General features: G+C 42.2%; 2 protein-coding genes and 1 pseudogene across 3 annotated transcripts; 2 read left to right on the forward strand and 1 right to left on the reverse strand.

The window, feature by feature from the left end:
- The first annotated feature begins 570 nt into the window (after positions 1-570).
- LOC103013749 (60S ribosomal protein L9-like) lies at positions 571-1,118 on the forward strand (annotated as a pseudogene).
- Positions 1,119-7,753: 6,635 nt separating this feature from the next.
- GUSB (glucuronidase beta) lies at positions 7,754-23,151 on the forward strand. Of its 2 annotated transcripts, XM_057529025.1 has the most exons (12): positions 7,754-8,030; positions 9,515-9,700; positions 9,999-10,180; positions 10,340-10,482; positions 10,903-11,090; positions 11,794-11,946; positions 12,202-12,380; positions 12,463-12,609; positions 13,912-13,996; positions 15,998-16,174; positions 19,246-19,381; positions 21,203-23,151. In XM_057529025.1, exons 1-12 carry the CDS (start codon positions 7,818-7,820, stop codon positions 21,370-21,372), a joined length of 1,959 nt encoding a protein of 652 aa, XP_057385008.1. In that variant the 5' UTR covers positions 7,754-7,817; the 3' UTR covers positions 21,373-23,151. The 2 variants fall into 2 exon arrangements, with proteins under 2 accessions (XP_057385008.1, XP_028023377.1); XM_028167576.2 differs by lacking the exons at positions 7,754-8,030; positions 9,999-10,180; positions 10,340-10,482 and having other exon boundaries at positions 9,634-9,700.
- Positions 23,152-26,320: 3,169 nt separating this feature from the next.
- Positions 26,321-85,057, reverse strand: VKORC1L1 (vitamin K epoxide reductase complex subunit 1 like 1). The gene is made up of 3 exons (XM_057529026.1): positions 84,740-85,057; positions 30,894-31,003; positions 26,321-27,087 (listed from the first exon to the last, which is right to left on the reverse strand). Exons 1-3 carry the CDS (start codon positions 84,931-84,933, stop codon positions 26,861-26,863), a joined length of 531 nt encoding a protein of 176 aa, XP_057385009.1. The 5' UTR covers positions 84,934-85,057; the 3' UTR covers positions 26,321-26,860.
- Between the last annotated feature and the right edge of the window lie 35,729 nt (positions 85,058-120,786).

Genomic DNA, 120,786 nt, shown 5'->3' on the forward strand with positions numbered 1-120,786 from the left:
GGCACAGGGTTTCTTTTTGAGGTGATGAAAATATTCTGAAATTGATCGTAATGATGGTCATACATATACACAAATATACTAAAAATCATTCAATTGTACACTTTAAATGGATGAATTATATGATATGTGAATTATATCTCAATAAAACCGTTTAAACACAACATTGTAAATCAACTATACCCCAAGAAAAATTTTTTTTAAACTGCTTAAAAAATAAACCTTAAGGGGACTTCCCTGGTGGCCCACTGGGTAAGACTCTGCACTCCCAACGCAGGGGGTCGGGAGGTTCAATCCCTGGTCGGGGAACTAGATCCCGCATGCACGCCGCAACTAAGAGTCTGAATGCCACAACTAAAGAGTCCACATGCCACAACTAAAGATCCCGAGTGCAGCAACTAAGGATTCTGCATGCTACAACAAAAGAGTCCGCATGCCGCAACTAAAGATCCCACGTGCCGCAACTAAGACCTGGTGCAGCCAAAATAAATAAATAAATAAATTAATTAATTTAAAAAAACAAAAACAAAAACAATACCTTAAGATGCTCTCTTTTCTGAATCCACCGTGAGAATGAAGACTATTTTCAGCAACCAGACTGTCGACATTCCAGAAAATGTCAACATCACTGTGGAAGGACACACAATTATTGTGAAGGGCCCCAGAGGAATGCTGCAGAGGGACTACATCAGTATAGAACTCAGCCTCCTCGGAAAGAATAGGAAGGGACTCCAGGTTGACAAACAGTGGAGAAGAGAAAGGAACCGGCTCGAGTTCATGCAGTCCCAAGTCCAATACAACACACGATCAAGGGTGCTCCACTGGGCTTCCATTACAAGAGTACGTCTGTGTATGCTCACTTCCCCACCCACGTCTTTACTCAGGAGAGCAGGTCTCTTGTTGAAACTGGAAATTTCTTAGATGAAAAATCTGCAGGGCTCATATGAGGCCAGGAATTGCTTATTCAGTATCTCAAGCCCAGGAAGTGATTTGCACTGACCTTGCATCAAATTCAGCTGCTTTGATTCAGCAAGCCACACAGTTAAAAATAAGGATATCAGAACATTCTGGATGTTATCTATGTCTCTGAGAAAGGAACAAATCATCAGGCTGATGAATAAGATCTAAGAGTTGTCTTGCTATGGAAACAAGAAGATACCAAATGATTCCCAGGACCTCTTTGTGATATCTTTAAAATGCAATGAAACTTATCTATTGGAAAAAAAAAAAAAGAAGTCTCACACTTGTGCTCTGATCAGCTGAGTGTCCTGTGACTTGCTTGTTATGCTGAAGGCTGGAACCCTCACATCTTTGCATGGACATTTTGTGTTGATGCACCTCACCACCAGGGGGAGCTTAGTCTATCAATATTATTTTCTGTCCTAGACATAGAAAGTCCTCTGGATGCAGGGTAATTTGGGGGAAGGAGAGGAGTGAATGTGCCAGCAACAATGGTAAATGTAGGGAATTCCCTGGCGGTCCAGTGGTTAGGACTTGGCGCTTTCACTGCCAGGGCCCGGGTTCAATCCCTGGTCTGGGAACTAAGATCCCGCAAGCTGTGCCAAAAAAAAAAAAAAAGTCAATGTATTTTGGGTGTGTTTCCTTGAGCAAGTCATTTCATCTCTCCTCTCAATTCAGCCTCAATTTCCTCATCTGTAGCAGAGAAAGAATAACTCCATTTTACAGTCTTTCAGAGCTGTAAGAATCTCTTAGCAGAGTGTCTGCTGGCGGGGGGCGGTGGGCTGCTGATACTACTGTTATCAAGCGGTAGGAGTCCAGTGGGCACCCTATAGGCCCCAGGTCACCTGTACTCAAGTGATACTCTGAATGCTGTCACCTATGGCATGAGGCCCACATCACTGTGGTTACGAAAGGAGGATCAGTTGCCAGAGAGTCACAGTTTGGCTCAGGCCAGGTGGCCAGGACTCCAGTTCAGGACCCTGACTACAAATGCAGTGACAGCTGCTTATCCTAGGAGGAAATCCTGTCCCCATCAGGAAACAAAAGAGCTCGCATGTGAGCCAAGCTTAGAAAAATGACCCAGAGAAGACAAGAAAGAACTATGTCGCCTTCAAGACAAGCCTGGGAAGGTATTTCTGGGGCCAAGGAGCAAGTATACCAGTAGAAGGGCGCCCAGGGATGGGGGAGATGCATAGAAAAGTCACTTAGGATAGACTTACAGTCAAATAGCATCATGACTCCATGCTTCAGACATACAATAAAGACGAACAAATACAAAAAGAGAAAAGACCCAGAAAGATCTAGTCAAGATAAAAATAAGCAAGACCTCTTTGTGAACCAGACACAAGCAGAAGTGGTGAAAGGGGAGACACAGGGGCCTGCGCTGGGTCCAGCGAGGGGCTGGCGGCTGGGTGATTTTCTTCATCTTCCATGGGGTAACTGGGAGTAAAAGCACTGGTGTGCACAGCCCCTGTGGAGAGTGCGCTCAGCCATAGTAAAGGGGAAGATGCACAGGGCCTCCAGCCTAGCAACAACACCCCTAGGAAACGCCTGGGGAAAGTCTCACGTGTGAGCACAAGGTCAGGAGGTACATGAGGATTGTGTTGATGGAAAGTGAAAAAGGGCAACAACCTAAATGCTCAACAGGAAAAGGGGTGAAATCAGTGGTGGTGTATTCACACAATGTAATTACTCTCCAGCCATTAAAATGGATGGGCCTGAGCTACATTTGTCAGCACGGCTAGAGCTGACCAAGGCATGCATCTGGCTATGCCGGCATTCTGGAAAGGAAATGGGCATGGTCGTTTCAGATTGTGAGAAGTGTCAGGGGTAGATCAGGGAGAGGTGAGAAGGTGATGGGAGAGGTGTTAACTTCTATCAGGTGTATCTTTTTCTTTTTTTTTGGCTGTGCTGCCGGCTTGCGGGATCTTAGTTCCCCCGACCAGGGATCGAACCTGCCCCCTCAGCAGTGAAAGTGAGGAGTCCTAATCACTGGACCGCCAGGGAATTCCCTACCAGGTGTATCAGAGAAGAACGTTACATGCCCCTTATTCCTCTGACTTAGAATTCTCTTTTGCCTTTTTCCTTTCCATTGGGTGGGTCTGGAGCTCCCGGAACTTTCTTTTCTCTAGGTGCTAATGGAAAGCTGGTATTGAGTTTTGAGAATGTTGCAAGAGAAAAGGAATTTCAGGAACTTCCTGTTTCCAAGCAGCAGAGGGTAGACACCATTCCAGGTCATAAAATTGGTTCAAAGACTCTTATCTGAATAAAGTATGGAATTGAGAATAGTTATGAAAGTTCTGCCCAGAACCGAAAATTGTTCTATTTTCTGTTACTAAAAACTGTCCTTGGGAATGACATATTGACATGTGCAATAACATGGAGAATCTCAAAAACATTTTACTGAATGAAAGAAACCAGACACAGAAAAGCACCCTGTATCATTCTGTTTATGTGGCACTCTAGAAAAGCCCAGTCTACTCTATGGTGACACAATGTCGATCAGTAGTTGCCTGGGGCCAGGGGTGGAGGCAGGACAGACTGGACAGGGTCAGGAGGGAGCTGCCTGGAGTAATGGAACTGTTCTGTATTTTGATAGTGCTGGTAGGTACTCAGGTGTGGACACCTGTCAAGCCTTATCAAACTGTACACTTAGAATGCACGTGCACTTCATTATTTGTAAACTATATGTCAAGAGAGTTTGTTCTAAACAATTTAAAAAAGAAGTCCTTGGAAGTATTTCTACAAGGTGGGGGAGGGTCTTTTTAAGACACTCAGACTTATTTTCAGATCTTGTAAAAATAACCTTTAACTTCTAAAATATTTGTTATTCTAGGGAATTCCCTGGCAGTCCAGTGGTTAGGACACCGTGCTTTCACTGCTGTGGGCCTGAGTTCCATCCCTGGTCAGGGAATTAAGATCCTGCAAGCCACATGGCGCGGCCAAAAATTTTAAAAAAAGAAAAAAATTTTGTTATTCTAACTGGTTGCTATACTTGATAATTGTTGTCCTGGTATTGATATTAAAATAGCAATCAATATATCAAGTGACATCCTTGTATTCCTTAAAGATACACACACACACGCACGCACACACACACACACACGCACGCACACACACACACTCACATTCTCTCTAAGGATGAAAACTGGCAGTTCCCTTTTCTCTATATATGTATGAATATGTAATAAAACTCATGACTCTGTCAATTCCTTGTTCAAACATGAGTTTGAACATCTTTTAGAGGCCGTATAGCAGAGTGACCAAGAGCATAAATCTCTAACCAGGTTCAAACTCTACCTCTGCCCTTTACTTAACTTTTCTCACTCACTGTATTAGTAACATGGGAATAATAATAGTACCTACTTCATGTTGTGAGAAGTGAATGAGTAAATACAGGTAAAACACCCAGATAAGTACCTGGCCCTATAGTGTATAAGTCTGGATAGGCTAGTTATGCTGTAATAGCAAACAACCCCACAATCTTAGTTGTTTGAAACAATAAAGGTGTTTTTTATTTTTTTTACCATTTTATAATTTTTTTGATTAGAAATTGCCAGATTCTTGATGCACACTTCTCAAATAAAATTAGATTATAATCATTAGCATGATTCTAAACATGCTAATTTATAGATAAAGTAATGCCAAAGTTAAGACAAATTTGAGACCTATCATTGAGAAGAAATAGGAAAGGATTTTGAATTTATAAAAGCACAAGTTCTACCCCGAATTTTGCTACAGGTTTTTCTCTGATCTTGGCAAGTCACTAGCTCTATTTGTCTTAGTGTTCCCATCTGTAAAACTGTGGTCATGATCCTTGACACTGCCTTTCTTAAAAGAGAATGTTATGAGGATGAATAAGGAAATGCCTTGTGGTAGAAATAATAAAGGTTTATTTCTCACTCATGCCACACATCCATCACAGGTTGGAAGGGAAGCATTGATCACCCTCAGTCACTCAGGAATTCAGGCTGATGGAAGCTCAATTTGGACACATGCTTCCATGATCGCCAAGGCAGGAAAAAGGGATGTGGCAGATCAGCACTGGCTTTCAAATTTCTGCTATCAAAATCTCATTTGGCAAAAATAGTCACATGATGACACCTAACTTCAAAGGGGCAAGGACCATGTGTCTAGAAAGGGGGAGGACCAGAAAAACGTTTGGTGAAAAGCACTAACAACTACCATGGTTAACTTTTTTTTTTTTTTTTGGCTGCACCTTGTGACATGTGGGATCTTAGTTCCCCCGACCAGTAGAAGCGTGGAGTCCTAACCACTGGACCACCAGTGAAGTCCCATGGTTAACTATTATAATTGAATTTTAAAGTAGGCAGAGGAGGAGAACTCAAAGAGGAAGTGACATTTAAGCCAACGCCTGAATCACCAAAAAGGGGAAACTATGAGAGCATTGTGTGCAAAGTCCCTAAAGCAGGAATGGGCTTGAAGCATTTGAGGAATAGGAAAATGGCTCAAGTGTTTGCAAAATGGTGAATAAGAGTGAGAGCTGGCAGGGCTGGGTCACACGGGCCCTTGAAGGCCATGGTAAGGAGTCTGAATTTTACTCCAAAGTGTACTGGGAAGCCACTGTTTAACCAGATAACATGGTATAATTTTTACAAAGACCACTCACTCTGCTTGCTCTGGTGGGATGGGCAAGTATGGGGAAAGGGAAATCAGTGAAGAGGCAACAGTCCAGGTGAGAGATGCCTGTGGTCTGGGCCATACTGGTCTGGGCCAGTATGATGTTGTGTGGAACGCCCGGTCCCTGTAGACTATACTGACAGAGGATTAAGAGAGCGTAGGCCTAGGGCTAGACAGTGAATGTCTACCACTGCCCCATATAATTACGACCTGCTTTTGATCCTGTCTCATTGCTGAGGATTGAAAAGAACACATTTACCACATATCAAGTGCCAGAGGCTGTGTTGATATATTCTAGCAAAGAAACAGCTTCTGAGGCGCTTCCCTGGTGGCGCAGTGGTTAAGAATCCACCTGCCAACGTAAAGGACAGTGGTTCGAGCCCTATGCTCCATGCTTCATCCCCTGTACTCATAATGTGGGGTGTCTTGGGGCCAATGTTTGGATCTGTTCTCCATCCGCACTCATTTCTTTGGTGACCTCATCCATTCTCACTGCTGACAATTCCTAAATTTTCATCTCCAGATCCATATGTTTGCACCAGGCTGCAAAATTAGTGGGGAAGGAAACTGGCCAATGGGCTTTATCCATCAGGGTCTCGTCGTCAGGTTCACACGTTCAGAAACCAAGTTTTATTTGATCTCTATTAACAGTCAACTTGTAGGACTTCCCTGGTGGCGCAGTGGTTAAGAATCCACCTGCCAATGCAGAGGACACAGGTTCAAACCCTGGTCCGAGAAGATCCCATATGCTGCAGAGCAACTAAGCCCATGTGCCACAACTACTGAGCCTGCACTCTAGAGCCCGCGTGCCACAACTACTGAAGCTGCTCGCCCCAGAGCCTGCGCACTGTGACCGCAACTACTGAGCCCATGTGACGCAACTACTGAAGCCTGCGCGCCTAGAGCCTGTGCTCCGCAACAAGAGAAGCCACCGCAATAAGAAGCCCGCGCACCGCAACGAAGAGTAGCCCCTGCTTGTGGCAACTAGAGAAAGCCTGCGCGCAGCAACGAAACCCCAACGCAGCCAAAAATTAAAATTAAAAAAAAAAGAAAATCAACTTGTACTAACTAAATATATATAGGTTGACTCGCAAATGGAAAATCAATTTATTAATTTATAGAAGCAGATTGACCTTTACTTATTTATTTTTGCCCATTTGCTAGTTTTAAAAGGCTCATTGGTTTGATTCTGATTATAAAAATAATGCATGTTCATGACAGAAGTTTTCACAAAATCAGAAAATACGAAGAACAAAATGAAAATCATCTATAACACCCATAATAACACTTTACAACTATCTAGATCTGTGTGGATATAATTTTAGCACTATTGGGATCATACTGTATATACTTTTGCATCTTACTTTCTCTTATTTTTATATGGTAAGCATTTGCGGAAAAGAAAAACCTGTAGGCCTTGTCATTTCTTACAATATATTTATTTTTACCACCCTGGGAACTACTTTGTTTACGGCGTCAAGGTCCATTACCAGAAGGTTGCTTTGGTGAACATGAAATCAGAGCAAAAATTAATAAATTAAAAATGAAGTAATTGTACGAACAATTGCATCCAGGCCAGGTTACCGGTACCATAGACCCCCTCTCCTTGCATCTTTATGTGTGTGCCCGCAATGCCAAGAGGGAGCGCCGGGCCCCTGGGTAGGGGTTCGGGGCCCAGGGGACCGCAGGTGGAAGCCCAGGGTCAAGGCTATAAGCCAGGTGGGCCTGCGCGAAAGTCACTAGACATGTTGAGGCTTCGTCTGAGCTCACCGGTGTCCCGCAAGCATAAGCGAGTGGAGGTGTCCCAGGTCGGCCTCCTTGAAGCATCGTGGGTAACCCGGCCGTCTCCCGGATTTCGCCGCGGCCCGCGTCCCTGGACCAGCCGCCTTGGGCGCGAGCAGCCGGGGATGGGAGGGCGGGGGAGGGCGGAGGACGGCAGTGACCTCGCGGGCGCGGAGCCTGCGACCACCGCCCTTCGGGGCCTGGGGTGGAGCTCGGGCTCCCCGCGGGCCCTCCCCTGCCGCCACTCTCGGTCAGGAAGGCGGGCCTGGAACGGCCTTGCGGGCGCGGGCCTCGGGGTGGAAGCCTGGCCGCGGAATCACCTTCAACGAAGATGGCGCGGGGGCGGGACACGTGACTTCAGGCTCCACCCCGGCCCCGCCTCCCGCGCTCACGGCACCGGGCGCGGGGCTGCTGGCAGCTAGGGGCCCGCGGGAACCATGCTCCGGGGGCTGGCGGGCGCCTGGGCCGTGCTCGGCCCGCTGCTCTGGGGCTGCGGGCTGGCGCTGCTGCAGGGCGGGATGCTCTACCCCCGGGAGAGCCGGTCGCGGGAGCGCAAGGAACTGGACGGCCTCTGGAGGTTCCGCGCCGACTTCTCCCAGAACCGGCGCCAGGGCTTCGAGCAGCAGTGGTACCGGACGCCGCTAAGGGAGGTGCGGGCTCTGGGGACGGGGACCAGGGCAGGGAAGCTCCTGGAAGCCGGGTCGGGGGTGTGGGGAGACTTCCCCTGAGCCCTCGGAACTGCCGGCCAGGAGGAGGTTAAAGATGGACGGGCCTGTGGGGCTTGGGGTCGACCCACCCGGAGAGTGGCCGGGAAGGAGGAAATGGGCGGGCCCGATGTCGGTGGGGGAGGCGGAGCCGGAGCAGTGTCCCGGTACCGACCTGGGGGCGGGTGGCCGCGCAGTGGCAGGAGGGGAGGCTTTGGACGTCTTGGGGCCAGCTCTGCCCTGGCAGGAAGGACCTTGGGTTCCAAGGTTCAGGTAGAGGACGGGGCTTGGCATCCAGCCGAGGACCCCCCTCTAGGTCTCCCCTCTGACTTGGATCGGGTGGGAACTGAGAACTGGGGCAGGGGCAGGCCTGTGTGCCCATCCGACACTCACCTCCCTTAGATCCTCTTTTTTCAGTCTTTGCCGCCCAGCCCTCATCGGCGGAGGAAGAAAGGGGCGGGCGGGGGCTGGTGCCAGGCACTTGCCCCACTCAGAGTTTCCTCAGGGAAGCGGCCCACGCGCCCCGGCCAGCCTCCCTCCCTGGGGCAGTCAGTTGATCATCTTCCTCTTAGTCAGGGTCTGGTTTGTCTCAGCAGAGAGACAGAGAGCCCTCCCTAGGTGCCCTAGGCTGGTTGCGGCCATAGGCTCACCCCATTCCATGGAGACCCTGGTGCCTGCTGCCCGCTACCCTGAGAAAGAACTTATGGCCTCACCAGACCTTGGACACAAAGCATCCTAGCAGTTGGTCTCTCATCAGCAAGTTATCCATCCATTCATCCAGTATTTGTTGAGTCCTTACTATGTGGCAGGGCTTGTGCCAGAAGCTGGGCAGACAGCTGTGAGGGACAGGAAATCCCTGCTTCCTTGGAGGTCACATGTGTCTTCAGGAAGCTCTTCCCCAGGCTGCTTCCAGACTCCCTGAGCTCTCTGCCCCACTCCTGCCTTGCCTTCTCCCTGAGGTGTTCAAGGGTGCGGAGGTTCAGGGGATTCCCTGCGGGGCTCCGATTCCCCTGGTTCTGCCGGGACGTCCAGAGGTCGTATCTCAGGGGCCCTGGCCCCCAGAGGCCTTCCCTGGCCCCTAAGATAGTCCCCCTCCATGCTCCACGCTCTCTTCATAGAGCTGCTCGCCTGGCAGCAGAGGCCTTGTTCACTCTTTCATTCCCAGCGCCTAAAACAGCACGTCCGTGTTCACTGTGCGCCACTGAGTGAGTGAGTGAGTGAGTGTGTGCGTGACTGCGTCTACTTCATGGAGTCGCGAAAATTAAATGAGTCCGTAAAAGACATTGGTCAGTTGCTGGTGGGGTGGCCTGGAATCCGGGAGGGTCTGGGAGAAGTCATCTCGTCCAGCTTCTTCCTGTAAGTGGGGTTGCCGGGGGGGCCCCTTAGCTTCCCAGGTGATCTGGACCTGATTCCAGTCCTTGTCTCCTCAGTCGGGCCCCAGCCTGGACATGCCGGTTCCCTCCAGCTTCAACGACGTAGGCCAGGATGGGCGGCTGCGGAGCTTCGTTGGCTGGGTGTGGTATGAACGGGAGGCCACCCTGCCCCAGCGATGGACCGAGGACCTGGGCACAAGAGTGGTGCTGAGGATCGGCAGCGCCCACTACTATGCCATCGTGGTCAGTGCAGCAAGCGGCAGGCGGAATGAGTAGGGTGCCTGGATCCCAGCCGTCACCTGACAGCCTGCCTCCTGCGGTGCCCGCGGGGTGGGGGGCACACTCACGCCCCGCAATGGGGTTCGTGCCCTGGGCGGCGGGGGAGGGTGGCCTCATCTGTTCCCCCGGAGCTCCCTTCCTCCACTTCTGAGGCGGGTGGCAGCTGGCAGCCCGTCCCGCCCGCTCCCCCCATACTGCACTTCTACGTGAGGGAGCGCCTGAGATGGCAGGGCCCCCTCCTCATATATCCCTGTGTCTGCAGTGGGTGAATGGGGTCCATGTGGCAGAGCACGAGGGGGGCCATCTCCCCTTCGAGGCTGACATCAGCAAGCTGGTCCAGAGTGGGCCCCTGTCCTCCTGCCGCATTACCATCGCCATCAACAACACGCTCTCCCCCCACACCCTGCCGCCAGGGACCATCCTCTACAAGACGGACACCTCCAAGTGAGCAGCACCTCGCCCCCCTCCCCGCTCTGCCCAGTGGTCTTCCCGTCAGGGGCAGGGTGGCCTTAACAGAGGTGAGGCCCTGGCTCTGGGAGGCCAGGGAGACGTGTGAGCTGAGGTCGAAGGACCCAGGGCAAGGCCACTGCCCTCCCATCCTAGGTACCCCAAGGGTTACTTTGTCCAGAACACAAACTTTGACTTCTTCAATTACGCGGGACTGCATCGGACTGTGCTCCTCTACACCACGCCTACCACCTACATCGATGACATCACCGTCACCACCGACGTGGACCAAGACACTGGTGAGACTCCTGGCAGGGTCTGCCGTCAGCCAGGCCCCCAGCGGCTTTGTTCCCTGTTTGGAAAGATCCCCTAGGAGAAAGACTGTCCCATCCACCTCAGCAGCTGGAATCCAGCCTGTCTGAGCTGGCAGAGGCTGCGGAAATCACCCATCTGCTCTGACTTCACTTTGGGAGCAAGTGGGGCTTGCCTCAAATCATAGCTCGTGGTGAATAATAGCCCAGGATGCAGGAGAACCCCGTGTCCCTTCCCCACTGTGCCGCCCTCACTTCATCTCCCCTCGCTGCAGATTGAGCTCAAGAAATAAACGGCTGTCAGCTAGGGGCTCCTCAGAAAGGTGGCCTCAGGGCACTCTCATCTGTGTGACCCCAGGTCACATCCCTCCCTCCTCTCTCTTGTCTGATCTGTCTTGTCTCCTGCAGGGCTGGTGAATTACCAGATCGTCGTCCAGGGCAGTGAGCACTTCCAGCTTGAAGTGTGTCTCCTGGATGAGGAAGGCAGGGTCGTGGCCAAGGGGACAGGGGGCCGGGGCCAGCTGCGGGTGCCCAGTGCCCACCTCTGGTGGCCGTACCTGATGCATGAGCACCCTGCCTACCTGTACTCGTTGGAGGTAATGGTGGTGAGGATTGGGCTGTGGGAGGCCTTTTCCCCCCATCCAGCAGCCCTGGCTTCAGCAGGCATGGTCCTCTGATCTTCCTAGTCAGTTGGATTGAAGAGTCCCCAGCCTGCTTTTTTCCAACCCTTGGTGGGGAGGCCCAGTTTGAAGAGCAGGCCCCAGGGGCAGGGTGGGCAAAAGTTCCTTCTTTTTTTTAAAAATTTTTTATTTTTTAACATCTTTATTAGAGTATAATTGCTTTACAATGGTGTGTCAGTTTCTGCTTTATAACAAAGTGAATCAGTTATACATATACATATGTTCCCATATCTCTTCCCTCTTGCGTCTCACTCCCTCCCACCCTCCCTATCCCACCCCTCTAGGTGGTCACAAAGCACCGAGCTGATCTCCCTCTGCTATGCGACTGCTTCCCACTAGCTATCTATTTTACGTTTGGTAGTGTATATATGTCCATGCCACTCTCTCAGTTTGTCCCAGCTTACCCTTCCCCCTCCCCGTGTCCTCAAGTCCGTTCTCTAGTAGGTCTGCATAAAAGCTCCTTCTTGTTCATGGCGGATGCCTGTACTTCCTGCATCTCTCTACTTGCCCTCCCAGAGGTGGGCTGCCGTAGTTTGCAAGGGGCCATCCTGCCGAAGTGCGGACTGCGTGGGGTTCAGGCTGTCCAGGATGCCTCATGCCCAGTGCCTGGCTTTTGCAGGTGAAGCTGACCGCACAGACGGCTGCTGGGTTTGTGTCTGACTTCTACACCCTCCCCGTGGGGATCCGCACCGTGGCTGTCACAGAGAGCCAGTTCCGCATCAACGGGAAGCCTTTCTATTTCCACGGGGTCAACAAGCATGAGGATGCAGACGTGAGTTGGGGCTCCTGAGTCCCTGGGGGGGGGCATTTCTTGCCATCCCTTCCTCCGTGTCCCTTGAAGTGGTTGAGGGCAGCTCAGAACAGTGAAGCAAACCGCTCAAAACCACTGCTCAAAACTACGATGGAGCCTGTGCTTGGCCTGGATAGCGGGCTAACGGGGTGACTCTTGAGGGGCCCAGCTCTAGAAGGAAGCGCATCTTCAGCGGGGACAGGGGGCAGGGGCTCACGCTGCTGTGCTGTCCCCTAGATCCGAGGGAAGGGCTTTGACTGGCCGCTGCTGGTGAAGGACTTCAACCTGCTGCGCTGGCTGGGCGCCAATGCCTTCCGCACCAGCCACTACCCCTACGCAGAGGAGGTGATGCAGCTCTGTGACCGCTATGGGATCGTGGTCATCGACGAGAGTCCCGGCGTGGGCATCGTACTGGCGTGAGTGCCCGCCGCCCGCACGGCCCAGCCCGCCCAGCTTGGCGCCCTGTGACCCACTCCCTTTCCTCCCCCTGCCCCGCAGCCAGAGCTTCAGCAACGTGTCTCTGCAGCACCACCTGGAGGTGATGGAGGAGATGGTCCGCAGGGACAAGAATCACCCGGCTGTTGTGATGTGGTCTGTGGCCAACGAGCCCGCTTCCTTCCTGAAGCCGGCTGGTTACTACTTTAAGTGAGTGCGCCTGCCTTCCCCAGGTCAGGGGTGAGACCTCAGCCCACTGGCCCAGCTCAGCCTCGGCTGGCAGCTGCAGGAGAGCTGCAGTGGGCCCTGGGGTGGGTGTGGGCTGTGAGGGGGTCAGCTACCTGCTCCCAGCCCAGGTGCATCCATACCTGGTCAGTTCAGGGGACCAAGTACCCACCCAACCCAGATCGTGATTTTAACCCAGTGTCTTCCTTGACACACCTGAAATGAAACCCAGAGTTAACCTAACCTATTTATACACATAACTTCAAATTAAGAAAGAAAAAAAAATAGTGACGTGGCCTAACCATAATATAAGGGAGAGTCATTTGTAAAATAATCCGTGAATGCATGGGCCTAGACTCCCCAGAAGATCCAGTGAAGAGGTCAGGAGCTTGCACCTAGATGTGGCATCTCCCTGAAAGCACAGCTACAAAAGCTGATGACGGGGGCTGGAAAGCATGGCTGGTGACTCTGATACCGTGAGCAGCGTTTTCTTCAGTGCTGCCCTTTTCTAAAACACTGAGCCACCCCAGGTAAAGTTGCAACCAAAACCAAGTATAGTCTTCCCTCGATTTTTATGGTATCTCCGTTCCTGGGAAATTTAGTGCGTGTTTGTTAAAACTGCACAAAACCACTTTGTGATGCTTCAGGTTCATCTGTAAAGGGGAATTAAGCTTTATAAAGCCGGCTTACCTAGGCATGTAATTATAAACAGGTTTTCAATGACGTGCATGTTCTAACCATTCTAAGTTACATTGTTGGATGGGACCAGGCCATCTAAAGTTCATGGTCCGTTCACTGAATGCGAAGAGCTTGTAATTTGTTACATTCGCCTGTGTGGCTTCACTCCTTGGAGCTTCACAGCTATTTAAGTCTCTAGTGAGTGCCCAGCGCACAGCTTGCCTCCCAGCCCCCGACTTAGGTGTTAATATCCATCCTAATCCACACCCCGTCCTATTTTCAAGAGCTTCGCCAGAGATGCAGAGCCCAGCTTTTGGCAGTGCCCAGCCCAAGGACCTCTGCTCTGTGCCTCCCACCCCTGGAGGATGGCCCCTCCTCTGGGAGGGATGGGGGACTAGGATCTGGGGAGGGAGGAAGGAGGAAAGAATGATGTCAGGGAACGTGATACCTAGAAGAACATGTTTGCTTACCTGAAATACACTGGAAGGCAGGGAGGAGAGCGGTGTCTTGGGGCTTTTTTTGGCTGGGAAGATGGGAAGGAGAGGATGCAGGATGAGAGCCCTCCCTGGACTGACTGACGGTGCCCTGTCTTCTGCCCTCCGTGGACAGGACGCTGATTGCCCACACCAAAGCCTTGGACCCCTCCCGGCCCGTGACCTTTGTGACCAACTCCAACTATGAAGCAGACCTGGCGGTGAGCCTGGGGGTCTCCATGCCACGTCTCCCCTCTGCCTGTCCTCTCATCCTGCCCGGATGCTGGCTGACAAGAGCCGCTGGGAGGGACCACGAGCAGCCAGTCCAACCATTTCCATAGATGGTCTTTAGGTTAAAGAGGACTGCCCGTCGATTTGCCAGGCAGTGTGGCTTCTTGAATCTAAGGAGGCTGGGCACAGGGAGGTCGAATTCATTCTCAGTTCAGACTCATCAGTTTTTATGCACCTCAATTTAATTTTATGCCCCTCAGTTTAATATGCTCAGAAAAGGGTAGAGGTTTAAGGGAGCCTAAGGTCATCTTTGTCCCATGTTTCTCAAACCTGGCTGATTGTCAGAACCACTAAGGGAAGCTTTTTGAAAGTGTAGATATCTGGATTATGAGATTCTGATTTAGTAAAGTCCAGGGTGGGAATCTGGGTTTTAAAAAAACTCCTCAGTGATTCCCGTCATCAACCCAGCTTTGGGAACCGGACTAGACTGAACTAGATCCAGACCCTGGGATTGAGAATCAAAGGAACAGGCCACACAGCCGGCCAGACCCCACGGCCACCCTCACGGTCCCTGGGTGCAGCAGCCCCTCGGAAACCGTGTTGAGTTGCACGGAAGCTGTAAAACATGGGAGCAAGAAGGTGCTCCTCCACTAGAGAACTGAGGCCAGTACTTAAAAGTGCTCCAGAGAGAGGAATCACCTAAAGGAGAAAGAATGGATGAGAAAACGCTGTGCACAAGTATAAATTGTGAGCACTGTCATTTTGACATGGATGGGACAGTTTGTAGCCCTGGTGTTCCTGTGCCATCCCTCGACAACGCCCCCTTGAAGGAGTGCGAAGACTGTGGTCAAATACCAGTGTGACACAGGCAGGCTTGGACTTTCCCAGAGCCCAAGTGGTGTCCCTTCCCATTCTAGTGGGCAGGGGAGCCTGTGCCGGTCCCCCCAGAAGGTTGCCAGGCTCACCTGGTGGGGGGTGTGTGAGCCACGGTCATGGTCACGTGCCCACCCAGAGGCACCGCTTTCCACCTGCATCTTTCCGCCACCAGTTCGGAAAGGTGCCGAGGTGACTTGGGAAAGACGGACCACGACAGTCACAGTGCAGACTTTGGAGGTGAGTGCGGGCTCAGGTGAGCTCTGCTGCCCACTGCGCACCACACTGTTCAGACTCGAGGCAGTCCCGCCCCATCATCCGGGCTACCCTCCTAGGAGGGAATTTTCCAGCCACTTTATGGCCCACAGTCCTAGCTCAGGAAGGTGAATCAAGAGCCTTTGTGAGGAGAAAAACTTCCTTTGTCCCTTAGTTGGGAACACTTTTCCAGGGCCAGGGGGACAGCCAGTGACAGGAGCACAACCTAAAGAGGAACACAGTCGGGTTGGGATGGGCCCTGGGCTCCCACTGGGGCCAGCGCACTGGGCACCCTCCCCTGAGCCCAGCTGCAGCCAGGTCAGGGGCACCAGCCCAGAGTTAGAGACTTGTTCCATTCAGGTCTCTTCTGACTCCATGTCCTATACGTGTGAGCATCCAACTCATTTCTTTTTTTAAATTAATTAATTAATTAGTTTTATTTTGGGCTGTGTTGGGTCTTCATTGCTGCACGTGGGCTTTCTCTAGTTGCAGCAAGCGGGGGCTACTCTTCGCTGCAGTGCGTGGGCTTCCCATCGCGGTGGCTTCTCGTTGCGGAGCACGGGCTCTAGGTGCGCGGGCTTCAGTAGTTGTGGCTTGTGGGCTCTAGAGCGCAGGCTCAGTAGTTGTGGCACACGGGCTTAGTTCCACAATATGTGGGATCTTCCCGGACCAGGGCTCGAACCAGTGTCCCCTGCATTGGCAGGTGGATTCTTAACCACTGTGCCACCAGGGAAGTCCCCTAACTCATTTCTGCATCCGCTTCTTACCTGCTGTGCCAGAAGCGCCGCCCCCCCGCCCAAGTGTAAGTCCGAAGGCTATCCTACACTCTCCTGGTTCTTGAACACGTTTTAACACTCTTCCAGGTGCCGTATGTGGACGTCATCTGTGTGAACAGTTACTACTCCTGGTATCATGACTACGGGCACATGGAGGTGATTCAGCTGCAGCTGGCAACCCAGTTTGAGAGCTGGTATAAGACCTACCAGAAGCCAATTATTCAGAGCGAGTACGGAGCAGAAACCATCACAGGGTTTCACGAGGTAAGTAGTGTAGAACATTCGAGTTATTTTTTCACTCTCCTGGACAGTGATGTCATTCACTGCCCCAGGCTAGAAAGGTGCCTCCTTCCCGGTCCCTCACTTGTCCTGATGACCTCCTGTAGCTCACCAGGCTCACCTTAACCTACCCCTCCACACGGCTGCCCTGGACGCAGCCTCTGCCTCACTTGAGTGGTCCTCGGACAGCCTCCCACTAGCTGCCCAAATGGTCTTTGGAACAAATCCAAACCTTGGGAGTCCCGTCACTGGCTTCTGGCCCACAGGACGAAGCCCAAATCTGTGGTCAGGGCTGTCAACATCCTTTGCCCTGTGCCATCTCCCAGGTCTTCATCCTCCTCTGCCTTCAGTCCTGGACCCTGGCCTGTTTTCACTGTGCTCACTGGCTTCTGCTCTGGCTTGGCCTGTTCCTTCTGCCTAGAACGCCCTTCTTAGCACCATAATCATCAACTAATGGATTCTGGTTTTTTTTTTTTAAGGGATTATTTATTTATTTATTTATTTGTGTATTTATGTATGTATTTATTTATTTATTTTTGGCTGCATTGGGTCTTCGTTGTGCCGCAGGCTTTCTCTAGTTGCAGTGAGCGGGGGCTACTCTTTGTTGCGGTGCGCGGGCTTCTCATTGTGGTGGCTTCTCTTGTTGTGGAGCACGGGCTCTAGGCACGTAGGCTCAGTAGTTGTGGCGCACGGGCTTAGTTGCTCTGCAGCATGTGGGATCTTCCTGGACCAGGGCTCGAACCCATGTCTCCTGCATTGGCAGGCGGATTCCTAACCACTGCACCACCAGGGAAGCCCAACTAATGGATTCTTACTCAGCATTCGAGCCTCAGCTTAGGTGGCGCCTCTTTGGTGAGGTTTACCCCACCTGCCTGGGCAGAGGAAACTCTTCCCCCTGCTCCGTCTCTGTCTCAGCATTTCTCAGCGTGCGCTGTCATGATCTCTTTGGCTCTCTCCTTGACCAGACCGAGGGCTCCAGGAGGGAGACTAAATCCTATTTATTGTTACTTCCCAAGCACTCAGCAGGGTCCGGCACACAGCGGGTGCTAAATGATACTTGTTAAGGGAATGAGTGAGATCTTGGAGCAAGATTTTGGTTTTTTGGGGAGTTTTTTTAGCTGCGTCGCACTGCATGCAGGATCTTAGTTCCTAGACCAGGGATTGAACCCACACCCCCTGCATTGGAAGCGTGGAGTCATAACCACTGGACCACCAGGGAAGTCGTTGGAGCAAGGTTTAATCACTAGCTTTTTCTCATTGTTTTGTCCATTTCCTCACCAAAGATAGGCTGTTTTGTCTTGTGGGGATTGTTTTCATGTGGATTCTTGAACCCCAGCCAGCTGACACTCACCTGTCACAACGGCTGGGGTTCCTTGTTGACACATTTCTTCATTTGCTGATCCTTAGTAGGTTGAACAGTAACCCAAATGGACTCTCGTATTCTGTTCACACCCTTAAATTCATCTTGCCTACACAGAGTGCCACTTGGACAGACTGCTAATGTAGGGGGAAGTATCTTATGAAGACAAAGTATGTACATTTGTCCTCCCTCTTTAAAAAGGTGACCAACTCTGAATTTTTAACAAATTCTGAAAAGGACTTCGCTGGTGGTCCAGTGGTTAAGACTTCCCCTTCCAATGAAGGGGGTGTGGGTTCGATCCCTGGTCTGGGAGCTAAGATCCCACATGCCTCCTGGCCAAAAAACCAAAACATAAAACAGAAGCAATATTGTAACAAATTCAATAAAGATTTTTTAAAAAAAAGGAAATTCTGAAAGAGTCTGGGTCAGCACTCTCTGATAGCGCCTTTGTGGTGATGGGAATGTTCTAGATCTGCACCGTCCAGAAGGGGAGCCACTGCCACGTGTGACTTCTGAGGACTTGGAATGTGACTAGCGTGACTGATGTAGTTTAATGTAGTTTTAAATTTAAATAACCTCGTGTGGCTAGCATTAGACAAGGCAGGGTCATTTCCATTAAAACACAGTAAGGAACTCGACATCTTGCCCTGCCCTCAAATTCCACTTTGGAACTGCAACAAAACAGGGCTCAGTGGTACAGTCGTATCTTCGGTGTATAGTAGCTTTCACTGTTGTCGTTGTTCTGTATCTTTTTTTTTTTTTTTTGGCTGTGCCACGAGGCATACAGGATGTTAGCTCCCCGACCAGGGATCGAACCTGTGCCCTCTGCAGTGGTGCAGTGGAAGCACAGCGTCTTAACCACTGGACTGCCAGGGAAGTCCCTATAATAGCATTTTTTCCCCTATAATAGCATTTTTATTTATTTATGTATGTATGTATGTATGTATGTATGTATGTATGTATGTATTTTGGCTGCGCCAGGTCCTAGTTGCGGCACTCAGGATCCTCGCTGCGGCACACGGGATCTTTAGTTGTGGCATGTGGGATCTAGTTCCCTGACCCTATCTTTCTAGTTTGTCACTTTGTCTCCAGTGCCTGCCATATAAGCAGATACTAAATAATTATTTGTTGAATGGATGAATGGGCTAAACAGCAGCTACTTACCCAGACGAGATACAGATGAATCTGAGGTGAGTTAAATCTGAGTCACACTAGTTCTCAAATTATACACTGGCAGCTACTTCAAACTTGAGTTTTAAATTTATTATCCAGAGACATACTTTTACTCCTATTGTAGTTCAGCTTTAAGACTGCACTGGGGAATAGAGATGTTAAAGATAAAGCAAATATTAAATTCTGTTTATGGGAATTCCCTGACAGTCCAGTGGTTAGGACTTGGCACTTTCACTGCCGAGGGCCCCAGTTCAATCCCTGGTCAGGGAACTAAGAACCTGCGTGCCATGCAGTGTGGCCAAAAAAAACCCCAAAACAGTTACTAATTAAGGTTTTGTTTTTTTTTCACCCTGGGCTATGTCATACCCTGGCTGTGTCCCTACACCAGCATCAGCAAGTCCTGCAGTCACTATAGCCCACCATGAGGACAGATATTTTGGTCATCACGTGGATCTTTATTTTTATCTAACATTTACAGTCCTGCTTGTTCTGAGTCCTAAATTCTCTTTGCCTTGACTTCCAGGATCCACCTCTGATGTTCAGTGAAGAGTACCAGAAAGGCCTGCTTGAGCAGTATCACGTGGTTCTGGATCAAAAACGAAAAGAATATGTGGTTGGAGAGCTCATCTGGAATTTTGCTGATTTTATGACTGACCAGTGTAAGTGGCAGTTCGGTGCATGGAATGTACCGCTTCTCCTTTTTTCAGGTTGGCATTTCAGTTCAGGACATTTGGTTGTAAGAACCCTGGAAACAAGAGGGGGGAAAGCTGATGTAATCAATGCAGGCTACCTAGAGGATTCCCTAGGAAAAGTAAGTTGTGTTTAGCAAGCAGCCATCACTTGCTGGCTGCCTAAATCATTTTATGGTAAACAAGCAAATGGGAGAGGCTACCGTCTCAAGGCGGAGATGGCTAGCTTACCTCTGTTTCACCACAGTACGAGGAAAAAGTGGACCTCGTACTGGATTTATTTGGGGGATATACTCATTATTCCAGAATAAGGTACAAAGCCCGAGAAACTTCAGATATTTCAGTCTGTTTTATATTATTCACTTACAAAAGGCAAGTTCGCCAAATACAGGTAAGTGTCAAAGGGTTTTGAATGTGGGAGTGTTTAAAAGCCTTCAAAGTGAATACGATCTGTACTTTCTCAAGTGGGGATAATGAGGGCTACTTCACAAAAGTTCCAAATGAGTTTCCCATTTCTTTCTACCCCTCTAGGTAACTAGCTTCTTGATATACCATAAACTTAGGATAGCAATCTAGGGAGGAAGGGAAGGATTTGGTAGTAGTGGGAATTACATTACATTACTTACGGGGAAAGACAGGTTTTTAGAAGGTTAAAGTTTTGTTTTGTTTTGATATATTTTTATTTATTTATTTGGTTGCACCGGGTCTCAATTGTGGCAGGCAGGCTCCTTTGTTGCGGCTCGCCGGCTCCTTAGTTGTGGCACGCGAACTCTTAGTTGCAGCATGCATGTGGGATCTAGTTCCCTGGACCGGCATCAAACCCGGGCCCCCTGCATTGGGAGCACGGAGTCTTAACCACTGTGCCACCAGGGAAGTCCCTAGAAGATTAAGGTTTAATTAAAAATCCGAATGGGAGAGGTGAAGAAGAAAACAGAGCATGAGCCTCCACTCTGCTTGGCAAATGAGATTCACAGCTCCTGGAAATAAGCTTGGATGGAAGTCTAGTTTCGTGACTAGGTGCACTGCTTTGCGTAGTAAGGAATTAGCTGTGTGACCTTGTACAAGGTACCTACCTTTTCACCAGCCTGTAAAGTGGGGCTAACGCCTACCACCTTGCAGGTTGACGCAGGGATTCCATTTGACGAAGCGCTTGGCACAGTGCCTGGCGTTTGCTTTTCGTGGAAGAAATTATTGTTGTCTTGAACTTTCCAGTGGGAAAGACCTGCTTTCCATTTAACAGAAGCGGTGGTTTCTCTAGGAGATGGAGGGGTTTGCTGGGAGTGTAGCTGCTCCCTTCCCAGCTCCAGCTCTGGCGGACCTGCCACCAGGGGTGGGGACCCAGCTGGAAGTCTGCCCAGCAGGACTTTAAAATCTACGAGTAGCTCCCACTTAGGCACCTCTGACTGGTCAAGACTCTGGCTCCCACTAGCACAGTTGTCTCCTCAGAGAGGCGCAAGCCTTTCCAAGGGGAACTTCGTCTCAGCCTCGCTCCAGTTACCAGGCAGGTGGGTACCCATAATGTCTTAAACCTTATTTTGCAAGTAAAAGATAAATAATTTTGGATTATTTCCCTAAAAGAAGAAAAATTAACACACCAGGGAGCTCAGTGTTTTGGGGGAGCAGTGGTATTTAAATCTTTAACCCGTTAAGGGTCCACTTCATCAGATACCGCTTCAGACCAAGCATCTCTAAACCATGAGGACCTCTCTGTTTAGTGCCCAGCTTGGCTCCAGGCTGGTTCTGATTTGGCCCATCAGAAGTCATCTGAAATACCTTTTGCCTTGTTTTTAGCACCACAGAGGGCGATAGGCAATAGAAAAGGGATCTTCACTCGTCAGAGACAACCGAAAAGTGCAGCATTCCTGTTGCGAGAGAGATACTGGAAACTTGCCAATGAAACCAAGTACCACGGGTCAGCTGTGAAGTCACAGTGTGTGGGAAACAGCCCGTTTACTTTTTAAGCAAGAACTACCTCTCTGCCGACACGGGCTCTGTCAGCCCCTCCTTCGCAAGCAGGGGGCGACTTCCACAGGACACAGAGCAAGCGCTTCCTGGACTGTGCATGGCAGACCGGGAAGTTTCTGGTCTGGATTTTGTGGTCATTTGCTAGAAGGGAACGTTAGAGGTGAAAATAAAGGCTTCTGGAGTATGAGAATAAAGAGTTGGCTTAAAAGTGACCATCCATAAATTCAGTGATCTGTACCGCTGAAGCATCTGAAATTGTTCTTCTGTGTCAGGCTGTTTTCATGGCCTTAACCGAGTACGGAGTCTTGAGAAACCTCTGCTTCAGCACTCGCCACAATCAGAGTCGCTGGATACAGACTGTGTGCTGCCACAGGAACAGCCCTGCCGCTTTAGGGCCTCCTGTGCTCAGGTGCCACCTGTGCTTTAGGCCAGCCTTGACTTGAGTGGGTGACAGTAAAAGACAAGTGCTAGTAACTCCACAGATAAGCCGAAGTCCCAGCAAATTCACAGAAAGTAGTATCATGCTGGAATAATGCACAAGGTCGAGGTACCAGTGTCCAGAGTTAAGCTGACATGTAAGCATAAGAAAGGTAAGAGTTGAGGAATGTCAGATTTGGAAGGGAGCTGAGAGGTTACCAGTTCTTCTGGGACGTTCTTCCAACCTCAGCCATAGTTTTTTCTGGACTGAGAGGGACAGATGGGCGTAGAAGCCCACTGGGTCATCACAGCTGACTCCAGTGAATGTGATGAGGCCTCTTTAAACGGGCTGGGCCTGCAGACAAGTAGGACAGGCTTTTGTACCTCTGGGTGACGCCACCCGCTCTGCTCCTGAGGATGGTCTTTCCTTATGGAATCTTTCCTCCTCCTCCGCTTCCACAGGCTCCATTAAGGCAAATAAGGCACACTGTTTGTAAGAGTTCAGTGTTCATCTATCTTGGTTTAAAGCTGAAAGCTTTGGAAAAATACTGTCCAATCAAATAGAAGACCATGAAACAATACGATTCTTAATACAGAGCTTGATCTACTTCACTTGCGGGGGATTTCACATCTCAACACATGCCCTTTTTTACCCTTCCTTTCCAAGCTCCATGAAAGAAACAGTACAGATAATTTAACCTCATTTTAGTGGCCATCTTTAGACCATTTTTAAGAAATGAGAGTGTAGTCAGTTCAAATAATAAGTTAGGAATTCTAGTGGTTATATATTTCTTTCATTACCACTAAACTTAAGTCCCTTGAAGTAATCAAGTTTTGTGTTCCAGTTTAATGTCAAGGAATAATATATAAAACTCTTTACTTGACAGACATTTAAAAAAAAATTAAACATCACAAACACACTTAAATGTTTTACAAATTAGAGGTAAGGTCCATTTCTTAAGTCCTAAGGTTCTAACACAGGGCACATTTGTTCTATTCAATAAAATATGGCTAACTGCATTTCAAATGGAATCATCTTTCTTACAGATGTTAACTTTTTAGAAGATTATAACAGTGGAGTGTTCGAGGTGAGCTAAAGTAAAGCAGTGGAAAAACAGCTGATTAATACATTCTATGTGCTTACAGAACTGTAAGCAGTAACATCTTTTTCATTAATTCTCGACAACCACATACATCATAAATCAACAGGAATTCCAAGAACTAGACTCTCTGAGAATTCTGCTTGTGTCTCCTCTAAGTTACATATAATTTAAGAGAAGAAGAATCAACTCAGTACACCTGTAGAAATGAAGCTACAGAAACAATTTCAAGAATAATTTATAAGACTGAATTCATTTCTGCTGCTTTTTTGAAATGCAATACTGCAGTATAAGAACGAGGGCAGCACAACTTCCACAGGTAACTTCTACATTTATTTTATACCAAAAAGTTATGTGCAACAAATAAACATTCTTACATATTTACATTTGTTTTTACCAGTTAGCAAAACTGTGTCCTAAATCTCTGATAAAGAATATTTCTATCTATATTAAAGGGGAAATCTGCCCAGTGAACTCCATTTTAAATGAATGTTTACTCTGGAGCTTAAAGCACTAGTAATAAATATTTTTGATGGAACGTACTATACAGATCATACACCTAATACTTAGGCCATGCTTAATAGTTTTATAACAAAACGTTTCACCTTTTCTGGGCTAATTTGTCGAAAAAAATGTTTAACCAAGTAGCCTGGACTCCTACCCCCGCCCCCTTTGATTTATTGAAGGGTAGCTCTCACAAATTAGGAATCATAAGTGCTGCCTAAAATATCTGAATAGAAATGTTTCACCAGTGCTTGCCTGTTGGGGAGAAATACACGAGGACAAAGACTGAATATTAGGTATTCCTTCCCAAATAGGTTACCAAAAATGATAGTGGGCTTCTTGTTGGCATTTGTTCAATACTGATTTTTCAGGACAAGATCTGTCAGCATTCATTGGTGTCAAGCTTTGCTGAAGACAACTTTGCACTTTTGCTGATAGTCTTAAAAATAAATGAAATACAAGAAAACTAAAGCCAACTAACAGTTTTAATTTCACTGTAGTCTTGGTCGTGTATCCTACCTAGTAGGTCCAAGGATCTCTTGTACCAAATGATAGATCTTTGTCTCTTTGTAAGAAAATAGTCAATGCTTTCAACATCCTTAGAAGTAATGGATTTAAGGAGAGGCTCTATACATCAAGTAAAAGTAATTCCTGGCACACAGCTAGTTAAACCTGAGTTATTTCACCAGACGTTTACCCTCACTGATAGCAACTAGCTGCAGTGAAAAATACCAAACCCTCCAAACCACCTAGATTCCCTAGAATTTATCATCTAACCACAACTTCTCTTATTTCTTCAAATGATAGGACTGTCAAGTAGATAAGAGGCTTCATTGTTACAAATCATTTTGAAAACCAAGAAGCAGAAATTCAATTTCTTCCCTAATCTGTTCTTCCACATTGGTGGCTAATAATGTTGTAGTGTTTAAATATTCTGTCTAAAATAGTCAAAATAGCCCTCAGATTTTATAACATGGGGTTTTCCCCCTCTTCTGGGATGTAATTGAGGATGTAGAGGGAAGCCTAAATTCTTCCCGGGCAAAAATACCAAATCACGCGCATGGGGGGGGGGGGGGTGGGGGGGGGGCGCGGGGGACAGGGGCAGGTCCTTTGCTTACAGCGATACGGGCGTCACCACGCTGGTATTTCAGGCAGCACGTGGTCATCACCCAGTGAAAAGAAGGATATTAATTCTGGGGTCATAGGAATGTGGCAACAATTTTTCTACAACTGAAACAGTGGTTTCCCCAAGGCTTAGAAAAGCAAAGGAAAAACTCGAAGGGTCTGGCTGAACACTGACGTTCTCTCATGTAAGAGTTGAAGATGTTCGCAAGAACGCAACATCAAGACAAGCTTTAACTCTACTCTGCTGATTGATACAAAATATGGTGAAAAACAATTTTAAATTGGGACACGAGGAACTTGTTTAGCACGACCAGAGTTATATATACCACGATGTCTTCACCGTGAAGCCAGTTCCACTCTAGCGGAGAAAAGAGAAGCAGTGAACTGCTGGGTAGGCGGGAAGCACTGCTACAAGACAACCTTGTTGCACGGTTCTCCAGCGTTAGGACTTGTTTCTCCATAAATATCAGACATCTAATCAATGCTTTCTAGAGTTCTTTAACTATAGAAACAAGAACAATACATAGATAATAAAACAGGCATTGAAATATTCACATTCTTGGGAGAACATAAGCCTTGATGAAATCTGAATTAAGCTATCTTTTACAAAACTGGTTTAAACTGGTTGAAAGTACATTACAACTCAGATTTTATACCTGCCTTGGGCCAGAAGAATACATTGCATCAATTATGACAGTTAGTTGGAAACTGCTGAACAGTTGCTGACTCTGCACGTTACAGTTTACAGAGCAGAGCCTGTCCCCTCCCTTCAAAAGAAGGCAAATAAAGCACTCAAAAGTTACCGGTCTCTTTTTAACATAATGATGAATGGAATTGGAAGCAAAAACATGGCTACTACTTCTCAATCTAAGGAATAAAATGATCATACAGAACCTTTCTATAGAATGCAAGTTTTCTACTTCATGCTAAGAAAGGAAGGAAGGACACTTCTGCCCAAGTTCAACACACAAAATATTTGGTTTGAGATTTAAGACAGAAGGCACTTTGAACAATCTGGTATAAGATGTTAACCATAGAAACATACTGTCACTATTTCATTTGGGTTTATTCAGATCACTTTCAAAAACTCTGCATTTGGGTAGTTATTAGAAAGAGTACTGTATTTCACCTTGAGATATTTCTACCTTTAGTACTCCTCCCAGTTAAGCAAACTGAGCAGCATGTCAGCCCTAAAGTTTACAAATCCAGTATCTGACTCTAAAACAATTAAACTAGACGTCTGGTTAATTAGTGTAGAAAGAAACAGGGAAAACACTACAGAGTTACCCAAGAGCAATCCTACTCTGGAGCGACTGGGCTTATACTGATGATTTCAAAGTCAATACTGTTTGGTTGACTGGCACCAATGTTAAGGAAAATAATCTGCATGAAAATTCAACTGTTGTAAGAGATTTTACCTAAAAATTCCGTATTAATATTTCCAGCTTTTCTCCAAAGAAATCTACCCATTTTCCCATCTTTAGTATCCTGAAGGCCTTGGACTTGAAAGTCTGGTCACATGACTCATTCTGTAATGTTATAATTGATCCAGTTTTATGACTAGGTACAAGCTTGACTTGAATGTCCAAATTTAGTTTCCTCCTTTCAGAGGAAGGAGATGAAAGGGAACCAATCACCCTATTATTTTTGCTGTCAATGCTAGACCCACAGCTCTCAGTGCTTTTCACAAGATGCTCTGTATGGACTTAACTATTTTCACTATTTCTTCAGTCAACGTTGAGCTGACATTTCTTCATTGCTACACTTCAACTAAACTGTACAGTAAGTTCTGCAGGGATGGATCCAATATTTCTACCTTTATTTACAAATATCACATGAATGGATTCTAGTTGAATCTACATGTTTAAATCCATCAGCTAAAAACATTACATATTGTAAACATGGCAATATTTAATACAGTATCTATTCTAAAATATTTTCATGTCATGATCACATTTGTTATAGCTGAAATTTAATTTATACACATTAGAGAATTACTAGCAATGGTTGCTCACTTTACAATTGAGGGAAGGAGGCTAGGGCTACATTTATTATTTCAGAAACATCTCCAAAGTAAAGTTAAAGCTTGTCTTTGATTGGCTCGGCGTATCCTCTTTGTTTTTTTGTATCCATATTTAAAATGAAGATTGACACAGAAAATAGCTAGAGCCCCTTCTAATTTACAGGATTTTAAAAAATCAGTTTAAGATTCTTAGGGAAAGTGTCTGTTGTGAAGAATTAAAAAAAAAAAAACAAAAAAAAAACCAACCAAACTGCTGCAAAATAAACTTAATGGAAAAAGGGACTTCAGACTGTCAGTTAAGAGTTTGTCAGGTGGTTAGTCCTGCTTGGGCTGCAGTTGCCGTTTCCAGGCCTCATTCAAGTAAACTAGTCGTTTGTAGTTGATGATAAGAAGAATGAAGTTCAGCACGTATGTGATGACGCAGATTATGCAAAACTCCTTCAGCACAAAGTACAGGATGTAGGCCAGGTACAAAGACCCCACTACAGACATGATGGAGGACGTCATGAGGATTAAAGCTGCAACTGCACTTGCTGTCAGGCCTGCAAGAGAAAGAGACACGTGGCTCAATCAGACCTTGACGCTGGAGAGAGAGTTTCTGAGTTAAAAGGTAACATTTTGTGATTTGCTGCAGTGTTGGAATACTGATCTTACAACAAAACATTCTGAAATTGGAGGACAAAAACTACAGGTCTGTTTTGTTAAGATTATGCAGGTTGACTCTGCACATAGGATACCAGTTTTATAGCTGCAATATTTTTGACTTGTCAATATTCTAGATGAAATATTAACTTATTTCATAAACCAGCCTCAGTTAAGGCACACAAAGAAAATATGCAGTCTCTCAATCACATTATGCAATGAACAGATTTGTAAAACTGACAGCCCTACCTCCTCTAATGAATAAAGTAACATGAGGACCACAACCTTCTCATCCAAGCAGGACACATTTGGTGAGACCCTCCCCCCTGGCCTTTTGGCTATAGGTGGACTCCCCACCTGTGGAAAGTAAAATTTGCTTTCCCATGTTCAGACAAAAAACAAAAACCCATAATGGGAGATGATTACACCAACATGCTGCTGAAGAAAAAAAAAAAAAAATCATGATAAACATTTCAGAAAGGGCTCACCCTGGGGCATAACGGAAACCGCATTTGGCCAGTTGGCCACATGTGGGTCAAACCAGATCAAGAAAAAAGGCAGTTATGTGTGCTAAGCTTGGTTCTCAAGACAAAGGCTTGCCTGAATTTTTGATGCTATCTGACATCTTCACATGTATTGTTTTGTAATTTCCTGTAGCCAACAGTATTGAGAACATGTGCATTTATTTTCAAGGACAGAGGAGACAGCAGAGCATATTAAACTACCTATACCCTCCTACCCAGCAAGTAATGGATAAGGATCACAGAAACAGGAAAAAATAAGAAAAGGTGATAGTGGTTTGAAAAGGTTAATTAAGAAGCTGAAATCCCCGCTGCAAGTAGAATAAGAAGTTGCCTGTGGGCTGCAGCTTGGCCATGGGGGCCGACTTGCCCCAACACCAGTCAGTACTAGAGAATATGATGCTTTAACAAGGCTGTTTAAGACTAAGATGCTGTTGCATTACTTATGCCACCTGCTTTTGTAAATAAAGATTTATCGTAACCCAGCCACGCTTATTCATGTATGTAATGTCCATGGCTTCTTTTGCACTAGAGTGACAGAGTTGAGCAGTTGCAACAGTCAGAAAAGCCTAAATTATTTCCTATCTGGCCCTTTACTAAAAAACATAGTTTGCTGACCTCATCTATGCTAACATCTAAAACCTCAGAAATTAATGCTGTCAGGGACTTCCCTGGCGGTCCAGTGGTTAAGACTCCGCACTTCCACTGCAGGGGGTGCGGGTTCGACCGCCGGTTGGGGAACTAACTAGAGTCCCACATGCTGTGTCGTATGGCCAAAAACTGGGAAAAAAAAAAAAAATTAGTGCTGTCACCTTAATTTTATCTAAGTTAATTTCAAAATGATATGGGCGAGTTATTTACTCTCTCTCTGCAACTCTTTCCCTTAACTGTAAAACTGTGATGATAATCATGACTGCCTCCGAAGACTGTTGTGCAGATTAAAAGAGCTAATAGGATGGGAATTCCCTGGTGGTCCAGTGGTTAGGACTCGTCGCTTTCACTGCGGTGACCTGGGTTCGATCCCTGGTCGGGGAACTAAGATCCCGCAAGCCGAGAGGCGTGGCCAAAAACAAAAAACAAAACAAAACCAAAAAAGGCTGTATCTCGAACAACTTAGAAGGGAGTGAAGATGATGTGCTCTGGAAAACTATGTTTGAGGAGTTCAAATGTGCCACAGTGGTAAAGACACTGACACTAAAAATGCATGTGAATGCATAAAATGTGAATAGAAAAGATACATATGGGGACTTCCCTGGTGGCGCAGTGGTTAAGAATCCACCTGCCACTACAGGGGACACGGGTTCGAGCCCTGGTCCGGGAAGATCCCACATGCCGCGGAGCAACTAAGCCTGTATGCCACAACTACTGAGCCTGCGCTCTAGAACCCGCAAGCCACAACTACTGAAGCCCGCGTGCCTAGAGCCCGTGCTCCCCAACAAGAGAAGCCACCGCAATGAGAAGCCTACGCACCACAACGAAGAGTGGCCCCCGCTCGCCACAACTAGAGAAAGCCCGCGCGCAGCAATGAAGACCCAACGCAGCCAAAAATAAATAAATAAAAATAAATTTAAAAATAAATTTATAAAGATGCATATGATACACATGATTTAAAATGTGTATATAATTAAATTAACAAATTAAATATTGTAAACAGAAATTTGTTTAACCCCTATCTCCAAGAATTAACATAGTCAAAGCTTTTCTTAGGTTATTTTAATATGGCTTATACTTTATATTCTTTAGAAATCCAAACAAAACAATTAAATGAAATAAAAAGTGAAAGTCTCAACCCTGGCCCCCAACCACCACACCATTTTCTGTGCATTTACATGCATATATATAAACATATACTTATCCTACATCTATTATACCACAATTTGCTTTTTTTACTAAACTAGTCTGTATCTTCCAGGGTTTGTACACCTACTTTTCCCTTCAATGGCTACATAGTATTTTCTAGTATGCTTGTAACCTAATTTATTCAACCATTACGTTTTGCTAAGCTACTTCCAATTTTTTGCTATTTTAAACTGTACTGCTGTGAATATCCTTGTGCATATTTTCATATTTCTGCAGGATATACAGATATGGAATTGGGCAAACATGAGGGAGTATTGAGAAAAATTGATACACAATTTGCCTTGTAATAAATCTACTGCAGCTAGACAGAAGACCTGGCAGATAACAGGATAAAATATTAACAATTGAAATGCAAGGACAAAAAAGGATGGATTTAACTCTAAAAGTATGAAAACTTTTGTACAATCAGAACTCACAAAACTAACATTAAAAAGGATAAAGAATGGGTAAAATGTCTGTAACAAATATGAAGTGTACTATTATCAGGATCCCAATAACTAAATTGGCAATAAAAGTAAATTAAGATACAGTAAAATTAAAATAATGGCTACTAATATATAACTACTGAATTAGAAATTTTACAGAAAAAACTTTAAAAAATGAGAATGGATGAAGCTTTGGGGAAACCTGACAACTGAGGGAAGAGCAGTTTGGTTATACCTATTAAAATCCATACCAAAAAAAATCTATGTTTGTTGATTCATTCATCCTACAGTTAGATATTTATTTTGCAGAAATAATTCAAAGAGGGAAGGGGGTATGAGAAGGGGACTTTAAACAAAGTTGATCACTGCAGTGTTATTTAGGATATTAAAAAATCTGAAGCCTTGATGTTCACAATAACAAAACACTTAAGAGGATAGACAATACAAAAGAGTTCACATAAAATTAAGTGAAAAAAAGTAGACTACAATGGCAATAGTGGCTATGTAAAGGTGATGGAATTATGACTGAATATCATATACCATTAATGTTTTCTCGATGCATAATATTTTAAAATAGCTACAGAGTATACAAAATAATAAGGGAAAAGGTTTCCAGGGCAAACTGTTTGGAGTAATAATTTCCCTGAATGGGACTTGTTTTTCTAGGCATCATGGGATGCTGCTATCCCTGATTAAACACCAACAGATACCAAGTTCAGCATGAGCTTCGTCAAAATCTTAGTGAACCAAGTTTTCACAACACCAAAATGTATTACAAACCAGTGGTTCTATCACTAACATATGCTTTTATTTAATCTAAAGACACACATCAGGGCAAAGACACAAAGTACTAAATGAAATATAACAAACTTATTTTTGTATTGCTGTATAAATACTTACCAAGTAATAACTGTAGTATATAAAATATAAGTCCAAAGACACTGTTTGGCTGGTTTAATACACCATCCTTTCCAAAAATGGAACCCAAAAGACCAAATCCTCGACCCCATCTGTAAAATAAAGAAAACCAGTAACCCTATACTTGAGTTTTCCTATTTTAAAAAATGTAGAATTATCTGAGTATATCATGCCCACATACCCATCTGAATCTCTAAATTGCCCATTTCTATATAGTCTCTTTTCCTGACAGCATTAGTATTTGCAGAGGAAGGGCTCTTTCGATTTAAGCCAGGGTCTCTTAGCAGCAGCACCACTGACACGCTGGGCTAAACGCTTCTTTGTGGTGGGGGGCTATTCAGTGCATTACAAGATGTTCAGCAGTATCCGTGGCCTCCACCCCCCTGCCAGTTGTGCCTCCCAAAATGTCGTCAGCCATTGCCAAATGTCCCCTGGGGGCAAAATCACCACCAGTTAAAAGTCACTGATGTAAGCTCTCCTATTTCTTCATTCAAAGTACATAGACCATAATGTTGCTTCCTGACCGGGACATGCATGAGGAAACATATCCTGGGAACATACCTTTAAATGTACGATAGAATATCAGAAACTAATGTCTTTCCAAGAATCTTATCTCAAGAGTAAAAAGTTGATACGTTATTTGCCCCATCAGTTTTTATTTGCAGTTTAACTGAAAATTTTGCATTTGACTTTACATTTTCAGAATCTTATTTTCTTATTAAAAATTAAATTCTGATTTAATAAAATTTGATACAAATATCAAACTAACATTTACTTTGGATAAAAACCTTTGAGAATAACTTTAACTCTGAATGAAAGTGCTTTTTAAAATACCAAAAAGAAAATGTTTTCAGTCTGTAGCAAATTACTCAATAAAATCTAAACTTGGGTTCTGAAGACAAACTACCTGAAAATAAGGATAAATAAGTGATTCTTTACTAGTCACACGACTTTAGTGTCTAAGAAAGAGAGTGAAACCTCTTCATAATGATGATGTTGGGAGATAACCCCTATTTTACAAGCAAGTGAGAACCATGAAGATTGTTATTATACAATTATATGCGTCAAGGAACACAAAATAATCTCGATCATATTTGTATATTCTTTTACACATCAAATACTCATTGAGCGTGTTCCAGGTGCAGACAGTGAGTCAGGTGCTGACTTGTCCAGAGTGAACAAGTCAAAGTGGTGCCCTTGTGGGGCTCATATTCCATTTAGGGAAAAGTAATAGACAAGTAAATGACTAACTTATCTTCAGAAATGGATGCACTATTAACAGATACACAGGAAAGCTGAGAAGGTGGGTTATTCTAGATCAGAGCTTTTGAAAATTTTAAGCTGCATGCAATCACCTTGGAGTTTTGTTAAAATGCAGATTTTACTGCAGCTGGTCTGTGGTGGGGTGGAAGACTGCATTTCCAAACAAAACAAAATAAAATGCTCCCACGTGATGCTCATGTTTCTGGTCTGAGGACCACACTCAGCACCACTGCTCTAGACGGAGAAGGGGTGGAAGGAGCTACTCTAGCTAGATGGTCAGGGAAGGCCTTTTTCAGGAATTAAATCCTGAATGAAATCCTGAAGCAGCCAATCTCATGAGGTATGGCAAGTACAAAGGCCTGGAAAGAGCTATGAGTGTGTAAAAGAAGACCATCAAGGCTGACACTGATGAGGGAGAGTGGCAAGAGAATGAGGCACCGTTCCATCATTTATATAATTCATAGCCTTGTTTGTAGGCCATGATGAAGAGTTTGAATTCTATTCTAACTGCAATGGGAAGGCATTCAGTGGCTTTTAAACAGTAGAGTAATATAAGCTTATTTATGAGCACTCTTGACTATTGTGTAAAGACCAAACTGCAGGAGGGCAGGGACAAACTATGCAATCACACTTTGAAGCCCTGCTCATCTGAAGTAGGAATTCAAATGTAAATCACCAACTTTGGCAATGGAAATAACTGGGCATAGTGCCAGAATTATCGTACATAAACATAATTTTTATATTCTAAGCATTGGTCTATGCCTAATTATTCACATATGATCATGTGGATATTTTCCTTGAAAGCAAAGCAGTAATCCATAGAATGAATGCATCATTTTATCAAAGTAATACATGCATAAGGTTTAAAAATCAAGTAACACTAAAAGCCTTATAAAACAAAATAGAGCTATTTCCTACTCCAGGCCTCTCCACACTCAGCTCTGATCCCCATAGGCAACCACTTTGATGCCTTTTAACTGTTTTCCCCTTCTATTTACTTCCACGTTTCTAAATAATATGCTTACACTGCTATTTCTTGATTTATCAGTTCTAAATGCTATCTTTTGACCTTCTAATATGGTAGACCAAAACGTTGCTTTAAAAAAAATAAAAACATTTTATTTTACATGGGAAGCTTTACATGGGAAGCTTCAAATGTATATACATAAAGTGAAAAGAACAGTGTAATAACCTCAGGTCCCTATCACCCAGTTTCGAAAATTGTGCCTTTCTTGTTTTATCTCCACCTCTACCCCCAACCACCTGATGATTATTTTTAGATTTTTTTAAGGTAAAATGTACATACATTTAATGCACAAATCTTAACTGTATAATTTTGACAAATACATACACCTGAGTAACCCTGGTATACAAATTGTAATCCTGGTATACTAGTCCTGGTACAGCAATTCTGGAGTGTGAAGTAATTCCAGGAGTGTGAAGTGAGAATTTAAGTACCTTTCATAAAAAAAAAAACAAAAACAAAAAAACACCTCAACATTCTATAGAGTGCTTCCATCTCCCAAATTAAATTGTTAGTCGCTTTCCAGCAATCCACACTCCTCTCCACCCATGAGCAAGACGCATGTGGCTGCCTAGGCTTGTAGGAATCCAGTCTCGGAACCCAAATTAGATCTCTGGTCTCCTGGATCACAGTGCTGTGCTCTTTCTCTCAGGTTGCATTAAGTTATAAAATGCAGTTACCATTCCAGCATTTTCAACCGAACAGAATAATAGCTTAATTCCTTGATAAATACAATTAATAAAGTTGAATAACGCTTAATAAACTTTGATAAGGCTGATGGAATAACTGTTAGCAAGTGAAATCACTAGCAAAGTAGACTGGCATTACGTAAGATTATTTTCCTAGGAAAGGTGAATAAGAGCAGATTTTCATTAATGACACTATACTTCACAATTGCTAAGGATGGTGTGAGTAATTAAAAACCCTTAGTGAATCTTTTTTTCAAGTTGGAACATTTGAAAATACTGTAGTTTTCTCCCACTTCTAAAAGCTATACAAAAGTGTATGAAATAAATTTTATGTGCTAACTTTATGCTTGGCTTTATCTTAGTTTCTAACCTTTTTCTTCTTGTCCCATCTATATTCAAAACTCTATTATACTACTTATCTGCAGAGTTGCCCCAAGTACTTTACAGAACAAGATGGCATATTAACCAGCGGTGCAAAAAGAAATGTTTTCTTAAAGTACTACTTATACAGATGTTCATTTTGCTTCAGTATAGTATTGAATAACATCAATGAAGTGATTATGCAAATGAGAACTCCTCTTTAATCTCTGACTCTAAAAAAAGGTTCATCTTTGACCCAAATAGTAACTTCCTTGGATATTCTGTATTTGAGTGCATAAACAACCCATACCTCTTCCCTAAGGTATTATGAGAAATTGTTGAAAGGTTTCTAAACACTCCTAATTTTGCCAGAAACAACAAATCTTAAAACTAATTGCTCAGGCCCGTGAGCCACAACTGCTGAGCCTGCGCGTCTGGAGACTGTGCTCCGCAACAAGAGAGGCCGCGATAGTGAGAGGCCCGCGCACCGCGATGAAGAGTGGCCCCCGCTCGCCACAACTGGAGAAAGCCCTCGCACAGAGACGAAGACCCAACACAGCCATAAATAAATAAATAATTAATTAAAAAAAAAAAACTAAAAAAAAAAAACAAAACTAATTGCTCTCCAACTTGGGTATCCTAGGTCCCTGAGGATAAATCTAAGACGTTATTTGCCTCCTTCATTATCATTCTCTCATAAGTGTATAGGGCAGTTTTCCAAAGGCTACATGCATCACATGTGATAATGCAATAGACTGAATATAGGAGCTGATGTGAGAATCCAACAGTCTTATCTTATGGCAGGCTTTAAAGAGATTTGCAATAAGAGAAACTACGCAAGTCTTTCCACTATTTTGTGTGTGTGTGTTTGGAAAAAGTTATTATTCATGAAAATATTTTGTTAACATGTAATGGGTTTATTACGTTTCAATGAATGAATACATATTTAAATAATTTCTCAGTTTGTAACTTCTAATACAGTAAATACCAAAGATATAGGGGCTTCCCTGGTGGCACAGTGGTTAAGAATCTGCCTGCCAATGCGGGGGACATGGGTTCGATCCCTGGACTGGGAAGATCCCACATGCCGTGGCGCAACTAAGCCCGTGTGCCACAACTGCTGAGCCTGCACTCTAGAGCCTGTGAGCCACAACTACTGAGCCCATGCACAACTACTGAAGCCCATGCTCTGCAACAAAGAGAAGTCACCACAATGAGAAGCCCGCACACCGCAACGAAGAGTAGCCCCCGCTCACCACAACTAGAGAAAGCCCGCACACAGCAACGAAGACCCAACGCAGCCAAAAATAAAATAAATAAATAAATAAACCCCACAAAGATATAACCCACACAAACAAAACCTTTTAGGGGTATTCAATAATTATTAAAGATATAAAGGGGTTCTGATATCAAAAAGTTTGAAAATCACTGCTTTTGACCAATTCTCCCCCCCCCCAACAAAAAACAAATCACAGGTCAGACAAAATTTTAAAAACTGGGGTGAGAGAAAGTAGAAATAGAACAAACAATCCTAAAATTTTTGTGAAATCACAGAAGACCCTGAAGAGCCAAAGCAATGTCGAGAAAGAAGAACAAAGCTGGAGGCATCACAGTCTCTGATTTTCAACTATACTACAAAGCTACAGCATTCAAATCAGTATGGCAGTGGTATAAAAAGAGACACATAGATCAATGGAACAGAATAGACAGCTCAGAAATAAACCCACATATATAGGGTAAATTAATTTATGATAAAGGAGCCAAGAATATAAAATGGGGAAAGGATAATCTCTTCAATAAAGGGTGCTGGGAAAACTGGACAGCCACATCAAAAGAATGAAACTAGAGCACTATATACACCATACACAAAAATTAACTCAAAATGGATTAAAGACCTGAATGTAAGAACTGAAACCATAATACTCCTAGAAGAAAACATAGGCAGAAAGCTCCTTGACATTAGTTTAGGCAATGATTTTTTGGATTTAACACCAAAGGCAAAGGTAACAAAAACAAAAATAAACAAGTAGGATTAAGTCAAACTAAAAAGCAGCTGCAGGGCAAAAGGAACCATCAACAAAATGAAAAGGCAACCTACTGAATGGGAGAAAATATTTGCAAATCATATATCTGATAAGGGGTTAATACCCAAAATATATAAAGAACTCATACAATGAAATAGCAAAAAACCAAACAATCTGATTTTAAAAATGAGCAGAGAGGGCTTCCCTGGTGGCGCAGTGGTTGAGAATCTGCCTGCTAATGCAGGGGACACGGGTTCGAGCCCTGGTCTGGGAAGATCCCACATGCCACGGAGCAGCTGGGCCCGTGAGCCACAATTGCTGAGCCTGCGCGTCTGGAGCCTGTGCCCCGCGACGGGAGGGGCCGCGATAGAGAAAGGCCCGCGCACCGCGATGAAGAGCGGTCCCCGCACCGTGATGAAGAGTGGCCCCCGCTTGCCGCAACTGGAGAAAGCCCTCGCACGAACCGAAGACCCAACACAGCCAAAAATAAATAAATAAATAAATAAATAAATAAGAAAATCCTTAAAAAAAAAAAAAAAAAATGAGCAGAGAAACTAAATAGACATTTTTCCAAAGAAGACACAGATGGCTAACAAGTACATGAAAAGGTATTTAACATCACTAGTCATCAGGGAAATGTAAATCAAAACCACAATGAGATAACACCTCATTACCTGTTAGAGTGGCTACTATCAAAAAGACAAGAAATAAGCATTGGTGAGGATGTGGAGAAAAGAGAACCCTTGTACATTGTTGGTGGGAATGTTAATTGGTGCAGCCACTATGGAAAACAGTATGGAGGTTCCTCAAACAACTAAAAGTAGAGCTACGACATGATCCAGCAATTCCACTACTGGGTATTTATCCAAAGAAAACAAAAACATTAACTGGAAAAGATGTGTACTATGTTCACTGTAGCATTATTTACAATAGCCAAGGCATGGAAACAACCTAAATGGCCATCAATGGGTGAATGGATAAAGGAAATGTGCTGGCTGTGTGTGTGTGTGTGTGTGTGTATAATATATATATAATAGAATATTATTCAGCCATAAAAAAGAATGAAAGCTTGCCATTTGCAACAACATGGATGGACCTTGAGGGCATTATGCTAAATGAAATAAGTCACACAGAAAAAGATAAATACTGTATGATCTCACTTATATGTGGGACCTAAAAAAACAACAAATAACAAATGAACAAAAAAACTGAGCTCATGGATATAGAGAACAGATTGGTGGTTGCCTCAGGGAGGGAGTGGGCAAAACTGGTAAAGAGAGTCAAAAGGTACAAATCTCCAGTTATAAAATGAATAAGCCCTGGGGATATAATGTATAGTATGGTGACTATAGTTAAGAATACTGTATTGTATATTTGCAAGTAGCTAGGTAAGTGGATCTTGAAAGTTCTCATCACAAGAAAAGAAATTTTGTATACCTATGTATGGTGATGGATGTTAACTGGACTTATTATGGTGATCATTTTGCAATATATACAAATATCAAATCAATGCATTGTACACCTAAAATGATATGTCAATTATACCTCAATACAATAAATAATATACCTTTTAATAAATTATATTTTTATAGATTCCATGGCTATAACTTTTTTTTAAAAAAAAGAAAATAACAAATGTTGGCGAGGATGTGGAGACATTGGAACCCTTGTATACTGCTGGTGGGTAAAATGGAGCAGCTGCTGAGGAAAACAATTTTTTGGTTCCTCAAAAAGTTAAACATGGGATTACCATATGACTCAGCAATTCCACTCCTAGGTATATGCCCCAAATATTTGAAAACAGGTATTCAAGAAAGTACAAGTACTTGTTCACAGCAGCACTATTCACAATAGCCAAAAGATGGAAACAACTCAATGCCCATTAACTGATGAATGGATACACAAAACACAGTATATCCATACAATGGAATATTATTCAGCCATAAAAAGGAATGAAGTACTGATACATACTACAACATGGATGAACCTTGAATACATTATGCTAAGTGAAAAATGCCAGACACAAAAGATCACATTTATATGAGAGTTCCAGAACAGACAGATCCATAGAGACAGAAAGTAGGTTTGTGGTTGCCAGGGGCTGGGGCAGGGGGCAGTGAGAAGTGATTGCTTAATCGGTACAATATCTCCTTTGGGGGTAATCAAAATGTTTTGGAACTGGATAGAGATGATGATTGCACAACACTGCAAGTATACTAAATGTCACTGTACCCTTTAAAATGGTTAATTTTGTGCCAATCTTTCTCAAAGTCTTCCAAAAAATTTGAAGAGGCCAAACTCATCTTATGAGGCCAGCGTGATCCTGATACCAAAGCCAAAACAGGACACTACCAGAAAAGAAAATTACAAGCCAATACCCTGATGAATATAGATGCAAAAACTGTCAATAAAATACTACTAGCAGGGGCTTCCCTGGTGGCACAGTGGTTAAGAATCCACCTGCCAATTCAGGGGACACAGTTTCGAGCCCTGGTCTGGGAAGATCCCACATGCTGCGGAGCAACTAAGCCTGTGCACCACAACTACTGAGCCTGCGCTCTAGAGCCCACAAGCCACAACTACTGAGCCCGTGTACTGCAACTACTGAAGCCCGCGCACCTAGAGCCCACGCTCCGCAACAAGAGAAGCCACTGCAATGAGAAGCCCGTGCACCGCAATGAAGAGTAGCCCCGCTCGCCGCAACCAGAGAAAGCCTGCGTGCAGCAACGAAGACCCAACGCAGCCAAAATAAATAAATAAATAAATTTATTTTTAAAAATATTACTAGCAAACCAAATTCAGCAGCATATTAAAAGGACCGTTCACCATGAGCAAGAGGAATTTACATTCGGGATACAAGGATGATTCAATATATGCAAATCAATCAATGTGTCATCACATTAATAGAATGAAAAAAAATCATATAATAATCTCAATAGACAAAAAGCATTTGATAAATTTTACTGCAAACAATCTCTTTCATCATGGAAAATCTACCAAGGCTCTAATATCATGATTAAAGCATTCAGGAATACAAAGTTAGTAAAAAGAAGAAGTGAATAAAAATATAGGAGCTCCCCTGGTATTTTCCTTACTCTGAGGAAGAATTTGTTGAGATGCTTGCTTACACATACCACTTAAAAATATTCTCTTCTGGTTGGGGAACTAAGATCCCAATCCTACATGCCGCACGGCATGGCCAAAAAAAAAAAAAAAAAAATTCTTTTCACTTGTAAATATATGTAAGGACTTCCCTGGTGGCGCAGTGGTTAAGAATCCACCTGCCAACGCAGGGGACATGGGTTTGAGCCCTGGTCCGGGAAGATACCACGTGCCATGGAGCAACTAAGCCTGTGCCCCACAACTACTGAGCCTGCGCTCTAGAGCCCACAAGCCACAACTACTGAGCCCGTGCGCCACAACTACTGAAGCCCGCGCACCACAACTACTGAAGCCCATGAGCCTAGAGCCCGTGTTCCGCAACAAGAGAAGCCACCACAATGAGAAGCCCGTGCACCGCAACGAAGAGTAGCCCCCATTCACCACAACTAGAGAAAGCCCGCGCACAGCAACAAAGACCCAACGCAGCCATAAATAAATAAATGAATAAATAAATAAACAATTTTTAAAAAATCTATGAATTGCATTTTTTCCCCTGGAGACATCTTCCCTGTAACCCTTGACCTTCCTGATCCACTCTAGAGGACTTGATTTGGGCTGGCTGCTCTCTGGGCTTGCTGCACAGCTGTCATCCTAAGACTTCCAATCTCTTCCTTACACTGAATCTTTCATTTCTTAGGTTTGGCATGCTCCTTTCCCCCTTAGTTTAATCACCTGTTTTGGTGAAACAATCTTCTAATAGCTTCCTTGAGAAAACACATACTAGAGGTAAAATTTCTGAGATGTTGAAAGTCTAAAAATATCTTTCTAGGGAGTTCCCTGGTGGCCTAGTGGTTAGGATTCAGGGCTTTCACTGCCGTGGCCCAGGTTCAATCCCTGGCTGGGGAACTGAGATCCTGCAAGCTGTGTGGCGCGGTCAAAGAATATATATATATATATATATATATATATATATATATATATATATATATATATATATATATATATATTTCTTCTACCATCACACTGGACTGACATTTTGTTTGGGTATATAATTACAAATTTAAATAATTTTCCTTCAGAATTTTTAAAGACATTGTTCCACTATCCTACTTCCAGAGTTGGTCCTTGAAAAATCTGATGCCACTCTGACCTTTGAATATGACCTGTTTTTGTCCCTCCATGCAGCTTTAAGAAACTGCATGTTAATTCTAGTGATATGAAATTTCACAAAGGATGTGCCTTGGTGTGGGTCTTCAGTCATTCATTGTGAAGGGCCCTTAGTAGGCTCTTTCAGTATAGAAATTTGTGTTCTTCAGTACAGACAATTTTCACATATCATGATTTAGACAACTGCTGGACTTGTAAAACAGAACCTCTAATTTTCTTTTACCTTTCCTTCTATTTGCCATCTCTCTTTCCTTTGGTTCCATTTTCTAGGAGATTAACATGATGTACTCTTCCAAGCAATCTTTATTCATTTATTAAACTTATTGCTACCATACATTGGATTCTTATTCTCTGATGGTTCCTTTTACATAAATAGCATCTTGCTTTGTTTATGGGTAACCACTTTTTTTTCTTGGATTTAAGGAGATAAAACCATTTATGTTTAAGTTTACTTCAGGCAGCTTCATTTTGTTTCCTCTGAGTTCCTTGGTGTGTGTCTATGTGTGTCTGTCTCTCATATTGAAGACTTTTCTCAAATGTCTGAGGACTCTTAACTGTCAACTCATCTGTAGACCAAGGCATTAAAAATATGAATGCTGGGACTTCCCTGGTGGCACAGTGGTTAAGAATCTGTCTGCCAATGCAGGGGACACAGGTTCGAGCCCTGGTCTGGGAAGATCCCACATGCTGCAGAGCAACTGAGCCCGTGCACCACAACTACTGAGCCTGTGCTCTAGAGCCCGTGAACCACAACTACTGAAGCCCTCGCGCCTAGAGCCTGTGCTCCGCAACAAGAAGCCACCACAATGAGAAGCACGTGCACCACAACGAAGAGTAGCCCCCAACTCGCTGCAACTAGAGAAAGCCTGCGCGCAGCAACGAAGACCCAACGCCGCAAAAAATAAATAAATAAATACATAAATTTATAATAAAAAAAAATATGAATGCCAATTCCAGTGCTGGACAAAATAGATTATACCCACCATAGCCTCTCTCTCTCACTGATTACAACTGAAAATTGGAAAGAATATGAAAACCAACCACCTGAGTACTCTAAAAAGTAAAAACAGTAAGTGAACAGGGGAGAGAAGTTGAAACTTAAACAACCAGTACTGTGGAGTTTTCTGGGGGTTTCCCCCTCTTCTATCTTTTGCCTTTGAAGCAAGAGTAGCTCAAGTTTCAGAATTGCCCAGGGGTAGCAGACAGCCAAAAAAGCCCCTCTTTCTGGCTAGAAGATGAAGAAAAGGGACCCATGTGAGCTGAGTAGTGTGTGTGTGGGGGGGCAACCACAGTTTGTTTTCATATTATTTTTTCTCTCCTGGCCTTGCTTAAAGGTGAGCAAGGGTTCTGAAACTGCATCTCAGGGATGACAGTCCAGCTACCTCAAATTGAGAGAAAACCTGTCTCTGCCTGGAAGAAATGAGAAAAGGGGCCCCTGTGGTCTTAAGCAAGTAAGGGGAATCCTGTCATTTTTGTTCTCTTTTCTCTCACTGCTTTACCCTGAGGGTGAAATCTGTCATGTGGAACTATGTGACAGCAAGGGGAATAAAATGCTCTGTGAGAAACCTGTCTATCTAGCTAGAGGAACTGGAAAAGGGGCTGCTGGGAACCAGAGGTTAGGAAGAATATCCCAGCAAGGAGGAAGCCAAAGAAAGGATCTCCTAATTCTGTGTAGCAACTAACACAAGTCCCAGCCTCACCCCTGAGCTGCAAATGCATGGAACAGAACCAAAGAAGCCCACCAAAGTCTTTGAGAACTAAACACCACTCAAGTTGCAGACTGACTGTTGAGTGGGGCATGTGAGGGCAAAGGCTTTGAAAATGGAAGTGACACTGAAACTATCGCCCACAGAGGAGATAGAACTTGTAGTCTTAATCTAACTGGGTTGATTGCATGTTAAAACAAAAATCAATATTCTCAAGATTTTAACAGAAGCCAGAGTCTAAGAGCAAAATATTCAAGATACATTCCAAATGAGTTGAGGATATATTCCAAAATTATATGACATACAATGAACCGAAAAAAGAAAAAGTGACCAATTCTCAGGGGAAAAAAAAAATGTCAATCCTAAAATGACATAGATATTGGAGTTATCAGAAGAAGATTTAAAACAGTTGTATCTATGTTCCACAAGGTGAAGGTAATGAAAAATGACTGGAAAGATGGAAGTTCTCAGAAGAGAAAGAATAACTATAAAACAGGAACCAAATGGAAATTATATAACAATGAAAGATCTGAAATTAAAAATTCACTAGATCAAGTCAAAAGCAGAATGAAGATGGCAAAGGGAAAGATTCAGTGAGCTGAAAGATTGATCAATAGAAATTATCCAACCTGAATAACAGAGAAAAAGAAAAAAAAATGAACAGGGACTTAGCAACTTGTAGGACAATACCAAACAGTCTAACATACATGTCACTGGATTCCCAGAAGAGGACAGAAAAAGAGATTGAGGCACAGAAGTTTTTAAGAAATAGTGGCTTAAAACTCCTCAAATTTAGCAAAATATAAACATTATGGGTTAAAAAAAAAAAAACTCAGGGACTTCCCTGGTGGCACAGTGGTTAAGAATCCACCTGCCAATGCAGGGGACACGGGTTCGATCCCTGCTCCAGGAAGATCCCACATGCTGCGGAGCAGCTAAGCCCGTGTGCCACAACTACTGAGCCTGTGCTCTAGAGCCCACATGCCACAACTACTGAGCCCGAGTGCCACAATACTGAAGCTCATGTGCCTAGAGCCCGTGCTCTGCAACAAGAGAAGCCACTGCAATGAGAAGCCCACGCACCGCAACGAAGAGTGGCCCCTGCTCACCACAACTAGAGAAAGCCCACGCGCAGTAACGAAGACTCAACACAGACATAATTAATTAATTTTTAAAAAATTAAAAAAAAAAGAAATATTAAAAAAAAAACTCAGTGAACATGAAAGAGTTGATAAACTCAAAGAACATCATACCCAGACCAACCTGATCTGACATCTGTAGAACATTCCACCCAACAACAGCAGAATATATATTCTTTTCAAATACACATCAAGATAAACCACACTATAAACAAAACACAAACATATTATATACAAACCTTAACAAATTTAAATAATTGAAATCATACAAAGTATACCCTCTGACCATAATGAAAATTAAACTAGAAACCAGTAATAAAAATATATCTTAAAAATGCCCCCAGGGGCTTCCCTGGTGGTGCAGTGGTTGAGAGTCTGCCTGCCAGTGCAGGGGACACGGGTTCGAGCCCTGGTCTGGGAGGATCCCACATGCCGCGGAGCAACTGGGCCCGTGAGCCACAACTACTGAGCCTGCGCGTCTGGAGCCTGTGCCCCGCAACGGGAGGGGCCGCGATAGTGAAAGGCCCGCACACCGCGATGAAGAGCGGTCCCCGCACCGCGATGAAGAGTGGCCCCCACTTGCCGCAACTAGAGAAAGCCCTCACACGAAAGAAATTAAAAAAAAAAAAAAAAAAATGCCCCCAGTTATTTGGAAATTAAACAACACACTTCTTAAAAAATAAAATCCACAGGTCAAAGACAAAGTCTCAAGGAAATTAGAAAATATTTTGAACTGAATAAAAATATAACATATCAAAAGTGGTGGTATGCAGCTAAAGCAGCGCTTAGAGGGAAATTTATAGTATTAAAAGAAGGAAGGAGGGAAAATAAGATTAGAGCAGAAATCAATGCAGTTGAAATAGAAAAACAATAAAGTAAATGAAATAAAAAGCTGGTTCTTTGAAATGATCAATAAAAATTGATAAATCTCTAGCTACACTTGACAAAGAGAAAGAGAAAAAGAAAAAGAGACAGAGAAGACAAAAGGTATCAATATCAGAAATGAAAGAGGAGATATCATTACAGACAGGTACAGACATTAAAAGGATAATAAGGGAATACTATAAACAATTCTATGCCCACAAATTTGACAACTTAGATGAAATGGACAAATACTTTGAAATTCACAAATACCAGAACTCACTGAAGAAGAAAAAGAGAATCTCAATAGCACTATTAATAGTTTAGAATCTTTCAAGAAAACAAAAACTCTCTAGGTCTAGATGGTTGCACTGGCAAATTCTACTATATACATATATACACATATATATATATACATATGGAAGAAATAATACCAATTCTTCACAATCTCTTCCAGAAAACAGAAGAGGATGCAATACTTCTCAACTCAATTTATGAGGTGAGCATTATGTTGACATCAAAACCAGACAAAAACATTACAAGAAACAAACAAAAACATATTACAGAACAATATCTCCCTCATGAAAATAGACACTAAAATCCTCAACAAAATATTGTAAATCAAATCCAGCAATATACATATAGGATAATACATCATGACCAAGGGGGATTAATTGTGAGAATGCAAAGCTGGTTCAACATTCAAAAATCTATCAGTGTGATTCATCATGTTAACAGACTAAAGAAAAAAAACCACATGATGATCTCAGTAGATACAGATAATGCATTTGACAAAATGCAACATCCATTCATGATTTTTAAAATGCTTAACAAACTAGGAAGAGAAGGGGTTTTCTTTGATCTGATAAAGGTCATCTACAAAAAACCTACAGCTAACATCACATCCAACAGGGAAAGACTAAACCTTTTTTTCCCTAAGATCAGGAACAAAATTAAAGATGTCTGCTCTCACCACTCCTATTCAACACTGTACTGGAAGTCCTAGCCAGTACAATTAGGGAAGAAAATAAAGGCCTACCAATTAGAAAGGAAGAAATAAAACTCTATTTGCAAGACCACAGGATTGTCTACATAGAATATCCCAAGTGAGAGACTGAATATACAAACGGACAATAGCCAGACCACATCCCAAAACAACTCTGACCCACAGCCTCTGCAGCAACCAGTCCAGGAAGCCAAACCACAACTTCTGTAGCAATCAATTCCAAACAGCCAGGCCTTGATCAATAACTGCCAGCTTCCCTAATTTTTGCCCCCACTTCCAATTTAGGACCAACCAGAGAAAGCCAAATATGCTCCCCTAACCAATCACACAGGATGCCCTACTTCTAGTTAGGCCTGCTTCCAGCTTCCCCATGCCAACAACTTCCAATTAAGACAACCTGAAGCTTTCCCTTTTTTCCATTCTAAAGCTTTTATACTCTCCTTTTAGATTTCCTTTTGAGTCTGTGCCAAATGCAAGTAATGGTGGCTGGTGCCCTACTTGTTCTTATTTGGGTGGTCTTCATTTATTTCCATACCATGAATCTACTAAAAAGCTCCTAGAATTAACAGGTGAGTAAGTTTACAAGGTTATACAACACAAGGTCAGTATACAAAAATCAACTGTATTTCTATATACTAGAAATGAATTATTGGAAATAACACATTCAAAATTATCATTTACAATAGTACACAAACACACAAATAAAATACATAGGTATGAATCTAACAACATATGTGTAGTATCTGTATGCTGAAAATTAGAAAACATTGATAAAATAAAGAAGACCTACACAGATGGAGAAAGACTGGAAGACTCAATATTGTTAGGATACTAACTCTGCTCAGACTGCAATGCAGATTCAATGCAATTCTAATCAAAATACCAGTGGGATTTTTGGTAGACAGTGACAAATATTTACATAGAAAGGTAAAGGAGGGAATTCCCTTGCAGTTCAGTGGTTAGGACTCTGCACTTTCACTGCCAAGGATGCGGGTTTGATCCCTGGTCAGGGAACTAAGATCCTGCAAACCACGTGACTCAGCCCCCCCCCCCAAAAAAGGTAAAGGAACTAGAAAAGCCAAAACATTTTTGAAAAAGAATACAGCTGGAGAAAACACTAATTTCAAGATATTGTAAAGCTACAGTAATCAAGATAGTGTGCTACTGGAAAAAGGACAGACTCAGAGATTCACAGAGCAGAATATAGAGCTCAGAAGTAGATACAATTGGTGATTTTAACAAAAGTGCAAAGACAACTTAATGGAGAAAGAAACCTCAAGCACTATTCTCAATAGAGAAGATTAGAAAGTGGACTTTGAAACTTAAAAACATTTGCTTTGTGAAAGGCACTGTTAAGAAAATGAAAAGATAAGCCAGAGACTGAGAGAAAATACCTGGACATTACATATAAAACAAAGGACTTTTATCCAGAATACATAAAGATCTCTAAAACCTCAACCATAAAAAACAAAAAAACAAAAAAACCCAACTTAGGTTAAAAAAAAAAAAAGCAAACGATTTCAATAAGCACATCACCAAATATATAGAGATGACATATAAGTACATGGAAAGATGCTCAACATCTTCAGTCATTAAGAAAAATGCAAATTAAAATTCCAGTGACATACCACTACACACCTACCAGAATGGTAAATATACACAATAAAACAAAACATACACACCTAAGTGCTCATAAGGATTCAAAGCAAATGGAACTCTCATACATTGTTGGTTGTCATGCAAAATGGTAGTCATTTGGAAAACAAACTGGCAGTTTCTTATGAAGTTAAACATACACTTATCATATGACCCAGCACTCCCACTGGTTGTTTACCCAAGGGAAATGAAAACTTATGCTCACACAAAAATCTGTTTGTAAAAGTTTATAATAACTTTATAATGGCCAAAAATTGGAAACAACCCAATTGTCCTTCAATAGGTAAATGGATGAACAAACTAGTACATATCACGGACTATCGCTCAGTCATAAAAGGAAATGACTACTGATACATGCAACAACATGGATCAACTACAAATACATTATGCTTAGTTAACAAAGCCAAACTCAAAGCTAGATACTGTAAAATTCCGTTCAAATGGTATTTTGGAAAAGGCAAAACTTATAAGGACAGAGAATAGATCAATGTTTCCCAGGCGTTAGGGATGGAAGAGGGCTGACTTAAAAGGGGAACTGTTCTGATGTTGATGGTACTGGTGGCTACCTGATTGCATCTGTCTAAACTCAACAAACTGGAAACCAAATAGCAAAGTTCCTTTATGTAAATTTAAATTAATTTTTAAAGTAATTTAGATTTTAAAAGCAGAATGGAATGAATGGAATTTTTATTATTGTGTATGGTTTTGTCACCATTAGATGTTACTATAGGTGGGTTATTAGGTAGAGAGCTAATCATATCATTAAAGGTCCCTGAATGTCAGTATCTGTACTTTTTTTTTTTTTGGAAAATAAATGTTTCTCTAGGGAAAAAAAAAATCCACCAGTCTCCTACTGCTAGGGGTAGGGATATGGCTGAAGATGCCTGGCTGCTAGTGTTCTTAGAGGTGCGTCTACTTTCCCATTCTTTTTGTCTTTGTGGTTTTATACAATTTCTTTTATTCCTTTACTCTCATTTCCTTGGAATTTCCTGAGGGTGTAGAGATAAACACATGCATAAAATCCATTATGTTTATCCAGAAATCTAAAATTCACTTATTCAAATTTTATCAAATTTATCAAAGCAGTAGGTGTTTGAAGCAGTAAGGCTGTGAAGTTGGACATATAAATGCATGAAGCACAGTCCATACCCTCAAGAAGCTTTGTCTTAAAGAATAGAGAGAAAAATGACATCCAGAAACATAATGCAAACTAATAAACACTGTAAAGTACCTATGTTCCTAAGCGAAGAAGGTTTAATTCTGCCTGAGAAGGTTAACAAGGGATTGTGGCACTGGTATATAGCACAGACAGATCCAAGGGGTAAGAATTCGAAATAGTGAGACCAATTTGTAAACTACTGTAACAATTTAGGGGAAATATGAAGGTCTGAACTAGAAGTAAGAGTACTAAAGATGGATCCAAAGGATCGTTAGGAAGTAAAATTGAGAGGATTTGATAATGTACTGAATTATGGAGGAAGGATGACTGACTCCCAAGTTTCCAGGATGACTGGGTAGACGGTGAGGACATTCATGAGACAAACACAGGAGGAAGAATGATGGAGGACGGAGTTGAGTCTTGACATTTTGAGTTTTCATGTCTCTGAGCCACACACATAATTGTGTTTAATAAGTAGCCAAAAATAAAAATCTGAAGGATTATAAATCGGTCTAAAATGTGGATTTAGAAGTGCGGTTCTAAAAACTACAGCCACGAATAAGATGGCTCAGGGAGTCAAGTTAACTGGGACAGATCATGTGGCCCACAAAACCTCAAATAATTGCTATCTGGCCCTTTAAAGAAAAAGTCAGCCACAGAGAAAGACAAATATCATAATCTAAAAAAAACAAAAAAATAAGAAATTATACTAATGAACTTATTTACAAAACAGAAACAGACTCACAGACTTAGAGAATGAACTTATGGTTACCAGTGGGGAAGGTTGGGGGGGAGGGATAGATTGAGAGTTTGGGACTGACATGTTCACACTGCTATATTTAGAACAGATAACCAACAAGGACCTACTGTTAAAAAAAAAGAAAAAGTCAGCCAATCTTTGTATTTGACCAGAATAATGTCACTATTGATAAAGATTATGCAGTTACAGAATGTAAAGATAGACTGTCCAGACTAACAGAGGGTAAAAACTAACCAAAAAAAAAGAAAAGAAAAATACCAATTGTGAGGCCATCAGAGGTCTCACAAATTGGTATTTAGCTTGGTGCATTGGTAATGGTCAAGGGCCTCGCTTTGGGTTTCAAATCTCAAAACCCTGAAAAGCCTTGAGAAGCTATTTCCAGCCTCAGTAAGCCATGAATGAAGATATTAGAGCATTGAGTCTCCACTGCGAAGCCTGCCCTCGCTAAGTCACCCTATCCAATAAACTCATAAGAACCAATACATTAAAGCACTAGGAAGGCACCACCTCATTTCCCCATACCTGAAGGGGAAGCCTTCATAATCAGGAGAGGAAATCTGGTAGGCCGTCTTTATCTCAGAAACTATCAGGACCCTTCTCATTATGCCTCATGTCATCCCTTTTACCTGTCACTGCCAGAAGGTCAGACTTCCTACATCAGGCATCATCACGTGAATTTCACACTGCTCTGTACTTCCCATTAAAATCTAGTATCTCATTCTTCTCCCCTACCTCCCAAACCTCTCAGTTATATCTTCTGAAATCCTGTTCACTGACCCATAAGCTCTTCACTTTTAAAAAACCCTCTTCTGCCTTCTTTAGCCCTCTGACAACATGAATTCCTTTACAGCCCATTCAAATGCTGACACGTTTTTGTCTCATAGGCATTTGTCAGAGCCAGGAAGGAAAATATGCTCCTTCCTTCTAATTTTTGCTTTCAAGTCTTTACCTCTCTTTCCCTCTTGCAAAACTCCCTGCTCCTTGCAGTTGTGTTTCAATATACAAGCCCAGCCACCACTCTCACTGTTGCCACCTACCAACCTTGTAATCACATCGACAGTCATCCTCTCACACCCTTATATTCAAGGAAGCCTTTGGCTCCTGCTTCGTAGTCTTTCTCTCCTCCCCAACTCCCATAATCTTTTTGAGAGACTTCAACATCACAGAGATGAACCAGCCAACCGCATCAATTACCCACTTAGTAACTCCAAGTCAGTCATCCATTCCCATGATCAAACCTTCCACTCTGTTGTCACCAGAAACAGAGGAGAGAACAGGACAGAAACAATATTTGAAGAAACAGTTAATGGTTAAGAATTTTCCAAAACTGAAGACAAATACCAAGCCATAGATTCAAGAGGTGCTGAATCCCAAGCAGCATATCTAAAGAAAAACACACACAGGAATATCATAGTAAAACTCCAGAAAACAAAAGAAAATTAGACATCTTAAAAAGCAGCCAGGGTGGGGCTGGTGGGCATAAAAGGACACACTACTCTTAAATCAACAACAATAAGACTGACAGCTAACACCAACAGAAAGGGAAGCCAAAAGACAATGAACTGCCAACCTACAATTCTATATCAAGTCTAAATATCATTTGAAAATGAAGGGAAAATACTTTCTCATATGAGTAAAAACTGAATGTGTTCACTAGAAGACCCACACTAAGAACAGTTCTTCAGGCAAAAGAAATATGACCCCAGACAGAAGCACTGCAAACTGGAAGAATGAAGACAAAAAGGAGAAATATGAGGGAAGAGCTAAATGAATATGGACTATGTTATTAAACAATGTTAATATCTTGTGGGGTCACAGATATGTAGAATTAAATGACAGTAACAACATAAAAGGTAGGATTGTGGTAGATGAAGCATAAATATTCCAAGGTCCATGCACTGACAGAGAAGTGATAAAACTATTAATTTATACTAGACCTCAATAATCCAAGGATGCATGGTATAATCTGTAGGGTAGTGACTAAAAGGATATTAATGAATGTATATGAATAAGATAACACAGTGGGGAAATGGAATAATAAAAATGTTTGATTAATCCAAGAGAAGACAAGAAAGAAAAATAAACACAACTGGTGGGAGAAATAAAAATTGTTAGATGTTATTTTTAAATTCAAATATATCAGTAATTAAACTGACCACGTAAAAAGTCTGTTAACATACCTACTAAGAATATCACTACCAACAGTTGTGGGTTTTAGCTAACACTGTTTAAAGGGAATTTATAACCATAACTGCATGCATTAGTGATATAATTATTAATTTCGGAAAGTTAGACAAATAACAGCAAATTAAACCTCCCCAGAGTGGAGGAAACTAATAAATGTAAGATAAGTAGTCAATGAAATAGGAAGCAAGTATAATGGCACAAACCAAAGGTTAATAAAAGGGATCAATGCCTATAAAGGCCCATCTTTAATTAAAAAAAGAGGAAAACAGTTTCAGGAATGAGAAAGGGTAAGCCACTTACAGAAACTACTTAACTTTCATCTTTCAGATCCCAGCTTTTGACACTTGACCAGGGAAGCGCCTCCCCACCCCTCTTGTCAGCTTCCTAGGTTTTATACTCTCATACAACCAAGCTCCTTTCCTGGAGAGCTTTTATCTCAGATTCTGTACATACATTGATGTGCTAATTACTGTGTTGCTGTACTAGTCTATGCTCCATACTCCATGAGGAGAGGGATCACTCACTACTGACTACCCAAGGTCTAGCACAGTGTACAGCATGCCATAGCGTAGGCACTCAACACTCATTTCCACAAATACTGAAAGCCCACCATGTGCTTGGTACTGTTTTAGGTGCTCAGAATACAATAAGCAAAATAGACAAAATTCTATGTCCTCATGGAGTTTACATTCTCATGGAAGGAGAGACAAGCAAACAAGTAAAATATATACTATGCCAGATGGAGATAAACAGAAACAAAGTCGAGATGAGTTTAGGGCTGAAAGAACTGCAATTTAAACTTTACATTTAAATTGTGAAGTCAGCGGGGGGTCAGGGAAAGCCTCCCTGAGGTGAAAAAGCAAACCATGCCCACCTGGCAGGTTTGAAGAACAGTCAGGAAGTATGGATGGAACAGAGTGAGCAAATGAAAGAAGGTAATAGGAGATAAAGTAAAAAAACAAAAAAAAACCAGGGCAAGGGTCACAGAAGATTATGTAGGGTGTTTAGGCCATTATTATGACTTTGACTCTTACTCTGAATGAAACAGGAAGCTAATTTGTGGGTTTAGCCACTGTTTATATTTTTAAAGGATCACTCTGACTGCTGTATTTAAAACAGTCTACGAGGGAGAAAGGTGGAAATAAGGAGTCCACTTATGAGATTACTGCAATAATCCCAGAAAGAGATTATGGTGGCAGATGACGGCAGTAGAGATGACGGCAAAAAACGGTTATTCCCTGAATAAATTTTGAAGGTATAGCCACCAGGACTTGCTCACAGACTGGTTGTGCAGTGTGAGACAACGAAAATGGTCTAAGATGATACGAGGATTTTGACTTGAGCCGCTAGAAAGCTGGTTATTTTGAGATGTGAAAGAGAAGACTTTAGGGAAATGATAAGAGAGAGAATCCAGTTCTAGAAACATCAAGTTTGAATTGCCTTTTATATATCCAAGTAGAGATGTCAGGTAGGCAATTGGATTTATGAGTTTATAGTTTAAGAAATTTGGGAGTTGTCAGCATATAGGTGGTATTCAAAGTCATGAGACTGAAATGACATCACCAAGTAACTTTTGATATAAATGAATCAATTCATCAATCAATGACTAATAAACATGACTATTAGTCATCAGAGCTGTCAAGGATGAAAAAGTGGTGGTTAACTTGGGAACCAGGGCTTCCGTTGGAGTGAAAAAAACTACGCTATTTGTTTTGGTTTTTAAAGAATCTTTCTTTGCCTTCAGATATTCTCAAATACCACCTTCAAGGAAAAAACTGCATAGCCAACATTAAGGCAAGGCAAGTTTCTTCTTATTTGTTCTCCAAAGTTGGTAGATTTCCCCTTAACTGGCACCATGTTATCTACACTCTGTATATACCTTGAAATGGATGCTGTACACGTCTTATCAAATCCTGGCTGCAAAAAGTACCCTTTGTGGGGAGTGTTTGAAGATCACCCCAAACATTCATCTATGGATTTTAATTTGAAATCAACTTGGACCATCAGAAATCTATGCTTTTGGACAATATTGTCTCTATGTAAAGTTGCTTGCAGTGAGTTTCATGTTGGCATTATGTCTTGGTAATTCCTAAAGGAAGCAGTCATATGAATGAACTCCTTTACAACTGACCCTTGAATAACACAAGGTTTGAACTACATAGGTCCACTTATATGCAGGTATTTTTCAATAAATACCTATAGTACTACATGATCTGAGATTGGTTGAATCCGAGGATGTGGAACCATGAATACGGAGAGAGCCGACTGTGGGCCTTGAGCATCTGTGGATTTTAGTACCCACAGCAGGTCCTGGAGCCAATCCCCTGTGGATACCGAGGGAATACCTGTACTTTGTTTCCTATAGGAATGCTGCTGAAAACACTGTCTACATGTCTCTGTGTCCTTTATGTGAAACCCTGCAAGACATTTCTTATATAGTTAATAGGGAAAAAACTGCCTCCCCTGATGAGTTATAGGCAATGTTTTGTTTTGGTTTTTTTAGACAAGACTGCCATGAAGTATATAATGTATGGTCCCATTTATATGATACTCTAGAACAAGCAAAACTATAGTAGAAAAAAATCCCCACACCAATGGTTATCTCTGGAACGTTGGGGGGTAAGGGGGGGATTGACTGGCCAGAGAAATGATGAAACTTTCCAGGGTTATGGTAATGCTCTACATCAAGATTTCTCGAAAGTGGCATTACAGACACAGAACTGTAACTAGACTCTACCCACTAGGTGTCAGCACTACCCCATCCTTACCCTGCCCAGCTTGGACAAGCAAAAATAGCTCCAGACATTGTCAAATGTCCCCTTGGAGGCAAAACTGCCCCTAAATGAATACAATCGCCCTATATCTTGACGGAGTTTTGGCTTACATAGGTGCATGATTTGGTAAAACTCAGAGAACATACACTTGTAATCTGTGTATTGCATTGTATGTGTATTTTAGCTCAAAAGAAAACAGACTGTAAACAAACAATAAACTCTAGTTAATGATATGTATGCTGACGTTTTTAGGAGAAAGTTTTTAGTGATAGTTGGATAGAGGTATAGATACCTGTATAGGCATGTAATAATGCAAGTATAGTAAAATGTTAAAGGTAGAATCTACGTGGTGGGTATACAGGCACTCTATAAAATTCTTTAAACTTTTCTGTATGCTTGAAAATTTTCATAACAAAATGTTGGGTTACTCTTACACATTTCATCACACATTCTCATCCATTACATAAATCAGAAGATACCCAGTGGTGCTAGTTCAGAAACATGGGGTAAGTATGCACTGAAAAGTGTCAGCTGTAAGCACTGTGATCTTGGAAAGAGCCACAAGTAACACCACACAGTGGTTCTTTTCTTGATGGCTTCTTGGGGAAGAAACAATACTGTACAGCTGCACCATCACTAATAAGTTACATTTGCAAATTCACATCTCACAAACATTTAAGAACAGCTCAAATCTACTTTAAATGTTCTGAAATTCCAGTTAAAACAGTAGATGCCTGCACATTTTTTCACAAAAGCACTGTCAAATATTTGAAAATTAAAGTATAATAATGACTAAATATAAGTATGGCATTTCTTATTGTTTCTAATAAGATATTCTTTTACCTTAATATTATCTTATTATGGAATTATATCTCAATAGTGTGTAATGTGCTCTGTTATGTCATGTAATAGGTATCAAATAAATCCTTTTAAAAGATGCAGTGAATCTGATTATTTCCTATAGATTTAAGTACCAGTGCACATAAAGCACTACTCTATTGGTAGTCCACTGCCATTGAAGGCATGGATCGCACACCAGGGATGGTCTATGAACTATTTGTTATAGATCTGTGATGAGATCAGTTCAGAAACTGAAACTAAGCACTTGGAAGCTTTTACAGACATTTGACATTGCCATGACATCAAAGCACATGATTAGTGGATTTGTCTTGTTGAAGAGCATACAGATAGATCCAAGTGTTATCAAACTTATCAATTCAATAGTGAATTGCATCTGGCATGACGTGCTAGTGAGGCATCGTAGAACAAAGTTGCATGTAATATTTTAAGGTTATTTTGTCAACTACCTAAAGGTGTATAAAAATCTGAGAAAAAACACAGGTTTGGGGCTTCCCCGGTGGTGCAGTGGTTAAGAATCCACCTGCCAATGCAGGGGACACGGGTTCGAGCCCTGGGCCGGGAAGATCCCACATACCGCGGAGCAACTAAGCCCGTGCGCCACAACAACTGAGCCTGCGCTATAGAGCCCGCAAGCCACAACTACTGAGCCCACGTGCCACAACTACTGAAGCCCGCAGGCCTAGAGCCCATGCTCCGCAACAAGAGAAGCCACCGCAACGAGAAGCCCCCGCACCGCAACGAAGAGTAGCCCCCGCTCGCCACAACTGGAGGAAATCCACACGCAGCAATGAAGACCCAACACAGCCAAAAATAAATAAATAAATAAATAAATTTTAAAAAAACAAACAAAAAAACCCACAGGTTTACTCATTTTTAATAACTAGTTAATTTTATAGACATTTTAATCTTAATCATGCCTGCTTTTTAATTTATAATTTAATATCATTAGCTAAATGAGAGAAGTGAAATTTATATTATTTTTAACCAAATTTACATGGGGACAAACAAGCTTCAGTGGCTTTTTCAGCGTTGTTTTAGTGGAAAAGACACACTTTTTCTGAATGCACCAGCAGTAGTAAACCAAATAAGGGTAAAGGAAGTGATTCCAAACAGATGAAGACCAAAGAGGCCTTCTTTCATTCAGGAGTATGATCCCTTATATAATGAGTTCAGTTTTGTAGCCATAATTGATGGTGAAGTGCTAACATCAGTGTGTTAACTGCAGAGATATACTAGTTAATGGAGCAACAAAAACATCAAAATTTAAGGAGCATTCACTTACAAAACGTACACAAAAATAAGCTCACAGACAAAAGAATTTTTTGAAAGAAAGAGCACTGAATTAAAAAGGCTAACGGGGGCTTCCCTGGTGGCGCAGTGGTTGAGAATCTGCCTGCCAATGCAGGGGACACGGGTTCGAGCCCTGGTCTGGGAAGATCCCACATGCCGCGGGGCAACTGGGCCCGTGAGCCACGATTACTGAGCCTGCGCGTCTGGAGCCTGTGCTCCGCAACGGGAAGGGCCGCGATAGTGAAAGGCCCGCGCACCGCAATGAAGAGTGGCCCCCGCTTGCCACAACTAGAGAAAGCCCTAGCACAGAAACGAAGACCCAACACAGCAAAAATAAATAAATAAATAAATTTAAAAAAAAAAAAAAAAAAAAAAGGCTAACGGAAGCAGATATTCAGTATTTCATCAATAAATGTTGGTTTTACAGGTTTCCTATCCTTGCACTTTGGATTGCAAGACTAAAGTGCTAAATACAATTGTTAAGAGACAAGTGAACAAGTACATCAAAGATATTTGCTTGGAAATACTGGGTCAATCTGCACTTTCCAATGATAGCACAGCTCACCACATTTAGAAACTAATGACATGGAAGACCAACTTGCAAAGTATTTTTCATTGCCCCTTGACAAGCTCACAGATATTGCTATTTGAACATGATGGTGATATGGAGGAAGAACTCTTGCTCTCAGTTTTATAGCCAACAAACACAATCCGCTCTGGAAAACTATAAAGAATTACATCATCAACAAAGGTTGTCTGGAGTTTTGTAGAGAAGAATGTTCTGATGGCACAGCTGCAAAGACAAGAAAACATTCTGGAGAAATTCCCCAGATTAAGAAGGAGCACCAGAAAGTAAATCAACACAGTGCTTCTTTTGTTGACAAAGTCTTGGTACAAAAAAAGTCAGTTGAACTAAACAGCATGTTTAGTGTCACAATAAAAATCATCAAAATGTTAATGCTAAAGCATTAAGTTAGAGATCATTCTCATTATTATATAATAATAAAGATAATAAAGAAGTATCTTATAAATGACTGCTAATGAATTAAACGTTAAAACAATGTCAATGTTAAAACAATGGTTTTTTTAAAATTTATTTTTATTTATTTTTTTTAATAAGTATTTTAATTAATTTATTTATTTATTTTATTTTTGGCTGTGTTGGGTCTTCGTTTCTGTGCCAGGGCTTTCTCTAGTTGTGGCAAGTGGGGTCCACTCTTCATCGCGGTGCGCGGGCCTCTCACTATCGTGGCTTCTCCCGTTGCAGAGCACAGGCTCCAGACGCGCACGCTCAGTAGTTGTGGCTCACGAGCCTAGTTGCTCTGAGGCATGTGGGATCTTCCCAGACCAGGGCTCGAACCCGTGTCCCCTGCATTGGCAGGCAGATTCTCAACCAGTGCGCCACCAGGGAAGCCCAAAACAATGGTTTTAAGGGGGTAAACTGGAATTACAGAACACACTCTTAGTGTTTCTACAAGACAAAAAACAGGCTGCTTCCAACTTTAAAAGATGTAAATTGGATAACCAATTTGTCTAATATCTTCAGTACTTTTTTTTTCAACAAATTACATTTTTTTTTTAAAGATCAAATTTATAGAGAGAATGTTTTGCTTATCTCTTTTAAATTTTATTTATTTATTTATTTATTTATTTATGGCTGTGTTGGGGCTTAGTTTCTGCGCGAGGGCCTTCTCCAGCTGCAGCAAGTGGGGGCCACTCTTCATCGCGGTGCGCGGGCCTCTCACCATCGCGGCCTCTCCCGCTGCGGAGCACAGGCTCTAGACGCGCAGGCTCAGTAATTGCGGCTCACGGGCCCAGCCGCTCCGCGGCATGTGGGATCTTCCGGGACCAGGGCTCGAGCCCGTGTCCCCTGCACCGGCAGGCAGATTCCCAGCCACTGCGCCACCAGGGAAGCCCCTCTTCAATACTTTTAACAACCTTAAGACTTTCTCACAAGGAAGAAATGACGGGTGCTTTTCAGTGACGGGTAAGATTAAAGGGAAAAACAAAAACTGGAAACTTGAAAGAACCGTTTCTACAGATTACCACCGTACATCTTATAAATGTCATAGACCATTTTGAAATTTAATTTTCCAGCCAAATGAGATTCACAGATAGTAAATGTAATAGAACTAAACCCATTTCTTTCATTTAAAGATAATATAACTATTCACTATATAAACTGTTGGAATTGGCTACTGTTCAATGGTAAAGGATACATTTGAGACTACAGCACTTTTTTTGAATAAAATTCTAAATGAATATACTGAGCTTGAGGAAATTGCTTTTAGTATCTCTTCTTCCAATCCCATCAGCATAACTCAGTAAAGTTTCTCTACTTGAGTATTACTAAATCAAAGCACAGCAACAGTTTAGCTATGTTATTACCTGAAAGTAGTGCTGTCTTCCACCCAACCTACATAAGTTAACAGGCAAGAAGTGAGCCTGTCACATCAAAACTTTAAATAGTGATAAAACAGTGTTTGTTCAAGTGTGTTAGGTGTTTAGAACACCTAATTGCTATTGCATAACTTTATTTAGTTACAATCACAAAATTACATTAAGAATATATCCGAGAAATTCACCCTAGTAATTGACTATACATACATAGTGGTTTTTTTTACAGTTTTTGTAACTCTTTGTATTCTACTGTTATTTTACTGATTATATTAATCAGTAAAATGTAATTTTGTGAGATGACTAAACTACTTGAGCTTGTATTTAGCATGTCTGTTGTTTTCACCTATTTGTTAATAATTCATTTTATAAATATACCCGTCCATAATGGACTGGAAATTTCACTCTTCCTTCATCACAGTTTGAGAAACACTGGGCTAGCCTCAAACAGTGAATCCAAACTTGTATCCTGAGTTTGTGTCAACAGAGTAAATTCATGTAAATCCTGAACACATCTTTATTGAGATTTTGTGAAGTAAACCTAAATTTTTAAGTATCTAGAAATTTGACGGGTCTAGGAAAACATCTTAACCAGTTGTTGGTATTTATATGCAGAGTACTCATGGCCCCCAGGTAGCGGAGGAGTTAACAGGCCTCACATATTGCTTGCTTGTTTTCACAGTAAATAATGAAAGCTCAGACTAGAGCACATTTTCATATTTAATCCAGTGTCCTATCCATTGAAACTGTTGTCTCTGATAGGAAAAAACAAAAAACAAAAAAACAAGGAATATTCCCTTAAGAACAAAACTTATCTAGTTTAGAGTTTAACAAACTGAAGAAAATTGTCTTTGGAAATATCAAAGTGTTCTGATTTTAATGTCAGACCCCCTGAAGTTTAAGTATATTTCAACTTGAAAACCAATTAAACACCTGGTTCGGAGATCTGCAGATCATTAGCCAGCTAGTATTGATGAGAATATTAGACCTTTCCACCACGATTAAAATACAAAACAAAAAACAAAACCAGTAGTATTCACAGTGGCATATTTGGCAGTCACCAAAACTGAACACTAGGAGGTCTACTGTGGGTCAATCTGTAATGTGAAAGCAAATCTAAGCCATTCTTTCAAGACAGTAATCAGTGTTGGGAAAGAGGATGCCAGAGGCCATCAGAAATACTGCTACCATGAATAGTTTTCAGGTATGAGGAAAAACATTTTAAACTTCCATTTTAACTTGAGGTTTTAGTAATTAATTTCACATTAAATATGAAAAGTAATGAGGATTCTAGCAGTTATATGCACAAAACTGAGTTTGATTGTCAAGCACTTTGTTGCTCAGTCCCATTTTCCTCCAAATCACCCTATCGAGTCAACACATTACTGTCATTTTCTACCCCTACATGAGGACTCACACTACTAGAAAAAAAAAAAAAACCTTAAGCATTAATTTGTAATTTTTTTACTCATCCCAGGTTCAAGTCTATTACTCCAAAATGCAATCTCAAATCTCCTTCACTCTGCATAAACCTCTCCTGGTCTCTCTCAGTAGAAAATGGAAACCAAGAATTATGGATCTGCCTCACCATGTGGTACACCACCACCACCACCACCACCACCACCACCACCACCACCACCACCACCACCACCACCACCACCACCACCACCCTTCTGTCTAATGCCAGGCAAAGGTGATGGACTCCTTGAGAACAGAACTCTTATTCACCTCGGGGTCCCCAGGGTCAAATTCCAAAGTGTATGTAATTAAGAAAAGGAATAACTCCAACTCTTTCAAGTTCTGAATATGTGGTCTTCTCAAAAATAGGTAGTTTGTATTCAAACTTTCCTTGATCACTTTTTTCTTTGATCCAGTTCTCTACCTTTGGAGGTCTCAAAAAATAGCTCAAAAAGTAGGTGTTTTCTAGAATACTCCCACATGGAAATATTTGCAAATAAGAACTCTTGAGCCTAAATTTCTACTACTAAAAATCTTGTGATACCACATTTAAATTGTGCTGAGGCGGTTGAAGTAAAGGAAAAAATGACAAAACTAATCAACAAATGGACACTCCATTTTCTTTTATTTCCCATTGAAGTTTAAATTCCCTAGAGCTGACAAAAAGATATAAAAAACTGAGTCTCAAAAAGCTGGTATAAATTGAGGAGAAAATAATAAAATGCAGAGTACTTAATGTTTTAAAAGAATTTGAGGGGCTTCCCTGGTGGCGTAGTGGTTAAGAATCCACCTGCCAATGCAGGGGACACGGGTTCAAGCCCTGGTCGGGGAAGATCCCACATGCCGCAGAGCACCTAAGCCCACACGCCACTACTACTGAGCCTGCGCTCTAGAGCCTTAGAGCCACAACTACTGAGCCTGCGTGCCTACAGCCCGTGCTCCACAACAAGAGAAGCCACCGCAATGAGAAGCCCGCACAGCACAATGAAGAGTAGCCCCCACTCAACGCAACTAGAGAAAGCCCGTGCGCAGCCAACAAAGACCCAACACAGCCAAAAGTAAATTAATTAATTAATTAATTAAAAGAATTTGAGAGAATTCTGCCTATGTAAATCATCACAAAGTGGGAATAATCTAAGATGAGGAAAGACTTCACAGAGATGTAAAGATTTTCCAAGATGAAAAACATGATTTGCCAAATTTGAAGTAACAATAGAAGCAGTGAATGGCAGATGAAATATTACCAAGTGAAAATCAGTGACATAATAAAATAAATGGATAAATTATCCCACAACTCTAATCAAAATGACAAAATAGATCAATAAAATGAAAGAAAAAAAGTCGGAATTATACAGATCAACCTTACCAATAGTAAGAGTTGTAGAAAGAAAAACAGTATTTATTCTTCTACAAATTTATTGAGCATTTAGTATACTATAGCCAGGCACTGAGGAGACAACAGTGAACAAGACAGACATGGAAAAATTCACATTCTAGAACAAATGAGGCTGAAGCAATAACCAAAGAAATGAAAACTCTACTGCTGAAGAAGAGAGAAAGGAAGAAAAGAAGGAAGGAGGGAAGGAAGGAGAAGGAAAAATGTCCACATTTTGTCTTCTAGCTAAATTTAATACAAAGACATTCTGGTAGAATTTCAAACTTCAAAGATAAAGTATCCTATAAGCATTCAGAGTGGAAGTCAAGTTACCTACAATTAAAAAAAGAAATCTGATTGGCAATGTTTAACTAATATTACATGTGGACAAGGATGAGGTTAAATTGGCACTCCTATATGCTATAGAGGGAACATAAATTGGTAAAATTTTCTAGAGATAAATTTGACAATTCCACTTCCAGGAATATAGCCTAGAAAATAACCAAGGAGGTAAAGATTTACATAAAAGTGTACGAGAGTGCTCATCACAGCATTATTTAAAATGGCAAATTAAAAAACAACCTAGGACTTCCCTGGCAGTCCAGTAGTTAAGATTCGCGCTTCCGGGCTTCCCTGGTGGCGCAGTGGTTGAGAATCTGCCTGCCAATGCAGGGGACACGGGTTCGAGCCCTGGTCTGGGAAGATCCCACATGCCACGGAGCAACTGGGCCCGTGAGCCACAATTACTGAGCCTGCGCGTCTGGAGCCTGTGCTCCGCAACAAGAGAGGCCGCGATGGTGAGAGGCCTGCGCACCGCGATGAAGAGTGCTCCCCACTTGCCACAACTAGAGAAAGCCCTCGCACAGAAACGAAGACCCAACACAGTCATAAATAAATACATAAATAAATAAATAAATAAAAGAACGTGAATTTCTTTAAAAAAAAAAAGATTTGCACTTCCAATGCAGGGGGCGCAGGTTCTACCTCTGGTTGGGGAACTAAGATTCCACATGCCGTGCACCACAGCCAAAAAAAAAAAAAAAAAAAAAACTACATGGCAAACAATCTAGGATGAAACAAATCACATTTTGGCCATTCAGTGGAATACCATGCAGATATCAAAAGCTGTTTTCAAATATTTTATTACATGTCAAAATGCTTACAATTCAAAATTAAATGAAAACAAAGAGCACAGTCTCAACTTTGTTTCTTAAAAAAAGCACATATTTATGTGTATACATAAACATTTGTATGAATATACATATTTACATGTACATATGTATACACATGCATATGTATAGACAAAAATCAACTGGAAGTGCACTAAAAATGTTAATCGTGGTGACACTGGAGATAATATTTATCTTCTTTACTTTGCAAATTTTTAAAAAACCAGAATAAAATTTTCAAGACCATTTATACTCAATGTAATGACAGACCAATACGTCTGGGTTTAAGTCTACCATCTTGCTGTTTTCTATTTGTCCCATTTGTGCTTTGTTCCTTTTCTCCTCAATTCCTGCCTTCTTTCGGATTAACCGAGTATTTTTTAGGATTCTGTTATATCTCCCCAATTAGTTAACTAGCTATACTTCTATTTAATTTTTCTAGTGGTTGCTCTAAGCTTTATATTATACGTATTTAACTTCTCATTCTACTTTCCTATGGTATACCTCTTCATGTATAATGTAAGAACTTTACAACTGTATGCTTCCATTTACCTCCCTCCCAACTTTTGTGCTGTTGTCAAATGTTTTACTTCTACATGTTGTAAAACCTATAATATGTCATTATTTTTGTTTTAAAAACAGAGCATCTTTTTTTAGCTACTCTCTAATTCCAAAACATTTCCATCACCCCAAAAGAAACCCCTATACCTGTTGGCAGTCACTCTCAGTTCAATCGTCTTTTTTTTTTTTTTAATTAATTAATTTATTTATTTATTTTTGGCTGTGCTGGGTCTTCGTTTCTGTGCGAGGGCTTTCTCCAGTTGCGGCAAGCGGGGGCCACTCTTCATCGCGGTGCGCGGGCCTCTCACTGTCGCGGCCTCTCCCGTTGCGGAGCACAGGCTCCAGACGCGCAGGCTCAGTAGTTGTGGCTCACGGGCCTAGCCGCTCCGCAGCATGTGGGATCTTCCCGGACCGGGGCACGAACCCGTGTCCCCTGCATTGGCAGGCGGATTCTTAACCACTGCACCACCAGGGAAGCCCTCAATCGTCTTTTAAAAGGATTAAAAAATAAGAATAAATTTCTGTATATTTGCCCCCACATTTACCACTTCCAGTACTTTTTAATCCTTTGCAAAGATCCAGATGTCCATCTTAAATAATCTTCCTTCTGCCTGGAAAACTTCTTTTAACATTTATTGTGTGGGTCTGCTGGCAACAAATGATTTTGGCATTATTAGCTTATTCAAAAAGTATTTTGCTCCCACTTCTGAAAGGCATTTTCCTAGGTAAGGAATACTAGGCTGTCAGTTTTGTGGGTTGTTTTTTTTTTAAGCACTTTAAAGATGTCTCTTCACCATCTTCTTTTTTTATTTTTTTTAAATTTTATTTTTGGCTGTGTTGGGTCTTCGTTGCTGTGCTTTCTCTAGTTGTGGCCAGCGGGGGCTACTCTTGGTTGCGGTGCGCAGGCTTCTCATTGCAGTGGCTTCTCTTGTTGTGGAACACAGGCTCTAGGCGTGCACGCTTCAGTAGTTGTGGCACGCCGGCTCAGTAGTTGTGGCTCTCGGGCTCTAGAGCTCAGGTTCAGTAGTTGTGGAGCACCGGCTTAGCTGCTCCGCAGCATGCGGGATCTTCCCGGACCAGAGATCGAACCCGTGTCCCCTGCATTGGCAGGCAGATTCTTAACCATTTGCCACCAGTGAAGTCCCTCTTCACCATTTTCTGATCTGCTAAATTTCTGATGAAAAATCTGCTGACATTCTTATGTTTGTTACTCTGTACATAATGTGTGTGGGGTTTTTTTTCCTACCTGCTTTCGGGATTTTTCTCGTTATCACTGGCCGTCAGCAATTTGACTATGATGTTCCTTGGTGTGGTTTCTTTTATATTTATTTTCCTTGGAAATTTATTGAGCTTCTTGGGTCTGTGGATTTGTAGTTTTCATTAAATTTGGAAATTTCCGGTCATTATTTTTAAAAGTATTTTTTGTCCTCCCCTTTCCCTCTCCAAAAAGGGCTCAAATATATGTACATTAGACTGTTTTTTGTTCCTGACTTCTGTCCGTTATAGTCATTGGTGATCTATTAATTTTCCCAACATTTTTCTTCTTCTCATTTCAGACACTTTCTATTGTTACATAAGTTCACTGATCTGCTGTGCCTCATTGTTGTCAGTTCCATCAGAGTTATTTTTTCATTCCATTTCCATCTCTAAAAGCTACATTTAGGTCTTTTTAATATCTTCCATTTCTCTCCCCATTATGTTAATCATTTTCTCTACCTGCCTGAACATACAGAACATATATATATTTTTTAACATCTTTATTGGAGTATAATTGCTTTACAGTGGTATGTCAGAATGTATTTATAACAGCTGCTTTAACATCCTTGTTTATTAATTCCATCATCTCTGGGTCTATTTCTATTGATTGATTTTTCTGATTATAGGTCATATTTTCCTGGTTCTTTGCATGCTGGTAATTTTTGATTGGCTTGTGAATTCTATGCTTTGGGTGCTGGATTTTGCTATATACCTTTAAATAATGCCTGACTTTGTTCTGGTGTACAGTTAAGTTTCTTGGAATCAGTTGGATCCTCCAAGGCTTGCTTTTGTGCTTTATGAGAGTGAGTCCAGAGCAGCCTTTAATTTAGGGCTAATTTAGCCCTATTACCGAGGCAATACCTTTCTGATGCCCTGTGCATGCTCTGGCAAGTGAGAACTTAAGACTCTTCCCAACCTGTGTGAGCGCCCACCTACCATTTTCCAGTGAAGTTCTTTCTCTGGCCTCAGGGGGTTTCCTCTCATGCATGTGCAGATCAGTACTCAGCCAGACTCAAGACACCTCTGCATATCTCTGGAGTTCTCTGTGCAACCTCCTCCTCTCTTGTCTGCCCCACAAATCACAGCTGCCTTCAAACTCCTGTCTCTGTCTTCTCAACTCAGTGAGACCACTGGACTCTATTTGGGTTCCCCATTCCTGCTCTGCAGCCTGAAAACCACCTCCAGATAATAAACTGAGGCAACCATAGAGCTCAGAAGGTTTGCTTCTCTTCTTTCAGTGATCACAGTTCCTCTGCTGCCTGTTATCCAATGTCTCTTAACTGTTATTTCTTACATTGCCTAGTTTTCTAGTTGCTTAAGGTAGCAAGGTAAATGCAGTCCTTGTTATTCCCTCATTGCTGGACAGAATAACTTTTGTAAATCAACTAACGATTTTACAATTTCCTATCTAAAGCCTTTTTCTTAGTTCATTCAGCTCTACCTCTTTTTAAAAAAATATCTAACAATGCTAACTACTCCTTTTTTTTCTTAGAATCTGCTCCACTCTCAGTTTGACACTAAACTCTTTTAATTCTGCTTCTCTGATTATGATTTATTCTTGAATCCTCAAATACAGGCAAGTTTCCAAAGTTCTGTCCTTGCCACATTTTGTTCTCCATCTGTGCAGGATCTCACCATGTGTAATTTCAACAAGCCCCACAATTTCCTTTATGACCTCTTTTGCTGCTGACTCTTAACACAACAGAAGCACCATATGTAACTGGCCTTGGACTTCTTCATTCATGAATAGAACACAAAGAAAAAAAGGCAGAATACAAAATGTAAAATCTCAACTGTATCTTAAAATGTGAGTTGATTTATGTACATTTATATGTATGTAACCATAAAAAAACCCAGGAGTTAATTCAATTAAATGTTAAGAATGATTATCTGTTTTATGAATACTTTTTATTCTATATATTTTTCTGTATTTTCTATACACACATATACACATAAACAATAAATTTATAATAAGAAGTTTATTTTCTAAATCCCCATGTCTAGCTCACAGCTCCTGCTATTTCATAGGCCAGCATCTCAAACCAAAATTTTCAAAAACCAGTCACATATCTTCCACCTAGAGCCTGCCTGTCCCCCTCTGTTCCATTTAATGGTACAAAGTCCTCCCATAAACTTCAAAGCCACTTCAACTTGTTCCTTTGTCTCCACATCAACCCCCACAGTCAACAATTCCAATGAAACAATGAGTTTCAATTCACAGGAAACAAGATTACTGCAGAAGGCTCTAGACTAATGATCTCAAGCAGTACTGAACAGCTAGCAGAATGAGAAACCCTCTTAAACAGGTCAGAGATAGAGGAGAAATCTGCAAAGAGGAAGCAATGCCCTTGGCAGAGAACCAGGCTGTGCCCGGGGTAAAGAACTAGATTTTGAGAAGACCAAAGTTGGACAATAAGCCCAGGGGGAAAACTACTGAGCAGACTGAGGGTCAAGAGACTGGGGACTTGATAAGCCTGCATTTTGGTTGGCACCTACAGATGAAAAAAGGAGAAACATGAGGTGAAATAAAGCTTCAAATGGCACGTTGGCATAAAGTCGTTTTGCTGCCAAAACTGGCATTAAATTTTGGTTAAGGTGAATAATACACAGTATCAACTTTTTACCATATAATTAGCCAGCTCTGAATAATAAGCTCATAACTTTTTATTTTAATGATCTTTTAAAAATAAGTAATAAATGAACAAGGTATAGAATTCAAAGGTCACAAAATAGGTTAAATGAACCTTGAGGACATTATGCTAAGTGAAATAAGCCAGTCACAAAAAGACAAGTACTGTGTGACTCTACTTTTATGAGGTATCTAGAGTAGTCAAAGTCATAGAAACACAAAAGTAGAATGGTGATTGCTAGGGGTCAAGGTGAGGAGGAAATGAAGAGTTATTTAATGGGTATGAAAAGGTTCTGGAGACTGCTTGCACAAAAGACGTGAATATACTTAACAGTAAGTACTGAACTGCACACTTAAAATGGTTAAGATGGGGGCTTCCCTGGTGGCGCAGTGGTTGAGAGTCTGCCTGCCAATGCAGGGGACACGGGTTCGAGCCCTGGTCTGGGAAGATCCCACATGCCGCGGAGCAACTAGGCCCGTGAGCCACAATAACTGAGCCTGCGCGTCTGGAGCTTGTGCTCCGCAACAAGAGAGGCCGCGATAGTGAGAGGCCTGTGCACCGTGATGAAGAGTGGCCCCCACTTGCCGCAACTAGAGAAAGCCCTCGCACAGAAACGAAGACCCAACACAGCCAAAAATAAATAAATAAATAAATATAAAGATGGTAAATTTTATGTTATGTGGATTTTGCCACAATTAAAAATTTTTTAAATTTAAAAGTCACAAAACAGTATGCAGAGCAAGTATCTCCCACTTTGCCCCCAGCCACCCACTTCTCCTCAGAGAAAGCCAGCATTAATATGTTTTTCTATCCTTCTAGAGATATTCTATTTATATATGCTTGTATGTACATGCCTTAAAAGAAAATACCCAAATGGAAATGGTAGCATACTACATATAGTGTTCATGCACATTGGTCTTTTCATTTAATGTATCTTAGAAATATTTCTAAAGGCGTTCATATAGAACTGCCTTACTCCTTTTAAGAGCTACTACTAATTCATTGTATGACTATACCATTAGTTATTTTATCAGTTCCCCACTGATGGATAAATAGGCTTTGTCCAAAATTTTACTATTACAAACACAGCAGTTAATATGCTCATATTATTTAACCCCCATATATACAAATGTGTATGCTTATGTATGTGTGTGCTTACAAGCATAGAAGGGAATTGCTAAAACAAAGGTATATGCTTTATGACTATGTATATACACTTATTTTAAAATTGTTATTGAAGTATAGCATACATTCAGAAAAGTACACAAATCCTAGGTTTATAACTTGATGAATTTTCCCAATGTAAACACGACCGTGTAACCAGCACCCACATCAAGATACAGGACATTACAAGCCCCTCAAAGCCCTTCTTGTGTTCCCTTTCAGTGAGCTCCATCAAGGGTAACACTACCCTGACTTCTAACACCACAGATTAATTTTGTCTGGTTTTGAACTTAGGTGTCTGGCTCTTCCACTCAATATTACGTTTGTGAGATTCATCTATACGGTGTATGAACTGTCATTCATTCTTTTTTTTTTTTGCTGTGTCACGCAGCATGTGGGATTTTAGTTCCCCGACCAGGGATCAAACCCGCGCCCCCTGCACTGGAAGCACGGAATCTTAACCACTGGACCGCCAGGGAAGTCCTGTAATCATTCATTCTTTCTCTCTGTAATATTCCATTGTGTAATACATCACAATTTATCCATATTACCCTTGAGGTACATGCATTCTTAATTTTAATGGATATCATCTGCCCTCCATAGTTTACATCGAAATAGACAGTGATGAGGAGCCCAGGGGTGAGTTACTTTCTCTTCGGGACATTGAACGCCTTCATAAAAAGCCAAAGTCTGACAAGGAGACAAGACTAGCAACTGCAATGGCTGGAAAAACAGACCGAAAAGAATTTGTGAGGAGGAAAACCAAAATGAATCCATTTTCCAGTTCCACGAATAAGGAGAAGAAAAAACAGAAGAACTTCATGATGATGCGGTATAGTCATAACGCCTGGTCAAAAAATAAGCGTTCCTTCCGAGAAAAGCAGCTGGCGTTACGGGATGCTCTCTTGAAAAAGAGAAAAAGAATGAAGTAACTTCCAAGCAAGTTTTCCATTCCAAGGAGAATGCTAAATTCGTGTCATTACTCTGAAAACTAGTACATTAAGAATGTTTACATTAAAAAGTCCAAAAGCAAAAAAAAAAAAAAAAAAATCCTACCATTACTAAATGGAAGTAGCTATTTCTCTAGATCTTAGCTACATTAATCAAACTTTTTTCTCTTTGCCAATCATATATATTAAAAATGCTTTCAATTTGTTTTTCTCTTATTATGATTGAAACTGGGGATCATTTCCTGTTTAAAATTATTTGTTTTTACTTTCAACTATCTTTGAATGTCCTGTCCCACTTGTCTATTGAGTTGTTGGTCTTTTCTGAATTGATTTAAAAGGATTCCCAGGTTTTTTGTTTTTTTGTTTGTTTTTTGTTTTCTTTTTAAAGAAAGTTAGCTCCTTAAATATGATGCATGGCAAATTTTTTTCCCAGTTTATCTTTGGAGTTCCAACTTTGTTTTATGCTAGTTATTGCCACGCATAGGTTTTGTTTGTCTTTATGTGAATTCATCAACTGTTTTTTCTTTATGGTTTCCGGGGTTCTGCAACACTTAGGGCAACTGGAACTGTCATATGTTGCTGATGGGTATAAGCTGGTACAGTCACTCTGGAAAACTGTTTGGCAATATATACTAAAATTAAACATACACATATCCTATGACCCAGCATTTCCACTCAATTCCAACAGAAAATGAGCACTTGTGCTCCCCCCACAAACATGTACAAGAATGTTCTCTACAGTTTTATTCATTTTATCCCCCAAAATATAAACAACCAAAATTTCTATCAACAGTAGAATAAAGTGTGACATATTAACACAACATAATACGACACAACAGTAAAAAAAGAACTGCTACATGCAACATAAATAAATTTCACAGACATAATGTTAAGCAAAAGAAGCTAGACACAAAAGAAGACTTACTATATGATTCGCTTTATTTGAAGATCAAAAGCAGGCAAAACTAATCTATGGATAGAGGTCTGAATAGTGGTTATCACTGGTGGAGGTGGTATTGACTGGGAAGAGCATAACGGAGAATTTTGAGATGTTGGAGATAGTCTATATCTTGATTGAGGCGGTGAGTACTTTGTGTATACATACATAAAAATTTGTTGAGTTGGTCCCTTAAAGTATGCGTACTTTCCTGTGAATTGTATCTCAATAAAAGATTTTCTTTTTTAAAGTGAGATAGCAAGCTAGCTTTTTTTTTCCCAAATGGCTACTCAGTTGACCCCATACTATTTACTGAAGAATTGTTTTCATCCTTATCACATATAACATTTCTATAAATGAGGCCACTTCAGTACTCTCAACTCTATCCGGTGATAACTTGTCTACTTTGGTGCTCTTAATTACTTCGGCTTTAACACAGACTTTAATAGCATTAATACCTCCTTCATGAACACTGGTTTTCATAATTCTTATGAAAAATTCCACATATGTCCTTTCATATGAACTTCAGAATCAAGTTTTGAAAACCCTGTTTGAGATATTGTTATTACACTGAGTTTACAGATTATATTTTATAAACTTCAAGATACCTTCGATGTGAAACTAACACAACACTGTAAATCAACTCTACTCCAATAAAAACTTTAAAAAAAAGATACCTTCGATGTAAGATTTACAATTATTTTATGTAGCACTAAAAAATAAGACATTGCCCAGCTATGACATAATGCTGAGGATTTTTATTTTGCCTATTGTTAAATTACCTTTTTCTCTTCAAAAATTCTGTTAGGAAGATATGCAAAACCTCTATTTAGAAATCTATAAAACATTATTGAGAAAAAAATTAAAGAAGACCAAAACACATGGAGAGAAAATATTCATGAATTGGAAGACTCATCGGTGTAAAGATTTCAATTACCACTAAACTTATCATTGTGGAACCTCACAAGCTGATTCTAAAATGTATATGTAAATGCAAGGGGCTCAAAATAACCAAGAATTATCTACTGCATGTCAAGATTTATAAAACTAGAGTAGTAATTCTCCAACTTTTTGGTCTTATACTCCTACAAGTTATTGAGACTCTAAAGAGCTTTAGTTTATGTGAGTTGATTTTTTTTCACATTTGAAACTGAAGCAGAAAATTCTGAAATATTTATTTATTCATTTAAAAATAAGAAACCCATTACATGCTAACAGAAATAACTTTATGAAAAATAACTGTTTTCCAAAACTAAAATATTTAGCAGGAAGAGTGGCACTGCTTTACATTTTTATAAATCTCTTTAATATCTGGCTTAATAGGAGACAACTAGATTCTCAAATCTGCTCCTTTATTCAATCTATTTCAATATCACATGTCATGCATCCTCTGGAAAACCTACTGTAGACTCATGAGAGAATGAGAGTGAATAAGGCAAATAACATCTTATTATTACTACGAAAATAGTTTTGACCTCAGAGACCCCCTTAAAGGGTCTCAGGGACCCTACATGGTCCCAGGAGAACTACTGAAATAGACTATTTAAGACAATGGCACTTTGGCATAAGGACAGACAAAATAGAAAAATGGAAGAGGAGAGCCCAGACAAATCCTTGTACATACAATCAGCTGATTTATGACAAAAGTGACTCTACCGAGCAGGGGAGAATGGACATTTTAAAAAGTGATGCCACAATAATAGTAATTGGACAGTCATATAGGAAAAGAATTAAACTGACCCCTATCTCACACCATTAAAAAAATTCCACATAGATTGTTGATCTAAATGTGAAAGGCAAAACCTAACAGAAAATAATATAGAATGTATCTTCATCACCAGGATACAAAAAGTTCTAATTATAAAGGAAAAGACTGACATACTTAACTACATTAAAATTAAGAATTTCTGTTAATCCAAATATACCTTTAAGAAAATGAAAAGGCAAGGCAAGCCAGAGTGGAAGAGGATATCTGCAATATGAGTATCTGAATACACATACACACACACACACACACACACACACAAGACAAAGAACACCAGATAGAAAAATGGGCAAATGACTTTAATGAGCCTTTAATGAGCCTTTCAAAAAGACGATGGTCAATAAACATATGAAAGGCTGCTCAACCCTAATGGTAATCAGGGGAATGCAAATTAAAACCAAAGAGGAGTGTTAAATAGTACAACCACTTTGGAAAACTGTTCTGTAGCTTCTAATGAAATCAAACACCTACCTGATGACCCAAAATCCACTCCTCAATATATAGTCAAGAGAAATGAGTATGTATATATAGAAAGATGTGCATGAGAATATTTATAGCAGCTTAATTCACAATAGCCAAACTTAGAAACAATAATCAATAAGAAAATGATAATCATAAAATGGGACTAAGCAGTAAAAAAAGAATAACTAATAAAACCAACAACTTGGATGAACTGCAAAAATATTATTATGCTGGGCAGAAGAAGCCTGACACAAAAGAGTTCATACTGTTACAAACCCATTTACATGAAGTTCAAGAACAGGCAAAACAAATTTATAGTGGTAGAAGTCAAAACAGTTTTGTCAGAATAACAGCTTCTGACTGGAAAGGAGTATGAGAGAACTTTCTGGAGTGATGGAAATGTTCTATATCTTCATCTGGATATGGTACATGCATATGTAAAATATTCTTCAAGCTGTACATTTAAGATTTTTGCAACTTATTGGATATGACATATACCTCAAATTACACACAAAACTCCATTACATATAAACCAGAATGGTTACTTTAACAGATTGACAATTCCAAGGCTTGGCAAAGAGGTGGAATAACAGGAATTCTCATACATTGCTGGTAGGAATCTAAACTAGTGCAACCACTTTGAAAAATAGTCTGGCATTATCAACTAAAACTGAAGAATCACAAAAGTGTTTACAGCAGCATTATTCATAATTGCTGCAAAGTAAAAACAATTTAAATACCCATCCAAAAAAAGAGCAAAAAAATCAACCGTGATATATCTGTATAAAAGAACATTCCGCAATGACAAACTACAGCTCCATCACACACAGATGAATCTCACAAAATAATGTTGAATGAAAGCAGCCAGAGTAAAGAATACAAAATGAATGGTTCACTTATATAAGGTTGAAAAAGCAGGCAAAACTAAACTACCAAGTTTGGGTGCAACCTTAGGTAGAAAAGTAAGAAAGTGATTATCATAAAAGTCAGGGCAGAGATTATTCTAGTGAAGGAGTAGAAGTATAGTTCATAAGAAGAGAGTTTAAGGAGGGCTTTCTGCAGCGCTGAAAATTGTCTGTTTAATGACCTGAATGTTGGTTACAAGGCTTATGCTTTATAACCACCACATCAAAAAAAGATGCACAGATCAATGATTTTTCTGTATGTAACAGAACAAAACCAAAAAGGTTACAAATCAGAAAAAAGGTTTAAAAAAGTCAACTGGACCTGGTGACTGATTGGGTTGGGGTGGGGGTTAGTAAAGGCAACCAAGGAAAACACTCGGGTTGCTGACTTGCAGAACTGTTTGGGTGGGATGCCTTTCACTGAGATAGGAAACAGCATTTCAGGGGAAGACTATGAATTAAACTTTGGACATGGTGAATTTAATAGTACCTTTGAGACATCCAAGCAGAGATGTCCAACAGGCAATTAGATATGCAGATCTTGAGCTCAAAGGAGAGGTCCAGGCTAGAAATATAAATTTTGGATTCATCTATAAGTGAAATCATGGACAGGGATGTGATTGTTTAGGGAAAGAAGACTGACGAGAGGGTGTACGGCTGATCCCTGGTATGTCAACATTTAATGGGCAGGTACAGGATGATAAACCGGTAAAGAAAACTGAGAAGGAAGCAAGCGGTGGGAGGACAATCAAGAACATGTCATGAACCATTAAGCAAGGGAAGAGAACATCTCATGAGTAATTAGTCATTCACTGCAGGTTGATGCATAGTTAAGAAAACATACGGGTTATGTGCAATACTCAGCAAGCCAGTTTTTACTCCACCTCTCTCTGGCTGATTTGAGAGAAGCAACACCCAGAGAGAGAACCAATGCTTCTGAGAATGGTTGCAAGTTTTTGTGTTATCTTTAGAAGCGAGGAATTAAGGCCCCTCTCACTCTTCTTTCTCCCTGACTCTCAGGAAGGAAGAAGACAGATTTGGGAGCACTGATAGGTCTCTGTGCTACTGGGTAGAATCACCATGAAAAGGTCAGTACACACGTGTGGGCTCATTTTTCTGCTTCTTCCATGTGACTGAAGTGGTATGAGAGGCCTTCAGGAGAGGAATTCCTCTATTCCAAGTGACAGCCAGGGCCAAACCTACTACTTGGGCAGAAAAGGCCAGAGGCAGGTGGCCAAGACCAGATAAGCAGTCAGCCAGGGCAAATGGGCTCTCTCTGGTTACAAGGCCCTGAGCACTGATAGGAATGAGTTAGGGCAGCTTTGCCCACATCACAAGGGAAAGATCTAGCCACGTTTGAAAACTGGGGAGATGGAGGGTGTCCATCCCATGGCCTGTTTCGGTTTGAAACAAATGAAGCTTAACTAAATTGAGAAAAACAGCATCTCCACATGAAGCAGCTGGGTTCATTCCAGTCTTCTGTCTTAGATTTTGATGCCCAAGTCCTACTCAAGAATAAGATGCAAAGTATTTTGGTTTTTCATTGCCAGTACAAATATAAATCTCTCCCTTAGGGACCCTATAGACTTGAAAATAATGGCTGTGGACTGGAGGGAATTCTAGTATTCCTGGATCCCACCGGAATACCATCATAAAACTTCTCAATTTCTAGCACCACATAAATCACATACAAAACAAAACAAAACCACAATGGGCATTTGGTTAAAATGGCATCAGATTAGCAACTCCAGAATAAGTAGAAAGTCACAATATGTTTGTTCCTTGATATGAAGATTTTAGTGAACGTTGTCTCCTTCCCAAATCATCTATAAATTCAGTACAATTCTAATCAAAATCTCAATGGGATTTTTTTTTTAGAGCTCATCAAAATAAATTCTAAAATTCACCTGAAACAATACATGCATGAGAATAACCAAGAAAAATTTGAAAATGAGCATATTTGCTCTATCAGGTATCAAACTGTACTATATAAAGCCACAGGGGAAAGGGGGACTGTGGTAATGGAATTCTGCAGAAACATACACAAACAAATCACTGGAACTGAACTGAGAGTCCAGAAAGAGGCCTTATATATATAAAGAAATTCTTGCACCATTTCAAATGTGGACAAGTCAATAAGTGGAATTAGGCAAAAGCCTATCAATTTAAAAAAAAGTACATTAGATCCCTACCTCACATCTGACAAAAAAGTAAATTCCACACAAACTAAAAGAGTTAAATATGAAAAAACAAATTTCAAACATAACATATGAGAGTTTAAAAAAAACTCTTGGGGGGACTTCCCTGGTGGTGCAGTGGTTAAGAATCCGCCTGCCAATGCAGGGGACACGGGATTCGAGCCCTGGTCCGGGAAGATCCCACATGCTGTGGAGCAACTAAGCCTGTGCGCCACAACTACTGAGCCTGTGCTCTAGAGCCCGCGAGCCACAACTACTGAAGCCCACACACCTAGAGCCGGTGCTCTGCAACAAGAGAAGCCACCACAGTGAGAAGCCTGCGCACCGCAACGAAGAGCAGCCCCCACTTGCCGCAACTAGAGAAAAGCCCACGCGCAGCAAAGAAGACCCAACGCAGTCATAAATAAATAAATAAATTTATAAAAAAGAAAATCTTGGGATTTCCCTGGCGGTCCAGTGGTTGGGACTTCGCCTTCCAATGCAGGAGGGTTGATCCCTGGTCAGGGAGCTGGGATCCTGCATGCCTTGCAGCCAAAACACCAAAATATAAAACAGAAGAAATATTGTAACAAATTCAACAAAGACTTTAACAATGGTCCACATCAAAAAAAAATCTTAAAAAAAAACAAAACACACTTGGGATGGTAGAGATTTTGATAAACAAGATTAAAGAAAAAACAAAAAAACTCAAAAGCTACAAAGAAGTTGAAGATGGGACCACATAAAAAGTTTAAACTTCTGTATGAATAAAAATACCACAATGAAATTTAAAGACAACTGAGGGCTTCCCTGGTGGTGCTGTGGTTGAGAATCTGCCTGCCAATGCAGGGGACACGGGTTCGAGCTCTGGTGTGGGAAGATCCCACATGCCGCGGAGCAACTGGGCCCGTGAGCCACAATTACTGAGCCTGCGCGTCTGGAGCCTGTGCTCCGCAACAGGAGAGGCCACGACAGTGAGAGGCCCGCGCACCGCGATGAGGAGTGGCCCCCGCTTGCCGCAGCTAGAGGAAGCCCTCGCACGGAAACGAAGACCCAACACAGCCAAAAAATAAATAAATTAACTAATTAATTAATAATAATTAAAAAAGACAACTGAGAAACTAGGAGAAAATATCTGTAATACATATAACAAAGGATTAACTACTGTGATATCTAAAGAATTCCTGCTAACCAATAAGAAAAAGAGACAACACTGAAGGGAAAAAATGGGCAAAGGCGTGAACAGGCAATATCCAAAAGGAATACGAATGCCCATTAAACATATGTCTGTACAAAAATTAGGTTACAGACTCATCTAACACCTGATAAGCTACATTCTAGATGATTAAGAAATTAATTTTTTAAGAGAAATGGGAACATATTGTATATGTATAACTGATTCACTTTGTTATAAAGCAGATGCTAACACACTATTGTAAGGCGATTATACTTCAATAAAGATGTTTGAAAAAATAAATAAATAAATAAATAAATAAATAAATAAATAAAAAAAAAAGAAATTAATTTTTTCAAAACTAAGAGAAATTATAAATTCATCTGATATCAGAATGAGAAATGCCCTTCTAAACTTAAACCTATGAGAAAAAATTACAAAGAAAAGTAATTAAATTTTACATACTTAAAAAAACCCCATAGTATTGCAAAAATTAATGAAATAGAACTAAACTGGCAAAAACATTAACAAATATAATAAAATATTCATATCCTTTAAGTATATAAAGCATTTGTCTAAATCAATATAAAAATTCTAAGATCTATACAGGCAAGACTGGAGAAGAAAGGCAAAGAGTTAATAAAATGTGAAAACCATTAAACCTTACTTATACCTTGGGGGGAAATGCAAGTCAAAACAATGAGATGACATTTTTCATACATGAAACTGATAAAGGTCTAAAAAATGAGAATGCCCAATACTGGCAGGGGTACAGGGCACTTGACATTCTCTTACATTACTGGTGGAATTTTTAATGACATAAGAAAATAGTTGTGACATGTTAGATGAGGAAAAAAGATATAAAATATGTACAGTATGATCCCAACCGTATTTTAAAATAAGAGCTAAGTTTTATGAGCACTTACTTCTGTGCCTAGCACTGTGCTAAGACCATTTACAGGTATTAGTGCATTGGTGCACTTCATACAATAATCCTGAGTTAGACGCTATTATTATCCTCATTTTATGGAGGAGGAAACTGCGACAAGATCAAGTTATGGAACCAAGGTTTCAACCCAGTTACACTTGCTCTAGAATCTGTGATCGTAACTATTAGCACAATGCAGAGGAGGAAATAAATCAAACTCCTAAGACAAAGTGATGTTGAATATACTCTACTTAATTCCTATTTTGTCATGGATTTTCCATTATTTTACTTCTCAAACACAGCGATGGTTTTTAAAAGGTCAATAATCACACAACAGTGACAACAGCATCCTTGAAATGCCCCTAAGTTACAGGTGCTAACAACAAAAGAAACTTTATAGATCATAATCCAGGGGATTTAAAAATGTTGTTTAGCAAAAGAACTTTTTTGTAAATGAAAATTTAAATGGATCTATGATATGAGAAACAGATTAAAGCAGTATTGCATTGTATTAGTGTATTTGAAAAGCTCAAATTTATAACATTTACAATGAAGCTCTTCTGGTGAATACAAACTTCAAATTATGAATGATTAGGGCAGTTGAATTTGTTTTGTTTGATTGCCCAGTATCAAGAAAAACCTGATTCACAGAGAGTAGCAGTTGCAAATAAGAGTTTTTGTGATTCTTTAAAAAACAGCACATAAATGCTATCTGAGGATTTTATTACACCTGTCCGGAAGTCCAAGCAGAACATTTCTAAGTTAAATCTCTAATAATATTAGGAATGAGAATACTTGGTAACCACAAATATTTTGGTAAAAAATAAAAATCTTAAAATATATACTAATCATGACATCAAGACATTATACATAAGGCAGTCACATGTTATTGCACAATGCAATGAGAGTTGTCTACAGGAGCAAACTTGCTCATGTAATTTTACATAAGCAAATAAGGACTGGTCTGAATTTTTAAAAGACCAGTATAAAGCTACAATCTTTCCAATCAATAAAAATTTTAAAAATTCAAGTATATGCACAAAGAAAGCAATAAACACTATTATAAGTATTGTTATCTGGCTGTTGGCATTATGGATAATTTCATTTTTTCTTTTTGCTTATTTCCCCTCTAACACCCTAAATACACTCTTTTTTTTTTTAACTCTTTTACTTTTATTTTAAAAATAGTTATAAATCACAGGAATTTGCAAAAAAATGTACAGGAAGGTCCTGAGGACCCTTCACCTAACTTCCTTCAATGGTAATATCCTACATAACTCTAGTGTAAGATCATAACCAGGAAACTGACCTTGGTACAGAATTTACGCATATTTCACCACTTCTACATTCGTGTGTGTGTGTGTGTTCTCTGCAATTTTATCACATTTGATATTTGTAGCTTCGAGTAACCACATTTGAGATACAGAACTGTTCCCTCCCCACAAAGCTCTCTCATGCTGCCTCCTTAACCACCCTTTCCCCCATTCCTAACTCCCAGCAACAACTAAGGTATTCTCCATCTCTATAATTTTGTTATTTCAATAATGTTATATAATGCAATCATATAGACTGTAACCTTTTAAGACTGACTGTTTTTTTTACCTAGATAACCCAGCAGTGCAAATCAGCGGTCTCTAATGTAAAATTTAGCATGAGATACATCTGAGTGTATATAAATGTTTATAATGTTTTAAAGTTTACAGTGTTAAAAATGTGACTCAAATGCTTATGAAATCCCTGTTGTATCACCACAGAACTAGGATTCTGGGGAATTAATTTTTAAAATTGATAATCTGATACAAGTCTAGTGCAATCTAGTACAAACACAGTACAGAAGAGAAGCCCAAGGCACAGTGCTTGTTAAGTTTTATCTATGTTTACAAGAACACGTGGCTTACAAGAATGCCTGGTTTTGCATTTTTCTGGCCAAGCTCTAGATTCCAGTCCTTCCCTAACCCAGGTAAATCTATATTACATTCAAATATGACCATTTGCTATTCCCCTCAAAATGGTCACCGTTTTCTGCCTTTCCTCATGTTGTTTCCTAGAATCCTTCCAAATCATCAAGGAAATGAATCCCTCTTAAATTCCTGGTTCTGGTGATTTAACCCCACCAAACCCCAGGCCCAATTCTTCTGTCTCTATATGCAGTAGGTCCTTATGACTCAACACCTCTCTCAGGAAGGACTACCCCACCCCAGTACAAATTCATACTAACATTTTCCCCTCCCCTCTACACCTCCAGGTACCTAGATCCACTTTATCTTTCTTCCCTCGGCTATTCTGTTAGGTCTTCCTGATAGCTCACCCCACTGTATACCTGTTCACTCACTAGGTGTGACAAATGCCTTATCTTCACAAGTTTAGACTTAGAAGGCAAACACTCCAAGGATTTACTTCTTGAATACCCTGCCTTCAGAGTAATGTCCTTGCTTTTCCAAAAAGATTGCTCCCAATAAGTAAAAGCTAAAACACAAACATACAGATGCAAAAAAAAAGCATAGATGTTTGCATATTTTTAAAAATTTGGCTGATATGGGTATCACTATATCAAAATCAGATCAAATGGAATTTAAAGTAGTGGTAAAGAGCCAGACTGCCTGGGTTAAAATGTGGCCTCTGCCACTGTACTATCTAAATCAAGTTTCATTTACATTCTGTGTGCCTCAATTTTCTCATCTGTAAAATGGTGATAAAAGTGCCTCACAGGACAGCTGTGAGAATTAAATAAACTGCATTTAGAACACTGCCTAGTACACAGTAAACATTATCCAAGTATTAACAATTATCTCTAATGCATGGCAATCCAGGTTCACCTCTTTGTGATATCCCTCTATTCCCCTTACATTCTTTGAAGTCCATACTGCTTCTGAAATTTCCATACCAAGAAACAATGGTCACATGAGAACCTGTATTTTATTGATTAAATTCATCTTGGTCAAAACTAACCAGTAGAACAAATTGTTTTTTACATAATGGTAGCAGTTATTAACATTCACCAAATATGAATGTAAGCACTTAAAAGTATGGTGGTGATGGAAAGAATGCTAGCAAAGAGTAAAGTACAGATCAGAACATAGAATATGGTAGTTTTATGTGTAAAAAATGGGGAGACTAATATGGTCATATTTATGCTTGTATATGCATAAAATGGCTCTGTAAAGTTTCATGTCTGCTTAAGGAAAGGGAGAACTACAAGTCTGGGGGCAGGGTTATGAAGGGGGCGGTTCACTATATATGCTTTAGTATCTTTCAAACTTGAAGCAGTGAATATATTACCTATATAAGAATTTAATTTTAAAAATGGAGGCGGGTGGGGGGGTGGTCCCTCTAAACAAGTACTCTGGAAGCCAGGCTTCTAGTCCCAATCTGCCACTAACTGTGTTACCTTGCACAAGTCATTTAACCTCTGAGTCTAGCTGAACTAAGCAAGGGGCAGCACAGATTCCTAGGTTCTATTCTAATTCTAAACATGTATCTCAAAGAGGGGGGTAGTAAGCAGATGGTACTATTTTTAAGACATGAGAGGGGTACTAGTCCAACATTTTGCGAAATAAGGCAACTTTTTGAGGACATGAATTGTCAAGCCTCTTCATTTCAAAATCATTTTTTTCTTACATAAAAGCTCTTCTTAGAAGGGGTCTAATGCAACGTATAGGAAATACCTATAAAGAATATTCTACACATTATTTTGTGTCTCTTGCCACACTTTTGGAGTTGTTTTAAATGGATTTTAAGTCTTTATACTATGCCATGGAGTGAGCAATAAAGTACTCTAAAACAATTTACATTTAAAATACATAAATGACTACACCTAAGACAAGTAACTTGTACTACTTAAAGGCGTTTATGATCAGACACTGCAAAAAAATAATCATACCACCTCCAGTCAATAACAGCCATAACTAATGGAGTACATACTTTATTTCAAGTATCATCCATTTATTTATTCCATGTATCCTCTTTAATCCTACCCATTCATCTGGCAAAGTCGGTTTTAATATCCCCATTTAACCGAGAAGCAACTGTAGCTCCATGAAGATGAGTGACTAGCTCGAGGCCAGCTAACAAGTGGACGAGCTAGGAGTCCACCCAGAACCTTTGGATCTGAACTTAGTGCACTGGACAGGGATTAGCAGGCAGGCTGGTGCAGACTTGCAACAAAGTTTTTAGTAATTTAAATAAAAATGAGGAAAAATAAGAAGTAAACTTTTTAATAAAGCTAAGTGATTCAATTTAAAGATCTTTCATACTGAGATTCAGTTCTTTCTAATTATTTGAGTTAAAATATCCTTATTTACAATGAAATGACAGTGACAGTAGACAGTGGTATGGGTTACTGTTGCTGTTTTTATTGACTATAGCCAACAGGACAAACTGGCACCTCTATTGCAGCCTCCCAATTTGGGGGGGAAATATTTCTTTTGAAATCCAAAAATCTGGGAACTACTTCCTTAGACAATGATGCCTCCCAAAATAATAGAGGACTTACACACACACACACACACACACACACACACCCCTCAAGATTCTCGTATTAATCTCTACTTTATTTGGATTAGAACTCTTAAGGATTAAGAAATGAGAATAAAGTGAGTTTCAGCAATCCAAAATCACATGAGTTAATGTTGGATTCTGGCAAAGAACTTTCCTCAGGATTTCCTTGGTTAATTTTTCTCATCCTTTATCTTTAATTCTACTCAAACCTGGGCTCAAACTTTCTGTTCCTAAAATAGTCACACTTATGGACTTCCCTGGCGGTCCAGTGGTTAAGACTCCACGCTTCCAATGCAGGGGGCGCGGGTTCGATCCCTGGTCAGGAAACTACGATCTCACATGCCCCTGTGGCATGGCTAAAAGTAATAAAATAATAATAATAATAATAAATTTTTTAATAAATAAAATAGTCACATTTTTTACTACTACTGCTAACTAGCAATCAATACTTAAGTCAAATAAAAAGAACTACTACTTGAGGTCTCCAATAATCTGCTTTTATTTAAAGCCTTTTTCACTTTGACAAAATGAAAACTTTTAATTATGTTTAGTCTACCTACTTCCAAAAGAAAACTGATCTATAAATCAGACTCAAGCCACTTTAATTTCCAAATTTCTGTGTCTCCATCATATATATAATATATATAGTTTATATATATATATAGTGTATATATGTATTGATATATATGGTTTTGCAAGCAGTTTATAAACAGGTTGGTCAAACTGTCTAAATTTCTTGAATTTTATTGCGTACACAGCAAATAAGCTATTTATTCCTCTTATTAGCATGTCTTATTTCTTACCTATCTTCCTTTAGTGAGCATCAAATTTAAAATATTCTATGTACACAGCTACACAATTAAACACTAGTGTCAGTCACAACATATTAAGTTCACATTTAAAACTATAGAGATCCAGATATTTTTAGTCTTACACATATACTTTATAATCTCACTTGATGTTATTTATATTATCTTATGGTGCTTTATTAAACAGAAATCAGAGCACAAAAACCTGGACCTTGCAGGACACATAACTGAAAATATTTATAATCTATACTTATTACATGGTTCAAAAACACTCTTTTTTAAAGGAAAGCCAATTTTAAGAACTTAAACATACAGTCTGGATAACATAAAGCACTCTTTCCAAGTCCAAATGTTAAAAGGTCTAGTTAAATTTATGATAGAATACAGTGTTTCCAAAACCTAGAAGTGGCAATAATTCTGCTTAAATTCCATATTAATCTAATATCAAAAGTTATTTTTATTCCTTTTTTCAAATACCTGAAATATACTGCTGCTTAGTCTTTTCATTATATATGTAGTTAGCTAACTTTGGGTGCAAGGTACTTTAAGTGTAAAAGTCCTTTCCAATGGATAGTGAAAATGATATAAAAATGTTTGTATAAAATACACTCAGTGGTTCTCAAAGGATATCTGAGAGTCTGTTAGGTCTATTAACTTGGTTCAAAATACCCAACAACAAATGTGAGGTTTTGTCACATTGACATATTTTAACTGTTAACTGGTATCTACATTTTAAACACATTATGTCTAATGTAGCAATAATGATGACTATTTTTCCACTAAAAAGCTACAGGATTTTGGTTTAAGGGCAAATGAGAAAGAGTAAGTGGCTCACCAAGAAGGCGGTCTAAGTGGAAAAGATCAGCAGCCTGAAATTTGCAAATAGTAACAAGACAAACTCCAGTGCTAGGTCGTTCATGTAATCACCAATATGTAGGTCAAAATAAACTAGTGAGCTATACATTACTGTCTACCTAGTAATCTACAGATCAATATGAGAGGAAGAAACTGCTCAAATGTGACTACTGTTAACAAACTCAAAATATTAGGCATAGTATGCCTCTATTAAAATTATAACCTATCAATTGTGAAATAATTGAAATAATTTTTCACTGTTGCTACTTTTAAAAAATGAACCCTCCTCAATTAAAAAAAAAAAAAGAGCAGCCACTTTTAAGATGTAAATTCCTCTTTTTTTCAAAGTACCGTGCCCAGAAAAATCTAATGCAGAAAATAAAGTGTAACGGATAAATCGACTACAACATTTTAAAAAACCTGAAAGTATCAGTAAAACAAACCAATCCCTCCAGTTTAGCAATGCGTGTATTTTTAAGCTTCGGTGGGTATTCCATTATAATAACCAACAACATTGAAAAGGCACCCTAATGCCCCAAACATCATCATTACACATGACATACTCGTATTTTACTCAAATTATGCTTAGACCAGATCCAAACTCAGGCCATTCCCCCCTCGCGGGCACACTGAAATATACGAGGGGGAATCCAAGAAATCAGATATGTTAAGTGCAGGTATCTCCTTCCAGAGTAGGGTCAAATTCTTGTTTGCCCGCAAATGTCACTCTCTCAAGAAGTCTGCAAATTCTCATTAGTGCTACAGAGTACAAAGAGGCCTGACCACGGAAACACCTGTCCTAGCACCGGGAAGACAGTGGGAAATGCAAACCCCGAGCCCACGCCGGCCGTACAGCCTTAGGCAGCAGCAGCGACCCCAGACGAGGGGTGGACACTGACCTCATGGCTCCCTCGGGCAGGCTCCCACACCCCCGACTCGCCTCCCCGGGCGAGAACCACGAAATCTGTCAAGCCGGCCGGGACCCACCCTCCGCGAACCCCGCTCGCTCCCTCCCAGCCCGGCCCCAGCCTGCCCAACTGCCCCCGGTCCGCTCCGGCCTCGCGGCTGCACTCTGCCACCTCATCCCTCCTTGCCGGTCTCGCGGCCCCGCCACCTCAGCCTCGGCGGCCTGCACTCGGGCCGCCCCACCCCGGCCGCCGCCCCCCGGCCCCGGCCGAGGCTCCCGGCCAGGCTCACGGCGCCGTCGGTCCCTTCGCGGCCCGATCCCCGCCGCCCCCTAGGCCCGAGCTCCCGCCGCGCGCTCCCCACCCCCAGCCTCCGCCCTCGCCCCGCTCGGCCGCTCCCGGCCCGCTCCCCCTAGCCGGGCTACCTGGAGGCAAGGGCGGCAGAGCACTTCACCCAGGGCCCCAGGTCGCAGAGGGCCCGGTGCTCGGGGTCCCGCTCCTTCTCCCGCTCCACGTGGTAGGCGTAGATGGAGAGCAGGATCCCGGCGGCGCACACTGCATACCGGGCCACCCGCTCCCAACGCGGCACCGACACTCTCAGCAGGACGGGCGCCGCCATCTTCCCCCCTCCGCCGCCGCCGCCTCCTTCGCCGCCGCCGCCTCCTCCCTCCGCCTCCAGCTCAGCCGCCGCCGCCCGTCGGGGCCCGACCCAGCCGCCGCCGCTACCGTTACCGCCTCCGCCGCCGCCGCCACCGCCGCCGCCGCCGCCGCGCCCCATTGGCTCGACCGCCTCCTCCGGGCCCCGCCCCCACAGGCGCGCGGCCCAACCGCCCCAAAAGGAGAGATCCTGGCGGGGCGGGGAAGGCGCGCGCGGGCGCGGAGTGGGGGACGGAGCGCGCAACCGGCCGGGAGGCCGGCCGGGGGGCGGAGCCAGAGGTAGTGCGGCGCGCGCAGCGGGCGGGGCCGAAGGAGGGGCGGGGCCAGGGGAAGGGAAGGGCGGGGCTCTGGGAGGGGAGGGGAGGGGAGGGGAGGGGAGGGGAGGGGAGGGGAAGGGTGGCGCGGGAGGGGAGGGCTGGCGCGGGCGGGCCCTAGGGTACCCGGTGCAAGGAATAAATTTCAAAGATACCAACATGTGTGACTGGATAAGCCCTTGGCACCACCTCCTGGGGGTGGTAATCAATTGCCATACTTTCTGCCTTTTTTTTTGTCATTATCACTTGATATTTTCTGACCCAATCCAAATTAGCCTTGGCCATTTCCCAGAGCTCCAGAGCCAAGCTCCAGAGCGACGTTTACATTACCTGATCTTCCCCATCACCACCTCCACGCACTTCGTGTTCAACAAGTGCAAACTTAACTATTTTTGAAACATTATTTCTGAATGCCTTGCTTCCCTGTAAGCTGAATTTGAGATGGCTTAACATAATTCGTGTAATATAGTAAAGTATAAAAATGAACTAAAAAATCAGGACGAAGAAAAAGACAAATCAAAATAAAAGACCAGGGGCTTCCCGGGTGGCGCAGTGGTTGGAAATCCGCCTGCCAATGCAGGGGACATGGGTTTGAGCCCTGGTCCGCGAAGATCCCACATGCCACGGAGCAACCAAGCCCGTGAGCCACAACTACTGACCCTGCGCTCTAGAACCCGCGAGCCACAACTACTGAGCCCACGTGCCACAACTACTGAAGCCCGCACGCCTGGAGCCCATGTTCCGCAACAAGAGAAGCCACCCCAATGAGAAGTCCGCGCACCGCAACAAAGAGTAGCCCGCCGCAACTAGAGAAAGCCCACCCGCAGCAACGAAGACCCAACGCAGCCAAAAATAAAAATAAATAAATTTATTAAAAAAAATAAATAAACACCAGGAGTAAGAACACAGACAAGGGACTTTGCTGGTGGCACAGCGGTTAAGAATCCGCCTGCCACTGCAGGGAACACGGGTTCGATCCCTAGTCTGGGAAGATCCCACATGCAGCAGAGCAACTAAGCCCATGCGCCACAACTATTGAGCCTGTGCTCTAGAGCACACGAGTCACAACTACTGAAGCCTGCGTGCCTAGAGCCGGTGCTCCACAACAAGGGAAGCCACAGCAGTGAGAAGCCTGCGCACCGCAACGAGGAGTAGCCCCCACTCACCGCAACTAGAGAAAGCCCACGCGCAGCAACGAAGACCCAACGCAGCCAAAAATGAATGAATAAATAAATAAATAAAATGCCTTAATGGCTCAGACCGATTAAAAAAAAAAAAAGAATCCGTCTTGCAAAAAAAGAATCCTTCTTGCAATGCAGGGGACTTTGGTTCATCCCCAGTGGGGGAACTAAGATCCCACATGCGGTGGGGCAACTAAGCCCTCACACCACAACTACTGAGCCCGCGCTCCTCAACTACAGAGTGCAAGCGCTCTGGAGCCCACACACCACAACCAGAGAAGCCCGCATGCCACAACTAGAGAGAAGCCTGCGCACGCACTGCAATGAAGCAAAGAGCCCACCCTCCACAGCAAAAGATCCCGCGTGCTGCAACTAAGATCCGACGCAGCAAAAAATAAATAAATTAATTATCAGCTCTGTGCTTTGTGACCACCTAGAGGGGTGGGATAGGGAGGGTGGGAGGGAGGGAAATGCAAGAGGGAAGAGATATGGGAACATATGTGTATGTATAACTGATTCACTGTTATAAAGCAGAAACTAACACACCATTGTAAAGCAATTATACTCCAATAAAGATGTTAAAAATTAATTAATTAATTAATTAATTAATTTTTAAAAAAAGAACACAGACAAGCAGGCCATAGAGTATCACATAATTATTAAAACCGAGCCATAAATTTGGCTCTGAGCTTCCTGGTGGCCAAAACTAAAAGAAAAATACATGTATGTTATTCTCACTGTCTCTAAGAAGAAACACACTGTTCTTGGAGATTGCTAGATTTTTCCTGGTTGCTGCTGGCCAAGAGATTTCAGTTTTATATAGTGATTTTGAGTAATTGATGTCCTATTAGTTATGTATTGTTGGGTAACAAATTACCCCAAACTTGCAGCTTAAAACAACAACAGCAAAAATCTCTTATTTTCTCATAGTTTCTGTGGGTCAGGAATCTGGGTGGTATTTAGCTGGGTCCCCTGGATCAGGGTCTCTCACAAGGATGCAGTCAAGATGTTGGCTGGGGCTGCAGGCATCTCAAGGCTGGAGAAGCCTCTTTCAAGCTCACTCACAGGGCAGTTGGCAGGCCTCACGTCCTCTCCGGCTGTTGGCTGGATCCATCAGTTCCTGGCCACTTGTACCTCTCCATAAGAAGCTGCTAGCTTCCCTTAAAGCAAGGAATAAGACAGAGTGAGGGAAATGGAAGTCATAGTCTTTTTTGTAACCTAATCTCAGAAGAAACAGCCCATCATTTTTACATATTCTGTTACTTAGAAGCTAGTCCACCAACCTAAGTGTCCATGGATAGATGAATGGATAAAGGAAATGTGGTATGTACCCACAATGGAATATTATTCAGCCACAAAAAAGAAGGAAATCCTACCATTTGAGACAACAAGGACAAATCTTGAGGGCATTATGATAAGTGAAATAAATCAGACAGAGAAAGACAAATACAGTTGACCCTTGAACAAGGCAGGGGTTAGGGGCACCAGCCCCCCTGTGCAGTCGAAAATCCAAATATAACTTTAGAGTCAGCCCTCCATATCCAAGGTTTCACAGCCACAGATTCAACCAAGGATCGTGTATTACTGTCCTATGTGTGTACTGAAAAAAATCCACATATAAGTGGACCTGTGCAGTTCAAGCCTGTGTTGTTCAAGGGTCAAGTGTACTATACAATCTCACTTGTGGAATCTAAAAAAGCTGAAATCATAGAAACAGAATTAATTGGTAGTTGGCAGGGGCTGGCAGGTGGGGGAAACGGAGAGATGTTGGTCAAAGGGAAAAAACTTCTAATTATAAGATAAATTCTGGAGATCTAATGTACACTATGGTATCTATAGTTAATAATATTGTATATGTGAAAGTTGCTAAGAGAGTTGCTAAATCTTACATGTTCTCATTCCCTCCCTCCAGGCCAAAAAAAAAAAAAAAAACGGTAATTATGTGAGGTGATGGATGTGTTAACTGATCTTATTGTGGTAATCATTTCACTACATATGTATATCGAACCATGTTGTACATCTTAAACTTTCACAATGTTATACGTCAATTATATCTCAATAAAACTGGAGGAGAAAAAGAAGCAAGTCCCTAGGTCCAGTCTACACTGAAAGGGAGGGGATTACACAAAGGCATGAATACCAGAAGGGGAATCACTGGGATAATCTTTTTTTTTTTAATAAAATTTTTTTTTTTTTATGATTGCTTTGGGTCTTCATTCCTAGTTGTGGCGAGCGGGGGCTACTCTTCGTTGCAGGGCTTGGGCTTATTGCGGTGGCTTCTCTTGTTGTGGTGCACGGGTTCTAGGCACGTGGGCTTCAAGAGTTGCAGCATGCAGGCTCAGTAATTGCAGCACGTGGGCCCTAGAGGGCACGGGCTTCAGTAGTTGTGGCTCGTGGGCTCTAGAGCACAGGCTCAGTAGCTGTGGCGCACGGGCTTAGTTGCTCCGCGGCATGTGGGATCTTCCTGGACCAGGGATTGCGTGTCTCCTGCATTGGCAGGTGGATTCTTAACCACTGCACCACCAGGGAAGCCCTCATTGGGATCATCTTAAAGCCTGCCTACCACTGTCCTCAAAAAGATCGACTCTCTAACTCTCTGGTGGTTTTCATACTTCTGAGTGGACTCATTCTCCTGTAGCCCCCACCTTCTGGATTCCTTTACTGACTTGATAAGATCTATTGATTATCTGGTTTATTTTACTCATCATTATGTCTGTGAGGGTTTTCCTATGTTATTGTACACAGCTGTGTAATAGTCCACTATATAACTAACCACAGTTTTATTTATCCAGTCTGTCCACTGTTGATGGACATTTGGCCAGGTTTTAGCTATTATGAATAAAGCTGCTGTGAACATTCTGTAAACGTCTTTTGGTGGCTGTATGCAGTCATGTCTATTGGGAATACATCCAGGGGCGGAATTAGAGTCAGACAGTATTAGTTATACTGCCTCAGCCAATTTAGGTCCTCCAAGGAGGAGATGCCAAAGTGAAATCAGATGTGTAAGAGACTGACAGGGGGCAATTCCTGTGAAGGATAAAGGAGACAGGGAACAAGAACAGGCATGGAGAGCCTCCAGATCATCACAAAGCAGGTCTGACCACTATGAAAGCTCTGCAGTCTCATCCAGGCTGACAGGGAGCAAGCAAGGCAGGAGTAGCCCCTATCTAGTAGCCCTGCCAGGCACAGTCATGGGCTGGGAGCAGCCTGAGACTGCATGGTCTCAGCTCGAGAGCATGGCCTCAGCATGAGTGCTGTGATCGATTCAAAGGTGTAGCCAGCCACTGGAGGCTACTGGCCAGCTAGCCTCTTTGCAGCAGACTCTCTTGAAGGGAGACTGACTGGTATACCACCAGGGCCACCACACTACCAAACAGTCTTCCAAAGGGGCTGTACCAATTTAAGCTCCCATTAGCAAAGTATGAAAGTTCTGGGTACCCCACATCCTCACCAATCCTTGGCAAGGTCAGTGCTTTCCGTTTTAGAAAATCTGGTGGCTCTCTAGAGGGATCGTGGTGGTTTTAAAATTGCCTTTCCCTGAAGACCAACGAATTTGAGCTCCTTTCATATGCTTTTTGACTACTTAGATGTTCTCTTTTGTGAAGTGCCTATTTAAGCCTTTTTCGCACTTTAAAAAATGGGTCGTCTTTTTCTTATTGGTTTGTAGAAAGAAAGTCTTTATATATTCTGGATACAAATCTTTGTCAGTATGTGTATGGCAGATATCTTCTATGCTTTTTTAAAAAAAATATTTATTTATTTATTTAGGCTGCACCGGGTCCTAGCTGTGGCAGGCAGGATCTTCATTGCGGCATGCAGACTTAGTTGCAGCATGTGGACTCTTTAGTTGCAGTATGCGAACTCTTAGTTGTGGCATGCATGCAGGATCTAGTTCCCCAACCAGGGATCAAACCCGGGCCCCCTGCATTGGGAGCACAGAGTCTTCCCACTGGTCCACCAGGGAAGTCCCACCTTCGCCTATACTTTGGCTTGCTGTTTCCCCCTTTTTTTTTTTAATTTTTATTTGCCTTTATTTTTTTGCAGCATTTATTCCTGGGCCATAAGTTTCTGTTTCTTCAGTTTCTTCTGGGATGTCTTTTTCTTCTGTGCAACGTCCTCTTCTGGTTTAGGAACAATCTGTTCTTTTTAGTAAGGATCATCTCAATGTGGCAGGGAGAGCTCACGTATGGTTTGATCTGACCGTGAACTCTGTAAGTTCTGTGCCGCATCTTGGGGGCTTTGTTCAGCTGGATGTTCTCAATGACCAGAGAATCTACATCTAAGCCCTTAAGTTCAGCATTACTCTCTGCATTTTAGAGCACGTGCAGTAAAAATTCAGCACTCTTTTTGGGTCACCGACCCTGCGTCCAGCCCCACTGTTTGGCCTGGGCACACCTACCAACTCCACCATCGTAACGATGGAATGGCACACGTTGCTTCTTTAAAGTGACATCCTTCAGATACTTGGTGGCTTTTTGGATACGCATACCCTTAACGGCCTGGGCAGTTTCACGAATGTTCTTAAAGTGAACACGAAGATCTGAACCTCTTGATTTGCATGATTTTGTGGGGTTTTCTGGGTCAAGTGAATAGCACACCATTTTTAGAGGTCACCTCAGGCCGCTTACCGGAAAAAGTGCCCTTTCTCCTTCTTAATGGTGTTTTTTGCTGAACAACTGAAGAGACTTCTTTGAATTCCTCATACACATTCTACCACCTTCACCTTGGAGCTTTCAAACTCCTACTTACCCACATTTTAGATACCTCTTTCTCCTTGAAGGCTTTCCCACTTCTATTGTACTAATCGGGCTCACTAGGCCAGGGATTCAAACCCCCTCAAGACTCTCTCTGTCCACTTCCTACCTCTATGTGTCAATTTTGTTCTCTCAGGCCAGTTTTTTGCCTATAGAAGGAAAAGTGGTCCCATAGTTCCTCCATTTGCATCTTTGTTTTCTCCTGCCAGTAAGGGACTGCCTCTCCTCCCTTAAATCCAATTTTTAAAATCCTGATGAAGAATTCAGACAGCTCGACCAGCCTCAGGTCACTCATGAGCCCTGTAGCTAGAAAAGAAAGAGTGCTGGAGATGGCAGCCGCCCCCCCAGACCTACAAGAGAGTCTATGCAAAACCAGTTCTCCTAAAAACAAGAAGGTGCTGTTCCCAGAAGCAGGACGGGGTAGCTGGGCAGACCCAGCAGGAGGAAGCTGCTGTGGGAGGACGCTGGGGGAGGCTGCCACTGTTGGGGGCTCACAGGGAACAGCCCTTGTCTCTGTCCAGAAGAAGCTCTCCTGCTCTGTAAAGCGGTTCATCAACCTTTCTGTAGTGCCAAGAGGCAGCTGAGGCCTTCTGTACTTGGTGGGCACAACTCTGGGAGGTCACTTTGTGCCAATCCAAGAATGTGAACTTCAAAACTTGTACATAGGGAATTCCCTGGCGGTCCAGTGGTTAGGACTCTGAGCTTTCACTGCCGAGGGCCCTGGTTCCATCCCTGGTCAGGGAACTAAAATCCTGCAAGCCACGCAGGGCGGCCAAAACAAACGAACAAACAAAAAAACTTGTACATAGATGGAAACTTCATACATTCCTGGTAGCAGTGTAAAATGGTGCAGCCCCTCAGAAAACAGGTTGGCAATTTCTCAAAATGTTAAACATAGTTACTCTATGGCCCAGCAATTCCACTCCTGGCTATATTCCCAGGAGAACTGAAAACATGCGTCCACACAAAAACTTGTACATGAGTGTTCATCACAGCATTATTCACAATAGTCAAAAATGCCCATCAACTGATAAATGGATAAACAAAATGTAGTATATGCATACAATGGAGTATTATTATTCAGCCATAAAAAGGAATGAAATGGGGCGTTCCCTGGTGGCCTAGTGATTAGGATTCTGGGCTTTCACTGCCATGGCCCCGGTTCAATCCCTGGTTGGGGAACTGAGATACTCCAAGCCGCACAGCGTGGCAAAAAAAAAAAGGAATGAGGGCTTCCCTGGTGGCGCAGTGGTTGAGAATCTGCCTGCCAATGCAGGGCACACGGGTTCGAGCCCTGGTCTGGGAGGATCCCACATGCCGCGGAGCAGCTGGGCCCGTGAGCCACAATTACTGAGCATGCGCGTCTGGAGCCTATGCTCCGCAACAAGAGAGGCCGCGGTAGTGAGAGGCCCGCGCACCGCGATGAAGAGTGGCCCCCGCTTGCCACAACTAGAGAAAGCCCTCGCACAGAAACGAAGACCCAACACAGCCATAAATAAATTAAATAAATAAATAAATAAAGCATGACACAAATTAAGCAATGTGAATACCATCAAGCTTTAAAAAAAAAAAAGTTAAAAAAAAAAAAGGAATGAAATACTGATATATGCTATAACATGGATGAATCTTGAAAACATTATGCTAAATTAAAGAAGACAGACCCAAACATAAAAGGCTATGTATTATGTCATTACTTTAATTTATTTTTTAATTGAAGTATAGTTGCTGTACAATATTAAATAAGTTACAGGTGTGCAACATAGTGATTCACAATTTTTAAAGGTTATACTCCATTTATAGTTATTATAAAATATTGGCTATATTCCCCCTGTTGTGCAATATATCCTTGAAGCTTATTTATGTAACATTCCTTTTAAATGAAATGTCTAGAGTAGGCAAGTCCCTAGAGAGAGAAACTAGATTACTGGTAGCCAGGAGCTGGGGTGATGGAAAATATGGAGTGATTGCTAACGGGTATGGGGTTTCCTTTTGGGGTAATCTAACATTCTGGATCTAGACAGTGGTGGTGGAAGCACAACTCTATGAATATGCTAACACCATTCTAAAAGGGTGAATTTTATGGTATGTGAATTACACCTCAATAAAACTTATTTTTTAGGGACTTCCCTGGCGGTCCAGTGGTTAAGACTTCACCTTCCAATGCAGGGGGTGCGGGTTCAATCCCTGGTCCGGGAGCTTAGATCTCACATGCTTCACGGCCAAAAAAACAAAACAAAAAAAAAGAAAAGAAAACTGTTATTTTTTAAAATGTGTACATAGAGCTTCCGTGTTGTAATTGCTCACTTAATGTCTGTCTCTACCAACTGCAAATTCCGTGAGGGCAGTGGCTGGGTCTTTTGTATTCCCAGCAGCCGGGGTAGTGCCTGGCACAATAACACGCGCTGAAGAATTATTTGGTGAATGGATGACTGAATGAATGATACCAGCTTAAATGCCACCTCATTCAGGAAACTCCTCCCCCCGTGCTCCCGAAGAGCACCCCCCTCCCCCACCATTCTCTTTCCTGGAAGGACAGACTCAGGCTGGGACGAGTCTCCACTCCAGTTTATCACCCCAGCTTCTGGGGCCAACTCCCTGGCCACATCCCCCTGGGCCACTGCAGCTACAGCACTTCATTCCTGGGGCTGGTTTTAGGGTCCCTTTCATCAACACCTGGAGATGTGCCTTTCTTCCTACTGAGCTCAGCTATGTGTTTAAGCTTTTCTTCTTTTTTTCTTTTTTTTTAAGATCTCCTATTTATTTATTTATTTTTAATTTTTGGCCGTGCCACGCGGCTTATGGGATTTTAGTTCCCCAACCAGGGATCCAACCCAGGCCCTTGGCAGAGTCCTAACCACAGGACCATCAGGGAATCCCCTAAGCCTTTTTTCTTAGAAGGTTTTATCTCGTATTTCTGTAGTTTCTGTGTTGGCTCAATCCATCATACCAGAACCAGAAATCCCAAAAGGCTTCTATAAGCTTGTTCATGACCCCAAACTTGCTTTGCTGGGTTAGAACACTGTATATTTTCTGTCCAAGTTTTGAGAAAGGTCACAGCAAGGATACAGCAGGACGCTGTAGGTGTGGCAGTCGCTGGCTAGAAATCTTTTTTTTTTTTTTTGGCCACACTATGCAGCTTGTGGGATCTTAGTTCCTCGACCCGGGATCCAACCCGCGCCCTCAGCAGTGAAAGCCTAGAGTCCTAACCACTGGACCGCCGGGGAATTCCCTAAAAATCTTTTTATAACAGAGTCTGTGAAATCCCAGGCCTCCCAGTGTCCTTCGGGAAAATCCCACTCAAAGTGAATATCCTATTGAAAGGGGATGGATGTGTCATCTTTGCTTTCAAGCGATAATGGATTCTGATATCATTTCATTATTGTCAGCACAGATGAAATGCTCTTTTTATAATACTGGATGAGGAGTGGACTAGTAAATATCCTAGGTACATAGATGACCTGCCGACCCACCAGATGAAGAGGCCGTCCACTGAGCACACATCTACCTACCAGGCACCGTGTTGGCTTCTGATATGTTATATTTAAATTTCATAAGCTCTGTACAAGGTAGGTATCATTATCTCCAGTTTCCATGGGAGAAAAGTAAGTCTCAGAGGGCTAAGTACCTGGCCCAATTACTGTAAGAGGTAGAGCTTCAATTAGTACCCAGGCCGATCTGGTTTGTGTTCCCCATCTTTCCACCAGCCGGTGTGGCTTCCCTCTGAGAAGGCATCTCTCAATTTGACATGGGTGCTCTGTTTGTTCCCAGATGTATGAATGGATTATTCACCAACCCTCCCCTTCCATTCTACTCTATGCGTGTAACCAAGTTCCAAGGTCTTTCCCTGTTCCTGCCTCAGTGTAAAAACCAATATATCCCTGTGGTCTGTGGTAGGCTGGACCCAGGGTTAAATGCTGACGTCTGCTGAAATTCCATCTGCTCACTGCCATCCCAGATACCACGCTGGGGCAGCCTGAGGCTCCACTGAGATCATTTCCTCCCAAGATCCATGAATCTCAGCATGGCCACCCTGACCACCCAGCCTAAACTTGGTCCCAGAGCTCCAGCAGGAACCCTGAAGCTGGTGACGTTCCCCACCAGGCCCTCACCCCTGCCATCCTGTTCTCAAGATCTTTACCTGTATTTAATTCCGACAACAACCTTTGATGTAGGAATTATTGTTTTCTATGTTTTACAGATAAGGAAACTGAGGCTCAGAGAGGCTAAGTAAACTGCCAAAAATCACACAGCTGATAAGTTGTAGAACTGGGATTCAAGCTCCAGCAGGCTGGCTTCCTGATCTATGCTCTTAGCTTCTGTGCTATGAGCTAATATACACAGAGAATTTAGATTTCCTTTTCCTTAGCATTTACCACCATATAACATAATATATATTAATTTTTTAAAAATCTCTTTTATGTCTGTCTCTCCCACTAGACTATAAGCCCCCCAAAGGCAGAGATCTTTGTCTGCTTTGTTAGCTACTGTATCAGCATCTAGAACAGGACCTGACCACAGAGTAGGTACCCAGTAAGTACATTTTGCATGAATGAATGAATGAGCACTGAGAGAATGTTAGCTATCAGTACCTTTGCACAAATAATAAGCCCACAGCAAATATCTTTTTCCAAATAAAAGAGAAATTCTCCTCCCAGAGACTACTTCTTTCACCACCCGGTAACAAAAGGCAAAAACTCAAGAAAGCCTTTATAATAGAATTTGACCTCTCTGCCTTCGGAACACCTCTCTCAAGTCCTCTGCTTTCCTGAGGATGTCAGTGTCCTTGTGAATGGCCATGCAACTCTCCTGACTCATTGTCCCATATCTTCCTCAACTCTGATGACCTTTGCTTCCATTCTACTTCAGCTGCCCACAGGAGTGGTCCTTGTGATCCTTTTGAATGGCCAGATTTCTGAAATCTTAAACACCTATACTCTGCTCTTTGTTCTTCCCTATTATAGCAGATTGCATTTTCCAAGATGGCAGCAATAAGGTCTCCCATCCTACATGCTCTTCTTCACTGTGATATTGGCCCATCCAGAGTTTGGGGCTATGTTCCTTCCCCTTAAATCTGAGAGTCTGACTGTGGCAGAAATGATGCTCTGTGCTTTTTGAGGTCAGATCGTAAACCATTCCTCCATGGTCTTCTTGGGGTGCTTGCTTGTTGAAGCCAGCCACCATGCTGTGAGGAGCCCCAGGACACATGGAGAGGCTGCGTTTAGGTCTTTGAGCCAACAGCTGCAGGCCTTAACTGACAGCCAACATCAGTCGCCAGACACGGGACTAAAGAAGCCTTTAAGATAACGCCAGACTCAGCCACAACAACAGTATCAGAGACCCAAGTGCAAACCACCTAGTGGAACCCAGTCAACGCCCAGAACCATGAAAAAAAAAAAAAGACTACTGTTTTAAGCCTCTAAAGTTTGGGGTTTATACATTATGAAGTAAGAGTAATTGAAACACCCTTCTTTCCTTCTAGCTCTCTGATTCTCTCACTCACCAAACCTAGTCTCTCCCTAGAGACCTGCTGTGTCCTAATCAACGTTTTCCCCATTGTCCCAGCAGGAGACAGGTTGGGACATCTCCCTGATCTTCATGGCTATTTCAAGACCATTTTTCATCCTGCTTGGTTAACCTAAATGTCTCTCTCTTCTCCCGCAGTCTATCACCTTAAATACTCAATCTATGTAGCAAGCCCTGACTTTGCAGGGTTCCCTCCCTAAGAATTTCCGAGATTCTCTGAGGAGGGCCATATGCCACCCATAAAGAGATGAGTTAATTTGTCCAGGGTCCACACTCCAGCCAGCAGTGAAGCCAAATACAAGCTGCACCTGGCCCTCCCTGCACAGCACACTTTCTCTTCTTGCATATATTTTCTACACTATATGAGGATGAGAACACTTTTGAGCTAATCAATGTGCATGCTTTCTGTTTAAAGGAAGACAATAAATAACCCCTGCCAAGTTGCTGAATTCCTAGTGGGATTGAAACCCAATCCCCCTAAAAGTGAGTTCCCTTATGGAGTCCATGATTAATCTCTCTCCAAAACTTTATTCCCTTTCTTGTCCCCTCTGACCTCAATCCTCTGCTAACTGAACACTCATCAGAGTCAGATGACAAGAATGGCTATTGTCAGTAACATCGTTAATGTGCTAAAATTGTTATTATAGATATCATCTTAATGTACAAACTCAGGTTGTTTCTCCAGAGCAAGATGAGCTAACGGGCCTCGAGCCATGGACCACCTGGCCAGAGAATCATACACCAGATACATCCTGACTCCCAAAACTGTGATTAAGAAATGTCACAGAAAGCAACCAACTCAGCCAGCTTTATTTGTGAAACAAGGAAATAAAGGCTTACTTCTCTTAAAAGAGAAAGAAAGGAAGAAAGAAAAATGAAAGAAAGAAAGAAAGGGAGAAATGTCACAGAAAATTGGTGTAGCCACTAAGGAAAACAGCATGGAGTTTCCTTAAAAAACTAAAAATAGAGTTACCATATGATCCAGCAATCCCACTCCTGGGCATATATCCAGAAACAATGAAAACTCTAATTCGAAAAGATACATGCACACCAATGTTCATAGCAGCACTATTTACTATAGCCAAGATATGGAAACAACCCAAGTGCCCATCAACAGACGATTGGTTTAAGATGTGATACACACACACACACACACACACACACACACACACACACACACAGGAATATTACTCAGCCATAAAAAAGAATGAAACACTGCCATTTGCAGCAATGTGATAGAGAATATCATACTAAGTGAAGTAAGTCAGACAAAGACAAATATTATATGATATCACTTATATGTGGAATCTAAAAAATAATACAAATGAATCTATATACAAAAAGAAACAGACTCGGGGCTTCCCTGGTGGCGCAGTGGTTGAGAATCTGCCTGCCAATGCAGGGGACACGGGTTCGAGCCCTGGTCTGGGAAGATCCCACATGCCGCGGAGCAACTAGGCCCGTGAGCCACAGTTACTGAGCCTGCGCGTCTGGAGCCTGTGCTCCGCAGCAAGAGAGGCCGCGATAGTGAGAGGCCCGCGCACCGCGATGAAGAGTGGCCCCCACTTGCCGCAACTAGAGAAAGCCCTCGCACAGAAACGAAGACCCAACACAGCCATAAATAAAAATAAAAATAAAAAAAAAAGAAACAGACTCACAGAAATAGAAAACAAACGTATGGTTCCCAAAGGGGAAAGGGGGCGGGAGAGATAAATTAGGAGTATGGGATTAAGAGATATAAACTACTATACATAAAATAGATAAGTAACAAGGATTTACTGTATAGCACAGGGAACTATATTCAATATCTTGTAATAACCTATAATAGAAAATAATCTGAAAAAAAAAATAACTGAATCGCTTTGCTGTACACCTAAAACTAACACAATATTGTCAATCAAATATACGTACTTCAATTTTTAAAATGTCACAGAAATGTCACAAGATGATGATTAATCTCAGCCTTTTTGTTCTTCCCCTTTAAGAAATCCCCAAACTCAAAGCCCAGGATGGAGTGGATCTGAGGCTTGTCTCCCACTCCCTTGCTTGGTGCCCTGTAATTGCAGTAATTCTGTACTTTGCTGCAAACTTCTGCTGGCAATTTGGCTTTCTGCACCGCAGGCACATAAGCCCTTTGCTCGGTTTCAGGATCAGGTGTTAAAAACAGTTGCCTTCAAATATAACTCCTATGAATGTTTATCCTCTGTTTATTTTAAAACTTCCTAATTAGAGGCTTTCCAAGGTACTCTGTGAACTCCTCAACAATTCAGAGGAAGCCCAAGAATAAATTATTCAAAAATCATTAACAAAAGGCTTTACCTTTAGTTGGCAATCTTTTCTTGCTGGTATAGAAAATATTCTTTAGAAGAGGCCTCTGTGTGTTAGGAACAAGGATTCTTCTATCAATCTTTTGGCCAAGGAGATAGCAATAGTACCCGTCTCAAAGTGCCTGAGGAGGATTAAATGCATGATGCCTGGCACATAGTAAGTGCCCAATAAATGCTAATTATTGTCATCTTAATCCTTGTCTCTATAGGTAAAAGAAAAATGACGCATTCGGTGAAATTTAATTCGTCCATAAGCGATGGCTTAAAATAAACTGCTATTTGAAAACTAAAATTATCATGTTGGGTAAATGCTTTCCAAAATTTAACTGATCTGTATTTCAATAACTCCGTGAAACACATAAATTTGTGTAGTTACTTAGAAGAACATTTAACAATTAATTTTTTTTTGGCCACACTGCACGGCTTATGGGATCTTAGTTCCCCCACCAGGGATTGAACCCGTACCCTCGGGAGCGAAATCACAGAGTTCTAACCACTGGACCGCCAGGGAATTCCCTTAACAACTAATTTAAAGTGCACATTCCTGGGCTTTGCTTCTTCCCTGATTCCCAGCAGAGGAGAGACCTGGGAATGTGTATTTTTGTCAAATCCTCTAGGTGATCCTTACAATCAGACAAATTCTGGCAGTAATATTGATTGGAGGGTTAATGAGTGCACGGCTTTCCTGGGGAGGCTAATTAGTACCCCTACCTTGAATATTCTCCAGGTTAAATGATGTTGGCCCTAGAGCGGCTGTTTTCAAATTCTAATGTGCTCAAAAATCACTGGAAAAGTTGTTAAAAATTCAGATTCCTGGTCCTACCACCAACAGATTCTGATTCAGAGATGGGGGGGCAATCAGGAATCTACATTTTTCAACCAGCCCCTCCCCTCCAGGGCGAGTCTTTGAGAAGCACTTTCAACACTGGTCATTCACACACTAGAGAGAAGCTACACATATTTTTTAAAAGAAAAAGTCTGACTTTGCTGTGTAATTTGAATTTCCCAGACCTCATCAATGTGTGCAAAAAACAAGGTTACCTTAAAATTGTAACTGAGGCTTGTGAATTTTGAACACCAGATGATTGTGCAATAATCAGTTCTCCTCCCCAGGTTTATCTGGAGATCTCAAAAAAAGTGTCTTCGGGTATGCGTGTGTTGTCTTTTTATTTGCCACACTGACAGTTCAAATTTCAGCTCCATTACTTAACAAGGGGGGCAAGTTACTGTTGCTTATCTATTGCTGCCTCACGAATTATCCCAAAACTTAGTGGCTTAAAACAGCAACAACCGTTTTCTTATTTCTCAACGTTTCTGTGGGTTGGGAGTTTAAGAAGGGCTTGGTTGGTGCAGTATCTCCTCATATGGTTGAAATGAGACAGGGGTTAGAATTGGGGCAGTAGGGGGAAGGAGAAGCAAGGGCTGGCTGGGTATCTCTCACTCTCCGTCTTCACGTAGTTTCAGGACCTCTCTGTGTGGTCATACCACATGGGTTAGTTTGAGCTTCCTCTCAGCATGGCTTCCTCAGGCCACTCCTTCCATGGCAGCTCAGGGCTTCAGGATAAGTGTTCCAGTAAACAAGTTGAAAAGGGCATCTTCTTTTCCGACCTAGCCTTGGAAGTCACACTGCCTCATTTCTGCCGCATTCTGTAGGTTACAAGGGAGTCAGAAGCCTGCCCGGATTCAAGCAGAGGGGAACAAACACCACCGCTCAGTGGTAGGAGGATCAAGGGCACATTGCAGAATAACATGTGGGTTAGGCAATACGGTGGCAGCTTTGGAAATCTTTGGAAATCTCAATCTGCGACATAACAACCTCTATCCAAGCCTAACTTTCTCATCTGTAAAAGAAGGATAATAGTAGTATCTACCTTATAGTGTTGTAGTGAGGACTAAGTGAATAAGTACATGGAAAGCACTTAGAATAGTATCTGGCATGCTCCATAAACACTAGCTATTATTATCACCAGTACTATCATCAATATTTCCATTGCTCACTGAACCAGGACTATGCAGTCATGGCCCTCCTAGGTCCTCAGAAGTGCCTGAGTCCAAGTACACCACTGCCTCTGGCCTCTATTTCCCTAATCACTGTCACTGTCTGTAAATCTTCCACCATGGCTAGTGCCCCTGTTGGCTGAGCCAAGACCCTGCAGCCGCTGGTTCCCATAACTTCTCAGAGATGCCAATGAATGGACCGCACAGGACTGGCTGCAATCCACTGCTGTCACTGCCTCAGTGTAATTATTGCCACAATCCCAAACTCTGGCAGGCAGCCCAATATTTCCACAGAGGAGGGTGTGGGGAGACCCACAGACCTTGTGTCAGGGACAGTAGATGCAATGGCAGCATTAGTTTCTGGAGGTGACAGTGACAGGGTTCTGGTGCCAGTGGGGGGGCAGGCCAGGGGTCCAGCTAGGGCATCAGGGAGGGGTGTCTTCACCAGAGAAGCTCTCAGACAGGACCCGGGCCCTTGTTGCTGCCTATAGAGCTTCCCATCATGTTTTCCCTGACCATCCAGCAATTTTGCAAACTATCCAATATCCTTTTAATAAATTTCTGTTCTTTTTAAATTAGCCAGAGTTGATTGTGATGCTTGCCCATAGTGTCTCGACCAGTACTGGAACTTTTAGCATTTTTTAACTTCAGAAGCTTCAGAGCACAGTACCCTCAGCAGGGACACCAGCTCTATGAGAATGCCCTGGACCAGAAGACGTAAGGCCTGCCAAGGGGCTGTGGGCATTAACCAAGGAGGCCAGAGCAGGGGGAATGAACATGGTGATGCCCTGGGGTAACAAACCTGACAGTTCTCAGGAGTACCAATAAGACACACTAGAAGACTCCCTCCAAGGGCAGGAGGAAGATCCTATGACAGCAGGTGAGGCTAAGACCCAGAGACATTTGGGATGTTCATAACTATTGACGTGACCTTCTATTTACCCACAGGCTGAGGCAGGCCCTAGGAAACCTGTTAGTCCACAACAAACTCCACGAGCCACCAGGAGACCTGTTGCCCAGGTCCTGGCCACAGTACGTAACCTCAAAATAGGGGCCATCAAGGCTTGTTAGAATGTCTGGGGTTGAGAAGGAAAGAATTCTGAAATTCCTTGTTTGTTTACATTTCAAAAAAATTATTTATTTTTGGCTGCATTGGGTCTTTGTTGCTGCATGCAGGCTTTCCCTAGTTGAGTCGAGCGGGGGCTACTCTTCGTTGCAGTGTGCGGGCTTCTCATTGCGGTGGCTTCTCTTGTTGCAGAGCACGGGCTCTAGGTGTGCAGACTTCAGTAGTTGTGGCACATGGGCTCAGTAGTTGTGGCTCACGGGCTTAGTTGCTCCATGGCATGTGGGATCTTCCCGGACCAGGGCTCGAACTTGTGTCCTCTGCATTAGCAGGCGGATTCTTAACCACTGCACCACCAGGGAAGCCCCTAAATTTTTAATTGATATATATATATCAACTTGGTTTTTTTTAAAACAATGTTTGTTTGTCTTTACCCGTAGGAGATGATACAGGAAGGTGGTATAAAGAGAGGGAGAAAGGGGCAGAAAATAGGGAAAATAGAAAAAGAGAGAGGGAAAATAGGTTAAAGCTGACGATATCACTTTCATACAACTCTAGAGAATTTAGGTAGCAGCATGAAATGTCCAAGTCAGATGATTCAGGGTGTGCTGGTAGCATCATCACCATCCTCAGGGAAGCCTAGAGTTCATTTCTCAATGAAGATACTTCAAGGTTGGGATGCCCAGCCATAGGGAGGGAGGAGTCCAGGGTCTGGCCAGGAGTGGGTCACTTACCCTGTCTTTGCCTCAATGTCCTCAAAGGAACAAGACAAGTGAGGACTCAAGCACCTGTTCTCGAAGAAGAAAGAAAAAAGGAGTCTCAGGAGTATCTTTAACAATGCTATGGGACTTCCCTGGTGGTGCAGTGGTTAAGAATCCACCTGCCAATGCAGGGGACATGGGTTCAAGCCCTGGTCCGAGAAGATCCCACGTGCCCGGAGCAACTAGGTCCGTGCGCCACAACTACTGAGCCCACGAGCCACAACTACTGAAGCCTGTGTGCCTAGAGCCAGTGCTCCACAACAAAGAGAATCCACTACAGTGAGAAGCCTGTGCACTGCAATGAAGAGTAGTCCCCGCTCGCTGCAACTAGAGAAAGCCCGCGCGCAGCAACGAAGACCCACCACAGCCAAAAATTAATTAATTAATTTTAAAAAAAACAATGCTACGGGACAGTTCAGTTCAGAAACAGAACTGCTAAAGTACAGTTTGTTCTGTAAAGGAGCTACTGCAAAGGAGCTTGTAGGGGTCACAACTGCACACCCTGCTCCTGAATCCGCTCACACCAGCAGCCCTCTGCACAGCTGGCCAGTTAATCCTGTACCAGCAACTGTGGCCACTTAAGCCTTCTTATTTCATGAGGATGAAAAAATGAATGCTTGTTTTTTGGAGCAAAGAATGTGTCTCTGAAAATTACAGCTGAGAGGAACTTTCTAGATGACTGAGTCCAACCCCTTTGATAGCAAATTTCAGTCAAATTCAATCTAAAAGCAAAACACTTGATACACTAAAAGGAGTTCTGGTCAATAAAACAATGTTAAGAGAGTGACGGTTTTTGACAATCTTGAATGATGTATTGGTTATTTACTGCTGCATAACAAACTACCCCCAAACCTTAAACCTTTAGTGGCTTAAAACAACAATAGTTATTGGAACTTCCCTGGCAGTCCAGTGGTTAAGACTCTGTGCTTCCACTGCAGAGGGCATGGGTTTGATCCCTTGTTGGAGAACTAAGATCCCACATGGCTTGTGGTGCAGTCAAATAAATAAATAAAAATAAAACAACAATAGTTATTATCTCACAGTTTCTCTCAGTCAGGAATCTAGGCTCCCAGGAATCCACAGCTTAGCTGTGTCCTCTGTCTCAGCGTTTCTCACAAGGCTGTGTCAAGGTTTCAGCCAAGGCTGCAGTCTTATCTGAAGGTTTGACTGGAGAAGGGGCTGCTTCAAACCTTCTTCACATGGTTTTGGCAAGATTCACTTCCTCACTGGTTGTTGGACTGGGAGCCTTAGTTCCTTGATGACTGTTGCCCAGAGATCAACCTCAGTTCCTTACTATCTGAGCCTCCCCAGGTAGCAACTTGCTTCATCAGGGTAAGCAAGCAGAGAGAGCAAGAGAGAGTGCCAGCTAAAAGAAAGTGGTAGAGATGGAAGTCCCAGTCTTGTGTAAGTAACCTAATCATGGAAGTGACATCCGATCATCTTTGTGTATTCTATTCCTTAGAATCCAGGAATCAGGTCCAACCCACACTTAAGAGGAAGCTATTACACAAGGGAGTGAATACCAAGAGGCAGGATTATTGGGAGTCATGTCAGAAGCTGCCTACAGATGGTGTATAGAAGGTAGGGAAGGGGTTAGAATCACGGAAATGCAGAATTTTCTGGTTGAAAAGAAAAGGCCCTGTAAATCCCGCCACCCACATGATGCCTGAATTCCCAATATAGCTCCCTGCCAAGAGGCTTCTCATTCCACATCTGCACAATGACATGGTTAGAAATGGCCTCCTAGTCATGCTGGACGAGAAACCATCTGCCTATGATGTTCACCCATGCCCGTGCAGGCACCTTACAATTTGCGAAAATGGTGGAAAGGTCAGAAGATTCTATTCTCTTTAAATGATGGCTAGCTGCTTTCGCAAAAGCTGAAAGGTAAATTACAAATAAAGATTTGGTCTAATTTTTAAAGTAACCTGGAATATGTAGAATGTTTCTGCAATTATTAGTCCACATATTTTGACATATAAATCACCAAAGATCTCTCAGAGGAGCTGGACAAATCAGCAAGTGTTAAAGAAAATAGCAGTGGGAGTGTCTAGTGCAACCAAACCAGTCATCAAAGTCAGCAGTTAAAAATTCCAGAACCAAGAAAATAAATGGATCAAAAGAAAGGAAAGGCCCTTGTGCTTTACTCCTTTCACACAAAGGATATTTTTCATGTGTAATTCTGAATTTGGCAAGATGTCTGAACTGTGGCTCAGTGACTGGCAGACGGCATTTCAGAGTTTACAGCACGCTCTCTGGGAAACTGTCGTAGTCAAAGTTATGGCATCATGTTTGACCCTCACTTATCCACAAGACCTGGCTCAAACGGCTGTTCATAAACGTCAACTTTAGTGTCAAAAGACATAAGATTGTAGAAGGTAATTAAGGTTATCAAAAAGCAATGAAGCCAAGAAGGAAGGAAAAAAGGAAGGAAAGGAGGAAGGAGGGGAGGAAGGTCTCTTCCTTCAAGTACTTCCCCCTCATTTTGGATGAATCCAAGAATATAGGAATACATTAATACCTACCTTCACGACCACAGCACTGTTTTGGGGTGTGTGCTTATTGGAAAACCAATCAACTAATTAACTCATAGAATGGCCAAGATGAAAAGGATCTTGAGGAACATGTGGTCTTATCCCTAATTTCCAAGATGAGGAAATCAGGTTCCACAGAGGCTAAATTACTCACCAAGCAGACAGAGAAGAGGGACACTTAGGTCAACCATTCCCACAAGGGGTCCAACGAGGAACAGCTGAAGCCAACACAGTAGTGTCTCCTCCTACAGGGACAACCAGTTCCCTTTGCCTCTCGCACACCCTCCAGCAAGCAGGATTTCTCAACTTTGTGTTTGTGCAAACCCTTGAGCAGCGCCAGCTCCTGCACCAAGAGGCTCTCCACTCTGTTTGCAATGGAGGGCAAAGGCTGCGATGGTTCGGCCCGCTCCCAACTCTCTCCACAGAGGCCTGAAAACACATTTGTTGTTCCTAATTAGGTGAGTAGAGACCAGGCTCATCGAGGAGGGGTAGAAGTGGCCAGACCAGACTCAGGGATTGTGAGGTCCTATCCTGATCCCTCTGATGGCTGGAGGGGGCAGTGAGGACTGGGCCATCCAGAATGACTGCCCAGCACCACAGCCAGCAGGTCCCTGGGGGTCCAACCCAGGAGGCACCTGCCAGTCCTGACTGAGCGCTCTGAGCTGGGTGGGCATGCCAAGTGACATCCCCAGGGGGCCTCCAGGGTGCCCCCCAACTCCAGGATGAAGTCAAGGTCAGCCCCAGGCGCACACGGTACTGGTGCACAGCAGTAAAAGAGGACAATGCTGGTCCAGATCTGGCTGAGGGTCAGTGGGGACAGTTGTGGGCCTGGAAGAACCCCCAGGGAGAAGCCAAGGCCAAGAGCAGGCAAGGTTCCGGCCAGACGCCTCCCTAGTACAGGGCCTTTTCTCCTCCTGTTCTTTCTCTGCTTGGAGTGTGATTCCTCACGTGTGCTAGATCCCATGCACCCTGTTGTAGGCCTCTCCTTCGGGTATTTTGTCACCCTGTGCTTTTCCTTGCACTTCTCTCTGAAACGAGCTCATTCCCTTAAAAAAAAAAAAAAAAAAGAGGGGTTAAAGTTACTTTCCTCTTGAAGTAAAAGAAAAATAGTCAACCAGAGGAGAGCATTAACTGTTACTATTCTAGAAGTCTTCACTGGCCACCACACAGGGAACAGATGGGAAAGGGGGTAAACCCCCAAAGAATTTTGAAGCTAATGTTAGTGAAGGTTGAAATAATTTGTCTGCTTTTCTATATATTTTCCCTCAGCCCAAATGAAACCTAACTTTTAGCTCTAGATGCAAGATCGAAAAAACACGGAAATGCAAGACAACACGTTGAAAAGACCAAAGAGTGGAAGGAAGGCGGTTGTATCCAGAGGTGTTCAGTGAAATCTGATGCTAAGAGATCAGGAAAGGAGAAAATGGAGGGTGAAGAGGGGGACATTTCAACAGTTGAGCAGGTTATTTTTTATCAGGCATAGTGTTTACTGGACTCTCCTCCATTAAAATATTGCCCATGGAAATAAGATTAATATTTATTCCCTATGGTTCCCAGAATACCAAAAAAAAAAAAAAAAGAGGGGCGAGAAAGACAGGGGAGGAAGTTAAAAAGAGAAGGAGGGTTTGAAGGAGAAGGGGGGAAATCCCCAGAAAATTCCAGACAGGTCTAAGCCCTTGCTTCACTATTCTCCCCTCCAATTCTGTATTTACCTCCAGAAAGGATTCCAAGCCCTATTTTGACTTCTCTCTCCCATTTCTCAATCCATGCTTGTTCCTCAAGTATTTAGTTAGGGAGGAAAGCTGTGAGCTAGTACAATCTGCTCCCCTACCACCTCTGGAATTTTCCCTGTGGAAATTGGACACAATAAACTCAGACAATGGGAGCATTCACTCCAGGGCAGCCAGGGATGCCTTTGTTCTGGTGAACCAGAATGAAGCTTAAATAAATATGCCAGGGAGCAACTTAAAGTGGAAATGGAAAATGACTTTCCACTTGGAGAGAGAGTAAACCACATTAGCAAGAGATTTGGGGTCTAAGAAAATCCAATGAGTTACAAAGGATCATTTTCATTCTGGCCTAGTGAGATCACGGTCGACGTAAGTTAACGATTAAAGTTTGAGAAAAGTGCCTATGTATTTCATTTCTTTAAAGTTGTATTCCCCCCACCACTTTATTGAGGTATGATTGACATATAGAAAGCTGCACATATTTAACGCATACAACTTAATGTGTTTGGGGGTACAACTGTGTCCTCTTTTGGATCATATGGTAATTAGAATGCTTAAACATTTTAGACACACAGACATGGTACCTGGATCATTTAAAAGGCAATGGGTCATTATACTAGGAAGTGTCTAAATTTAGCTGTTTTGTAGAGAGTTCTATCTCTGATTAAAAGAGGGAGTTTATATCACCTCACACCAGTTAGAATGGGCATCATCAGAAAACCTACAAACAACAAATGCTGGAGAGGGTGTGGAGAAAAGGGAACTCTCTTGCACTGTTGGTGGGACTGTAAATTGATACAGCCACTATGGAGAACAATATGGAGGTTCCTTAAAAAACTAAAAATAGAATTACCATATGACCCAGCAATCCCACTACTGGGCATATACCCAGAGAAAACCGTAATTCAAAAAGACACATGCACCCGAATGTTCATTGCAGCACTATTTACAATAGCCAGGTCATGGAAGCAACCTAAATGCCCATCAACAGACGAATGGATAAAGAAGTTGTGGTACATATATACAATGGAATATTACTCAGCCATAAAAAGGAACGAAATTGAGTCATTTGTTGAGACGTGGATGGATCTAGAGACTGTCATACAGAGTGAAGTAAGTCAGAAAGAGAAAAACAAATATCGTATATTAACACATGTATGTGGAACCTAGAAAAATGGTACAGATGAGCCGGTTTGCAGGGCAGAGACACAGATGTAGAGAACGGACATATGGACACCAAGGGGGGAAAACTGAGGTGGGGTGGGGATGGTGGTGTGCTGAATTGGGTTATTGGGATTGACATGTATACACTGATGTGTATAAAATTGATGCCTAATAAGAACCTGCAGTATAAAAAATAAAAAATAAAAAAGGGGGAGTTTAAAAGACTCCAACTAGGAACTATTGCACTGCTCTGGGCCAGAAATGATTATCACTAGATTGAAAGTATGATGGTGGGGATGACGGAGAGGAAGAGGCAGACAAGAGAGATGGTCCAGAGATACAACCAAACGGGACCTGGAGAGCAAGTGAATCTTGTGGCATGGGTAAAGGGAGAACTCAAGAAGGCTCCCAGGTGCCCGGGGGAGATGGCCAGTTACGGCACATGGCAGTGCCAGTCACTGAGCTGGCAGATAAAGCTGGGAGAATACATACCATCACTCAGCCAGTCAATACACTCTCTGACCAAGAGCCTGCAGAGGGCCGCGTGTCTCCAGCCCCATGACAGACATCTCACCTGCCCTGATCGCCTGTCTTCACGATTACAAAATGAAGCTTGTTTTAAGAATCCAATAACATCATTGTGTTTAACAGTTGGTGTAGATATTCAGAAGTCCTCAGACAGTGCACATTTAATGAATCTTATAAGTAAAAAAATTAGATAAAAGTAAGTGAACTCCATGAAGCCAAGAATTATGCCTTTTGGATGTTCCATTTCGTAATCCCTCCTTCTGCACCCTATGCCACTTAACAAGCATGCTGGGAGAACAGGGGAGGGAGGAGACGTGCAAGGGGCAGGGGGACACAAGCCATGGTGACACCCTCCTCCATCGGGCCGCCAGTTTGTCCAGTTCTTTCTATAATCCACTCATTTAAAAACAGTTTCCCAAGTGTAAAATATCAGCTTTGTTCAATGACAAAATGGATACTCAAGGTTCGAATTCACTGAGAAGGAAAACAGCTCAAAGACCATTTGGGAAATTTTAAATTCAAAGAAACTGAAAAAAAGTTCAGAGACAACAGTGGAAGTAAAACCAATTTTAAAGAACACTGTGTTGATCCAGGGAAGCCTGGTTGGTTTCTTGGCCAATCTCTTCCCTATGTCTTTGTCCCTCTCAAAGTGTGGGTGTCATTTTCAAACTTGGGAAAAGAGCTATTGGGGAACTCTTGTTCTTTAGAAGCCCACTGCTGCCGAAAGGCTGTTTTGACTCATAACTAAGCCACACAAACTGGGAGGCAGCCTGTGACAATGATTTCTGTTTGAGCAACACATGCTCTTGAGCTAAGAGACACTCCACTCTGTTTGCAATTGGATGGAGCAGGTGTCTGAGGAGAGACAGACCATTGTCTCCAGTCTCGAAGGAATGAATTAAGATGTTGATTTCAAGGAGCCAACAGTTTCCCGAGAAGCCTCCACAGTCTGGCCCCACTGGGCCTCCCCGGACACTGAGGGTGAGGGTGAGGGGACCTGGGGCTGGGCCACGTTTTCTCCGAGGCCCTGCTGAAAACCTGGCCTGGAGTGAAAAGGAGCTCCTCACCAGTTATCCTCCTCCCTCTCCCCTCCTTGTCCAGTTTCTGGAATGTTCTTTAAAACAAAGATCAGTTACTTCTCAGCTCACAACCTTTCAACAGCCTCCCATAGTTCTTAGAGTAACGACCAAAGATCTTACTAGGGTCTCAGAAACCCTTCCTGACTGGCCCCTGTTATCCCTGGGACCTCATCTCCTGCCTTTCTGTCCTGCTGTGGCCATACTGGCATCCCAGCTATTCCTCAAACACACCAGGCACACACCCTTCTCAGGGTCGTGGCACTCGCTGACCCCTCTCTCTGCGGGAGGGCTCTCAGACCTTACTGTGGCCCCATCTCTCACTTCATTTGGGTCTTTGCTCCAGTCACCTCCTCAGACCGGTCTTTCCATCTAAAACAGTCCCCCTAAAACACTCACACTCTACCCCCTTGCCCTGCTTCCTTCTTCTTCATAGATGTATCACATCCTAATATTACACTGTATCTTTAATACTTATTGTTTGTTTACCTCCACCTTCTGGGAGAAGGAATCTTGTGCTTGATGAATGAACGCATGAATGAATGAATGAAAAAAGTGAGGACAACCAACAAAAGGTTATTCTCTTTTAATTAGTCCAGATTCAATACTAGGAAATGCCATCAAATGGAAAATTTCAGTGCTTGCTAGGATTTCCATATAAAGGAGGTAAATCACAAAATCTCCCTCCCTTGATACGCATTCATTCTAAAGACATTTATTGTGTGCCTACTATGTGTCAATTACTAGGTTCTGAGAATGAACAAGATGAGACTCCTGCCATGTGGAGCTTATGTTCTAATTTGGGGGGAAGAACATACAATTTTTTAAAATAAACAAATAGTGAGCTAATTTTTGAGTGTGGTATCTGCTCTGAGGGAACTAAGCAGGGTGGAGTGACCAGAAGGAGGATGAGTTCCTCCTTTAGACAGAGTGAGAGAGAAATCCTCTGCAGAGGTGATGCTTGAGCTGAGGCCTGAAAGATGAGAAAGATCCAGCCATGGAGAGAGGTATGGGAAGTCCATTTCATGCAGGGAAGAGCATGTGCAAAGGTCCTGAGAAGAGGAAACACTTGGTGCTTACAGGGCTGGAGCACAATGAGCAAGAGGGAAGAGATAGATGGAAGGTGGGGCCAGATCATGCTAGGATTTTGTTTTGATTTTACTTTAAACTCAATTCGAGGGAATTCCCTGGCAGTCCAATGGTTAGGACTCCGCACTTTCACTGCTGAGGGCTCGGGTTCAATCCCTGGTCGGGAACTAAGATCCTACAAGCTGCATGGTGTGGCCAAAAAAATAAAACAATAAACTCAATTATAAAACATTCAATGCTGTCAAGTGGGGGAGTCACATAATATCATTTATATTTGAAAGTCACTCAGTGTGTCAGTTATCTATTGCTGTGTAACAAACCACCCCAAGCTTAGTAATGTAAAATCACAATCACAACACTCACGATCGGTCTCACAATTCTGGGGGCTGACTAAACTCAACTAGGTGGCTCTGGATCAAGGTCTCTTATGTGGTTGCCTTTAAACAACAGCTGGGCTGGAGTCATCTCAGGGTTTCCTTGCTCAGATATCTGGTGGTTAAAGTGGGCTGTTGGCTGGGACCTCTGCTGGGGCTGTCCAGTGCAACATCTACAGGTAACCTCTCCACATGGCCTGGGCTCACTTAAGGAATGGGGAATGGGTCCCAAGAGCAACGATCACAGGAGAGAGAGACAGGTGGAAACCATATCATCTTTTACGATCTAGCCTTGAAGGCATGGGTATTCTATTCTTAGAAGCATGTGACTAAGTCTATATTCAAGGGAAGGGGAACTGGATTCCACATCTTGATGACAGATGCGTCAAAGAATTTGAAAACATGTTTTAAACCACCACATCCTGGTTCCTAAGTGGAGAATAAATTATAGGGGGGCAACGGTGGAAGAAGGGAGACCAGTTAGGAGTCAGTGGAATATCCAGGCAGGAAATAACAATAGGGTGGAGATGGAAGAGGTGCAGAATGCTAGGGCACACTTGGGAGGTAGACATAATAGGGCTTGGGTAGTGGACTGGACGTGGGGCGTGAGGAGAAGGGTGTCTCTGAGGCCTTTTGCTTGAGCAACAGGGTGAATATTGGTGCCATTTACTCTAATGGAGATAATTGAGGGAGGAAGAGTGACTGGGAGGTGGGAGAAGAAAACCAAGAAATTCGTATAGAACATTTGGATTTTGAGATACATATTAGCTTTGCAAGTGGAGATGTCAAGAAATCAGCTGAATTTTAATTTGAGTTCAAGAGATAGGTGTGGGCTAAAGGTATAACTTTGCCAGTCATAAGCATCTACATGGCATTCAGTCATAGGATAGAAGAGATCACCCAGCCAGAGGATGTAGGCAGAGAAGGGAAAAGGACCAGTCCTAGAGATGCTGCAGCATTTAGAACGCTGTTTGGAAGAAAATGCCCCTACAAGTGCTTTGCACTATAGACAAATCAGTAAATAAGAGCACAAGGACAAGAAAATAGCACCCCAGAATGAGATGAAAAGGGAAATTATAGAACTAAGGAAGCAAAGAGAGGGAATTCCCTGGCGGTCCAGTGGTTGGGACTCTGCACTCTCACTGCCAAGGGCCCAGGTTCGACCCCTGGTCGGGGAACTAAGATCCCACAAGTGGCAAAAAAAAGAAAAAAAGAAAAGAAAAGGAAGCAAAGAGAGGACCAAAACACCACCATGAAAATCTAATCAATTAGACACAAGGAAGAGAACCAACATGATCAAAAATCAGAATTATTGGGCTTCCCTGGTGGCGCAGTGGTTGAGAATCTGCCTGCCAATGCAGGGGACACGGGTTCGAGCCCTGGTCTGGGAAGATCCCACATGCCATGGAGCAACTAGGCCCGTGAGCCACAACTACTGAGCCTGCGCGTCTGGAGCCTGTGCTCCGCAACGAGAGGCCACGATGAGAGGCCCGCGCACCGCGATGAAGAGTGGCCCCTGCTTGCCGCAACTGGAGAAAGCCCTCGCACAGAAACGAAGACCCAACACAGCCATAAATAAATAAATTTTTTAAAAAAGTGCATTAAAATCTGAGAAATTATGAGTATGTCTTTAAAAAAAAATCAGAATTATTAACGAAGGACGTGCTTGAGATAATCATAGTGAATTCACAGGAGAAAAGAAATAGATAAAAGCACCTGGAAAAAATTCATAATTGTGGAAATTAGAAAGAGATGATCCAGGACTTCCCTGGTGGTGCAGTGGTTAAGAATCCGCCTGCCAATGCAGGGGACACGGGTTCGAGCCCTGGTCCGGGAAGATCCCACATGCCGCGGAGCAACTAAGCCCGTGCGCCACAACTACTGAGCCTGCGCGTCTGGAGCCCACGAGCCACAACTACTGAGCCCACGTGCCACAACTGCTGAAGCCCGCGTGCCTAGAGCCCGTGCTCCGCAACAAGAGAAGCCACCGCAATGAGAAGCCCGCGCACTGCAACGAGGAGTAGCCCCCACCCGCCGCAACTAGAGAAAGCCCGCGCGCAGCAACAAAGACCCAGTGCAGCCAAAAATAAATAAATAAAATAAATAAATTTATAAAAAAAAAAAAAAAAAACAGAAAGAGACGATCCAGCACTTGGTTGTAATTGATGACTCAGAGGCAGAGAACCTAAAACAAGGAAACAGGACCAGGATGCAGAGATTTAGAAGGAGGTCATCAGCAGGCAAAGGGCACATCAAATACCCTGAAAAATTAATAGAGTGACTGGCCCAGAGCCAACCCTGGCTAAGCTATTGAACTTCAAGGAAAGAGAAAGCATTCCACAGGACTTCGGGCAGGAAAGCATGACCTACATCTGAGAAGAAACTTCCGCTAACCTCAGAACTTTCCATAGCCTCTACCAGCTCAAAGGAAGGGCTGGAAAAAAGAAATGAATCAACAATATTCCATCCAAAATGATGTCATCCCAAGTGTAAAAGCTTTAAGCAGAAACTCTCAAACATGTACCAATTTTGGAAATAAATATGAGCTACAATGGACACTGTAGTTTAAAAAGAATCACCGTATTTTTTATGATCTTTTTTTCACAACCTTAATGAATCTCAAAGAAACAAATATCACTTGTACATAAGCATTTCTCTGAAGTTCAGAAAATCTTTCATCTTACTTTAGTTTCATTAGCTCCCAAGGAAAATTAAAGTTCACATTTGTATTTCAACTAAAATACATACATAACATGTAAAGTTATTTTTAATGCATTCATTTATCCAACTACCTATTAAACTACCTATTTGCACAGAAAGAGGTATGAAATGATTATCACCTAGTGTTAAAAATATAGTTATTTCCTGGTGGTAGGAAATTTTATGATTTGTTACTTTCTTCTTTGTGCTTTTGTATATGACTTGAATTTTACATAATCTCAAATTATTTTTACAAAAACAATAGTCGTTTTAAAAATTCTTAAATTAAGCAGTCATTAAGAATGTGCTACAGGAAATATTTAGTCAACCCCTATTATGTATTAGATATTTTGCACATACTGGATCATCTAATCCACATATAACTAACTCATCAAGGGAGGAATTATCATCTTCATTTTCCAAAAGAGGAAACTGAGGCTCACAGGTATTTGTTAATTTTCTAGAGTCACACAGCTAGGAAGGGCAGAGTCAGAACTTTGCCCAAAGCCAAAGCCAAAGCCAGTGTCCCCCTTAGCAGCCTGCCTCCTCCTGGTTTTATCAAGTTCAACCACCACCTCCACCCCCACTGTGTGCACGTGAGTGCTCGCACACACACATTTCTGCAATACTCCACCTGCCCAGGCCAGGAAACTGTTATGACAAGCCAAACGCAATACTCATATCCTGGCCAAAGCTGTTATTCAATAGCTCTATGATTGGGGAAATAGCTGGTGACTTCACCCTGACAAGGGTCATACTTAGGTCTCAAAAGAAGTCATCATCACAGAGCCTCCTGACCTCTGTGAAAGGGTCTGATGTTCAGATATATATCTAGCCCTTTGAGATGCTCTGCTGGAAGGTGGTTGAAGTACAAAGTACTATTGACTCGTCACCTCTGTCCACTTTCATTAGCAATGATACTTTGTACTTCTTTAGTGTTTGTTACAAAGGTTGTTTCAAAAGCCTGAGGAAACTTATCAATTTCTGGGTATTCAAATATCTCTTTCACAGTGAACGTTTATATATAGTCACACTATATGGATCAAAAATTCTTAATGATAGATGAAAAGCAAATGGCAATAAAAGTGTCACCCACGTTTCCCAGGCCATACTAACACGAGCCTGGAGATGAAAAATGAGTCCACCGTCATAGTTGTAAGAGAATGTCATGGTTTTGGTCCTACCCCACCTGCTCTCTGGGAACTCCATCTCATAAAATCTTGAGTTGCCCAGGGTGTGTGTGACATGTGTTCTTGGCTACCCCATCGGATCTTCCTCTGATGTGGCATGCTCTTAATCATGCCTCCCAGCATCGTGAGGGCCACGTGTAGCAATGACTGCCAGGGCCATGGTCCACTTGAGGTCCCATCGGTGCCACAGGACCCACACAAATCTGACCCTACTTCCACGTGTCCCTCTACAATCTTGTTTCCACAAGACAGAGAGTGGTGGATGTAAAACATGAATCAAGCCATATAATTCCCTGGCTCCAAACCCTACAGTGGGGTCCCACCACACACCCTGATGGCTCACCATGGCCTGGGAGACCCTGCAGCGTCTGGCCCCATCTGCCTCTCTCTAGCAGCATTTCTCTCTGGGCTGTGGGCTGGAAGATGATGAGAGGAACAGTCTGAGAAGGCAACTCAGAACCACTTTCGCTTGATCCCGGCCCATCACTCTTGAACCAGACATGTGTGCCTTGGTGCTCTTTCCTCCTGATGAGTCCCCTATAAACAGACCCTGACAGCCTCGCACCAACCTCAGGTGTGCCAAGGGGTGGGTGCCAGGGTGCTTCAGTAGCCTCATCACCTTCAACACCTCCACTAAAGTCACGCCAAAAAAGTCCCTAAATGGGAGTTCCCTGGTGGTCCAGTGGTTAGGACTTGGCACTTTCACTGCTGTGGGCCTGGGTGGCACAGCCAAAAAGTCCCTACAATCTAAGCAAAAAGTGTGTGTTTGGTAGTAAGACAAATCAGGTAGCTGCAGCTCCCTCCAAACCCAACTACCCCAACCAGATTTCTGCCTCTACGTCTTCTGAGGTGGAGATTCTGGAGCTGCCACTAATGAAAATGCTATGGTAAAAATATGAAAAAAGGAGCCACAGGATCTCGGGCAGAAGTCTCCAACTTCAGCTGGAAAAGTAAGAGAAGGTGGCACAGGTGAGAGGTAGTTTTTTAAAAAATTTTTATTGGAGTATAGTTGCTTCACAATGTTGTGTTAGTTCATACTGTACAGCAAAGAGAATCAGCTATACGTATACATATATCCCCTAGAGAGGTAGTTTTTAAGCCAAGTTTTTGTTTGTTTGTTTGTTTTGATGTGGACCATTTTTAAAGTCTTAATTGAATTTGTTACAATATTGCTTCTGTTTTATGTTTTGTTTTTTGGCCCTGAGGCATGTGGGCTCTTAACTCCCCGACCAGGGATCGAACCCACACCTGCTGCATTGGAAGGTGAAGTCTTAACCACTGGACCACCAGGGAAGTCCCTAAGCCAAGTTTTATTGTCAAATAAAAGATATCATGTAGGCTTGGTATGCCAAGCTAAGCAGTTCATTTGTCCAATTAATAAGTGGTATTCAAAATGGGCAAATACTCCCCCAGGAGATTTCAAGAATAGCTATTGAGATGTGGAAAGAAAATATCAGAACTTCTACTCATATTTATTTTTACTTTGCACATTTTCATTCCTTTTTTGTATATATTTTATCATATTTATAATTTTACCCACTGGAATGTATTTTTAAATTTTTTATTGAATTATAGTTGATTTACAATGTTTCAGGTATACAGCAAAACGATTTATTTATATATATATATATATATATATATATATATATATATATAAAACCGTGTGTGTGTGTGTGTGTGTGTATATATATATATATATATATATATATATACTCTCTTTCGGATTCCTTTCCATTACAGGTTATTCCAAGATATTGACTATAGTTCCCTGTGCTCTACAATAGGTCCTTGTTGTTTATCTATTTCATATATAGTAGTGTCTATCTGTTAATCCCAAATTCCCAATTTATCCTTCCCCCCATATTCATAATTTTAAGTAGAGCAGAACATATATATAACTTAATGTACACAGATTGTGGTTGCATGCTCAAAAACGTTTCACTGATGCGATGTAGGAACAAAGTTTGGAGACCACTGTTATAAGCACCGGGAACCCATTTGAAGAACTTAAGCTGGGGAACAACAGGATCCGATTTTATTTTAGTAAAATCACTCTGTCTGAAGTGTGGAGAGTGAATTAATAGAGGTGAAAATACAGGCAGAGGCTGTAGGCTAGGAGCTACTCAAACCCTGCAAGCAAGGTTTGAACAGAAGCAGTGGGAGTGGGCATGGAGAGGGGGTATGGGTGGGGGGCAGAGGGAAGGAGGGATGAGAAATATTCAGCAGACAGAATCCACTTGACCTGGTGGTCAACATATGGGACAGCAGGGGAAAGAGAAATTTCAACTGACTCTCGGGTCAACTGAATCACTGAGTGGAAACAGCATCCAGGATAAGGAAGCTACCTGTGAAGCAAGAGCTGGGTACTGGAGAAGCTGCTCACGTCACAGGAGTCTGCCAACAGGAGCACATCAGAAGCAGGAAGGAAAACTTCTTCCTCTTGCAATGTCTCCTCAGTACCTCTGCTGACAAAGCTGGACATCATACTAGCTGGCATAGAAAACATATTTAAAGGACCCATCTTTAATTTTGCAGAGCAGGCAATGAAGGATAGATGTGGATCTGAGAAGCAATAAATTAATAACTGGATAATCCACCCCTTTGGCTTCTCAGCTTCCGTGAGAAATCATCACTTTCATCTGGATCCAAACATACGTTCCCATTCCAAGTTTTAGAATCCCATTCTTTACCAATTCATGCCCTAACTTTCACATGAGAAACGGGGTGAGACTGTGAGCTCAACTCTTGCTGTAATTCAACAACCCACATACTTAAATTTGTGTTTGATTTTCAACAATATTAGCCCTGTTGATACAAGAAATAAGAGATTCTTGTATAAGAATAAGAGGGCTATCATGGCAATTTCAGGTTCTTAAACCATGACTTAAGCTGAGAGTTAAAGACTTGAGCTTGTGGTTCTTCTCTCTGTAAGTGCTTAAGTACACTCACAAGAATCCGTCTCATACCACAGTCTTCAAAGTCATCATTACTGTTGTAACTGTCAAGTGCAGCAGCCACTTAGCCTCCAAGGTATGTGCTTCAGTTGGCATTTCATCACAATAAACAACAAATAGCTTGATTAATTGCAACCTCACTTCATGTGATAAATTACCAGCATCCCATTTTCCATTGACAAGGAGCTCAGCACTGTACTCAAAGCCAAAGCCATGACCAAACCTATCCCCAAATCCCATCTTTGCAAGTCTGTCTCCTGGTACCACTGCTTGTACCAATCCTGTATCTGTCAGGATCCAATCAGGAGACATAAACCGCACAAAAATTAAGCAAATAAAGAATTATTGTAACAGAGGATCAGAGGAACTAAGGACTGGCTAGTAAGAAGTAAAGAGAACTCTAAAGAATATAAGAATGCAGATGTAAAGAGTAGCTATTATCCCTAAGGAAGGATCCCCCCGCCCCTCAGGGCTGAGATCCAGACCACATTGGTGGGGAGGCGGGGCGGGAACAGTCCTGAGTAATTGGATGGTAGAGTTGTGGTGGGTGGGGTGTGCTAGAAATCCGCCTCCTGGAACTTGCTGGAAATCTACTTTTCGGGGTGCTAGATTAAGCGGTTAATGAAGGCATGTCTCACTGGAGGCAGTCCATTATAAAATCACCCAAGGGGTGTGCTGCGGAAAGCTGCTGGCCGTTAGGTGCTGCTAACCACCGCGCACCGCAGGTGCCTGGGAATAGTACACCTGAACCAGAAAGAAAAGCCCGTGTCCCTGAAATGGATCTCTAGCGCCCTCTACTGACAATACTTAATATTGCATCAGCTCACAAGGAAACACTTAAAGGACCCATCTCCACGTTTGCAAAGCAGACCATGAAGGGTGGATTTGGAGCTAAGAGGCATCAACTGGTAACTGGTACATGATACATCATTTCCACCTGCCAAAGAAAGAAGGGATGAAAGAAGAAAGGGAGGGTGGAAGGAAGGAAAAGAAAGCCGGCCCTTTCAGGTTTGCAGAGCCAGTCTGAGGACAGGACAAAGACCCCATAACCACATAGGTTGGGGCCACTGTAACTTGATGACTGCCACCCTCCACTGGACCCCTGATACTTCCAAGGAGTTGTTTGCATGTTTGCCAGCTTTTTATCTCCCATGTTTTCCAGATGCTTCTCTGCGCTCTTCATCTGGCCCTCACTTGCCATCAGTGACCCCATCTCTTATTTCACAAAAACTTGGAAGCCATCAGACAGAAACTCTCTCAACTTTTTGCCCCTAAATCTACATATTATCCTGTATTCTGCCTTTCCTCCTTCCCTCATGTTATAAAGAAAGTGCTAATCCCCCATCTGGGGGGTTTTCTCTCTTCCTGCTTTCTCTGGAACCTCACATCAATTTTCTTCCTACTTTCCTGTATCTTTAACCTGTCCCTCTTTTTTAGTTCCTTCTCATTAGCATTTAAACTACTCATGTTTCTTCCATTTCGAAAAGCCCTCCCTAAACTCAGTGTGTTTACCTGCGGCTACCCCTCTATTTCTTCCACTTCATAGCGAAATTTCTTCAGGGAATTGTCTGTGCTCAGTGTGTCCACTTTCTCCCTCCCCATTCCCTCCTCAACCCGCTCAATAGATTCTCACCAACAACCTCCATGGGCCCGAAGCCATAAGACCCTTTCTAGAATTTACCTTGCTCTTCCCCTCAGTAATAATCAACACTGTTGACCACACCCGCCTCCATACATGTCATTCTTCTGGTTTCCATTATGTTTCTTCAATCCTCTCCTATCTCTAGGCCCTCTTGGTTTCTTTCTGCATTTGTTGACTTACATTCTACTATATGAAGAAGAGTGTCTCTTCCCCATTTATTTGTTCATTTTTTTAGATCCGTGTGGACTCACGAATTTCTGTATTTTTTAAATTGGTTTTAACCAATTATTATCCTTATTTACTTTTGTGGTCAAATTATCTCAGATTTGGCAAGTGAGAGCCTTCAAATCACCTTCTGTGTCTTTTGACACGTTCCCATCATTATTTGAACACTTCTTCCACAGCAAAAATTTCCAGGTCCGTCTTATACATTCCCAAGCCTTGACTGAAATTAGTCATTTCTCAAGGAGCCTTGGTTTCTTTTGCTATCAGGAGTCACAGCTCCCAGGCTCTTTCAGTGGATGGAACAGGGAATAAATATATGTATACCCCCCACATACACTTTTATATCTCTAGTTATAGCTATACCTTTCTACATTATAAAGCATGAATTTACACCAACAGTTGCAATTCCAAGCCAACAACACAGGGCCCATTCTCATTTCCCCTTTCCACCATATTTCTTCCTCTCTTCTCCAACAGTGAGAAACTTGGCTCCCAGTATCTCAATATATATTCAGAATCCGTCTCCATGTGCTCAATCCTCTCTATGTCGCCAATTAGTGGACCCTGGTGGGCTGTCCCTGCCGCCCCATTTCTTTGCTGTCCTCGGACAGGCCACCAGGACCACCTCATCTGGGCTCGTCAAGCCTAATTTTGGACTGAATTAGAATGGAATAATGAAAAGGAGGAA

Source organism: Balaenoptera acutorostrata, chromosome 15 (assembly GCF_949987535.1).
Source record: "Balaenoptera acutorostrata chromosome 15, mBalAcu1.1, whole genome shotgun sequence".
In the NCBI taxonomy this organism is placed as follows: domain Eukaryota; kingdom Metazoa; phylum Chordata; class Mammalia; order Artiodactyla; family Balaenopteridae; genus Balaenoptera; species Balaenoptera acutorostrata.

Bases quoted from the DNA above. Each gene is read 5' to 3' on its own strand.
- VKORC1L1 (XM_057529026.1), bottom strand. From the start codon at position 84,933: ATGGCGGCGCCCGTCCTGCTGAGAGTGTCGGTGCCGCGTTGGGAGCGG. The intron at 31,004-84,739 runs GTAGCCCGGCTA...TTTATTTTACAG, and splicing joins TCTGCCGCCCTTGCCTCCAG to ATGGGGTCGAGGATTTGGTC. The intron at 27,088-30,893 runs GTAAGTATTTAT...TTTCTCTTGCAG, and splicing joins TATACTACAGTTATTACTTG to GCCTGACAGCAAGTGCAGTT.
- GUSB (XM_057529025.1), top strand. From the start codon at position 7,818: ATGCTCCGGGGGCTGGCGGGCGCCTGGGCCGTGCTCGGCCCGCTGCTC. The intron at 10,181-10,339 runs GTGAGCAGCACC...CTCCCATCCTAG, and splicing joins TACAAGACGGACACCTCCAA to GTACCCCAAGGGTTACTTTG. The intron at 11,947-12,201 runs GTGAGTTGGGGC...GCTGTCCCCTAG, and splicing joins ACAAGCATGAGGATGCAGAC to ATCCGAGGGAAGGGCTTTGA.